Source organism: Loxodonta africana, chromosome 6 (assembly GCF_030014295.1).
Source record: "Loxodonta africana isolate mLoxAfr1 chromosome 6, mLoxAfr1.hap2, whole genome shotgun sequence".
In the NCBI taxonomy this organism is placed as follows: domain Eukaryota; kingdom Metazoa; phylum Chordata; class Mammalia; order Proboscidea; family Elephantidae; genus Loxodonta; species Loxodonta africana.
In genome coordinates this window covers 80,859,945-81,004,123 of record NC_087347.1, presented here as the reverse complement: position 1 = coordinate 81,004,123, position 144,179 = coordinate 80,859,945, and the positions used below count along the sequence as shown (strand labels likewise).

At 38.2% G+C, this 144,179-nt stretch overlaps 1 protein-coding gene and 1 pseudogene across 5 annotated transcripts; both read right to left on the bottom strand.

Moving 5' to 3' along the window:
- Positions 1–66,423: 66,423 nt before the first annotated feature.
- TTC21B (tetratricopeptide repeat domain 21B) lies at positions 66,424–143,898 on the bottom strand. 5 transcript variants are annotated; one of them, XM_010602858.3, is made up of 29 exons: positions 143,775–143,898; positions 142,569–142,698; positions 142,365–142,475; positions 139,214–139,380; positions 137,924–138,046; positions 135,033–135,190; positions 130,985–131,069; positions 126,091–126,189; positions 123,875–124,067; positions 123,209–123,306; positions 122,704–122,904; positions 119,466–119,595; positions 115,405–115,562; positions 113,396–113,620; positions 108,620–108,858; positions 107,161–107,233; positions 106,457–106,567; positions 105,619–105,757; positions 102,385–102,491; positions 100,604–100,792; positions 99,344–99,454; positions 98,285–98,366; positions 89,340–89,490; positions 88,990–89,151; positions 87,507–87,702; positions 82,664–82,888; positions 76,978–77,098; positions 68,534–68,601; positions 66,424–66,970 (listed from the first exon to the last, which is right to left on the bottom strand). In XM_010602858.3, the coding sequence occupies exons 1-29, from the start codon at positions 143,793–143,795 to the stop codon at positions 66,893–66,895; spliced, it is 3,951 nt and encodes a 1,316-aa protein (XP_010601160.2). In that variant the 5' UTR covers positions 143,796–143,898; the 3' UTR covers positions 66,424–66,892. The 5 variants fall into 5 exon arrangements, with proteins under 5 accessions (XP_010601160.2, XP_023398640.2, XP_064143114.1 ...); XM_023542872.2 differs by having other exon boundaries at positions 87,507–87,699; XM_064287044.1 differs by lacking the exon at positions 143,775–143,898 and adding an exon at positions 143,027–143,689.
- On the bottom strand, positions 124,074–126,084 carry LOC135231545 (ragulator complex protein LAMTOR5-like; annotated as a pseudogene).
- Positions 143,899–144,179: the final 281 nt, after the last annotated feature.

Below are 144,179 nucleotides of genomic sequence, written 5' to 3'. Positions count from 1 at the left end.
AAACTCTATGGGGCAGTTCTGCTCTGACCTATAGGGTCGCTATGAGTCGGAACCGATTCGATGGCAATGGGTTTATGTAATATTATTGACCTTTTACCTATGTATTAGCAATATAACCTATTTTATTTTATTCAATCTTCACACAACCCTGCTAGGATTAGGAAACTGAGAACACTGAGAAGTTAAAGGACCTCATTCAAGTCAACCAGGTCATAATCAGTGGAGCTGAGATTTGAATTAGATCTTTTTCCCCAAAGCCATGCTCACACATAGTACACACAGCACTATACACTGATTACCTCAGCTAGTGAATGAAAGCCTCCCTCATTTTATAGTTTTGCTTTATTTTTACTCTTTTCCTTTCCTAGCTTTCTCACTTATAAAACCTTAGGTAAATGGGAAGATGGGAACAAGATCAGATTACTGAGGAAGAAAAATAAAGCTAATGAGGTGAGGGAAAGGGGAGAGCAGAAGGAGAGAAGACAGAAAAACTAGGATTATGAAGGAAGCAAACAGGAAAGGGGAGAGAGAGGAAGGGAGGGAATACTGGCCGGGCATTTCTCTGGGCACGATGGATCCAGTGGAATGGCAGTATCCCACTCCGTGTCCCTGCCTTCTCTGATGTCTGGCCAAGCATGTGGCTTGGCACTGCACATCTAACAGTTAGGAAGGCTCTGGGGAGAGGCTCATGGTAGTGACTGAATTACACTTTCCCTGGCTATGCTTGTGTTCTAATCCTCCCCCGAAGTTCTTTTATGGTTAATCTCAAACCATATAAATATTTAACTCTCCTTTTAGTTACATTCCAGAAGCCTGTTCCCAAACAAGCGTAAGTTAATATTCTAAATTTCAGTAACCACAGACGGATTTTAATCTACCCTGATGTCACTGTGTTCCTCCTCTTCAAGCGAGTTTAAATATGGATGCATGAAATTGGCCTAGCTCATTTTGCACCAACTTTTAACTCACTATTAATATAGCGTAAACTCTCAGATATGGAAAGACACTTAAGGTCACTCAGCCAATATTTGAACTCCCTCTCCTTTGTTTGTTTTTTTTTTTTAACATCCTCCAAAGTGATCTTTCAGTTATGTTTGAATACTTCCAGTCCAGTGAACTCACTCACCACTGCTGGAGACAGTCCATTCCATCTTTGGACAACTGACTTTTAAAAATTGTTTTCTTATTTTATCAGTCAGGATAGCTAAGGCATTCCACGGTAACAAATGACCCCAACATGTCAGTTGCTTATAACAACAGAGGCTTCTTTCTTGCTCACATTATGTGCCTATCACAGGTCAGCTTGCCTCTGCCCTCATTGATTTAGCTCTGGACTCTAGTAGAGGGAGCGGCCTTTCTCTGGGACATTGCAGTTCTCCGGCAGAGGAAAAGATGTGGCTTACCATAGGCTGGGTCTTCAAATTTCCACATTTTTTGGCTAACACAATTCACATGGACCTGTTTCACAGCGAGGCCAAGACAGAGAGAGGGACCATCCAGAGAAAGGCAGTGGATATTTTGAACAACCCTAACTTCCACTTATTCATTGGGTCAAAATCTTTTCCCAACTAACTTCTAACTGCGGCCCTTGCTCATTGCCTTTTCTTTCAACCAGCTCTAAAAATGTTAAGAAACTGCTGCCGTGTATTCTCTAAACTGTCACCTTTCTGATCTTCTCAGCTCCAATTCCTCCACTGACCAGTTCCCTATATTTAATAGTCTCACCTAACATTCTCTTCAAAGAGCCCTAGTGGGCAAAGGTTAAGCATCCAATTGCTAACCAAAAGACGGGAAGGTTAAACCCACCGAGCCACTAAACCAGAGAAAGACCTGGCAATATGCTCCTGAAAAGATTGTTGTTGTTGTTGGGTGCTGTTGAGTCGGTTTCAACTCATAGCAACCCTATGTACAACAGAACTAAACTCTGCCCAGTCCTGCACCGTTCTCCTAATCGTTGTTATGCTCAGTCCATTGTTGCAGTCACTGTGTTAATCCACCTTGTCGAGGCTCTTCCTCTTTTTCACTGACCCTCTACTTTACCAAGCATGATGTCCTTCACCGGAGAATGATCCCTCCTGATAACATGTCCATGCTTCCTTCTAAGGAACATTCTGGCTGTACTTCTTCCAAGACAGACTTGTTTGTTCTTTTGGCAGTCCATGGTATATTCCATATTCTTTGCCAACATCACAATTCAAGGGTGTCAATTCTCCTTCAGTCTTCCTTATTCATCATTTAGCTTTTGCATACATATGAGGAAATTGAAAACACCATGTCCTGGGTCAGGCACACGTTAGCTGTCAAGGTGATGCCTTAGCTTTTCAACACTTTAAAGAGGCCCTTTGCAGCAGATTTGCCCAATGCAATGTGTCTTTTTATTTCTTGACTGCTGCTTCGATGGCTGTTGATTGTGGATCCAAGTAAAATGAAATCCTTGACAACTCCAATCTTTTCTCCGTTTATCATGATGTTGCTCATTGGTCCAGTTGTGAGGATTTTTGTTTTCTTTATGTTGAGATGTAATCCATACTGAAGGCTGTGGTCTTTGATCTTCATCAGTAAGTGCTTCAAGTCCTCTTCACTTTCAGCAAGCAAGGTTGTGTCATCTGCACATTGCAGGCTGTTAATGAGTCTTCCTCCAATCCTGATGCTGCATTCTTCTTCATATAGTCCAGTTTTTCAGATTATTTGCTCAGCATACAGAGTGAATAAGTATGGTGAAAGGATACAACCCTGACACACACCTTTCCTGACTTTAAATCATGCAGTATCCCCTTGTTCTGTTCAAATGACTACCTCTCGATCTATGTACAAGTTCCTCATGAGCATAGTTAAGTGTTCTGGAATTCCCACTCTTCAAGATGTTATCCATAATTTATTATGATCCACACAGTTGAATGCCTTTGCATAGTCAGTAAAGCACAGGTAAACATCCTTCTGTTTTTCTCTACTTTCAGCCAGAACCCATCTGACATCAGCAATGTTATCTCTGGTTCCACGTCCTCTTCTGAATCTGGCTTGAATTTCTGGCTTTTGAATGATCGTCAACAAAATTTTGCTTGTGGGTGATATTAATGATATTGCTCTATAACCTCCACATTTGGTTGAATCATCTTTCTAGGGAATAGGCTTAACTATGAATCTCTTCCAGTCGGTTGATCAGGTAGCTGTCTTCCAAATTTCTTAGCACAGACAATCAGGCTGTTTGCTGAAACATCTCAATTAGTATTCTGTCAATTCCTGGAGACTTGTTTTTCACCAATGCCTTCAGTGCAGTTTAGACTTCTTCCTTCAGTACCATTGGTTCCTGATCATATGCTACATCCTGAAACTGTTGAATGTTGACCAATTCTTTTTGGCATAGTGACTCTGTGTATTCCTTCCATCTTCTTTTGATGTTTCCTTTGTCATTTAATATTTTCCCCATAGAATCCTTCAATATTGCAACTCAAGGCTTGAATTTTTTTCTTCAGTTCTTTCAGCTCGAGAAATACTGAGCATGTTCTTCTCTTTTGGTTTTCTAACTCCAGGTCTTTGCACATGTCGTTATAATACCTTGTCTTCTCAAGCTGCCATTGAAATCTTCTACTCAACTCTTACTTCATCATTTCTTCCATTTGCTTTAGCTACTCGACATTCAAAAGCAAGTTTCAGAGTGAAGATTACAGCCTAGGAAACCCTCTGGGGCAGTTCTACTCTGTCATATGGGGTCACTATCAGTCAGAATTGACTCAATAGCACATAACATCAACATCTTCTTCAGAGCCTATTCACCTGGTAAGGGAATTGTTAATGTATTCTCAAAAAAAGGATATCCTTGACACACTCCCTTTGAGGATAAGGGGTTTTGGGTGAGGATTACCCTTCTTAGCTTTTAAAATAAAACCCTATCTAACAGTTCTCCGAGCTTTTCATCAGCTCAAATCCCTAGACTTGTTGCCAAACTCCCAGTCCCTTTGGCTATTATACATCAGACTGTAGAGATCTTTGAGCATTTCCAGAAAGCAAATGTTACATCTCTGACTATAATTTTACCAAAACAACCCCTTTTCTGTTCACAGCTCATTTAAGAAGGCTGTGAACTGAAAAAGGAATTGTTTCAGCAAAATTGCTCAAACCTATTGTTACACAGGAATGGTTTAGACTTTGGAAAAAATTGGTCTTAAATCAAATCCTCATTTCCCTAATTACTGCCTTTGTGACCTTGAGCAAGTTGCTTAACCCTGCGCTTTCATTTCCTCACCTAATGAAATGGAGATAATAATATTTCTCTTCCTCAGATGGTTGTTAAAACCCCAACTCATAGCAACCCCATGTGTTTCAGAGTAGAACTGTGTGCCATAGAGTTTTCAATGGCTGATTTTTTCAGCAGTAGACTGCCAGGCCTTTCTTCCAAGGTAACTCTGGTTGAACTCAAATCGCCAACCTCTTGGTTAACAGCTGAGCGTGTCTGCAGCACCAGAGCCCCATGGTTGTTGAGAGGACTAAATGACGCAACAGTGGGATTCAGTGAATGTTTTCTCTTGTTACCACACTGGGGTAGTGCTCAGAGCTTCCTCTGCTGTCACTCAAGGAACAGATCCTGTAGCATCCTCTAGTGCTGGACAATGAGCCCACAAGATTGCAATGGACTACACATAGCCACAACAATGGACTCAAACATAACCAGTCATCGTGAAGATGGCGCAGGACGAGGCAATGTTTCATTCTGTTACACATAAGGTCACCATGAGTTGGAGTCAACTTGCTGGCAAGTAACAACAATAGAGTAATACATTATGTTTGTATGCATTTACAAAGTGCTTTCCAATAAACATTAGAAAAAAAAACATTACCTCAGATGTATTTCACCCTAGCTCCATCATATAGACAGATGAAGAACTGAGTCTCAAAAAGTTAAAGAGGAGCTAGGACTTCATTGCAGGGCTTTTTATTTCTATGCCAAGACCCTGTTCACTCCGCTGTTGCCTCATATTACTCTTATCATTTTAGGATAGAGTTTAGAGCAGAGCTGTGTGACCTTGGGTAAGTTTTTTTAAACTTTCTAAGCCTCCATTTTCTTATTTGTCAGCTTAACAACAATACCTAGATTGTGAGGCTCTGGTGTAGACTTAATGAGATAATTGTCTTAGCACAGTGACTGTATGTTGTTAAAAAAAACCCAGCAGTCAGGAAAAATTAGCCATTACCAAAATTATCCTTTGGGCTAGTTCCTCTCCAGGCCCTGTTCTTCTTAGGATTGTCTTTCAGTAAATAGAGCAGACAGTGGGAAATACAGGCAAAAACCAGCAAAAGGAGAAGTACTATGGCTGCACAAGGAGGTAAAGGAGATCTATGCCAAATTTTCTTTGGGCAAATGCTTCCTCCTTCTTACCACCTCCGTCCCTGAACTCTTCAACCCTCTCCCACAATTTTATGTCCATGTAAAGTGAAAAATAAAGCTATCCCAAACTGGACTCAGCTGTTTACAGAGTGACTGATTGAAATATTAGGGTATTTAGCCAAAAGCAGGATCCAGTACCAAGAAGAATGGCTTTCATCTCGTCTCACTTCTCATTTATACTAGTCTCCTTTATTCTTCCTTTGTTCCACACTAATTATGGTATCTAAATACCAGTAGTGTGAGACCATAATATTATCACTATGTTCATCTTCTCTTCTCATTAGGGCCCACATATGCTAATAGGTAGAGTGATATCCCTAAGGGTTGAGATAGAATATGCAGTGGTTAAGAGCTACAGCTGCTAATCAAAAGGTAGGCATTTTGAATCCACCAGCCAGTCCTTGGAAACCTTATGGGACAGTTCCACTCTGTCCTATAGGGTCACCATGAGTTGGAATCAACTCAACATCAATAGTTTTTTTGTTTGTTTGTTTGTTTCTATATGTGGGGCATTTCAAAGCAACTTTCTTGTATTGCAAATATTAGGACTAGTTTCTTCAGAAAATACTCAGGAAAATGCTGTTATTGGCAATGGGAAATAAATGGTGGTTTTCTCACAAGGGAAATGCACATTAAACTGTTGAAGAAGAAAAAGGGAAGTGACCTAGACGGTGAGTCTGAAATTAGGGTCACTGTGCAGTACCAGAGGAGTTATAAGCAGAGAACTTCCCTTCATGGCTGTGTCAGCACTTGCATCACTGTTTGCCTTTCTTCTTGGGGACAGCACAAGACTCTTCAAAGGAAAACCAAGGATTTGCTCAGGGCACACCTGGGCAGACTTCTGGAGAATTTTTTTTTTTTTTTTTTTTAGGGTCAAACCATTTTATTGAGGAGTTTCTGGGGAGTGGAAAAAGTGGGGACGATGAGGCCCAATGACCATGGTCGGGCCAACACCTTCTGGACCTCGCAGTAGCCAAAAGCCAGGAATTTTTTAAGAAATTTGATGCTTTTTAAAAAGTCATCATCAGAGGAAACAAATAGAATTTCTCTGGGATTCATTACATTTATTTTTGGTTTAGAGTATTGTTTGTTTTTAATCACACCTTTGGATGGGTGGAGGATGGGTGGACATTGTAATCTTTTTACTGTGTAAACCCATAGCTAACTCATGGTGACCCTACTGTTTAGAAACTCTAAACGTCTTAATCCAATTTAGTCCAATATTACATAGGGATTTACTTGTCTTTGCCATTGAGATAGGTATCATGATACCTTTACATCCCTATCTGGAGAATGCTGACTTTTTTCCCCCTCTAAAATGTGGAATTTGTCAGCATCATCACTCCTTTACGACTAACAGGTTGGATTATACGTAAGTATTCTATATGGGCCCTAGTGTGAAAAATGGCTCAGCGACTTAAAATGCTCTCTGTTTGAATGGGATAAGTATGTCAACTATACCTTCAGTTTATACTTGGCCTATCTCTGCCTACTGACATTCTAACATTTTAGTACCAAAAAACCAAACCGAATTCATTGCTGTCACGTTGATTCTGACTCATGGCAACCCCATGTGTTACACAGTAGAACTGCTCCATAGGGTTTTCTTGGATCTGATCTTTATGGAAGCAGTTTGCCAGGCTTTTCTTCCATGGTGCTGCTGGGTAGGCTCGAATTGCCAGCCTTTAGGTTGGTGTTGTACTGGATGCCATCAAGTCAATTCCAATTCATGGTGACCCCATATGTGCAGAGTAGAACTGTTCCATAGAGTTTTCAAGGCTGTGACCTTTGGGAAGCAGATTGCCAGACCTGTCTTCCAAGACATCTTTGGGCGGGATCAAACCAACAACTTTTCAGCTAGCAGGGGAGCATTTAACTACTTGTGCCACCAAGGGGACATACAATACCTTGGTAAGACTCATTGTATTTGCCATATAATTCAACAAACAGTTAAATCCTTCAAATATTGAGTGAGCAAGTGCAGTGTGCAAGGCATTCATTCTACAAACATTTTCAATCTCTACTATGTATCGTGCATGAGGGAGTCACATAAAAGATGAAAAGAAAGGAGAAGAGAAAGGGAGGGGAGGGGAGGAGAGGGGAGGGGAGGAGAGGGGAGGGGAGGAGAGGGGAGGGGAGGAGAAGGGAGGGGAGAGGAGAAAAGAGAGAGAAGGAAGAAGGTCCTGTTCTCAAGGAGCTTAAAGTCTTACTGAGGAGAAGATATGTAAACATAACAGCAATATAATTCGTGTGTTACCTATGTGAACTGAGAGGGGTGATAGATTCTTGATGAAATATCAGGGTGCTCCCAGAAAAAGGAGAAAAGGGTGCTGGGTAGCTAAAAACAACTGCTGAAAAGTATAAACTGAGACATGAGTTATGCCCTAAAGGAGAGGTAGGACTTTTATTTGCCTTAAAGCATAAACCAGTTGCCGTCAGATCAATTCTGACTCATGGCAACTTTATGTGTTTCAGAGTAGAACTGCCCTCCGTAGGATTTTCAAGGCTGTGACCTTTCGGAGGTAGATTGCCAGGCCTGTCATCAAAGGTGCCTCTGGGTGGGTTCTATCTGCCAACCTTTTGGTTAGTAGTCGAGCACTTAACCATTTGCACCACCAGGGACTAGCTGAAACGTCAAACTCATTGTCATTGAGTTAATTCCAACTCATAGCGACCCTGTAAGACACAGTAGAACTGCCCCACAGGGTTTCCAAGGCCATAATCTTTATAGGAGCAGACTGCCATGTCTTTCTCTCATAGAGCAGCTGGTAGATTTGAACTGCCGACCTTTTGGTTAGCAGCCAAGCTCTTAACCACTGAGCCACCAAGGCACAAGTGTATGTTAGGTGCCCTTGAGTTGGCATATAGGTCGACCCATAGCAAACCTATGTACAACAGAAATGCATGGGCTTTGGAACACATAAACATAATCTTGAAACTGTCTTTGCCAATGAGCTGTGTGACCTTGAACATGTTATAAACAGGAATTGTGATGTTGTTAGGTGCCGTTGAGTCTTTTCTGACTCAGCAACTCTATGTACAACAGAACGAAAACACTGCCCGGTCCTGCACCATCCTCGCAATCGTTGCTATGTTTGAGCCCATTGTTGCAGCTACTGTATCAGTCCTTCTCACTGAGAATCTTCCTCTTTTTCACTGACCCTCTACTTTACCAAGCATGGTGTCCTTCTCCAGGGCCTGGTCCTCCTGACACGTAGTACAAAGTGTTAATGTAAATGTGTTCTCCATTCCTGAGACAGTCCCACATAAAGGTCTCACATGGACGTTGAGTCTGAAGTCTAGTGCCAATGCATACATAGCTATTAACTTTGGGCAAGTTACTGAATCATTCAGTGCCTCAGTTTCCTTATCTGAACATAGAAATGATAATAATCATAAACCTACTTCCAGTGGTTGTTGTGAGAATTAAATGAGTTAATTACGTAAAGTGCAAGCATGTGGTTAGCACCATAAGCATTTGCTAGTCTTACCAAGTATTCACTGATGCAATGTAAGTGATTAACTTAATACACTGCTCGGATAGCAGATGCCCAGTTAGTAGTAAATTTTTTAAATTAAAAATGGAGCAATGTGCTAAACACTGCAAGAAATACAAACCTGAGTAAACCTGCATTTTCAGGGAAGATAATAAAAAACTATACCCTAGTCAATAGATAAATAATGTTCACAAGTGAACACAATAAAGAAAATGTGATAAATTTAAAAAAAAAAAAAAAAGAACAACTACCTATTGATAGTATGGATGGACAAGAGTTCAGGAAGAAAAGCTGTAATAGAGACATGCTCCAGGACTATAGGAGCCTAGGGGAAGGGGCAGTTTTATCTTCTTTGGTGGCAGCAATGTAAGGATGCGCGGGCCCTTGCTTGGTGGACTAATATAAGGGAGACATTCCTGGCAAGAGTAACAGCGTGTTCACAAGCATAGATGGATGAGAGGGCTGTGTTTGTTGCAGGGAAAAGCAAATCATTCAAGGTAGCTCGTTAATAAGGTGTGAACTTGGGGCTGTCACATGACTGATGGGGATACAAGGATGAATGAGGAAGCTCAGAACGTGACGCATGCTGGAGGCTGTTTCTGATTTTCAGGTTCATTCCTCCTTCCCTCCCTCCTACCTTTCCCTGTCCTTTCTTCCTTCAAAAAATGTTTATTGGTTCCTACAATGTGCTGGGGGCCCTGGGTGGTACACATCCTCAGCGGCTAATCCACCCACCCACAGGTGCCTCAGAAGAAAGGCCTGCTGATCTGCTTTCAAAAAAATCAGTCTTTGAAAACCCTGTGGAGCACAGTTGTACTCTGACACATGTGGAATTGCCATGAGTCAGGGTCGGCTCTATGGCGACTAGTTACTGGTTATAATGTACAAGAGAAGTAAGACACAGGCCCTTCTCTTATATCATTTCTCACATGACATAAGTTTGTCCTGTGAAAAGTGGTAGATTAAAAGTCTTTTTGTGTGTGTGTGAAACTTTAAATAGGGCTCTTTCATTAATTAGCTTCTTTGTGCTGTTGTCCTCTCTCACCCCCGTGACCCTGGAGGGCATGGGTAGTATGGAATCCTTTTTGCAGTCCTCAGGAGTTTGGTAAAGAGTAGGCCCACATTAAATACTTGTAAAATTGAACTGAATTGCTTCAAGACCTTAAATGCTCTACAAAGTATCCTCTTCACAATTTGGTGACAGATTCTTTCAGGAACTGAAAGCTGAGTGTTTTTAAAGGGAGCATATGCAACTCAAAGGCACGCAACAACAACATGCTTGTAGAAATCCGTTCTCTCTGGTTTAACAACATCTACGTGCTGATCTTTTAGGCACTGAACACTCAAAAATGAGCGTTTTGTTGATCTTAAATAATGCCCATTGCTGTTTCATTTTATACAGTCAACTCTTTGGTTTTTCATATTTTCACTTGAAACTATTCAAATGAAAAGACACAATTTTGTCAAATCTACTAACCAAGGAGCTTTTAATACAGGGGAAACACCTTGACCTAGTAATTCCACGTCTAGAACTTTATACTACCATTATGTTTACGCATACATGCAAAGACATAGATATCTGAAAGCTTATTGTTTATTCAAATATTGTTTGTAGGGGAAAAGAAAGGTGACAACTTGCTATGGCATGAACTGACCCCTTCAAAATATGTGTTGGAACCCTAATCTCTATACCTGTGAAAGTAATCCTGTTTAAAAATAAGGTTTTCTTAGTTATGTTAATGCAGCTGTATCAGAGTAGGGTGTGTCATAAACCTAATCACTTCTGAATGATGAGAAGCAGCAAAGACACAGAGAGAAGGGAGCACAAAGGAGGAAGGGCGGGATAGATGCCATGTGAAGAACACCAAAGAACACTGGAGCTACGGAAGTTGAAAAAGACAAGAATCTTCCCCCAGACCTGACAGAGGAAGAAACTCCCTCTAGAGCTGGTGCCCTGAATTCATACTTCTGGCCTCATGAGCTGTGAGAAAATAAATTTCAGTTCTTTAAAGCCACCTACTGTAGTATTTCTGTTATAGCAACATTTCTGTTATAGCAACACTAGCAAACTAAGATATAACCCAACTGTCATGGATTGAATTATGTCCCCCCAAAAATATATGTCAACTTGGTTAGGCCCTGTTTCCCAGTATTGTGTGGTTGTCATCCATTTTGTGATTGTAATTTTATGTTGAGAGGATTATCAAGAGATAAAAGGAAATGGAAACAAGCAGAGAGTTGGGGACCTCATACCACCAAGAAAGCAGCACCAGGAACAGAGCACGTCCTTTGGACATGGGGTCCCTGTGGCTGAAGAGCTCCTCGACCAGGGCAAAATTGAGGACAAGGACCTTCCTCCAGAGCCAACAGAGAAAGAAAGTCTTCCCTTGGAGCCGATGCCCTGAATTTGGACTTGTAACCTACTAGACTGTGAGAAAATAAATTTCTGTTTGTTAAAGCCACCCATTTGTGGTATTTCTGTTATGGCAGCACTAGATGACCAAGACATCAACTATCCTTCAATAGAGAACTGATTAAATAAATTATGACACATCCATATAATTAAATATTATGTAATCATTGGAAAGAATGATGTAGATCTATATTGGAATCATCTCCAGGACAAAGTTTTTAAATTGAAAAAAAAGAAAATTACAGAACACGGTATAAAGAAGAAGATTCCCATTTGTGAGGTACATGAATATTTATCTGTGTGTTTTATATACTCATTTATTACATATAAATGCTGTGTATGCATAAGAAATTTCTGAGAAGATAAGCAAAAAAGTGATTAGCGATTACTTCTGGAGTCTGGGAATTTGTATTAGGCAGCAGATACACTTTTCGCTGTATGTCTTTTGCACTCTGCATTTTTTTGGAAACCCTGGTGGCATAGTGGTTAAGTGCTATGGCTGCTAACCAAAAGGTCAGCTGTTCGAGTCCACCAGGTGCTCCTTGGAAACTCTATGGTGCAGTTCTATGCTGTCCTATAGGGTCACTATGAGTCAGAACCGACTCGACGGCAATGGGTTTGGTTTTTTAGGGCTTTAATGCATTTTTTATTAAAAATTATCTAATTAAAAGAAAGAATATAACTAATCAAGAGAAGCTGCTTTGAGTCAATTCCATAGTGGATAGTTGGAGACTAAGTAATATGCAGTTCTGACATTAATGTCCATATTAATAAAACAATATTTCCTAGCCCTGGTTTTATACAAGGGTATTTCTGAATAGTTTAAGAATGTGTGGAATTCCTTTAAAGATTTTTAAAACAGACTGTAATTTAGTTTTCAAAGGAGACATGTTTCATACGCTGTGGGAAAGACAGGTGCTGGTATCAAAAAAAGTTATGCCCTAATAAACAATTCATTTGTATTTCTGTGTATCTTTAAGCTGAGTAAAAACTAAGAAAAATTGTTCTTGTGGAGTACACTGCCAAATTGCTTTAATTTCCTTATAATCAAAGGTCAAAAACACCAGAGAGCCTATTGCTCTTAACTTCAGTTCATTTAAGCAATATTTCTCTTTGCTCTGGGACAGTTAGCTCTTGGGGAAAGAGGCCAACTTTTCCATTTCTGCTTTTCATAGTTTCTATCTTCCCTCTGCTTCAGTGCAGGTCAGTCACACAGATAAGCATTATGCCCAGAATAAAACTGGCTCTGTTTATCTGGACTAATAAATGAATGGAACCAGTTATTTTCATTGGCTGGGTCTGGAAGAAAACCAAACTAATTTCCACAGACCTTAAATTGGACCTAAACCAAGCTTCTTGTCCTCTTTAGCAATAATATGAGCAATAACGATAGACCCTAACATAGAAGTGGACATTCTAACACATGTTTACTTCCAGCAAAGGACATTTGGGTAAATTAGGAATTGACCTAGGGAACTCTGAGAGCTCTGAGAAGATCAGCTTCATTTCCATTTCAGTGGATTTGAGGCTGGCAGGTTAATGGAATCTTTCTTTATGTTCTAGATGTTCCAGTTTCTGTGTGGTCAATTATCCTAATCAAGTTATGCTGCCTTATGTTGACGGGCTGCGAATGTTTGTATGGTACAGTCAAAGCTTTTGCACAGACCTCTATTTTGCTTTGGAAACCCTTGAAATTCACATTTGTGTTTCCAGCTTTCCTGACAAGTTGGTATACTTCACCATTCCTTAACGGAGCAGGGAGATTTTGACTTGCCTTATGTTCTCATTAGTGATTTTTCTTCATTTTTTTTGGAGCAAAGGTACTGCCTCTACCCAAAGGGCACTGCTGTCCCGTTTAATATCCATGGTTGGCCCTTTAATTATGCTCTCGATATTGCCCCTAAGTGTATTCCCATGGAAAGTTTCTACAAGTATTTAACTTAATTATTATCTTGCTCAAAGATAGGGGCTATTTCTTAGAGTTGCCTCTAGGACTGTTGCTTTATGATTTGGAAGTTGTTTAGCTATTTTTTTCCCTAGTAATTAATTTAGATATATTGAATCTTTATGGGAAGGATTTGTTTATTTCTTTCTGATTAAAAAAAATATACCTACTTGTGGTAAAACAAAACCAGACAATTCATTAAAAGGTAAAAAAGAATGAAAACCACCTATATTCCTAGCACCTCCCCCCCAAAAAAACACTATGAACATTTTCATGCATATCCTTTCCAAAATTTATATGAGTAGACATTAAGTACATGCACATATTTTTTAAAGACAAAACTTGGATCACATCATACTTTTTTTTCAGTTAACAGTATATCCTTGACCTCTTAAAAATAATAACTAATTATATGTATAATATAACTAGATAGACTGATCAATCTCCACCTCACCACTTATAATGCTACATACTACGAAATTCTATTGTATGTATTTAACCAAACCACTATTGATAAGCATTTAAGTAGTTCAATTCAATTTTAAATAACACTATGACAAATAGCCATGATTATTTCCATAGGTCATATCCCTAAAAGTGATTGACTATGAGCAGTTAAAATGTTTGAAATGTATTCTCAACTTGCTCTCCAACAATACTGAAACCTATAGCGTGGTTTCAATATCCTTCAAAGGTAGTTTCTACTTCAGAGAAAAGTTCTTTGGGTGGAAGTATTAAGGATGGATGGGGGACTAAGAGATGAAGATGCTAATAGACATGCTTCTTCAGGGAAAAAAATAATTTGTGAGGAAGTAGGAAAATGAGTTCAACTTGAAGATATTTTTTAAAAAAAATAACAAAAGAGATGTTTGTTAGAAGAAATCAGGCACCAATTCCAAACAGTTGCAAAGAGAATTGTGAGCAAAAGAATTACCTAAAGGAGAGAAACTGGACTGTTTAGCATGAATGAATTGATATTCTCTCAGGAGATTGGACAAGATAGAGTTCTAGCCTAAATCTGTTTTCAAATATAATATTCCTAATTTATCAATGAGCTGTAAAAACCAGCCATCATTTTTTTAATACACTTTTAAAATGCGTTATATACTTTTCCCCTCACACACTTTCGGTTTGGACTAGAACCTCCTGGGTTAACAAGCTTTCTCCAGGAGGAAATATACTTAGAAACATCCATCACTATTTTGAAAATTTTTCCAAAGTGAGTTAAGATAATTCTCATACTTCAAGAAATATTTAAATTCAGGTGTTTGTCAAATGGCTAAAATCACAGAGGTTATTAATTTTGCAAATCAAATCCTCTACAAGCTTGTGAAATAGAAAAAAATGTATCCTTTCTACACCTCTTGGATATTATTGTTCAACTTTTCCCGCCATTTCTCAGGTACCCCAGTTCTCCAAACGACTTTGCTTCTAACCACAGGTCTCTCTTCCTCCAGGCCAACTCTGCATCTTCAAGAGAACTTTCAGGTGGCATCTCAATGACCAGATTTTCCTCACTGTGTACACCTGGATGAACTCTCCAGTCTTTGACTTCACTTCCTCAAAACCAAACCCATTGCCATTGAGTCAATTCCAATTCATTTCTTCAGGGCACTCCTAAATGACGCTTACTTATCTGATGAACTATTTTGAAAACTAGTGACCAGTGATAGTTCTGTGTTACTACTCCTGATAACAAGAACAATTTAAAGATGGCCTTTAATGTCTCAATAAAAAGAAAAAGCAAATGTGTCACTTGGAGGACCAAGGTGAGACTGACCCAACTCACAGTATTTTCAATTGCTTCAGTGGTATAGTGGTTAAATGCTATGGCTGCTAACCAAAAGGTGGGCAGTTCAAATCCACCAGGCACTCTGTGGGGCAGTTCTACTCTGTCCTGTAGGGTCATTATGAGTCAGAATCAACTGGATGGCAACTGGTTTTTGTTTTTTTTTTTCATATGTATGCAAAAGCTGAACAATGAATAAAGAAGACCAAAGAAGAATTGATGATTTTGAATTGTGTTGTCAGTGAACCTTACTAAATATACCATGGACTGCCAGAAGAACAAACGAATCTGTTTTGGAAGTAGCACAGCCAGAATTCTCCTTAGAAGTGAAGATGGCAAGACTTCATCTCACATACTTTGGACATATTATCAGTAGGAACCAATCCCTGGAAAAGGACAGTAGAGGGTCAGTGAAAGAGAAGAAGACCCTAAACGAGATGGACTAGCACAGTGACTGCAACAATGGGCTTGAACATACCAACAATTGTGTTGATGGCGCAGAACAGGGCGGTGTTTCATTCAGTTATACATAGGATTCTCATGAGTTGGAACCAACTCAACAGCACCTAATAAGAGTAACAACAACAAAGAGAATTCAGGCTTCTCTGTATGGGATGTTTGCAGATAAACCCACAATCAGGCTAAGTGGGGCAACAGCTTTTAGTTTCTTTTCACAATCATGGATGCAGGTATAGAGATACTGATAAATATTATTCAGCAGAGCTTTAATTTGGTTTAATTTTACCACAGTAATATATATGCACACTTGAATTTGTTTATAATATAGATCCCATATTTCTAAATAATCTGCTCACCCTATATATTGACTTTTCAATCTTAGACACATCATAATTGATTGGATTCCCAGTATGAAAAATGAAGATTAAGCTGTCTGATGCACAACTCCTACCACACACAAATACATGCCCCTCTACCTATATTTATAGCATACTTTGAGGTTAAGTGAATATTTAATATTTACATTATTATAGCTGTGTGCATAGTACTCATACTGACCATACATATCATGTTTTGTAATTTATGTTTCTTATCTCGTGTTAATTTTTGTTACTTCTGAACTTTAAAATAGCCCTGCATGATTTTACCACCTTAGTTTCCTATGTACCTACTACTCATGCATCCTCAAATTTTCTGACATTGCCGTTAAACTCTCAGTAAAATCAGATGTGTTAGGTGAACTATCAGTACTGTTTTTTTCACAGAGATGATCCTCCTGGAGCCCTGTCTTTTGCTCTCTTGGCCTGCTACCCAGCAGTGGTCTTGGATATTTCCTCCTCTGTTATCCTGAGCATTCGCATTTTTTCTCTTTTGTGATTGACCCCTTATAGTTTGGATTTCATGATTTTCTCTTTTTAATTTACGCCCTCATCTTGAAGAAGCAGATGGTTCAATAACCTCATGAGAATGGGGACTTCAGAGATACATGTGCTGAGGTATTGCATGTCAGAAAATTTCTTTATTCTGTCCTCAGACTTGATTGTGGTTTGGCAAGGTACAGAATTCAAGGTTGGAAATTATTTTCCCTCAGGATATTGAAGGCAGTGCTCCAACTGGAATGTGGCCAATGCTGCTATTGAGAAGTTCAATAAGAATCTGATCCTGGTTCTGAATCCTTGCAATGAGACCTGATTTTTCTGTGGGAACTTTCATAGTCTTTTCTTTATTTCTAACTTTCTGATGATGAGCCTCAATGTGAGTATTTTTTTATTCATTGTGGTAGACTGGAATGATTTCTTCAACCTGAAAATGCATCCTTCAGTTCTGAAAATATTTATTGTGTTATATCTTCCCTGTTTTTTGGAACTCTTATTAATAGAATATGAGGTCTCTGGTTTCTATCCTATTTTTATCTCTTTGTTTTTTTGTCTGGTTCCTGAAAGATTTCCTCAAAATTTGTGTTTCATCCCTTTTCTGTTTTTATTTGTACTCCTGCATTTTAAATGTTCTTTTTAAATAGCATTCTGTTCTTATTTCATGGATATAGTATCTACTTTGTTGCTGAAAGAGCCCCGGTAGGACAGTGGTTAAGCACTCGGCTGCTAACCAAAAGGTCAGCAGTTTGAACCCCCCAGCCGCTCTGTGGAAGAAAGATGTGGCAGTCAACTTCCAAAAAGATTTACAACCTTGAAAACCTTATGGAGCAGTTCTACTCTGTCCTATAGGTCGCTCTGAGTTGAAGTTGACTCAGCAGCAGCAGATTTGCTTTTGGTTTTATTGCTGAGGATCTTATTTATGAGAATTTTTTTCCTGATGCTGTGTGAATTGTTTCTAATATATTGTAAAAGGGTTGGTAGCCTAGACTCTACAGCTAGTTCAGATGCCAATACTGCCATTGACTGAGCCCTATGACTTTAGGCGAGTGCCCTGACTTCTGTCATGAAGTTTCTAAGTAAAATAGCAATAATCAGAATGTTTATCAAATAGTATTGAAAAAAAAAATAGTATTGTAGGGAGGTACAAATGAGATTGGTATGTATAAAGCACTTAGAACAATACCTGGCTCCCCCACTCCCCCCCCCCCAAAAAAAACTGTTGCCATCAAGTGGATTCTGAGGCATAGTAATCCTACAGGACAGAGTAGAACTGCCTCATAAGGTGTCTGTCCAAGGCTGTAATCTTTATGGCAGCTGACTGCCACATCTTTCCCTCCTGGAGAAAGTGTCTGGTGGGTTCCAACAGCCAACCTTTAGGTTATCAGCTGAGCGCTTAACTGCTGCACCACCAGAGCTCCTTTCCTGGCCAATAGTAAACCTATATAATATGTTTTTGTATCCATTTCCTCTGTATTCCTTTTTATTTTTTCTGTGTGTGTGTGTGTTTTTCTGTTTGTTTTAGTCTTTATCTTTTGTGTTAGACATTTTCCCCAGATACCTGGTGATCCTTGGCTGTATCTTCATATTTAATAGTGAGGCACTAAGATGCTGATTGGAAGCTCTGTTTGTACCTTTGGACCCTTGAGCTGCCATTTCAGAAATCACGTTACCCTGAAGCCACTGTACGGGAAAGAAGACATAATGATAGAGAGAGATGCTTAAGGAGTGTCAGCTGGTTCAGCTACTGCTGCAACCACGTGAGAGACCCCATATGAGGACCACTTTGCTGAGACCAGTCAACCCATAATACCATGAGACATAATATTAATAAATGATTGCTGTTGATTTATGCCACTAAGTTATGCAACAGCAAATACGTAGAAGGAGAATAGGCCATAGGACAAGGGCCTTTTAGGCAGCAACAGCATGAGCAAGGCCTCTACCCAGTGTCAGATCCTGTGACTTAGGAGTTTCAATTAATTGTTCAGAAACAGCCTCCCAGTCGCTATTCCTTTAAAGCTTATTAGACAACATCCTTGTGTGATTCTCCACAGGCATAAAATTACTTCTCTGCTCAAATAAGTCATAGAATCACAGCTGTGGGAGAGGGTATCAGAAGATTCTCGCCTAAGAGTTAAGATAACGCCTAGTGATAAACTACAACAAACGCAGTGAAATTGGTACCTCAGTTAATGATGCCCTTTTTCTCTTTGCTTCTCATTAGTTCTCTCATTCATCTAAATTTGTCTAAGCTCATTCCTGCTCCTGAGACAGGATTTCAGGAAAGAAGATTGCTTGGCAAACTCAAAGGAGTGCTTTGCACTGAGGGAAAAGAAAGTGAGATGAGGATGCCAGAGACGCTTCCTCAGAAGACAAAACAATTCTTTGAAGAGAGACGCCCACAAACATTAAGCTCTGACTTTTAGAAGCAGGTAACTCAGCATTAAACCATGTGTAAAATAGTAGCTAAGAGTATATTTGTTTGAAGGACAGTACAGCTGTCACACTGTGAAGGGGGGATTTTGGACTTTGAATATCTGGACAGAGATCTTGTGTCTAAAACATATTTATTTCAAGTCAATACACATCGTTTACATTTCACTGCTTATTTTATTTCCACCACTGAAAATGAAATTAGACTTCTCTTAAAGAAGTCATTGCTACAAGGAAGGACAAAAGCAGAGTCTCATCAAGATCTCACAGGGGAGAAAGGTAACTAAGCATCCAAATTGAAATGATTAAATTTAAACAGCTATCAACCATGAAACCAGCCATTCAAAATATAACTGTCAAATTGAGCTGCAGTTATTGAAAAATGTTTCAATAACATTTGTGTAAAATGTTTCAAAACTCTAAGTTTAAGATGAATATCATATTAGGTGGTTGTTGTGTGCCGTCAAGCCAATTCCGACTCATAGCGACCCTGTGGGACAGAGTAGAACTTCCCCATAGGGTTTTCTAGGCTGTAATTTTTTTTTAATCTTTACTGGCTGGAGCAGATCACCAGGTCTTTTCTCTTGCAGACCTGCTGATGGCTTCCAACAGCTGACCTTACAGGTTAGCAGCCTGAGTGCTTAACCACTGCACAACCAGGGCTCCTTCATATTAGGTTAACAGGGAACGATTTTTCCTATTCTAATCTTTTTCAATTACAGTGAACTATGGGGAAGCTATGTAAGATGTCCAGAAGATGTGTACTGAAACTATTGTCAGAGCCTTTCAAAGGTGAATCCTAAGCCTCCACAGTCAAGTTCTGTGTCTAAGAACATACACAGGATGAAAATCTACCCTTTAAGTGATTTCTATTCAAAGAAGAAAAGATTCGTACCTTTCAAAATCTTACTTTATCTCAAAATGAATCCAGTCACTGTTTTAATAGATTCCTTCCTCTCTAGGGGGCCCCAGCCACGGACTGTGGTCCAAAAAAAAAAAACAAACTCATTGCCGTCGAGTTGATTCCAACTCATAGCGGCCCTATAGAACAGAGTAGAACTGCCCCATAGAGTTTGCAAGGAGCGCCTGATGGAGTCCAACTGCCTACCTTTTGGTTAGCAGCTGTAGCTCTTAACTACTACACCTCCAGGGTTTCTGATTGTGGTCCAGGCAGCTGTAAACTATAGAACAGAGCAGTGGTTTTCAATCTTGAGCATACATCAGAATCGCCTGGAGGGCTCAATGAGACACAAATTTGTGGATTCAGTAAGTCTGGGGTCGAGCCCCAAAACCGACATTTCCAACAAGTTTCCGGGTCACATTGATATTGCTGATCTGGGGACTACACTTTGAGAACCACTACAATAGAGCAATCAAAATGATCATTATAAGAGCTCATGAATGCTGTATGTTTGTGTGTTATCAAATATACACACAAACAGCAAAATCAGCAGTTTTAGGAGGAACCACTTATATTCTGTGATAGTTTACATGTGTTTCCATGAAAAATAAGAATGAATACAAGCTCACCAGAGACAAAACCAACCATAATGGTGGTCTAGAAACACGGTAATAATTGTCTTCATAGTGATGGCACTGTTACGCATTCTACCTACATTACCTCCTTTAGTTCTGATAACAGTACTATATTGAATGTGCCTATGTTCCCTCTACAATTGAGGAAACTGATGTATAAAGAGACTACCAAATAGCGTGACCAACTAACTTGGAGGTTTCCCAGGCTGTGAGGCTTTCAAAGCTAAAACCAGGAGACTTCCAGACAAACCAGGATGGCTAACTGCCCTAAGAAACTTGCAGTAGGTCAAAAAGTCAGCAACTGGTTATGTAAGGTCATGGCTATGCTCACTGCACTACAAGCTTGAGATCATTCTAACAAGTGAATTTCCTTCCGAATGATAAGGTGGGTTTTGAGTGCTGACTTAGACATCCACAGTCCAACCCCATCCGTAGACTTGGGAGATTGCTCACTCATTATGAGCTGCCAAACCATCAAAATTTGAACATTCCCCTAGTTCCCCATGAAGGTTAAAGTGTAGCATTCACATATATCCTTATATATCCTTGGTCTTACATACTTTGCTCTGCTTGTTTGCTGATTTTATAATAAATCCAAGTGGCAGTTACCTAACTGCATTTAAGTATTCATTCTGGCCAGTCTTTGATCCTAGACCAAATACTGTGGTATGTCCAAGGCCCATACTAGCCTGTATGGTGCCCGTAGCAGTCAAGATTCAATCAGAGAAATAGAACCCCATAAGTGATATAGAATAATGGATTTATCATAGGGATTAGATTTTATGCAATTGTGGGAGCGGTTGAACAGTCAATGAAGGTTCGTATTTTTGCAACTAGTGTTGAACTCAAAGACACTATCAGTCAACCAGACCGATAATTGTGAAGGAAAACTGGATTAGTAGAGAGCAAGATAAACTAGAATCAAATCCACAAGGACTAATTAGGATCCACAAGGAAACTGGAACATGTGAAGACAAACTAGAACTCAAATGTCTTAGGCTGGATTCTCTAAAGAAGCAAAACCAATAAGTGTATAAATACATATATAGAGAGAGATTTATATCAAGGAAATGGCTCACACGGTTGTAGAGACTGGAACGTGCCAAGTCCATGGGTCAGGATAGAGGCTTCTCCTGATTCATACAGCTGCAAGGGCTGGCAAACCCAAGATCACCCAGTCAGAGAGCAGGGGTCTTGATCACAAGCTGCAAAGACTTATGAATCCCAAGATCAGCAGGTAAGAACTCTGGTAAGCTGCTAGCTCAAGTCCCAAGAACCGGGAGTTCAGATGAACAGGAGCCAGCTGGAGTATCTAGCATGAGCAAAAAGCCCCCAAGCCCTGCCAGAATGTCTGCTTATATTTCATGCAGACCATATGCTCCAAAAAACTCTCTTTCAACTGATTGGTTAGTCACTGCAGATCCTATCATGGTGGTGGTCATGTATCAATTCTTAGCAGAGAATTGATCACATCATTATATGACTGCCAAAGCACTGAGAATCACGGCCCAGCCAAGCTGACACCCAGTCTTAACCATCACATCACACATGTCTTTTCACCAACTTTGGTTTCCTGGGTGATCTGCAGGAGAGCCTGGCACCCTTCACCACGGAGCTGCACGTGCACTTGGCCTAGGATCCTGAGAAGCTGAAGAGAGATCTGGTGGAAGCTGGAGGATCTATGAGTATGGGTGCTGCCCCACAACAATGAGGAGGGTCAGCCAGTCAGTGGCAACATGCACAACCTGATACATTGCCTGTGCCTTGCACCAACCTTCATAAAAATACAGCTGCTCCTTTAATTCTGTCTTCCAAAACCTGTGCACAATGTCTCTTGAAGCCTACTAACCCAGAACCACATTAGGGAAGGGAACTCTGAGAAACATAGTTCCGGTTCAGCTATACTAACACAAAACAATACCACCAGAGAACCTTTGGGGGATATTAAAAAGACCCCATCCCCCAGACAAATCCAGCCTGAAGTTAAGGCTCATGGGCTGCCAAGCAGAGGACAGGCTAGATTTTCACCTGCATTCGCCTCCATAACCTTTGTCTAGTGGCCTAGCTCATTCATAAAGCCTTATCTGACACTCAGGTGTATGTACTTCACAGTCCGTATTCTTTACCACTGCTCCCCTCCGTGGAATAAAAGAACAGGAATTCTGAACTAATGGAAATGATGTAACACTAATTGACAAAAAAAAAAAAAATACATGAGAAGCCCTGGGGAGAACACCACACAAAACAGAACAGTTGTGTGTATACCTTGGTTTTGACCTTCATTGCCTCATTTATGGGATTTTGTCACATATGCATGAATATAGGCAATGTATGGCCACTATGGGTATTCTGCATGAATATGTATAGTGAATCAGAATCAGTATATGTTTAAATAACCATAGGTATCAACTGTAATCAGCAACTATGTCAAAGGGTATGTGTGTGTGTGTGTATGTGTGCGTGGATGCTTTTCTTCCAGAATTTTCATCAGTCTCCTTAACACTGCTCTGCCCCCCACACCAATAGCCAAAGGAAAAACAATGTGCTTGCCTTGCTGCTTAGACAAATCTCCTTGCTCTGGCTTTCCAACCAGATGGCCACCACTAGACTGTCCGACGTGGAATTTCAGAAGTAGTCTCTTTCATTTGTATTAATTTTTTCTTCTTCTAGCTCTGAATTACTCACTGCATGGTAAAGACATTAGTGTTCCAATGAAAACACCAAAGCCTGGAGAGAAAGATGTAAAAATATTTAATAAGATCATAGAAATCCATACTCAAAGGGCCCATAAGCTCTCTGTGATGGTTAATGTTATGTGTCAACTTGGCTAGGCTATGCTCCTCGGTGGTTTGGCAGACATTGGACTGATCGCTCTTCCATATTGTAATATAATATAATATAATCACCTCTATGATGTGATCTGATGTAATCAGCAATCAGTTGAAGAGGAGTTTCCTGGAGGTATGGCCTATCCCTAGTATATATATAAGTGGATGTTCCAGCAAGACTCACTCTCTCTCTTGACCTTGCACTCTTCCCATCACCTGATCTCTGGTTCGTGGGACACTAGCCTGCAGAAGCCTTCAGCCTGCTACCTGACCCATGGATTTGGAACTTGCCAGCCCCCATAATTGCATAAGCCATTTCCTTGAAGTACATCTCTCTATATATCTATATATATACTTCACTGGTTTTGCTCCTCTAGAGAACAGACTGAGACACTCCCTGATATAATATCCTAATTTTATAATAGAGGAAATTGAAACCCAGCGAGACTAAATTACTTGACCAAGGTGCCATTTAACTTGACGTCTATAAATCATCTTGAGAGCGAAAGTGACAGATAATTTATCCTCTAAATTATAAATCATAAATATCTGGACTAGGTTAAAAGGATAAATTGTCAAGAATGTAAGATCTTAGGTCTCTTGAGAAAAAAGAGATACTGTTTCAAATTGGTGGTATTGAATGATAAGAATACATACTACATAATGTTTATTTGCTGTATTGTTTAAGAATAGTTAATTCTGCTATGTTTTTAGTTGCTCTGGCTCATGGAGACCTTAGGTATCACAGAATGAAACATTGTCCAGTCCTGTGCCATCTTCATGATTGTTGGTATGTTTGAGTCTGTTGTTCTAGCTATTTTGTCAAAATTCTGATATAGAAGACAAGAAAACAAATGGGATGGATGAAACTTAGAAGTTGTATTAAGCTTAACCCATTTAAAACAAAAAAACGTTGCCATCTAGTTGATTCCAACTCACAGAAACCCCATAGAGTTTCCAAGGAGTGCCTGGTAGAGTCAAACTGCCAACCTTTTGGTTAGCACCTGTAGTACTTAATCACTACGCCACCAGGGTTTCCGTATTAAGCATAGATAAATAAATTAGTAACCTGTGAGGTATGTTCAATCTAGATAAGGTAAGTAGAGCATGTATGTGTGAATATAGGTAGAAAAGGATGGAAGGACTGACATTAAATATTCATGATATACTACATGTATATGAAGCACGTACACACACAGACACACTACACAAATATGCAATATAATGTGATGTGTGTTCCCAGGGTGCCTGGGAGCACAAAGGAGGAGTTCTTAAACCATAAATGAAAGGGAGGATTCCTAGAAGAGGTGATACCTGAACTGAATTCTAAAAGCTCAGAAGGAGGTCAGTGTGGGTTGGGGAGGGGCATTCAGATGGAGACAACCAGTGGGTGTTTCGATATACAGACCCAGGGAAAGGAATCACCATTGATTAATTGATTTCTTGGAAATGGCTGAGGTAAAAGGGAAGTACCGACTAGAAAAATGCCCAGGGTGGAACTAAAGTGCTCGACTGCTAACTGAAAGGTTGGCAGTTTGAATCTACCCAGTGGCTCTGCGGGAGAAAGTCTGGGAGATCTGCTTCCGTAAGGATTACAGACAAGAAAACTCTACGGAGCAGTTCAGGTGCTATAGGAGATACACAGACTGCTGAGGAAACAGATAAAACAATGTGTAACCTTTGACTTGCTCATATTGAAAAGAACTGAAAGCATGTATGAATGCCATAGGTAACACTAGATTCAGATTAGGTTTTGGGAATACGTTAGATTTGAATTTATCACTTCAAGCCAAACAAATAAAAAGTAATATTCAAAATTTGTTTACCATGTCATCATAGGTGTGTTTACTGAAGGATCTAAGTGGTTTTTTTTTTTAATACCAACAGAGGAACTGAAAAGGGTAAAATCTTAAGTACTTTTTCAAGTAGAACATACAACCACTGTCATATCTTTATTCATTAAATGAATCTGCATTTTCCTAAATAACATACATTAGCCTATTTAATAAGCAATACTGTGAGATAGGTACACTTAAATCCATTTAACAAAAAATGAGACTCGGAGAATTGAAGTTTATATAACTAGCAAGTAGAAAACTTGGTATAAGAACCCTGGTGTGCCTGAATCCAAAACCTTATCATGAATTACATTCTGATAATGAATAAAGTTTTGACAATTAGATTTTAGTTCGTGCAATTCGAATCAATAAAAGTTCAACAAAGAGTGACAGTGGTAGGTGTTTGTCTAAGTGGTTGGTGTGATTATGACATGTTTATATTCCTCACTAACCACAGGTAAGAGGCAAAAAGTAGTCTTACTACCAACCCTGCCCAAGTTTTGACCTTGTCATGTTCGTCTATTTTCAGGAAAGACAAACATGACAAGGTCAAACCTGCCATGGCTCATCAAGGTAATCTATATATCATTAATAGAGAGCACATTATGTTAAAGGAATGTATGTTTCCAGTGGTAGAAATGTAATTGTCTTAGTCGTCTAGTGCTGCCATAACAGAGATACCACAAGTGGGTGGCTTTAACAAAGAGAAATTTATTTTCTCACAGTCTAGTAGGTTACAAGTCCAAATTCAGGGCATCTGCTCCAGGAGAAGGCTTTCTTTCTCTGTCAGCTCTGGAGGAAGGTCCTTGTTCTCAGTCTTCCCCTGGTCGAGAGCTTCTCAGGTGCAGGGACCCCATGTGCAAAGGACATGTTCTGCTCCTGTTGCTGCTTTCTTGGTGGTATGAGGTCCCCAACTCTCTGCCTCCTTCCCTTTCCTTTTATCTCCTGAGAGATAAAAGGTGGTGCAGGTCACACCCCAGGGAAACTCCCTTTACACTGGGTCAGGGAGGTGACCTGAGTAAAGGTGGTATTACAATCCCACCCTAATGCTCTTTAACATAAAATTACAATCACAAAACGGAGGACAACCATACAATACTGGGAATCATGGCCTAACCAAGTTGACAAATATTTTTGGGGGGACACAATTCAACCCATGACAGTAATCATTGATAGCTATCCTTAGGAGAGCTCTTGTGTTTTTCTCTTTTTGAGAATGATGAAAGGAGATAGGGATAGGATGGCAGAATGTGAAGTAGAGAATAGTTTGGGGAAAAGGAAATCCTCACTAGTCATAGGCCCCTCACTTTATTTGCAATGACTTCCTTTGGGTCAAGAACACTGTGGGGTGTGTGCATGTGCGTGTGTGTGTGCGTGCGCACAAGCACACGTGCATGCACATATATACGTGCACATGATCAAGTTGAATCTGACTCATGGTAACCCCATCTGACAGAGTAGAACTGCTCCACAGGGTTTTCTTGGCTGTAATCTTTACAAAAGCAGATCTCCGGGTCTTTCTCCACAGAGCTATTGGGTGGGTTCGAACTGCCAACCTTTCAGTTAGCAGTGGAGCACTTACTGCAGCACCACCAGGCCTCCTTAAGTCTATCACGAAAAATTTGTTAATGAGTGTGGCTTGTTGTAACTGATAAAATAGAAAGTTATTAATATTAATCTCTATTTATATATATATCTGTGTTACATTCACCACTGTAAACCAAAAATAATAGTAAGGAAGGAGGAGCTAAAAACATTAAGCATAGATGGGGACAATTACCTGTATTACTAGTGAGAGCAATCTGTCAAGGCAAGGGGCCTAGCAGGAAGGGATGGAGTGAAGTGGTCTCACTGGCATATCAGAAAACCAGACATCTTTGATTTATAGATGGTTCACAGTTGAGTCACTTCTTGTAACGAAACAACATTCAATTGAAGGGCTAAAGGCTTTGAGCAAGCCAGCCAAAATTTAAGGGCACTTCAACTTAGATTACCAGAAAAATGCCTCTATTCTTCACTCACCTACAAGGAGCTGTTCCAACTCTTAGGCAATCCCTTCCTTGCCAACATGAAGAGAGCCAGCTAAGAGCGGCCCAGTCTTCCTCATTACTTTTTCCTTTCTTGTTTCCTGTCAAAAGTAGGGGTAAAAATCAAGGAGGACTAAAGACATTTTGTTCTCTTATAATCTTGCCAAGAAATTTGGAGGACAGCTGCCTGGCCTACCAACTGGAAGAGATCCATATTTGTGCCCATTCCAAAGAAAGATGATCCAACAGAATGTGGAAATTATCAAATAATATCATTAATATCACACACAAGTAAAATTATGCTGAAAATCATTCAAAAGCAGTTGTAGCAGCACATCAACAGGGAACTGCAAGAAATTCAAGTCGGATTCAGAAGAGGCTGTCGAATGAGCGATACCATGGTTGATGTCAGATGGATCATGGCTGAAAGCAGAGAATACCAGAAAGATGTTTACCTGTGTTTTATTGACTATGCAAAGGTATTCAGTTGTGTGGATCATAACAAATTGTGGATAACATTGTGAAGAATGGGTATGCCAGAACACTTAATTGTGCTCATGAGGAACCTATACATAGACCAAGAAGCAGTCATTCAAAAAGAACAAGGGGACACTGTGTGGTTTAAAGTCAGGAAAGGCATGTGTCAGTGTTGTATTGTTTCACCACACTTATTCAATCTGTATGGTGAGCAAATAATCCAAGAAGCTGGACTATATGAAGAAGGATGAGGCATCAGGATTGGAGGATGTCTCATTAACAACCTGCAATATGCAGATAACACAACTTTGCTTGCTGAAAGCAAAGAGGACTTGAAGCACTTACTGATGAAGATCAAAGACCACAGTTTTCAATATGGATTATACCTCAACATAAAATAAAAATCCTCGCAACTGGACCAATAAGCCATAATGATATAACATAATGATGAATGGAGAAAAAATTGAAGTTGTCAAGGATTTCGTTTTACTTGGATCCACAATCAACATCCACGGAAGCGGTAGTCAGAAAATCAAATGACATATTGAATTGGGCAAGTCTACTGCAAAAGAACCCTTTAAAGTGTTAAAAAGCAAAGATGTCACTTTGAGGACTAGGTGTACCTGCCTCCTATGCATGAGAAAGCTGGACAATGAATAAGGAAGACCAAAGAATAATTGATGCTTTTGAATTATGGTGTTGGTGAAGAATATTGAATAAACCGTGGACTGCCAGAAGAAAGAACAGATCTGTCTTAGAAGAAGTACAGCCAGGATGCTTCTTGGAAGCGAAGATGGTGAGGCTTTGTCTCACATACTTTGAGCACGTTATCAGGAGGAACCAGTCCCTGGACATGATGCTTGGTAAAGTAGAGGGTCAGCAAAAAAGAGGAAGACCCTCGATGAGATGGACTGACACAGTAGCTGCAACAATGGGCTCAAGCATAGCAAGAACTGGGACAATGGCACAGGACCAAGCAGTGCTTTGTTCTGTTGTACATAATGTCACTATGAGTTGTAACCAACTCGAGGGCACCTTAACAACAACAACAATCTTCTATAGAGTTGCTGTGAGTTGAAATCAACTCAACGGCAATGGGTTTGGTTTTTTTTCTTTAATCTTGCTGTGGAAGAATGGTAAGGAAGCTTAATAAAAGCTTTAGGATGAAATTCAGTACATTAAACATATTTAGCACCCTTATATCACATGAGAAGTCCCTGGGTTGTATAAATGGTTAACCACTTGGCTACTAAGGAAAAGGTTGGAAGTTTGAATCCACCCAGAGGCACCTTGGAAAAAGCCTTAGAGATCTACTTCAGCCATTGAAAACCCTATGAAACAGTTCTATGCTGACACACACGGGGTCGCCATGAGTCAGAGTCGACTCAGTAATAACTTTTTTTATAACACATGATCTGGTTATTCTTTCTGACATTGGCCTGAAATTAAACCAATCTTTGAAGTCAGAACTTTATAGAAAACTCCAGGCCAGAAAGAAGAACAATTTCACCGAGAGACTTGAAGCCTTACTCTCCTCCTTTGATAAAGACATTTGGCATGTATCCTAACATAATTCAGAAGCATTAATCATTGAGGGATCCAAATCACTGAAGACAGAAAAACCTGTCAATACAAGTTTCTGGTCAGAAATGACTTGAACTGACCAGGCTGGCTTTCCCACCCAATCTGGCCAATCTGTCTCTAAGACCTAAGCTTTTAGAAGTGTGTTTAAATCACGAGTAGCTTTTAAATCTACTGTACAGCCCTAACATTTTCATACCATTGGGAGTATAATTTGTATGCATTTGTATATTTTATCTAGTAAGAGTGATACAGCAAGCCCCAAAGAACAAGAACTGGGTTTTGCCTGGCACATGGTAGGTGCTTAATAAATGTTTATGGAATAAATGAATGAATAAGTGCTACCAAAATCCTATGAAATGATAACAGGATGATGAGATTATATTTTGAAAAGTTTTAATGATGAATGATGTGGCAAGAATTAAATAGAATAATAAGAACTGAAACTATTGATTATATAATTTAATATAATTTGGTAGTTGGCCTTTTGGTTAAAAAGTGTTTTTGATCTGAATAGTTGAATTCTAACTATCTTGAGAAATAGGTTAGCTGAGAGTACAAAACAGAGTGTACCGTGGTGGAAAGAGTGTGCATTTCAGAGTCAAATAAGCTTGACTTTACTATTTACTACTTATGAAACAATGGGCGTATTTATCACCTTCACTGTACTTCAGTTTCCTCATTTATAGGATGAGAATGATACCATACTATGACTTAGAATGCTAATTTTGCACCAACATCAGTAAGTTAGCTAAACACATCAATACCTAGAATAAAGTCCATATTTCCAGGCTTTCTTTCAGCTAGATGTTATTACTTTCTGGCCAAAAGGGTAAAAATAGAGGAAGTGTCTGCAACTTCTAGGAAGTGTCCATAAAGGAGAAGTGAAGGTGCCTTCTGTGCTTCCACTTCCTCCTTCCTGCTAGCTGAGATGCAGACACGGTGGGTGAAACTGGAGCAGTCATCTTGAACCATGAGAACATAAACTGTGTGCTGAGGACAGCAGAACAACATGACAGCAGGAGTGCAGATCCCTTATAATCATGGAATCATCATAAAAGCCATAGATCATCTACCTGAGCTTTTAAGGAAGCAAGAAAAGCATTTCTATTTTGTTTGAGCCATTATTTTGTTAATTTTCTATAGCTTGTTGCTGAAGCTAATCCATAGCCAATACATCGGGCTAATTGGAGGATTAAATAGAGCAGCTTATGTACAGTACTAGGCATAGTACTAGACACGAGTGAATGTAAGTGCTCAATTTATCACTATTATTATTAGCATAAAATAGCTCCTTAAAATGGTCACTGTAAGGGTTAAATGGAAATATAAGTGAACACACTTTTTTAATCTGTAAATTCCTATATAAAGGTTGGCTGTAAGTATCAACATCATCATTAAATTATTACAAGGAATTAGCTCTCAGCATACTGTACTTAACTCTATTTATATCAATTAAAACATAGATACAGATTTTTACTTTTCTTAGGTTTACTTAGCTTTAGTCAATTAAATGTTTATAGGCTGCTTGTCATTGTATTGATGCTTTAAAGCTTAGCTGAAATACTCATTTGGGTAGTATAAAGAAACTTCTTAGAACCTGATAAGGCTAGGACATCTTTTATTCATTTACTTTTACAATTCTCTTTTGTGATTCTCTATTACAAACATCAATATAGTGTTTGTAGTTAAACTAAATTACAATTATAAAGACACGAGTAAAGTAAAAGAAGAGAGTTCACCACCCTCCCCCACACCCATTCTTTAGAATTAACTATATGACTATATAAGCAGCCCTGGTGGCAAAATGGTTAAGTGCTTGGCTGCTAACTGAAAGGTTGGCAGTTCGAACCCACCCAGCAACTCCAAGGGAGAAAGACCTAGCAATTTGCTTCTGTAAAGGTTTACAGCCAAGAAAAACCAATGGAGCAGTTGTACTCTGTCACATGGTATTGCTATGAGTTGGAATTAACTCAAGAGCACACAACAACATATTACAGGTGTACCTCATTTTATTGCACTTCACAAATATTGTGTTTTTTACAAATTCAAGGTTTTTGGCAAGCCTGCATCAAGCAAGTCTATCAGCGTCATTTTTCCAACAGCATGTGCTCACTTAATGTCTCTGTGACACATTTTGTTAATTCTTGCAATATTTCAAACTTTTTCATTATTATTATATCTGTTATGGTGATCTGTGATGAGTGATCTTTGACATTATTATTGTAATTGTTTCATGGCGCCACAAACCGCACCCACATAAGACAGCAAGCCTGATCAATAAATGTGTGTGTTCTGACTGCTCCACCAATCAGCCATTCCTGCATCTCTCTCCCTCTCCTCAGTCCTCTCTATTCCCTGAAAAAAAAAAAAAAAATTCCCTGAGACATGATAATATTGAAATTAGGCCAATTAATAACCCTATAATAGCCTCTAAGTGTTGAAGTGAAAGGAAGAGTCTCACGTCTCTCACTTTAAGAGCTAGAAATGTTTAAGCTTAGTATCGAAAGTGGAGATAGGCTGAAAGCTAGACCTCTTGTACCAAACAATTAGCCAAGTTGTGAATGCAAAGGGAAAGTTCTTGAAGGAAATTCAAAGTGCTACTCCAGTGAACACACAAATGATAAGAAAATGAAACAGCCTTATAGTTGATATGCAGAAAGTTTCCGTGGTCTGGATAGAAGATCAAATCAGTCACAACATTCTCTTAGGCCAAAGCCTAATCCAGAGCAAGACCGTAACTCTCTTCAACTCTAGGAAGGCTGAGAGAGGTGAGGAAGCTATAGAAGGAAAGTTTGAAGCTGGCAGAGGTTGGTTCAGGAGGTTTCAGGAAAGAAGCCATCTCCATAACATAAAAGTGCGAGGTGAAGCAACAAGTGCAGATGTAGACGCTACGGCAAATCATCCAGGAGATCTGGCTAAGGTAACTGATGAAGGTGGTGACACTGAACAGCAGATTTTTAGTGTAAACAAGACACCCTTCTATTGGAAGAAGATGCCACCTAGGACTTTCAGAGCTAGAAAAGAGAAGTCAATTCTGACTTCAAAGCTTCAAACGACAAGCTGACTCTCTTGGTAGGGGTTAATGCAGCTGATGACTTTAAGTTGAAGCTAATGCTCATTTACCACCTTGACAATCAAAATATTGCTGCTCATTGTCAGGGCACCTGGTACCCAAGAGCTCTGATGGAGATGTACAAAGAGATTAATGTTGTTTTCATGCCTGCAAATACAACATCCATTCTGAAGCCCATGGATCAAGGAGTAATTTTGACTTTCAAGTCTTATTATTTAAGAAATAATTTTCTAAGAGCATGGCCGCCATAGTTAGTGATTCCTCTGATGGATCTGGTCAAAGTAAATTGAAAGCCTTCAGGAAAGGATTCATCATTCTAGGTGCCATTAAGAACATTCGTGATTCATGGGAGGAGGTCAAAATATCAATATTAACAAGAGTTTGGAAGAAGTTGATTCCAATGCTCATAGATGACTTGAGGGGTTCAAGACTTCAGTGGAGGAAGTAAATGCAGATGTGGTAGAAACCGTGAGGGAACTAGAATTAGAAGTGGAGGCTGAAGATGTGGCTGAATTGCTGCAATCTTATGATAAATCATTAACAGATGAGGAGTTGCTTCTTACGGATGAGCAAAGAAAGTGGTTTCTTGAGATGGCATCTACTCCTGGTGAAGATGCTGTGAACACTGTTGAAATGATATCAAAGGATTTAGAATATTATGTAAACTTAGTTGACAAAGCAGCAGCATGCTTTGAGAGGACTGACTCCAATTTTGAAAGACATTCTCCTGTGGGTAAAATGCTATCAAATAGCATCGCATGCTACAGAGAAATCTTTCATGAAAGGAAGAGTCAATCGATTTGGCAAACTTCATTGTTGCCTTATTTTAAGAAATTACCACAGCCACCCCAGTGCTCAGCAACCAACACCCTGATCAGTCAGCAGCCATCAACATTGAGGCAAGGCCCTCCACCAGCAAAAAGATTACAACTCGCTGAAGGCACAGATGATGGTTAGCATTTTTTGGTAATAAACTATTTTTAATTAAGGTATGTACATTTTTTTTAGACATAATGCTGTTGCACACTAGACTACCAAACCCATTGCTGTCGAGTCAATTCTGACTCATAGTGACCTTATAGGACAGAGTAGAACTGCCCCGTAGAGTTTCCAAGGAGCACCTGGTGGATTCGAACTGCCGTCCTTTTTTGGTTAGCAGCCATAGCGCTTAACCAGTACGCCACCAGGGTTTCCTAATAGACTACAGTATAATGTAAATATAACTTTTATATGCAGAGAAACCAAAAAATTCATGTGACCTGCATTATTGTGCTATTCGCTTCTTTGAGGTGGCCTGGAACTGAACCTACAATATCTCCTAAGTATGACGGTACTATAGAACTATATTACCAATTTAATGTCTCCTTCCTTATAAGTATTCTTTTTTTTCAAGCCATTGTATAGACATATTTTTTCTCTTTATCAAAAAAATGGCATCATTTTTGCAGGAAGTTGAAAATTACAGGAAAGAAACTCTCTTGCAACAGCTTTTTTGTCTTATTTTGTTTTGTTTTCCAACTTAAAATATCTCTGAACATCTTTCCAGGTTGATCCATCTATCTCACTTTTTAACCCCTTCTCGGAAGTCTTTAAATATTTTTTACTAATTAAGTATTGTGAGACTGTTAAAGTAAAACAAAAGAAACTGCCCTCAAAATAAAATAATAGTAGGCACTGACTTCTCAGCATTCGGAGGATTTCATTAGATAACGTAGAAAAGTGTTTAGGAAAAAAGTCTGGCACGTGGTGAATCATCAATAACTGAATATGATCCACTATGATATAGAAGTCTTGGGTGGGTCAAACAGTTATATGCTTAGCTACTAACCAAAACGTTGGCAGTTTGAATCCACCCAGGGGTATCTTGGAGGAGAGGCCTGGCAATCTACTTCTGGAAGCTCATAGCCATTGAAAACCCTATGGAGCACAGTTCTACTCTGCAACACATGGGGTTGCCATGAGTCCGAGTCAGCTCTACAGCAAATGGTTTATTTTACTATAATATTGATGAAAATGATGATTAAGTAGACCATCTCTCTGAGCTCAATTTCAATAAACTGCTATTGTAAGAGAAGTGATTTCTTATTCCCAATATATGTAATATTACCCATTTTATACTTTCATTTTAAAGATCCCACTTGGACTATGTTGTATGGTGGATGTGGGTGCTATACTCTGGGAGGACTGTTGGATTCAAGTTGGTTCCTTCCAGGATTTGACCAGCTCTTGACTATTCAGTTCAGGGCCAAAAAAAAAAAAAAAAAAAAAAACAAGAAGCACAGTCCATCACCAGTCAACTGGTGAGGCAGCGAAGAAGACATTTGTTTATTTCTGGGGCACTTGGGAACCTAAATGAACTTTGTTGGAAGGAGAAATGCTTGTTGGGTGGGACCTGCCTCCTCTGAGCCTTTGAGACCAGTGGGGATTTAAACGGGCATAATGATTCCTGATCAGCCACCAGGCAACCAGTGACACAGCCACTCTGGGGAGATGAATCACAGGGTGCGGCAGGGGAGCGAGTCCCAGGGAGGAGCCGCAGGCAGTGTCTGGGGTCCCAGAGGAAATGCTGATGGTTCTGGGGCAGATGAGGGATTGCCACAGGAGCCCTCTCCCAGAAGGCACAAACGGTAAATCTACCTTGATAGTGGCCTTCACCTCTTAATTCTGGTAATTTTGCCATTCCTCACACACTTTAAGGGTAATTACACCAGAGCAAAAGACTGGGTAAGGGAAAGAATTAGATGGATTTGTTTTTGTGTAAATACACAATTCTGCCTTGAAAAATGTTAGGGGCCCAGGTAAATACCATTCTTATAAAAGATCCAAGATCTCCTCATTTCCTGGAGTGTTTATCAGAAATATTCATATATGTGAGGTGGGTAGTAACAGTGGACAAACCGCCTACTCCTCTTCCAGGACATTTCCGGTTTCTTGTGAAGCTGGAGCCTTGAATGGTCAAAACTGGATCAGAAATAACTTTGGGCTCAGGGCCATTACCTACTTTTTCGCTCTGTACCAGAGCATCTAGGAGCTTGAAATCCATTCCCACTGTTTTTGAAAAGCTCTAGTGCCTTGAAGAAAGGACACCTTTCTATAATGTGTCCGCCAGGAGGGGGCGCCTTTTGATAATTCGCACAAAGGTCTTTCCTGGACTGACTGAGAGACCCGAGTTTGGATCTTAACAGAAGGCTCTTCCTGTCGTGTTAACATAATACGAGAATTGAGGAATAGAAAAGTAAAGAGTTTTGCCCAAGTTCAAACAGCTAATAGTAACATTATAACATTAAAAAAAAAAAACCTTTTTTTTTTAATGTTATAATATAAATTCATACTTTGTGAGTTTGTTCGTAAACCCGTTGCCATCGAGTAGATTCCTACTCATAGCGACCCTATAGGACAGAGTCTCCTTAGGGTTTCTAAGGAGCAGCTGATGGATTTGAACTGCTGACCTTTTGGTAGCAGCTGAGCTCTTAACCGCTGCACCACCAGGCCTCCAAGTTTGTTCATAGAATCCATTTTTTACTAACATCCCACTAATACTTTCTCTGTTATGTACTTACTTATTGAGGTGTAACTACTGTTCTAGGCTTTTAAATATAATGCTGTGGTCACTTCCTCTGGGAAGCATTCCATTTTCCCTCCAGAATGGTTTACATGCCCCTCCTATGTGCTTGCCCTTCACCTTGGCCTTTCTCTCAGGATAATGTTTGTGAGGTTATATTGCAATTATCTATAGAATTTTCTGTTCCTTTTAGTAACCTGCAAGTTCTATGAAGATGAAGACGGCATTTCTTTTCACCATTGTATTCCCAGTGCTTAAAAAAGTGTTTGGAACTACAACAAAAAACCCAAACCAGCTGCCTTTGAGTTGATTCCGACTCCTGGACACCCCAGGTGTGTCAAAGTAGAATTGTGCTCCACAGGGTTTTCAATGGCTGAATAGGTCCCTGGGTGGCACAAATGGTTTGCTCTCAGCTACTAACCTAAAGGTAGTTGGTAGTTCAAACCCACCCAGCAGAGCAGCAGAAGAAAGGCCTGGTGACAGCCAAGAAAGCCCTATGGAGAAGTTTTACTCTGTAACAAATGGGGTCTCCATGAGTCAGAAGCAACTCAACAGCAACACGTTTCGTTTTCTTTGACCTTTTGGAAGTAGATCTCTAGGCCTTTCTTTTGAGGCACCTCTGGGTGGACTCAAACCCCCAACCTTTTGGTTAGTAGTTGAATGCTTAATTGTTTGTGCAGAAGGAAGGAAGCAGAAAGGGAGGAAGAAACTCACATAGAAATGAGGATGAAAAATGGGATGGGAAATGTGTGTTGAGGAACAAGAGTTAGAAGTGGAAATAAATGTAAAGAAAACTAATTTGCCAAGTTTTAAGTTTCCTTAATATGACAGAGCATAACATGAGTCAGAAGAGTTCCCTGTCTTTGCTTTTACATGTGTATTTACTAGTATGTTCCTATATGTATTGACTAGCATTTGAAGCATGTGGCAGACACACTGTAAGGTACCCACCATGATTTCTTCCTCCTGCTGTTCTTGCCTTTGTGTAATTACCTCCCCTTGAATGTGAGCAAGCCTATGGCTTGCTTCTAATGAGACGTCACCCTTGTGACTACCTTTTGTTATATAAGGCTTTGTCTTGCTAGCAGGCTCTTTAGAGATTCTCCTTGCTGACTTCTTGAAGTCAGTAGCTCTATTGGGAAAGCTCATGTGAAAAGAACAGCATGTGGCCCCTAGGAGCTGTGGGCAGCCTCCAGCTTTCAGCCAGCAAGAGGCCAAAGTTCTGAGTCTTACAACTACTAGGGAATGAATTCTGCCAACAACTTGAGTAAGCCTGGAAGCAGACTCTTTCCAAATGAGTACACGGCCCGGTCAACAGCCTGCGTGCCACCTTGTGAGAACCTGAGCAGAAGACCCAGCTAAACTGAGCCCAAACTCCTGATCCACAGAAATCATGAGATAATAAATTTATGTTGTTTTAAGCTGCTAAGTTGATGGGGGTTGGTTACACAGCAAGATATAACTAATATAAGGTGTTAGATTATAAAGAAGCTATCAAAATAGCTAGCACCCACACCCTCAAATGAAAGAAAGGAAAAAGAAAAAAAAAAAAAAGAAAGGTATAAATATAGCTTCAGTTAAAGTTTCAGGATATTTTTCTTTTAGGATTAATTTGGTGATTTTGAAATCAATATAGCAACCCAAAGAAAGTATAAGATTTTAAGAAAACGAGAAATATTAGGTATTTATCGGGACTACGAGAGAACACAAGAAATATGACAACACATCACCATTAAGGTGTAGGCAATTTTGCACAGGTGAGTTCTATAAACATATAGGACTGGAACAGGTCTTACGAAGACAGGGAGTCTATATTTGCCTTTAGGTAAGGCTTTTCCTAATCTCTTTGAAACATATGACAATGAGGATGATGACGTGGATATTATGAGCTTCTATTTATTGAGTTCCTTATATATGTTGGAGCCCTGGTGATACGGTGGTTAAGCATTCAGCTGCTAGCCAAAAGTTTGGCAGTTCAAATCCACCAGCCGCTCCTTGAAAACATATGGAGCAGTTCTACTCTGTAGTGTAAGGTCACTATGAGTCAGAATTGACTCGACACACAACGGATTTGGTTTTTGGTCATATATGTCAGAGTAGGAAGAAACTGATATTTATGAGAAAAAAAAATGAAGCATGTACTATATTGCATAGTTAACATAAGCCATCTTATTTAATTCTCACAATAAACCCCAAGTATTATTCTCTCCCATTGTACATGCACACACATACACACACACATACGTAGAGACACAGAGAGAAAAAGTACTTTGCTCCATCCAAGTCACTCAGTAATGAAGTTGTGGCACTGTGAGTCACACTTGTATTTAACAACCCTCACTATCTTGCAATTGCCCCAAACAACCTAATTTCTAAATTTAGTGCCATATTTTAAAGCCCAGGGACACTAGATAGACAACAGTTAGTTTCCATCCTGATTTACTCCAACCATTTTCTATTCAAAACACAGTAAATATGCTATGGAGTGAAACAAACTTTTTAAAACTGGGAAAATATGTGAAAAGGCAATTCACAGGAGGGAACAACTCCAATAGCTAACAAGTATTTGACAGAATGGTCATCCTCACAGTAATTAGACAAATGCAGATTAAAACTAGATAGTACTTTATACCTACTGAATTGATATAATTGGAAATTTCAATAATACCAACTGCTGGTGAGACTGTGAGACCTGGGGACTTTCTCACAAGGTGAGTGAGTGTCTACAACTGGTGAGAGTAGTTTGAAAATTTGGGGAAATTTAGTATGTATATACTCTAGACTCGGAGCCCTGGTGGCCCAGTGATGAAAGAACTTGGCTGCTATCAGAAGGTCGGCAGTTCAAATCCACCAGTCGTTCCTTGGAAACCCTGTGGGGCAGTTCTGCTCTGTCTTATAGGGTTGCTATGAGTCAGAATTCACTCCATCGCAATGGGTTTAATTTTTCTTTTTTTTTTTTTTAAATACCCTAGACTTAGCACTAGGGTCTACTCCCCAGTTTGTAGGAGCTCGGAGCTGGTGGCAGCCTAGATCTATTATTAGGCGAATGGCTAAGTAAAATATGCTGGATGCTGGATGCACACTACGAAACAACATGAAGCAGCGAGAAGCAGTGAATTAGAAGTACAAACCCAGGTGGCGCAGTGGTTAAGAGGTCAGCGGCTAACCAAAAGATTGGTAATTTGAATCCACCAGCCGCTCCTTGGAAACCCTATGGGACAGTTCTACTCTGTCCTGTAGGGTCTCTAGGAGTTGGAATTGACTTGACAGCAATGGATTTTTTGTATAGCAACATCTTAAATATACAGTATTGAGTGAATGAGAAGTATGACAAAGAACAAGATCTATTGCACAATAGCACATGTGTAAATTAAAATATGCATGCACATACAAGTTACATATTTTTCAAAGATAACTACATATTCTAAGCCATATATCAAATCCATTAGAATGGCTGCCCATGGGAGAGGGGAAAGTGGAAATGTAGGGTCAGGAATGAATTGAAAGAAAAGGCATACGAAGGAAAACAAGAGGGGCCTTGCCTAAGCTGGTAATGATTATGCATTTTGAACTAAAGAGTGTGATTAGCTCATTTCTCACCACTTGAGTTCCCCTAAAAAACAATTTGAAATATTGTGAAGTTCTATTGCTATTCGCCAAAGAGCTCATGCTGACCTCTTTGGGTATCTAATCTTTATTGGAAAGATGAGCCAGGTGAGGAAAATGCACTCTCAAATCCTGAGGGGAATGGAGGAAATTTTTTTCTAAAAATAAATCAGTTAATTTCTCAGATTTGTGCTTGGAGAAAACTCGATGACGAATGTTTTGGCAAGGTGTTAGGACGTGTGCATTAGCCTTGTCCTAATGGAAGAGAATCCGTTGGGCTAAATCATTCCATTTGAGCAGAGCAATCTTGGGGTAGATTGCTTCTCTAGGTACAAACAACGCAAAGAGTCTTTCAGTCTCAGCTCCACTGTACATCCCTCTCATAAACTGCCCAACCAAAGGCTGTGGGACCACGTGGACACCTTGCCCGACAAGGCAGAACATACCAATGCAATTGTTCTATAGGATGATCGATCTGATTTCACAAGGAAGAAATTACTTGGAACAGCTGATACATTTCTTCTCCAAAAATCACACGCATTTGACATTGTTTAGAAATGGATCCAGAACATACATACCGTCCAGTTTTTTCGAGCTCGCTTGCACCAGTTGCCTTCAAGTGAATTCTGGCTCATAGCGACTCTGTATGTGTCAGAGTAGAACTGTGCTCCACAGGGTTATCAATGACTGATTTTTCAGAAGTAGATTGCCAGGTCTTTCTTTTAAGAAGCCTCTGAGTGGACTTGAACCTCCAACCTTTTGATTATCAGCGGAGTATGTTATCATTTTGCACCACCAAGGGACTTCAGAATTCACTTAGGAAGTTAGAAAATTATAAAGGAATGAATGAATGAACAAATAAAGCCTAACTAATGAAGCAAAAACCCTGATGGTGTAGTGGTTAAGTGCTACGGCTGCTAACCAAAGGGTCAGCAGTTGGAATCCGCCGGGCACTCCTTGGAAACTCTAGGGGGCAGTTCTACTCTGTCCTATAGGGTCACTATGAGTCAAAATCGACTCAGTGGCACTGGGTTTTTGGTTTTAATGAAGCAAAACAGAAAATACAGGATACATGTCCTTCTCTTGGCTGTGAATTTGAGGACGTATGTCCCACATTAAGCGTTACAGTTTGGCTGAAAATGTTTACTTATTTTGATAAGTACCAGATAGATGAAAGAAAGAAAAAAAAAATAAGATGAATTAAAAATTATTTCATTGTTTTGGTAAAGTCTTTTGAGGAATTAAGGTTTTTAATTTTTATGAGGTCCCAGTTATTTATTGTGTCTTTTGCTGTTTGTGCTTTGGTTATTATGTTAGCTAATCCATTGTGAAAAGCTAGGCCTGACAGCCTTGCTCCTACATTTTCTTCTAAGAACTTTATGGTTTTAGTTTTCAAATTTAGGTCCTTAATTCATTTTGAATTTCTTTTTGTGTATGGTGTTTAAGCATAGATCCCGCATTTGGAAGTCCAGTTTTCCCAACGCCATTTATTAAAGAGTCTTCTTTCCCCCACTGAATGGACTTATCACCCTTACCAAAAATCAGCTGATTTTTGTGTGCGTTTATTTCTGGACTCTCAATTCCATTCCACTGGTCTATGGGTCTATTATTATACCAGTGTCAGGCTGTTTTGATTGTTGTAGCTGTATAATATGTTTTAAGATCAGGAAGATTTTACCAAAAAAACTGAAACCTTAAACCAAAAATATCTCCTGAAGTCTTCTTTAAGCCAAAGAATAGTTTAGCTTAATTAGCAAAGAAAGTCTGCCTTGAGCATTGTGCTCTTTTAAGAACTACACATATGTGATAAAATTGAGAACAGCAACTCTAAAGATTAGATAGGAACCTTAAGGGGAACAGTGAGCTTATGTTAGTAGGGGAGGAAAAACTTGGAAAAGGAAGCTGAGAATGGCACACAACTTGAAGAATGTAATCAATGTCACTGAATTCTACATGTAGAAATTGTTGAAGTTGGTATACGTTCTGCTGTGCACACTCTCAACAACAAAAAAAAATAAATTTAAAAAATTATATTATTTACCTACACTTCAGGGGGGATAAATGAGGTGTTTTATATAAGTAATTCATCACTTAACCTGATGACTACCATTTTTTAGTTACCAATTTTTTTTGAGAGAGTGGGGGCCTTTCAACAAGGTGGTTTAATGGAGGGCACAGTATAAGTAAAGGCAACAAGGTTCTTTTAAGAGACAACACTCAGCTGTGACAGTACTTTTTGGTGTCCAGATTCTTGTGCTTCTGGTTGTATGGGGCCTTTGAAAAGCACATGGCACCATTGCAGTCACAGTTGCAGATAAAGGCCTGGCACTCTTTGTTGCTGTCTGGAGAGGGGTTAGAGGAGACGACTGAGCTAAGGTGGACCCTGGTTTGCACAGCCCAGGAGCAGGAAGGGAAAAATTTAGAGCCAAATGAGATATCTGATAACTCACTGTATTATGACAATCACGTAGTGCTCACCATGCACTCTATATAACTTAGTGGTTAATACCAGAGCCTTTGAAGTCAGACACAACTGAGTTCAGATGCCACTTATAAGCTATGTAGTTTTGGGCAAGGGACTGTCTTTGAGCCTCAGCTTACTCATCTGTAAAATGGGCATAATAAACCTATCTTGTATACACGCTTAGCTCAGTACCTGGTGCGTGATAAGGGTCTAATAAACGCTAACTCTCAGTTCTTTTTATTAAATAAGGAAGGAGTACGGCATGGCAGCGAAGAGCACAGATTTGGAGTCATATAGGCCTACGTTCAAAAACCAAACATCAACATTGGAATGATTTGGACAAGGATAGTGAGATGGTTGTCCAACTCAAAGAATGCAATAAATGTCACCGAACTGTACATACAGAAAATTTTGAGATGGTGTACCAATTTTTTTTTAATCTAACCACTTACAGTAGAATTTTCTCATTGTGCAGTAAATAGAAGTTAACTATACACGGAACCTCCATATAGCCATCAACTATTCTACTGTGCTTGCTGCAACACAATAATATCTGCAAAGGCCATGGGAGGGTGAGGGCTTGACATTATACAGATCGGCCTGACCTTCCACACGCTTATAAACCCATTCTGTTTCTTATTGTATCTTCCTCTCTGTCCTCTGTCACTTCATTCTGCCTTAATTCAACTGCTGTTCCACTTACCTTTAGCTGTCCTCATGCCTATACAAATCACATCTTTTCCTATGAAGAAAAAAGTACACTGGCTTTGTGACAACCTTGTAAAGAAGTTATTTTCTTCTTACTTCAGGGTTTGCGTATCCAACCCAAATAAATATCCAAGGGAAATTCTAAAAGCTTAGTGGTAACCAGAGTAGGAAATCTTGTCTGTTCAAAATTATCTTAAATCAAACTGGCAAGGATTTTCCTGTCTGCTCATAGATATATCAGAGTTCATAGATCATTTCACTCTACAAAGTGGTTAACCAAGAGCACCAGACAGAATTTAAATAATACCTATTTTATTTTGCAGCTCCTGAATTTTACTAGGGAGTTCAAAATCTTTTTTTTTGTTTTTTCTTTCCTTTGCTAACTTCAAAACTTTCAAAGGCTAACAAAATCTGGATCTTATTTGGTTCTAGTTATAGCAATAGTAAAATTTAGCATCGGAAGGAACAAACATTACTTCATCTGAAGAGTTACTAATAAAATCTCCCAGGCTTTATTCTCATTAGAATACAACTCTCCAGATACATAAAGTAAGCCTCATGAATGAGGCTATGTCAACACATTTAACAGCAGGATTGTAATAAAACTGCGATGACCAGCTTTTCATCGAAAGTCCTCTACCTTTGGGCTATTAGCGTGACCAACTGTACCTGAACTGCAACCTGCAAGCATAAGCTCTTCAAACACCAAAAACAGGGCCCTATTCATAGTAAAAAGGAAAAAAAAAAAATTTTTCTTTCTTTTTTTTTTTTTTTTCTTTTTATAGTAGGTACTCTATAAATAGTAGAACACTATTTCCTTTCCCTTGATCCTAAAAATAGTCTTGACTGGTAAATATTTTTATCTCATTTTTAAGAATAAAAGAAAAAATAATAACCACTTGGCTCCACTTGGTCACTATGAAATCAGATATACATGACTACTATGGCTGGTCACACAAGCTTTACGGCAAAAGTATTTCTAAATTGATCTGAATTCTCCCAACTTAGTCTCCCTTCAGCGTCAACTGCCATTCCTCTTTGCAGAAGTACAATAGTTAGAGTTCTTTTAAGTTTGGGTGGTCTGGGCTCTGTACCATGTGATTACCGTCAATTCAAACACATGGCCATCAGAGCAGGGTGAGGATAACTGAATGTCTATGTGAATTACTCTCAATAGGTAAGCACAGTCAGAGGGTACACATGGATAGAAACATTTAAAAGGTCTAAAAAGCATGAACTGCAGTATGCTGGGCCCCTAGGATCACACTACAATCCAACAATGTCTTAAACCAGTACTAACCAAATACTTTTTCAAGGTCTCACGGGTTATTTTCTTGAAAGGAATGAACGTAGAAAATTATCCTCTAATGCCTACTTTCATGTCTTTAACATTAGTAAATAGGGTTGTGCAGTCAACCCTGATGTCATTCTGAAGCAATAGTTCTCTGTAAATCTAGCCTCTTCATTGCATCTTCATTGGCAATTCTCAAGCCACAAATACAGTTATATCACAATTTTCCACAGAGTGGATATTCCCCAAAGAAAGAACGCCGCCCTTTAAAAGTGACAAAGCAGTTAGGCATACTCCTGAGCAGTAACATTCAGACCGAGATCACCAAGAACTGACAGATGACAGTTTTCAACGAGGAAAATAATTACATCCATTTGCCATACTGATGCGTTTTGTGACGCTATAAAAACTTTTCCATAAAACCAAAAACCCGCTGCTGTCAAGTCGATTCTGACTCCTAGCGACCCTAGAGGACGGTAGAACTGTCCCATAGGGTTTCCAAGGAGTGGCGGGTGGATTTGAATTGCTGACTTTTTGGTTAGCAGCTGAGCTCTTACCCACTGCGCCACCAGTGCTGCTGTCAATAGAGGCTAATATAAAAATGAATGTATGTATAAGTAGACCATTTTTCGTCTCATAACCAAAAAAAAAAAAAAACCCAGTGCCGTGGAGTCAATTCTGACTCATAGCGACCCTCTGATTATACACATATAAATTAAAAGGAAAATAATGGTAATTAACAAGTTAATGTAATTTTTACTTTAAAAGTGGAAAGGCACTTTTAAAGCATAACACAGCAACAATAAAACATACACAACTCATAAAATTCAAGAAGAACATCAATACACTCTAAAGATCAGCAAGAATTGACGTAATAATAATTTATTTTATAATTTATCTCAGAATTTATAGTATACTTACAAGATAAACTTACGCACCTTCCATTTCTAGGATCTTTCAGGACTAAAAGGCGGATTCTTCCCAGGTTTCTGAAAATATGAATATTTTTTCCTCAACGTATAGGAAGAGTTGCTTTTAAAAGAAAATGCACATGAAAGGCGAGCAGGCATTCAGTATACTCTGTCTTGGATTAAATCCGGGAGGCAATGGGAGAAAACACAAAAAGATAATTGTCAGTCAGACTCTTCAACCAGTTCATTTGATACTTTCTTTCCTCCTTAATGAAAGAGGAAAAGAAATCTTTGGCACTCTGAGTGACTGTGAAGTGCAGCCTCCCTTAGATCATCTAGATGCACAGCTGTCCACCAGCATTATTATTTAGGCAGTCAATAAGGTGGTTCAAGGGACTGGCTGAAAGTCCCAGGTTCCTTCGGTGGCCACGACTCAAGCGCATCATGATTTGTACTCTGCAGCTGAAACCTTGAAAACTTAGCACTGAGCAACAATGAAGATACTGTATGATTAACTAGAATTACAGAGGAAAAAAACGCAAAGTGCTTTCAGATGGTAAAAAAAAAAAAAAAATGATTATCACGAGGAAGGCAAAGTGACTGCTGAATTTAAAAGGCAATAAGTGTAAAATTTTCCTTTTTCCTTGTTCTTTGACTGAAGAAGAATTGATGCCTTTGAATTGTGGTATTGGAGAAGAATATTGAATATACCATGGACTGCCAAAAGAATGAACAAATCTGTTTTGGAAGAAGTACAACCAGAATGCTCCTTAGAAGCAAGGATGGTGAGACTGCGTCTCACATACTTTGGACATGTTATCAGGAGGGAAGAGTCCCTGGAGAAGGACATCATGCTTGACAGAGTACAGGGTCAGCGGAAAAGCGGAAGACCCTCAGTGAGATGGATTAACACAGTGGCTGCAACAATGGGCTCAAGTATAACGACAATTGTGAAGATGGCACAGGGCAATGTTTCATTCTGTTGTACACAAGGTCGCTATGAGTAGAAACCGGCTCGATGGCACCTAACAACAACAACAACAAGAGTAAAATAAATAAATAAACATTAAATGCCACCACTACACTCCAAAAGATGTTAAAACCACAGAGAAAATTTCCAAAGCATGTGTAATGAGCTAACACATGAAAAAATATTTACACAAATAATTTTAGGATGAACACTTTGCTCAATAATCTGCTAAATTAGAAAGAGAAACTGATTCATGGTTGAGGTGCATTATCTGAAGAATACACAGTGTCCAGAAATTCAGTTGCTTCTTTCATCAAGATCCATGTCAGATTTGCATTAGTAAAGCTCATGCAGTTATTTAAAAAAAAAAAAAAAAAGAAGAAGCAGAAGTACAAGGAAAAAAAACAAGCTGGAGAACTGGTAGCAAGCCAAGAAGCAAAATGGAGCGTCAGCAACGTTCATTTCCCAATGAAGAGGGGGTTTATTGAAATACAAAAAGGCCATGTCTTTCCTTTCAGTCAGAATATGAAAGTTAAGCTACCCAATGTTCCTGAAAAAAAGGATTGTTTCTACTGTCTAAATACCATTCAATACCTGTTATTTGTATTGGACTCATGAAAAAGCTGGAGTTATATTTTTCATGTGGCAAAATGTCACTCTGCATGTCAGTTAATTGTAAAGATGCCTGGCCACTGTGTGCATCTGAGTCAACGATTTTATCTTATAACAATGGTTCTCTTCCTTTTATGCCTCAATATACTTGACGTAAATTTTATTCTCCCATCAGTAACAGTGACTCCCTACTGTAATCATAAAACCTTTTGTAGGTGACGATGTTAAAGTGTCAGAATCTCTCTCCAGCAGGAAGTTGAAGGAGGCCTACATAGTTAAGCATCTTCTTCCAGTCATTCTGATATGGCTCCCAGGGGTTGTAAGCCCCTCCCCTTTTGAGAATCACCAATCTTTCAGTGAAGACAAGGAATTTACATTGTTTAATGCCAGATTTGCAAGCTTCTAGAACATGAAGTGTATATGCTAGGTACAGCAAGGGCATCCACTAACTCATATTTGGTAGGGCTTGTGCTTAGATTTTTTTTTTTTTTTTCCTGTAGCACTGAAAGATTTGTGCCAATCCACTAGCTTACTTGTGATCATTGGCATAAGAAGGTTGTCTGAGGTTAAGGGTCTAGACAGTCTGTGGAGCAGAATGAAGTTCCACTTTGGCTTATTTGTTTAGCTCTCTAACCAAAGTTAATAAACCACAGATCAAAGCAATTTATTGACAGTAATATTAATGACAGCCTCAGGTCTAAGTGAATTGTCTCAGCCTTTTGGTCAGATGTTCTAGCTGTCAGAAAGATGGAAGAAAAAGGCCATTCCTAGCCTTGGCTGTCACTATATTCACCTGAAACAATTAGCTTTAGCAGCCACATGCATCTTTAAGTGCTTCATGACTATCTTTTCATCCTAATGGGTGAATACCTACATATAATAAAACAATCTTATTTTAAGTAGGCATTGTAATCCAGTGGATGCTGCGGTGGGCCCTCCACACCCACCACCCCCATTCAGAATTAAGACAATCATTCCTCCAGATGCCCGGAGTGTTGGCTGCTGATGACTCACACCTGAGCCCAGTTCCACAAATTGTTCTCCCACTATGGGGCTGGAGGATCTATATACAAATCAGGGCAGGCACCAGGGTAAGGCAAGTGAGGAACCGGCCTTAGAAGCAAAATTCATGGGAGTACCAAAAAATGCAGTAATATTTGTGATAGCCAATTTTATGTGTAAGGGGTCCTGGTGGCGCAATGGTTAAGCTCTGGGCTACTAACTGAAATGTCGGTGGTTCAAACCCACCAGCGGCTCCATGAGAAAAAAGACCTGGTGACTAGTGGTTTGCTCCAGTAAAAACTACTGCCTAGGAAACCATCTGGGGCAGTTCTACTCTGACCTATATGGTCACTATGAGTTAGAATCGACTGGACAACACACAACAACTATTTTATGCTGTTACGAAGTAGTTACATGTCATTAAGTCAGAGGGTCTTAAGTAAAGCTGATTACCTGTCATAAGATGAAATTGGGCCTCAACAAATCAGCCAAAGACCTTAAGAACAAAAAGGGGGTTTCCCATTGCAGCCCCTGGAGCATCTGGAAACCACATCTTGGGGATGGCAGAGTGGCTCCACCAACCTCAGAGCACTCACCTGGGACTGCCGTGTGAAAGAGAAACGATCTACCTTTGTGAAGCTAACAACAACAACAAAAAAAAGGCGGGGGGGGGGGTTCTGCCTCTAGACTATAAACAGACATTTTGCCAGAACTCCCTTACTCTGCATTCTTCCTATCACCTGACCTGCAGATTCTGGGACACAAGCCTGCAGGAATCTCCAGCCTGTTGTCCGCTCCCCACAATCACCTGAGTCTCTCTCTCCCTCTGTATATCTTACTGGTTCTTTGGTTCTGATTCTCTAGAGAACCCCAAGCAAAATTTTAATGGAATATTTTTAAAACTAAAAAATTTTAAAAAATCCAGGATGATAAAAATACCAAAATTTTAAATAAAAACAGGATCAGTATGATTGGTTTTTCCTTTCTTCTGAGGATGGGAGATGTCTCTGCACAGCACTCTTAATGATCCCCATCTTTACTTAAATTTTTTAATTTTTTGTTCATCATGGATTTTTTGCATTAATTTTGAGATTTTAAAATGTTGCATTAAAATATTATTTATCTTGATTACTGAGTTAGGGGCCCTTAATACATGCCCCCGGAAACCCTGGTGGCATAGTGGTTAAGTGCTATGACTGCTAACCAAAAGGTCAGCAGTTCGAACCCACCAGGTGCTCCTTGGAAACCCGATGGGGCAGTTCTACTCCGCCCTACAGGGTCACCATGAGTCAGAATTGACTTGACAGCAATGGATTGTTGTTGTTGTAGAATATAGGCCCGTGAGGTGACTGCCCTACTCAATTTACCCTAATTCCAGCCCTGGCAGGTGGACTCAGGGAGTACAAATGCCTGGCCTTGCCTTAAAGGGGAATAATGCTGAAGGGCCATCCCAACTCCAGACTTCCTGGTAGGATCATCTGAGGCCTTTCTTGTGACTTCATCACAGTCCAGTCCTGCTTCCTTTGTTGCCTTATTGATGTTTTTCCTTAGAACACTCCTCTATGCAAGTCTCTGTCTTAGGTCTCTTCCCTCTAAGACATACTCGTACTCCAGAAAAACAAACCAGTTACTGTGAAGTCAATTCTGACTCACAGTGACCCCATAGGACAGAGTAGAACTGCCCCATAAGGTTTCCAAAGTTGTAACCTTGAGGGAAAGGCATGTGTCAGAGTTGTATCCTCTCAACATGCTTATTCAATTTGTATTCTGAGCAAATAATCTGAGAACCTGGACTATGTGAAGAAGAACACAGCATCAGGATTGGAAGAAGACTCATTAACGACCTGCGTTATGCAGATGACACAACCTTGCTTGCTGAAAGTGAAGAGGACTTGAAGATCAAAGACTATAGCTTTCAGTACAGATTGTACCTCAACATAAAGAAAGCAAAAATCCTCACAACTGGACCAATAAACAACATCATGATCAAGAGAAAAGATGGAAGTTGTCAAGGATTTCATTTGACTTGGATCCACAATCAACACCCATGGAAGCAGTAGTCAAATCTGCTGCAAAAGATCTCCTTAAAGTGTTAAAAAGCAAAAAATGTCACTTTAAGGACTAAGGTGCGCTTGAACCAAGCCATGGTATTTTCAATCTCCTCATATGCATGAGAAAGCTGGACAATGAATAAGGAAAACTGAAGAAGAATTGAAGCCTTTGAATTATGGTGTTGGTAAAAAAGAATGAACAAATCTGTCTTGGAAGAAATATAGCCAGAATGGTCCTTAGAAGCAAGGATATCAAGACTTTGTCTCACATACTTTGGACATGTTATCAGGAGAGAGGTCCCTGGAGAAGGACATCATGCTTAGTGTCTTAATCATCTAGCGCTGCTATACCACAAATACTACAAGCAGATGACCTTAAAAGAGAAATTTATTCTCTCACAGTCTAGTCAGCTGCAAGTCCAAATTCAGGGCATTAGCTCCAGGGGGAGGCTTTGTCTCTCTGTTGGCTCTGGAGGAAGGTCCTTGTCATCAATCTTTCCTTGGTCTGGGAGTATTTCAGTGCAGGAACCTCAGGTCCAAAGGACACAACTCTGCTTCTGGTGCTGCTTTCTTGGTGGTATGAGGTCCCCATGTCTCTCTGCTCCCTTCTCTCTTTTATATCTCAAAAGAGATTGGCTTAAGACACTATCTAATCTTGTAGATCTCATCAATATAACTGCCATTAATCCATCTTCTTACATCATAGTGGTAGGATTTACAACACATAGGGAAATCACATCAGATGACAAAATGGTAGATAATCATACAACACTGGGAATCATGACCTAGGCAAATTGACAGATATTTTGGGTGGACACAATTCAATCCATGGCACTTAGTAAGGAAGACAGCAAAAAAGAGGAAGACCCTCAAGGAGATGGATTGACACAGTGGCTGCAACAATGGGCTCAAACATAACAACAATTGTAAGGATGGCACAGGACTAGGCAGTGTTTTGTTTGTTGTACACAGAGTCACTATGAGTTGGAACCAACTTGACAGCACCTAACAGCAAATACAATCTCTAGGGAAGCAGATTGTCACATCCTTCTTCCATGAAGTGGTGGGTTAAAACTGCTGACCTTCTGTTTAGCAGCTGAGCGCTTAACCACTGTGCTAGCAGGGTTCCTTATCCTCATACTAGAGGTGAAAATTGAGGGTCAGAGAGGCTGAGAAACTTGCCCAAGGTCTCAGAGTTCCTAAGAGGCAGAGATGAGAACACAGGTTAGAATGACTTAAAGCCAGTGCTCCTCATCATAGCATCCTTTTTTTTTTTTTTTATAGGCTAGGGCCTGAACTTGGGGCTACGGTCAATAAACCAAAGGTAAAACCCAGATGCCAATAATCCTCATGTAGTCTTTTGGTTGAAATTCCTAATCATTGACTGGGTTCTATGTTCTCTTATTTCAAGGAAGTAGGATTTTGACTATATCAGACCCTGTGATAGGCAGAATAATGCCCTCTGAAAGATGTTCACATACTAATCCCCAGGACCTGTGAATATGGCAAAAAGGTATTTGCAGATATGACTAAGAGTCTTCCCATGGGAAGACTAGACTGGATTATCCAGGTGGGCCCAATGTAATCACAAGGGTCCAAATAAGACAGAGGGAAGTGGGAGAGTAAGAAAAGGTGATGTGAAGACAGAAGCAGAAGTCAGAGTGATGCACCCATGAGCCAAGGAATAGAGGCAACCTCTAGATCTGGAAAAGGCAAGAAATGAATTCTCCCCTAGAGCCTCCAGAAGGAATACAGCTCTGCTGACATCTTAATTTTAGTCCCTTAAGACCCATTTTAGCTTCTGACTTCTAGAACTTTAAGATAATAAATTTGCATTGTTTTATGCCACTAAGTTTAGGGTAAGGGAACCTAGATGGTACAAGCAGTTAGCGATAGGCTGCTAACCTAAAGGTTGGCTGTTCACACCCACCGAGCAGCCTCACAGAATGAAAGACCTAGAAATCTTCTTCCTTAAAGACTATAGCCAAGAAAACCTTATGGAGCAGTTCTACTCTGTAACACATGGGATTGCAATGAGTTGGGGGCCAACTTGATGGCAGCTAACAACAAGAAGTTCAGGGTGATTTGTTATAGCAGCAAGAGGAAACTAGTACAGACCCCTAAGGTGTCATGGCGTCACTCACATAACCCTGAATTGCCATGGATCCCTAATGGAAATCAGGCAGAATCGCCAGAGGAAGTTAATGAAGATTTCTTCATTGTATGATGTTTTTAAAAAAAATTTCAAAAGAACTTGTGTGTATGTTGACGGACTGAAGATCTGTACTGACTCCAGATGGTCATGTTCTCGTGATGACGGATGTGCAGGACAGACTGAGCCCATCTACATGAAAGGAGAGAAATCATTAATGAAGTAAGGCTAGTACAATTCAGGCAGTCTTTATACAAGCACAATTTTTTGCTTTTCGGATTCCTTCAGTCATAGTTTTTGAATTGTGGCAGGAGATGAACATTCCTATTATTTTAATAGGGAACCCACTGTTCTGTTTTTCTTCTCTTTCCTTGCTGCGCTGGAATGGTTTGGAGTTCAAGCTCCCCCTGCCTTTAAGCAAAAATAGACATTTTTGTTCTTGTGGATTACATATTTGTGTCTGATGGGCCATCAAGGTTTTTTATTTTAAAAAGCTGAATGCAGATTTTTTTTTTTCTTTTTTAGATTAGGTATAAGAAAGAGGACAAAATGCCTTGACTAGAAGCCAGTGTAAGAGAATTTGTATGTTCAACAAAGTATCTTACACAGAAACAAGGGGAGCCAAACTTCGGGCTAGAAAGGGGTTCTCCCATGGGCATGGGCAAGAGAAGAGAGAAGAAATGACCACGTGTATATGAGTAGGGGAGTGAGGGGAGATAGTTACATCTAAGCAGATGGCAACATGAGCAACCTTACGATGATATTCTTGCCCTACGTGTGTGCCAGCAAGATCTGGTTCTGCTGCCAGTGGCCTCTTAGAAGCAGAGTTTTCACTAGGGAAGTCCTAACTTTTATCCAAGTGAGCATCTCCTGCCCCTGGGGGCTGAGTTTGCTCTACTTGTCCTCTGCTTCTCCTGAGGATTTCACTCCACGTTGGGGATTCGTACACTTATCGTGTTGTTTCCTTGCTGACAACGGCTCAGCAGCTCCTTTGGGAATTTTATTCAGAGGTGGTTGCACATTATTTTGACTCCCTCCATGGAAGTAGAACTCCAGTCTGATGGACGTGGTGACAGGGTGCTGGTGACACTAGATTGGGTAAAAAAGCAAGGCATAGCTGTAAGTAATGGTGAGACTTTTCCCTGTGAAGTGCCAGGGGGCAGACTCACAGGGAATGCCACGTCAGTGGGGACAGAACATTGGCAAGGATGACATACCAAATTTAAGTGTCAGAAAGGTAGAAAACCTGCAGCAGTAGTACCCAAACTTGGTTGCCCTCTTTTTTAATGGAACCCATGTCTTATACCTCTATATTCCTCCCTACATCAAGCACAATGCTGGGTGTGTACCAGGGATTCAATAAGCACTGGGTGATTGATTATGCAAAATTCACAGTAGCAGCTATCAAAGTTTGAACCTTACTATTGCCAGGTTCTTTGCATATGTTTTCTTATTTCAAACTGTCAGCAACCCTCATTTTAACCCTATCTTAAAATGTTAGTAAGCTGAGACTCTGAGAGGTTAAGAAACTTGCCCCAAATCACAATGCTAGTAAGTGGCAGAGAATGCACAAGCAGGTTGTCTGACTCCAAGCCCACTATGCTATACTGCCTCTTCTCTTCTCAGGCATAATTGGAGGCAAGTGAGAATGGCACAGAGCATTTTGCCTTATACCTGTTTTAACTAGTAATTATAAAGACCCTCCATAAAACTGTGTTAAGCCAAACAGTAATGTTCTCTTGAATAGCATCATCTGCTAGAAAACAATGTTAGATAGGTAACTGCCACTGAGTCAACTCCAACTCATAACGACCTTATGTACAACAGAACAAAACATTGCCCGGTCCTGCATCATCCTCACTATCACTGGCATGTTCGAATTCATCATTGTGGCTATTGTGCCAAAACATGTCATCAAAGGTCTTCCTCACCCTCCCTGGGCCTCTATTTCATCACCCATGGTGTCTTTTTCCAACGATTGATCTATCATGATGACATGTCAAAGCATGCAAGTCAGACAATGTTCTGTTGCGATCCATAAGATTTTCAATGGAGGCTGCACAAACGGCTTGAGCTTGACTACTAACCTAAAGGTTGGTGGTTTGAGCCCACTCAGCAGCACCGAGGAAGAAATGGCCTAGAGTTCTGCTTCCATTAATATTACAGCCAAGAAAACCATATAGAGAAATTCTACTCAGCAACACATTGGGTCACCATGAGTCAGAATCGACTTGACAGCAACTAACAACAACCATATTCGAAGTAGATCGCTAGGCCTTTATTCCTAGCTGTCTTAGTGTGGAAGCTCTGCTGAAACCTGTCCACCACGCGTAGCCCTGTTGGCACAGCTTCTAGCATTACAGCAATATGCAAACCACCGCAGTACAACAAACTGACAGATGGGTGGTGGAAATACTAATGTTAGGGGGGAAATGAATGTTTGGGGATTATAAATGGTTTAAAAACTATACATCGGTATTTTTACAATATGGAAATACATGAATTTCTAGCTGTTATTTTTACTTTAGAGATGTTTGAAAGGCAGCATATCCTCCATAGCACTTTTCTCTGCCCCTCTCAGCTGTTCATGTGGGTTTTACTGGCAGGTTTATCATTGCACCCCCTTTCTTCTATGTGTCTAAAGTGGGGCATTTCTGCCACCCACTGAAGTTCAGTTCTAAAAAGGTAATAGCTTTGGGGGAATAACAGAGGCTTAGTTATTTTTTCAAGTTAGTGTGAAGTAAAAGGAATAGAGCAAGCTCTTCCCAGATGTCTGATTTTTAGTCAGCATGCTGCTTGAGGCCCCTGGTTGAACACATTTCAGCCATCCTGTGCCTGAGGAGAAAAACACCACTCCTGGCTCACGTCGCTATGGTAACTGATGCTCAGCAGGCAGTTGCAGTTTCATTTAACATAACTGGCTTTTAGAACTTGAGGGGAAAGTATGCTTTCATGTAAAAGAAAGGAAAAGAGGAACAGTTTAATTAATGTGTCTCAATTTAACACAGGCATACAGGTCATTTTCACTGTTGGACCATATCTTGTTTAGCTCCGTTTTATACCTGTCTCAGATCTAAGGCATCAAAGGGTGAAATATTTCTCTCATCATGTGTGAAGTGCACAAAGTGGGCAGAAAAAGAGAAACAGGAGTTGTGTGGGGTCCTCTACGAAAGGGTTTTCATATTATAAAGCCATCTCTGCTTCAGAGTGTGTAGAAGAATCGCTTCCTCTTCTCTCTCCTACAAAGGAGGCCAGAGAGATGGGTTGCTAGGCAACCTCACACTGAAGACTGGGGTGCTTTGAAATTAACATAGCTGACCTCCCCATCATCTCTGCAGCTCTCCTATTCAAAACCATTTTTATGAGGCAGCAGGACTCAAGAAAATAGACATAAAATGTAAATATAATAATAAAGAATAGAGGAAATAAATCTTTTTCAAGCAAAGGCCAGGATTTACTCAATAAAAAAAGCAGCAGTTTGAGAGAGCAAGGTTGAGGGGAAAAATGGTGCTAGCCTCTATGAACCAGAACCTTGTATTTAAAATACTGTTGGAAGAGAATTTTCCTCACTATGCTTTTAAATTTAGTTTATAACTGCCATGTAAACTACCACAGGAAGGGTCTGAAAATACTTAAGGGCAAACAAAAAATGTATCTGCTTAAAATAGATATAGACATATAACAAAACGCTGAACCCTCAGTTCTCAGTACCCAGTGTTTTGCTTTAGCTCCTGACCCTCCTATTTTTCTTCTTGCCCCTGCATCATTAATACGACAATGGTTGGTGCAGGAAAGGGTGGTGTTTATTTTGTGAGTGGTTGAATATTTGGAAGGAAACAGCAAAGCTGGCCTATGGAGGAGAGCAAGGACTCTTGTCAGCAATAAATTAGTTTGATTTTTAAAATATCTCTTATCATTTGGACATAGTTATGGTAACAATTTTAAGATAGGCTGTTAAGTATATCAACATTCATTCAAGATTGGTGGTGACAAGAGGAGAGCTGCAAACAAATCCTGACCTCTTTTTAGGTTTGTTTTTTATAGTATCTCAGGTGAAGCAATTCTGAAACTATTTTAGATGGATTATTGAATTGGAGAAATGAGCAAATATGTTAAAATTGTTGGGTTCTAGAGTTCTCACTGTTGGAGAAGAAACATACAAATAAAAACTGGAGGAAGGTAAGAAAGGACCCTGTAAGGATATACTGGAATTGGAGGAATTGGTGTGATTTCTAAAACGCACCAGTGTGTGTAAGTGTGCACAAGTGTGTGTGCCCATGTGTGTACACATATATGTACGCATGTGTATATACACATACATATATTTCCTATCCGCTAAGCCTAGAGCCAGTGATACCTTAATAGCAATGAGCACACTTCGCACTCAGATCTTAATTTGTAACACTATTCCTCCACTGAATGGAACCAGGGCTCCTCAGAGAAGTGGCTGATTCCAGGGCTGGGGCACCATGCTCACAAGTTGAGCCTGGAACATCGTATTATGCCAGAAAGTAGGAAATACTCAAAAAATGAATGATGGGGCCATGTCACAAGGTCACAGGAGCCAGTTGAAGGGACTACTGCTGGTCAAATCTGAGACAATTTGAACTTCGAAATGATTGGAACATTAATGATTATGAACTCCTGAAAAATAGGAATTAATATATGATATTAAATAGATAGATAAATTTAAAAATCAAAAAGTAAAAACAAATTCAATAATTAGAGAGAAGACTTCTGTTCACCGTAAAATGCCGAGGGCCCTCTGGTATGTGTGGAGGAAGTGCCAGCGTTAGAATGTTGTTGTTGAGTGCCGTCGAGTTATTCTGACTCACGACCCGTGTGACAGGGCAGAAATGTCCCATAAGCCTTCTTGGCTGTAGTCTTTACAGAAGCAAGTCACCAGGTCTTTTTCCTGTGGAATCCTAGGTGAGTTCAAACTGCCAACCTTTTGGTTAGCAACGAAGCGCTTAATCATGATGCTACCAAGGCTCTTTTTGCGGGAGTTAGAATCCCGTCCTCAGAACTGTCATGATAAAGATTGGAACAGGCAAAAACCTTCAACAGATGATACATCTAGAAGAATTTTTAAACAGGAGCAGGATATTTGCATGATTTTGAAGTGTCTCCTCACTGTTGCAAGGAGAAAACAACTCAAACAACATCTTGACTGAGTAATCAGAATTAATTTCACCCATGAGGGGCAGACAGACATCTTGTACTTCCAGATGTGATACCCTGAGAAGGACACAGTATCATTTATGTAGTATTAAGGCCAGGAATGTATAACTTAAATTATGAGGAAGAATCAGACAAACCCAAAATGAGGAGCATTCTACTAAAAAATGGTATAAATGATGAAGAAAGACTGTGGAAAAATAGATTAAACAAGACTAAAAAAACATACCAACTAAATGTAATACCTGAGCCCAGAGCAGGTCCTGACTGGAAGAAAAAAGTGATACAAAGGACATTAACAGATCAATTGATAAATTCAAAAAGGATGGTAAAGTATTGCATCCATGTTAAATTCACTGAAGTTGATAACTGTGCTGTGATTATGCAGGAAACTATCCTATTCTTAGGAAATAATCACTGAAGTATGTAGGAATAAAGGGCCATCCATGTATGATGTATACAATTTACTCTCAAATTATTTAGGAAAAAAACACACACACACATATGTAGGTTATCAGAAGGGACCAGTCCCTGGAGAACATCATGCCAGTTAAAGTAGAGGGTCAATGAAAAAGAAGAAGACCCTCAACAAGACAGATAGACACTGTGACTTCAACGATGGACTCAAACACAGCAACAATCGTGAGGATGTTTTGTTCTGTTACACTTGGGTTCGCTATGAGTCGCAATTGACTTGACAGTACCTAACAACACGTATGTAAGAATATATAAAATGTGCGTATATGTGGTATATGAACACACAGAAAGACAGCACAGAAAGCAAAATGGGGTAAAATATTAACAATAATATCTATCTAGGCAAAAAGGTTTATGTGTGTTCTTTGTATTCTTATCCTTGCAACTTTTCTTTAAGTGTAAAATTATTTCCAAATGAAAAGTTAAAAAATTCAACCCAAAATGGAATTTTTTTTTTTTTGGTAGAAACAAAACAATTTTCACTGGAACTAAAGTTTGACATTTTAAGTAATCTATGAAAAACAATAACTGCAGAAACCCAACACACACAAAGTGACACTACCCTTTATAAGAGATAGGAGCCTTGGTGGTACAGTGGTTAAGTGCTGGGCTGCTAACCCTCGAAAGGTCAGAGGTTCAAACCCACAGGTAGCTCTGCGGGAGAAAGATGTGGCAGTCTGCTTCTGTAAAAATTGCAGCCTTGGAAACCCTATGGGGCAATTCTCCCCTGTCCTAAAGGGTGACTGTGAGTCGGCATTGACTCAACGGCCACATGTTGTAAGAGGCAATAGGTTTCTGTGTTTGACACGGAGAAGTAACATCAGAATCCAGACACATCTGATTTTTCCGATTTCTTCCCTTGCCTCTTTGTGTGGGGTATGCACAATCATTTTAACTTTGGTTTTGGGTTTTCTCAATATCCTGAATTTGCTCCTCCCCCTATAATCCCCCCTCCCGCCCAAAAAACAAATCATTCCTCTGCAGGTAGTGACTTAAGGCAACATAAAAATTTGGCCGGGAATTTTTCAAGGAATTATATGTCAGGGAGAAGTTGTCTGTCATTCATTGACTAGAGCAATTTCAAGTATTATTTTAACTCTATGAAGAGTATTTATGTAACAGCATTTTTTTCCTTCAAATTTCTTAACCTTAGTGTGTTTTTCAAAGAAATTTTAAATTCCAACTATGAAATAGAACCTGTTACTCTGACCCATTATAACTGGGGATACTACAGAATATTTCACAGCTCTGTTCTTCATGTTTCAAGTGTTTTTTAAGGTTCTTACATCATTTATCCATTAAAAATAAAACTAGGTTTCCTTTGGAGGAAACTGAAATAGTAATTACCTTCTTAAAATGAATTGATGTTTCTTTGTTTTTCAAAAAGCCTCTTTTAGTTTGCCAAAAGAATTTGAAGGAAAATAAAAATAACATATATCCTATTTGAAAACAGTCTGGTTTAAGGATTGCCACAGATTCTGAGGTTATGCCCCTCAGAAGGAAGACATTTGGAACCTGCTCATTACTTAGCTTTCCTCGCTTACGGGATCAAATTGCTTTCATAGGCATTGTGCCAGATTCATTGATGTGCACTGTATGGCAGATTGTAGAGTGAAGCACTTTTCTAAAAAACATCTGGTTCTTAAGAAGAGTATTAGAATGTGGGTAGCACTTTTTTGCTCATAATTATTATTTATTATGTTACAGTAACCCCCCTCTAATCTGGCAGGCCGACTTCCAGCAACCACAACCAGGAACCCGGAAAAAAATGAAAACTAGTTCGGAGTCCAAGGAAAACAGAGGACGAAGATTCCAAGAATAGGAAGGAGTGGTACTGCCCTTTGGGTCAAAGCCTATTTATTTATTATAAAACGGTTAAAGCCATTTAGCATAAGGACTCTCGATGCCACCTTTATATGCAGTACCTATTTCTACAGTTACTGTTTTTTCCTTCACCCCCTTAACAAATATCACACATCCCTCCTGCTAACTCCAATCCTTCTAAAAGTCCCCTGGACTCCACCCTTTTCCTATACAGGTTTCCCTTTTTGCCTACCTCATCTCTCTCATACCTTCAGTATCTACTGGCTTTATCCCATTAAAGATTTTAAGATACTCAAGTAGCTCCTACATTAAAAAAGCAAAGGCACATACAAACAAAAACCAACCAAAACCCCACCTTCCAATATCCCTCTGTAGTCATCACTCTATGGCTGTCTTACCCTCAGCTCTCCTTGTAAAAATTTTTCTGTATTTCTCCAGTTCCTCAACTCTCATTCACAGGCTACCGCTAGCCTACAAAAAAGCTTTGCTCAAATTAGGAAAGAGGCCCTCTTCCTCCAAGGGGATGTAGCTCCAGCTAGCAACACTTGGAGTATTGTATTTCAGCACCCTCTGTTCCCTGTCAACTCCACAACTGCATACCTGGGCCCTTCGCAATTTGTTATTTCCACTGGGCTCTTATTTATTTAAATTTGGTAGGTTCATCATTAAAACTCTGTCACTAGACAGTGGACTCATTTTCAGTCGACCCCAACTCATAGCGATGCTATGTGTCTCAGAGTAGAACAGTGCTCCTTAGGGTCTTCTTTTATCTTTTGTTGTTGATGTTAAGACTATACACAGCAAAACACAACAATTCAACCATTTCTACACGCACAATTCAGTGACATTGATTATAAGGCATAACCATTCTCATCGTCTTTTTTGGAGTTGTTCCTCCCTGGTTAATATAAACTGATTGTCCCCTAAGGTTTCTACCTAATCTTTCAAGTTGTTGTTGTCACTTTGATCCCATATAGACGGCTTTTAAAAGAGCGTACTTCTCAAGGCAAATGTTTTTTTACCAGTTAAGCTAGACTATTGTTTGGTTTTAGGAATACTTCAGGGGATATTTTTGGTTTAAGGCTTAAAGATTACCTCAGGGCAATAACAGTTTCAGGAGTTCATCCAGCGTCCATGGTTCCACAAAGTCTGGAGTCCATGAGAATTTAAAATTCTGTTCATTTTTTCTCTTTTGACCAGGACTCTTCTATAGAATCTGATCAAAATATTCCGTAACTGTAGCCAACTATCATTCAGTTCTTCGGGTCTTGTGGCAAAGGAGGCAGTTGTTCACGCAGGCAATTAGCCACACATTCTATATCCTCCTCCTGTTCCTTACTCTCCTTCTTCCTCTGTTGTTCCAGGCAAATACAGACTAATTGTTGTACCTTGGACAGCCACTTGCAAGCTTTTAAGACCCAAAATGCTACACAAGGACCTACAAACTAGGAGGTAAAACACATACACTAAACACGGTATTAGGACAATTAACTGGCATGTCCCATGAAACCAATGAAACCATGACCCCAAACCACCAAACCATGGATCCACATCTCATGAGGTTTTTCAGTGTACATAAGCAACCTCAGCAGCTACACTTTTATTTTTGTCCTTGTTGTAAATATATTGTCTTAAGCTGAGTTCTCCAGAGAGAAGCAAAACTTATGAAGCTTAAACATATATACATATGTATACATATACGCTCTCTCTCTCTCTATGTATATATATACATACACTTCAGTGGCTATTGTGAATGGTGCTGCAATGAACAGGCTGTTCTGATTATTGTAGCTGTATAATATGTTTCAAAATCAGGAAGTGGGAGTCCTCCTACTTTGTTCTTCTCTTTCAACATTGCTTTAACTATTTGGGGGCCTCTTGCCATTCCACATAAACCTGAGGACTGGTTTTTTGATTTCTGTAAAGAAGGCTGTTGGAATTTTGATTGGAATTGTGTTGAATCTACAGATCGCTTTGGGTAGTATTGACGTCTTAATAATATTGTATTTTTTTTTTTTAATTTTTATTGTGCTTTAAGTGAAAGTTTACAAATCAAGTCAGTCTCTCATACAAAAATTTATATACACCATGCTACATACTCCTAATTGCTCTCCCTCTAATTAAACAGCACACTCCTTCCCTCCACTCTTTTTTGTGTCCATTCTGCCAGCTTCTGACCCTCTCTGCCCTCTTATCTCCCCTCCAGATAGGAGATGCCAACATAGTCTCAAGTGTCTACTTGATCCAAGAAGCTCAATATTAAGTCTTTGAACATCTTTCCATTTATTTAAGTCTTCATTAATCTCTTTCAGCAGCGTTTTTATAATTTTCATTGAATAAATTCTTCACATCCCTGGTTAAATTTATTCTTATTCTCCTAGATGCTTTGTATACAGAACTGTTTCCCTAATTTCACTTTCAGGTTTCTCACTGCTGGTATATAGAAACCCCACTGATTTTTTTTTTTTTTTTTTTTCTCTTACCTTGTACCTTGCAACTTTACTAAATTCTTCTATTAGCTCTGGAAGTTTTCTTGCAGACTCTTTGGGATTTTCTACAGACAGCATCATAAAAAAAAAAAAATCATATCAGCCGCAAATTGAGATAATTTAATTTATTTTCCAATGTGGGTACTCTTTGTCTTATTGCTCTGGCTAAGACTTTTCAATATGATATCGAAAAGAACAAGCAGGCACTGTCGTCTTATTCCCGATTTTAAGGGGAAATCTCTGAGTCTTTCTCCATTAAGTATAACGTTGGCTGTTGGCTTTTCATATATGTCCTGAATCATATTGAGGAATTTGCCTTCTATTCCAATCTCTTTAGAGTTTTCATCAAGGAAGGATGTTGGATTTTATTAAATGCTTTTTGTGCATCCATAATCATGTGGTTCTTTTTCTTTGTTCTATTTATGTGATATGTTACATTGATTTTCTGATGTTGAACCATCCCTGCATTGCTGGAATAAATCCCACTTAGTCATGGTGTATGACTTTTAATATGCCATTAGATTTTCTTCGCTAGTATTTTGTTGAAGATCTTTTTCATCTATAGTTATAAGAGATACTGGCCTGTACTTCTCTTGTGTTTTCTTTGCCTGGTTTTGGTATCAGGGTTATGTTTGCTTCATAGAATGAAGTAGGGAGCGTTCACTCCCTAGAGTTTCCACTTGCTGATTTTTCGGAAGTAGATCACCAGGCCTTTCTCCCGAGGTGCATCTGGGTGAACTTGAACCTCTAACCTTTTGGTTCGCATCCAAGTGCATTAACTATTATTTACACTACCCAGGGGCTTCCCTAGGGTTTCAAGGAGCAGCCGGTGAATTCGAATTGCCGACCTCTTGGTTAGCAGACAAGCTCTTAACCACTATGGTACCAGGGCTCCAAATTTGATTATAGCAACCCTGTATGACACAGTGAGTCCTGCTGACACAGTGGTTAAGAGCTCCGCTGCTAACCAAAACGTCGGCAGTTCGAACCTACCAGCACTCCTTGGAAATCTTGGGGGGCAGTTCTACTCTGTCCTATAGGGTTGCTATGAGTTGGAATCGACAGCAACGCATTTTTTTTCTTTTTTTGGTTTGTATGACAGATTAGAACTGCCCCATAGGATTTCCTGGACTGTAATCTTTGCAGGAGCAGATCACCAGGTCTTTTCCAGAGGGGCAAGTGAGTTTGAATCGCTGACCTTTGGGTTAGCAACTGAGCGCTTAACCATTGCGCCATCAGGGCTCCCTCTCCTTAGGAGCTCCTATAGTCTGTTACCACTGCTGCCATTTTCTAGTCTTTGACTCTTTCACTTCCTGAGCCTTTCCCCCAGAAATTGAAGTAAACCAGATTACATTGTGTAAACAATTAGCAGTAAAATGTGGATATGGAGTTGAAAACATGGCAACTTTTGTGTTTTTACTCATTTTTGCTCTGCAAAACAGCTTTGAACAGTTGGCGAAAAGCAACTTTGAAAAGGTTTTCTCTAAAAAGTATATATTTTCTCTAATGTGGAATATATGTTCATTACAGTTAGATTGAAAAATGGGAAATAAAAATTTTCTGATATTTCACCAAATATAATTATTGTTGTCAATTTGGTTTATTTGCCTCTAGTCATATATATATGCATATTTTTTTGAAAATTTTAAGATATTACATGTCTAGCTGTTTCCTTCTTTTTTACTTACTCTGCGAGAATTTTAACAATTAAAAATCAGTGAAAAAAGTTTTTTAAAGTCTTTGAAAATAGAGTATTTGGTAACTACACAGAACTCCATTATTAAACTTTAATACATTTGACCACTCCCCTTATGCTGAATACTCAAGTTATTCCAGTTTTTTGGTATTACAATTTTTTTTTTTTAACTGCAGAGTGTTGAGAACATTTCTGAGTATTTCCTACGATAAATTTCTCTAAGTCAGAGGCTACCCACAATCGTAAGGCTCTCGATGTACACTCCCGAACTGCCCTTCAGAAAGGCTTCTCTGCACCTCTGCAAGCAGTGGATGAATGTGGTTTCCTTATCCCTTGCCAACTCTTTAAAAAAAAAAAGTTAACTTACTGGCACTAGCACTGTCAGACCATCATCCTGTTTTAAAGTTATTCAATTGTCCTCTCTAACCCTACAACACGATGGCTCCTGTCGATTCCCAGTTAGTCTTTTGGTTTCCATAACGAGTTCAGTATCTACTTGCACCCTGAAGTTCAACCAAACTCGCTCAGCTGCATGTGCATAAAACCCTTCCAGAATTGTTCCAGGTTCCTGAACCCTGGGAAAGAAGACAATTTCCTCTTGAGACCCAGTTCACCGTACTAGCTAGCTTCAGGTCAGAAGTACATTAAATTTGCAATTGCCTCCTGTAGTTGTTAAGAGGGAGTTATCCAGGTCCCAGGTCTACAGAAAATTTTCATTCCTGTTGTGTCTCTCCCTCTTCATCCCGAGTGTCGACCCCAAACTCTCAGTTAACATGTTCTGGGCACTGATTCCTTCAAGCAGCGGTTCAGAATGGTCTAGAATTAGACTGTCTAATTTGAGTTCCAGCCTTCCCAGATGTGTGACCTAGGACAGACATCACTTCAACCAAGCCTTAGTTTCTACATCTGTAAGGTGGGAATTCTAGTAGCAAATATATCAGAAGGTTATTATGAGGATTCATTAATTCAATAAATATTGAGCATCTATTTTCTATACCAGGCACTTTGCTAGGTATAGAGAGTACAGTAATTCCTGCCTTCAGAGAGTTTATATTCTAGTGTGATAGAAATATACAAGTGAACAGGAAAAACATCAAGAAGTAATAAGTGCTACCTAGAAACCTTAAAAAGGATATGGAAAAAAAAAAGATGATAGAGTGACAATATGGCTACTTCAGGTTGTAGACCTGGCACACTTAGGTGACGATAAACTGATACCTGAACGAAAAGGAAGAGCAAGTCTAGGAAAAGCAGCTTAGAGACAGGGAAGCAGGTGAGATGGGAGAGGAGAGGAGAGGAGGGAGAGAAATGGAGAATTCCAGGCAGAGGAGGGTAGGGCAACAGTGTGTTGTTCAAGATGAACTAAATGAGGTAAGGCCTGTCAGGAATCTAGCTTAATGCTTGGGGGGCAGGTGGAGAGTGGGTGGAGAATGAACGAGAATGACAAGTTTCTAGGGCAACTTACTTAAACTTTTCATCTCTCTTTGGACCGCCTTTTCTCTTTTCCTCTGTGAAAGTTCTTTTCCTCAGTTGCAATTACTACTTGGCGCTGCTCCATTTATAATAAATTCATAGAGCTACAATTTTTTAAGGGCCTGAGTCAGATTCATTATCGTATTACAATCTCTCGTTTAAGGCCCACGATAACCTGTGGCAGGTATTATCCTTATATGCTTACGAATGAGAAAACTGAAACTCAGAGAGCCTACGTAACTTCACAAAGATGAAACATTTAGTAATTTAAATCCAGCCAGTCTGAGTTCAAATCGATGTTCTTAACTGCTGCACTGCACTGCTCCTCACGTAGACCTCTCTTTAGTAGTTTCCACACTGCTAAGAACTGTCCAGTCCACTTAGTTCATCTTGTTCAGGTCTTGTTCAATTACTTAGCTCTGCTATAGAATTTCAGGCAAGAGCACTTACTAGTTCCATATGCTAGCCAGATGCAGACAAGACAATTTTTGTCTAGAGACATGACCTCTAGAAGGCATCTTAATATAGCAAATAGTGCATATAGGCTTTGGAGTCAGCTGGACCAGTATGGAATCCAGGTTCTGACACTTAGTATGTGACCTTTCATTAAGCCTGAGTCTCATTTGCTTCATCTGAAACTAGTATTTTCTGGTGAGTTGGGTGAGAATTAAGACATAATATAAGGGAAGTCCCTAGGAATTGCATCTAATAAACAGCAAGTGCAAAGTAAATGGTTGCTTAAGAAAAAACAGAATCCTCATTATACAGATAGGAAAGCTGATTTGGAAAAGTCTTACTGGCAGAACAGATGCTCTCCTTTCTCTATCCAATTTCCATGATTCTAGCACCTCGTGATGCAAGTTAACTAGAACTACTAAAGACATTCTGTTATAGGAGTCCTGAACAATGTCCATTCGGGCTGATTTTTTTTTTTTTTCTTTTGAATTAAAGACAAAGAGAGAATTTGTCACAGCTTCAATCTGTAAAACAGGGATAATAACACTATAATGTAAGTTTGTGAGGATCAAATGCAATGAGTCCTAGAAAAGTGTTTTAGCAGGTATGAAATGCTCCAAATTGCTATTAGTAAACATTTTTTGTGACATGCCGTAGACAAAAGGTACGTGAAAAAGAAAAATGATTAAAATTTTATAACATATAATTGGCATTAAAAGGACTTTGGAAAATTGGAGAACTGATTAGAAATAAGAGAATGTTGTTTAGGAGAAAGAAACAGAATAATTTTAAAAAGCAGCAAATGACTTTTAAAGATACCTTTTGTTTATTGCAAATGCAAATAAAATTGAAGACTGTTTTTGGATTTTTTGTAGACAAAATGAAAAAATGCAGACCATAAATTAAAAATTAAAAATAATGTTACTGATTATAAGATTAGGTTAAATTCAGTATGAAGGGGTGCTGCGAGGCATAGTAGGGTAAGCAGTCGCTTCTTCACATGGTGTGCTCTGTGACTCCCTGATTACCAAAAACATTTCGTCACCCTGTCCCCTTCTAGCAGATACTACAGTGTCTCAAATTACACCAAAAGGCCCAGTCTTCTGGGATAAGGATAAATATTGCTATAAGGGTTTACCTATTTAAACTGATTACAGACACTGATTATTTCTTAAGACCACATTGTCACTGAGAGCAAGAAGAGCGAGATCAACAAAAGGGAAATGCACACTCTCTATAATTTTCTTAAAAAAAAAAAAAAAAAAAATTTTTTTTTTTAAGAAAGTCACATTTTCTGCAATTACACGGGTAGCTTATGCAGATGTTGCAAAACTATACAAGCCATGAATTCATAAAATCTTTATTAAAATATATATTTCCTTTTCATAATTTACAATAAAATTTGCTCAAATCTTTGAAACAAGATAAAACATTACGAAAATTTTAACAGAGAACAATAAAGTTTTAAATATATTTCCTGAAATAACTAATACTCCATAAAAGAAAGATATAGGGTTATATTTAATTAATTAGATTTTAACAAAATACTCTATTGAATGGGTTATAACCTCTACCTTGGAGAGCCAAGTCTGTACCTAACCACAAGAGAGTCAATCAAATAGACCTGCCCTCATTCAACTTCTTCATGATAAAACATCAATTTGGCACAGCTCTTCATGTACAACAGCAACCTCTGCTGGAGAAAGGAAAGTATGCTTTTATTACAACACACTAAAAAAACTTATTTTGAACTGGAAGAGCTAAAAACCAGATTCCCTTCATTTCCTGTTTAATCAATAAATTAAGATAGTATTCAAGGTCTCAAAGACGCACGGGCCTTATCAAGTATATCCTTTCTGATTTTTGGATAAGTTGGATGTGCTTCAAGAACCTGCAAGATTTAAAAAAAATAAAACAAACAAGAACTTGTAATTAATTATCAAGTCCTAGGGAGCTACAAAACTTACTAGAAATGAGCATCACAGCAGAGACTTCATTGTACTAATACTATGACGATTACAATAACACTTTTTAAAAGTGATATAAGCTATGAAATAACTCATTCATATTAATAGTAATTAGGCAATAACAGTAAAATAAGAATATCATGTGGAAAATACAACAAATACATTATTTCTTTAATATGTCAATTGCAGAAAATAATTATGTATCAATAATTTAAAACATTTTTATAATTTAGTTATTTATGAATTATATTTAATAAACCCTTAGAGAATGATTTTTAACCAGCAGCACACATCAGATTTACCTATGACAATTTTGAAACATACAAATTTCCAGGCCTACTGAAATCAGGGAGTCCTGGTGGTATAATGGTTAAGAGCTTGGCTGCTAACCAAAACGTTGGCAGTTCAAATCCACCAGCTGCTCCTTGGAAACCCTATGGGGCAGTTCTACTCTATCTTACAGGGTCGCTATGAGTTGGAACCAACTCAGTGGCACCTAACAACAATAACAACAACTGAAATCAGGGGTGGGAAGAAGCACATTTAAAAAATAAAAAAAAACTCCGTAAATGATTCTATTATATAACCTTACATTAACGTATAACCTTAACCTTAATGAGAAATATTGACTTACAAAAAGCCTCAATAATCAATAGCTATCACTAAGGACAAGCATTTACTATAATGATGCTTATAATGATCCCACAGCTATCTGGGACAAGGGCCATTACATAATTCTTTTATACATGCTTGGAGTTCCTCTCAACATTTAGTATAATGCCTTGTATCAGTGATACGATGTACATATAAAGAAATTCTGTCATTGCTAACACTGCAACTTAAATATTTGCCATTTTAGGAAGCGATCAAGAAATGTAATTGACTGACTTCTGAATTACAGAAATACCTTTTATCTCTAATTTATAAATCGGAATTCTCCAATTATCAGACTCACACATATTCACAAGAACAATGACATAGAGAATATATGTAATCTTCAAATACTTTCTGACTCGAAGATTAAGTTTTATTTTTCTTTAAATACACATAAAAATATTGTTATTTTAGCTCAAATTAAAAACACGTTTGATTTACGTAAATGTTATTATTTTCTAAATTTTTAAAATAGCTAATCTCTCCAGGATGTATCTGATCAGTCATTTAGCTGAAATACTACATCCTCTACCTATGGAGAAGCCCTGGTGGTGCAGTGGTTAAGTGTCTGGCTGCTAAGCAAAAGGTCGGCAGTTCAAATCCACCAGCCGATCCTTGGAAACCCTATGGGGCAGTTAGTTCTTCTCTGTCCTATAGTGTCACTATGGGTTGGAATTGACTTGACAGCAACGGATTTGGTTTCGGTTTTCCACCTATGGATAAACGATATACTTATGATATGTTTACCATAGGCTAAGTTCATCTTAAGATTAACTAAAAGTAGAAAATTGTGCATCTGAAAATTCTGAAGAAATCTAAATTTAAGTATTTACCTGGTGACATACATCAATTGCATCCACATATTTTTTCCCTTTTAAATAATTAAATGCCAGTTTGTACCCTGTTAAGACAAAAAAAAAAAAATCATAATAAAATTTTACAGAGCACATTCCCAGTATACCTTTTTATGCCCTCTTCCTTAGTTTGCTTACTCATTAGAGGACTCTTAAGAGAGGTTGGTGACTGAACTGTGGTAGAGAGAAGCGATGTGACAGTATAAGGTGGACTGGCATAAAAGTAGAACAAATAGAAAAGTAAATGGAGTTGGAACAAAGGATGGCCATGGACACATTGTAGGGTTAGAAGACTGCCATAACTGTCTATGACCTACTAGAAGTCTCATTTATTTTAGATTATAGTAAAAACTCATCATAGGGCAGTAAATGACAACACAGCTATTCAATTACACAGTGAAGATTTCAATACCTAACATGTCAGGCAAACTGGTTCCTCCAGTCATGAGGTTTACAATTTATTAGTAGACAAAAACATTGTTTATTTTGTATTTTTTTATTATTACTATTGTACTGTAGATGAAAGGTTTACAGAACAAACTAGTTTCTCATTAAACAATTAGTATGCATATTGTTTTTGTAACATTCTTGAACCAATCCCACGACATGCCAACAACACTCTCCCGTTCTTGAACCTTGGCTTCCCTATTACCAGCTTTCCTGTCCTCTCCTGCCTTCTAGTTCTTGCCCCTGGGCTGTTGTGCCCCTCTAGGAGAAAGACAATATTTAAACAATTACGTAAGTAAACATTTCATTTCAAAACTGAGATAAATGCTATGAATGAAAGATACAACCCAAGAGAGCTGTACTAAGGAACCTGGTTGGGGAGGAAGTGGGTGTCAGGGGATGTTTGAGATCTGAAGGATGAGGCATAAACCAGGCCAAAGGGATGGGAAGCAAGGACATGTTCAGGAACAGGGAACTGCCCATGTAAAGGCCAGTGCCAGTGGGAGAAGGATATATAATGAACCAAAAGAACCTAAAATATATGGTGAGAGGGTGGAGCAGGTGGAGGGGTGGCACAGAGCAGTGGGTCAGTCTTCAGAAATTCTGTATCAGAGGCGGGGCCGAGATAGCAGAAGAGTCAGACAATTCCTGCAGTTCCTTTTAAAACAATGACCAGAAAAAACAAGTGAATCGATTATATATGAGACCTAGGAGCCCTGAACATCAAAGACAAAGTTGAGGATTCGGACTGAGCAGCAATGGCAGGGAGATTCAGTTCAGAAGCAGTGAAGAAGTACCAGACTTGAGCTAGCTGGCACCCGGCGGGCTAGATGGGCTGGCACAGGAGGGCTGAGGCAAGCAGGGGCACTCAGGGTGTGTTTCACCGCATCGGGAGGGACTGGGCAGTGGAGAGTCTGCAAGAGCCTCCAGAGCGGGGAGTTGGGGGTGGGGGTGGGATTCATGACATTTGACACTGCCTTGCTCATTAAGTAGGGTCCTCACCCACTCATATCAGGGGCCTGAGGCCTGGCGGCTTCACCCATTTCACCTAGCGACCAAGGACAGGGGTCCAAGGATAAGTGGTGCCTCCCAGTCCTTACAGCCAACAGCACTGGATGCCCAGTGTCCTGCTGCAAAACTCACCCACCTATGCACTCCAGGTGACTGGGACAGGCCTTTCACCTAGCACTCAGGGGCGGCCATCAGCCCCCTACCTTGCTCAGCACATAGTCCGCTACTGCAGCCAGATACCTGTGCCTACTCCAATCACCCCTACATAGCCCTGTCCCTCTAGGACTGTAGGCAAAAACCTGCACCACACAGTCAGTGGCTGAAGACCCAGATACCTGAACTGAATCCACACAAGAAAAGGAAATGGACTCCTGGGCTCACACACCTGGTAGCAGCTCTAACCACCTGGTGACAGGACATGAAAGCTTCAAAGACATCAATAACCAAAGTAGTTCATACGCCCAGCCTATCTGGGCATATCAAAACAAAACAAAAAGATAGGACACGGTAAGCAAACATCCAATAAATATAATAACTTCTGGAAGGCTCGGAAACATTCCGATCAATTACTAGTAAGAATTATCACAATTACTGATACAGAGATGTCATATTTCAAATATTGACAATTTAGAAGTTTTAAGATTTTCTTAAATGATCGTTGTTTAGTAAAAGAGTAAGCAAACTAAGGAAGAGATAAGTAACAGTGTCAGTGTGCTCCATCAATACGCTGTAACACAATACAAAGTAATAGGTAACTAATAAATAGTTCACCTTATCTCTTATGAAGTAAAGAACTTTGAAAGCTATTCTTTGTACCAAAACAAGTTATTAAAATTTCAATCAAATGCTTGAAAATAACTACTAGATAATATAATCAGATGGTAAGAGTCACCACAAAATGTAAGAAATAAGAATTATCTAAAATTTACAATATTTGCTTTTATACACATATGCATGCATGTAGAACTACCCAAGATGAAGAGAGTAAGTTTCGGAGAAGGAAATTCAATGTCATCACCATGGAATTCTAAAATAAATTAATAGAGTTGTGACATTTAAAAAAAGGAAAACAACTGAAGTGTCATTTAAATATTGCTGACATGGGAACTAGAACAAAAAACCTGGACTTAGTTTTAGTTTCTAGCTTCCCATTTAGTATTGGGACCTTAGGCAAGTCACTTCGCCTGTCAATTTGTTTCCTCATTTATAAAATGGAAATACTCCTCCTTTTTTTAGTATAATTTTAAAAATCAAATGACATATACCTCTTGTGAAATGATTTTAACAACTTCAGAGCACCACACAAATATCAGCAATGACTTTTTTTTTTTCCCTGTTTAACACTGAATTAGAATTACAGAATTTTAATAGTGGAAGAATTTTGATAGATCATCTAGCTCAAAATATTTGAGAGAGAACAAAAGGGCTAGAAAAGGCAAGAAATTTACGTTACAGCTGCAGTGTACCTGTCAAACTTTTAAGAATTCAATTATGTGGGATGAGGGGGAGAAGAGAGAAACAGAAAGAGAGAAAGAAAACAAATAAGGTAGTCTACCACTTGTCCTCTACCCGAGAACAAGCATGAAGGGAGAAGCAGGGACCTCATTTCCTGGTGCCTTTCACAGTGGAAACAGTTAAGCCTGAAACCACCAAGTCTGAATTCTATAGAACACGACCATGATTTTAAGAGTTTTCTGTCAAATGAAAAAGTGAAAAATGCATTGTTAATTTGGCCAGGCATTGGCTACCTTAAGGAAGAAACAAAATAATTCACTAAGGGTCTCAAAGAAATGCTTACTAACAAAAAGCTGGAGGAACTGATAAAACCATCTATAAAAACCAAAGACGACGCAATGAAACCATTTGTGAGTTGGATCTGTAAATTTGCTGAAGTCTTCCAAGAAACACAGCATTTACATTTTTTAACTTCTAAATGCAATCCTTCTGTGCAATAGTGTCAAAACTACATATATTTTAATGGTATTTAAGCTATTTTTATTTTAACAAGTTGATTTTAGGCCCCATTTTCTATGTAACCTGAATTCCTGGGAATGAAGAACACCATCAGCACATGTGAACTCCTTTGCTCTGTACCTGCCCAGTAAAATAACGGGTCCTGGAACAACATTAGATGCGGGGAAGAACTGAACTGATTGCAATTAAAGTGAAGGTGACCCAGCTGACTGCAAATTAGATCTGAGCCCAAACTGTGACATGGCTGCTAAAAGCCATCTCAGGCTGAATTAACAACTAGAAACTACTTAATCAAAAATAAAGATTGATTACACCTACAATTAGCCAAATCGTATGTAAGAACTTGTTTATTTCTGGTTACAACAGGTCAGGGGGTACATGGACAAATAGAACAGCATTTTCAAAACTTCTTTGGCTGTAAAATTCAACACCCTACACCCAGATTGTTTCTTTTTCTTAACAATAACTATTAATACCTCTTTAAGTATTCCAAAACACGGTTTGCGAAACACTACTTTAGAGATTCCAGGAGACAACAATGACGAAGGTGAAAGACTTGGAACCATGTCTTATGGAGGCTGCACAAGCAATTAAGGCTGATCTTGAAGAAGAGAGGCTTTAGGAGACACATGAGACACATCTGCGATAAACAGACCATTATCTGTAAGAAAGGAGGTCTGGTGGAGCGGTGGCTAATTGCTCGGTTGCTAACTGAAAGGTCAGTGGGTTGAACCTACCAGCCATTCTGCAGGAGAAAGATGTGGCAGTCTGTTTCCTTGGAAACCCTATGGGGCAGTTCTGCTCTGTCCTATAGAGTCACTATGAGTTGGAACTGACTCGGTGGTAATGGGTTTGGTTTTTTTTTGGTTTCCATCTGTAAGAAGGAAAGGGTAGTGTGGGTTGCTCCAAAAACAGACCTAGGTGGTTTCCATGAAGCCTATTTCAGCTCAATATGAAGAAACACAAGAAGAGCATGACATGAGCACTCTCACAATTCCAGATGTCCATTTGTTAGGGACTTTGTAGACTGTTGCTGTTGTTAAGTGCCATCGAGTTGATTCCTACTCATAGCGATCCTATGTACAACAGAACAAAACACTGCCCGGTCCTGGGACATCCTCACAATCCTTATTAGGCTTGAGCTCATTATTTTAGCCACTATGTCAATCCATCTCTTTGAAGGTCGTCGTCTTCTTTTTCACTGACCCTCTACTTTACCAAGCATGATGTCCTTCTCCAGGTACTGATCTCTCCTGATAAAGTCCAAAGTATGTGAGACATAGTCTCGCCATTCTTGCTTCTAAGGAGCATTCTGGTTATACATCTTCCAAGACAGATTTGCTCATCCTTTTGGCAATCCATGGTATACTCAATATTCTTCATCAACACCACCATTCAATGGTGTCAATTCTTCCTCTTCTTTATCGTTGTCCAGCTTTCACATGCATATGAAGTGACTGAAAACACCAGGGCTTAGGTCAGGTGTGCCTTAGTCTTCAAGCTGACATCCTGGCTTTTTAACACTTTAAAGAGGTCTTTTGCAGCAGATTTGCCCAGGGCAACATGTCATTTGATTTCTTGACTGCTGCTTCCATGGGTGTTGATTTTGGATCCCAGTAAAATGAAACCCCTGACAACTTCAATCTTTTCTCCATTGATCATGATGTTGCTCATTGGTCCAGTTGTGAGGATTTTTGTTTTAAGTTGAGGTATAATCTATACTGAAGGCTGTGGGGTCTTTGATCTTTAACAGTACGCGTCTCAAGGCCTCTTCACTTTCAGCAAGCAAGGCTGTGTCATCTGCATAGCCTAGGTTCGTAATGAGTTTTCCTCCAATCCTGATGTCACATTCTTCTTCGTACGGTCCAGCTCCTCAGATTATCGGCTCAGAGTACAGACTGAATGGGTATGGTGAAAGGATACAACCTTGACACACACCTTTCCTGACTTTAAACCACACAGTATTTCTTTGTTCTGTTCAAATGACTACCTCCTGACCTATGGACAGGTTCCTCATGTGCACAATTAGGTGTTCTGTAATTTCCATTCTTTGCAATGTTATCCATAATTTGTGATGATCCATACAGTAAAATGCCTTTGCATAGTCAATAAAACATACCTTTCTGTATTCTCTGCTTTCAGCCAGGATTCATCTGACATCCGCAATGATATCCCTGGTTCCACGTCCTCTTCTAAATCTGGCTTGAATTTCTGGCAGTTCCATGTCAATGTCCTGCTGCAGCCACTTTTGAATATCTTCAGCAAAATTTTACTTGCATTTGATATTTTTCGATAATTTCCACATTCAGTTGGGTCACTTTTCTTTGGAATAAGCATAAATATGGATCTCTTCCAGTTGGTTGGCCAGGTAGCTGTCTTCCAAACTTCTTGACGTAGATGAGTGAGGTCTTCCAGTGCTGCACCTGTTTGTTGAAACATCTCAACTGGTATTTCATCCATTCCTGGAGCCTTGTTTTTCACCAATGCCTTCAGTGCAGCTTGGACCTCTTCCTTCAGTACCATCAGTTCCTGATCATATGCTACCTCTTGAAATGGTTGAACATTGACCAATTCTTTTTGGTATAGTGACTCTGTGTATTCCTTCCATCTTTTGATACTTCCTGGATGGTTTAGTATTTTCCCCATAGAAGTATTCAACACTGCAACTCAAGGCTTGTTTTTTCTTCAGTTCTTTCAGCTTGAGAAATGCAGAGCATGTTCTTCCCTTTTAGTTTTCTATCTCCAGGTCTTTGTATATGTCATTATAATACTTTACTTTGTCTTCCTCGAGCCACCCTCTGAAATCATCTGTTCAGCTCTTTTACTTCATCATTTCTTCCATTTGCTTTAGCAACCTGACATTCAAGAGCACGTTTCAGGGTCTCTTCTGATATCCATTTTGGTCTTTTCTTTCTTTCCTGTCTTTCTAATGACTTCTTGTTTTCTTCATTTATGATGTCCTTGATGTCATTCCACAACTCCTTTGGTCTTCTATCATTAATGTTGAACATATCAAATCTATTTTTGAGATGGTCTCTAAATTCAGGTAGGATACACTCAAGGTCCTATTTTAGCTCTCTGGAATTTGTTCTAATTTTCTTCAGTTTCAACTTGAACTTGCATATCAGCCCCTAGCCTTGTTCTGACTGATGATATCGAGTTTTTCCATAATCTCTTTCCATAGATGTACTCGATGTGATTCCTGCGTATTCCATCTGGTGAAGTCCACAGTACAGACATCGTTTATGTGGTTGAAAAAAGGTATTTGCAATGACTAAGTGGTTGGTTTAGCAAAGTTCCACCATGAGCTCTCTGGCATCGTTTCTATCACCAAGGCCATATTTTCCAACTACTGAGCCTTCTTTGTTTCCAACTTCTGCGTTCCAAACACCAGTAATTATCAATGCATCTTAACTGCATGTTCAATCAACCTCAGACTGCATAAGTTGGTAAAAATCTTCAATTTCCTCATCTTTGGCCTTAGTGGTTGGTGCATAACTTTGAATAATAGTTGTATTAACTGGTCTCCCTTGTAGGTGTATAAATATTATCCTATCACCGACAGTGTTGTACTTCAGGACAGATTTTGAAATGTTCTTTATGACGATGAACACAATGCCATCCCTCTTCAAGTTGTCATTCCTGGTGTAGTAGACCACATGACTATCTAATTCAAAATGGCCAATACTAGTCCATTTCAGCTCACTAATGCCTAGGATATGAATGTTTGTGTGTTCCATTTCATTTCTGACAACTTCCAATTTTCCTAGATTCATACTTTATACATTCCACGTTTCGATTATTAACAGATGTTTGCAGCTGTTCTCATTTTGAGTCATGCCACATCAGCAAATGAAGGTCTCGAAAGCTTGACTACATCCACGTCATTAAGGTCGACTCTACTTTGAGGAAGAGGCTCTTCCCCAGACGTCTTTTGAGTGCCTTCCAACCTGAGGGGTTCATCTTCTGGCACTATATCAGACAATGTTCCATAGTAATTCATTAGGTTTTCACTGACTAATTCTTTTCGGAAGTAGACTGCTAGGTCTTTCTTCCTAGTCTGTCTTAGTCTTCCAGACTAAGCTCACCTGAAACCTGTCCGCCATGAGCGATACTGTTATTTGAATACCTGTGACAATAGCTTTCAGCATCACAGCAAGATGCAACCTCCCACAGTACGACAAATTGACAGACTAGCATTTCTCAAACTAATGTTCCACAAACACTCAAACTAGAAGATGCTTCTAGACTTACAGGAGGAAAAATGTTCCATGGTCACAATATACATTAGTGTTTAAAGGGTCTGAGAAGTCCTGCAGTACAGACACTTGTATAACTTGATTTAACACAATCTTTTCCTGCATGACTGACAATGGAACACTTTTTTCCATACTACCATTTTGGAAACAGCATAGAGGAAAGGGAAAGAGAGGGGTAGAATTAGTCTAGACATACTCTAAGGTGACTGAGCACATGGTTGAACTTCAGGAAGTTATACTTAATAACTACCAGCAGCTAAGAATCTGTTACAGAAAGTCCCCAGGTCACGAAGGAGATCCATTTCTAAATCTGTCTTTAAGTTAAATGTATACGTAAGTCGGAGTATGTACATATGGTTCTTATTTTGCATCAGTTAGTCAAATGTTTGTCTTTGTATACAGTATATATTTTACCTTTTTATGCATGTGAAACACTTAAGAAATACTTTCAATCCGCTCGATGTTTTCAGGAACGTCACAAAGTAGTACACGCAACCATTATTATGAACCATTGTATTTAGTTCAAATTTTTAATATAATAGACTTTATGGCAGTCTGTTCTCAAGCATGAGTTGTCCGTAAGTCAGATGTTTCTAAGTCAGATGTTTCTTTCCAGAAAGGTTCACAAAAGTTACTTTTACTGTATATTTAGTTTTGAAATCAATTAAATACAGTTAAAGATTTATAAATAAAATGCAAGTTTGTTGTGAAAGTGTCTAATCTGTTACTCACCTACTGCTGGATTTGTCTGATTGCCATGTTTCCAAGCCATCTCATAGTTTAAGGCAGCATCTGAATATGCTTGTTCTTTCTCCATAATGTATCCCATATATTCATAAGCTTTGCAGCAAGACTGAAAAATGGAAAATATATGAATAGATTAAACTCAATACCACTAAGATTTTATGGGATATTTATGACTATAGAGATCAACCATATCAACCTATTTAAATGGCACATAAAACAATGGTTTTCTACCTTGACCAAGCAATCAAATCATCTATGCAACATCGTAAAATTAATAAAAGATTCCGATGCTAAGCTACATCGCAAGCCTAAAGAATCAGGATTTACCAGGGAAAGAGGCGAGGACATGTGTATTTTACACCCACAGTGTGTACGTGTGTGTCTGTGTTGTCTCAGTCCAAGTGGATCCAAGTAATACTTGGATCTATAAACAACAGCCATGGAAGCAGCAGTCAGGAAATCAAACGACACATTGCATTGGGTAAATCTGCTGCAAAGCACCTCTTTAAAGTGTTGAAAAGCAAAGATATCACCTTGAAGACTAAGGGGTGCCTGACCCAAGCCATGGTATTTCTGATGCATCATATGCACGTGAAAGCTGGACAATGAATAAGGAAGACCGAAGAAGAATTGACGCCTTTGAATTGTGTGTTGGCAAAGAATACTGACTATACCATGGACTGCCAAAAGAATGAACAAATCTGTCTTGGAAGAAGTACAACCAGAATGCTCCTTAGAAGCAAGGATAGTGAGACTGCGTCTTACATACTTTGGACGTGTTGTCAGGAGGGATCAGTGGAGGACATCATGCTTGGCAAAGTACAGCATCAGTGGAAAAGAGGAAGACCCTCAATAAGATGGACTGACACAGTGGCTCCAACAATGAGCTCAGGCTATATAACAATTGCTTAAGGATGGCACAGAACCAGGCAGTGTTTCCTTCTGTTGTGCACGGGTTCCCTATGAGTTGGAACCAACTCGACGGCACCTAACACCACCACCACTGTCTCAGTCATCTAGTGCTGCTGTAACAGGAATACCACAAGTGGTTGGCTTTAACAAACAGAAGTTTACTCTCTCTGTCTTCCCCTAGACTAGAAGCTTCTGTGTCTGGGAATCCTGGGTCCAAAGGATGAGCTCTGTTCCCGGCACTGCTTTTTTGGTGGCATGAGTTCCCTGTCTCTCTGCTCACTTCTTTCTTTTATATCTCAGAAGAGATTGCCTCAAGACACAATCCAATCTTACAGTTGAGTTCTCCCTCACTAACACAACTGCCACTTATATGACGGCACTGGGCTTTTGGGTAACATCATAGAGGTAGGATTTACAACACAGGAAAATCACATCAGATGCCAAAATGGTAGACAATCACACAATACTGGGAATCATGGCCTAGACAAACTGATATACATATTTTGGGGGGACACAACACAACCCATGACACACATATTTTTTATTATGAATAATTTCAAATACATACAACTATAGGGGTAACAGTATAAATGAAATCCATGAACCCATAACTTAGCATCAACAATTCACTCATGACTAATCCTGTTACATTGGTTTCCCTTCCACTTCTGCCTTTATGTATTATCAGAAAATAATCTTCATTTTTGTATCAACTCATCCAAAAATATTTTCGTGTGCATTTCCAAAAAATAAGGACTCTTTCTTTAAACATAATCACAATTTATCCTTAGTATCACCAAATATCCAGCCAGTATTCAACTTCTGAATTTTCTCAATAGCATATTTTTTTTTACAGTTTGTTAGAATAATGATCCGTATAGGTCCACACTTTGTGGTTGGCTGGAATGCTTCTCAAGTCTCTCTTTCCATTGTATGTATATACAACATTTTGTTTATCCATTCCTCTGCTGATAGGCACTTGAGTTGCTTCCACCTTTTGGCTATTGTGAATAATACTGCAATGAACATTGGGGTACAAATATCTCTGAGTCCCTGCTTTCAATTATTTTGGGTATATACCTAGGAGTGGGGAATTGCTGGGTCACATGGTAATTCTATGTTCAACTTTTTAAGGAACCACCAAACTGTTTTTCACAGAGGTTCAACATTTTACATACCCGCCAGCAATGGACAAGGACTTGAATTTCTCCAAATCCTCCTCAGTACTTATTTTCCCATTTTTTGGTAGCAGCAATCCTAGTAGGTATGAAGTGGTACCTCATTGTGGTTTTGATTTGCATTTCCCTCATGACTAGTGGTGTTCAGAATCTTTTCATGTGCTTATCGGCCATTTGTATATCTTCTTTGAAGAAATTCTTTTTCAAGTCCTTTACCCATTTTAAAATTCCAGTCTCTTTTAGTCTAAAGGTTTCCTCGCCATCTTTTTTTTTTTTTTTACAAATTATTTGTTAACAGAAATCAGAATGCTTGCCTAGATCTAGTTGACTGCATCCCAGTGGTGTTACATAGTATGTTCCTATTTCGTTGATATTTCCTAGAAATTGTAATTAGGTGATTTTGATTTGGGAGAAGAAGGGAGGAACTATAGATCAGTGCATGCAGAGCCACACTGGAGTCTGGGGTAAAAGGAAAATGTTTACCTCTCTATACACATTTATGTATTTTCTTAATTGCTCACTTTTTCTAGAACAATTAAGAATATCAAAAAAATGAAAAGTAGGTATATTAAAACTTATGAAATGTTTTAAAATTTAAATATTTTATTTACACCCCAAATTAAATTTATTGTAATTTTTCTTTCCCGTCCCATTAAGAAATGGATATTGGTTCTTTTGCAGTTATGAGATGCGAGATGCGGTTACGAGATGGGGGAGGGAGGGAGGGTGGAAGAGGGTTATTTACTGATTAGATAGTAGGTAAGAACTACTTTAGGTGAAGGGAAGGACAACACTCCATACAGGGAGGTCAGCACAACTGGACTAAACCAAAAGCAAAGAAGTTTCCTGAATAAACTGAATGCTTTGAAGGTCAGCAAAGCAGGGGCAGGGGTTTAGGGACTATGGCTTCAGGGAACATCTAAGTCAATTGGCAAAATAAAATCTATTAAGAAAACATTCTGCATCCCACTTTGAAGTGTGGCGTCTGGGGTCTTAAACACTAGCAAGCGGCCATCTAAGGTGCATCAATGAGTCTCAACCCACCTGGATCAAAGGAGAATGAAGGACACCAAGCTCACAAGGTAATTATGAGACAGAAAGGGCCATGTGAACTAGAGATTACATCATCTTGAAACCAGAAGAACTAGATGGTGCCCGGCCGCAACCAATGACTGCCCTGGCAGGGAACACAACAGAGAACCCCTGAGGGAGCAGGAGAGCAGTGGGATGCAGACCCCAAATTCTCATAAAAAGACCAGACTTAATGGTCTAAGACTAGAAGGACCCTGGCGGTCATGGTCCCCAAACCTTCTGTTGACCCAAGACAGGAAACATTCCTGAAGCCAACTCATCAGACATGGATTGGACTGGACAATGGGCTGGAGAGAGATGCTGATGAGGAGTGAGCTACTTGCATCAGGTGGACACTTGAGACTATGTTGGCATCTCCTGTCTGGAGGGGAAATGGGAGGGTAGAGAGGGTTAGAAACTGGCCAAATGGTCACGAAAAGGAGAGACTGGAAGGAGGAAGTGGGCTGACTCATTAGGGGGAGAGTAAATGGGAGCATATAGTAAGGTGTATATAAGTTTAGATGTGAGAGACTGACTTGATTTGTAAACTTAAAGCACAATAAAAATTATTATAAAAAAAGAAATGGATATTGGGGCACACATTCTGCCTTTTGCTTCAGGCTCCAATATGGTTCGGCACAGCACTGTCAAATCCTCTTTATTTATTGAACATTTTAATACTTGGTTCATCATGAATTTCTTTTTAATTTTTTAAAAAACTGCATTAAAACATTATCTTTTTTTTTTTTTTTTGATCACTGAGTTTTTTGGTGAGCCCTTAAATTTTGAAACTAAAGCAAGTACTTTCCTCACCTCACTGCAGTCCAGGACCCTTGTAAGTATCAGGAGGTACATAATGTCTGATTCTTTCTCTATGAAGCTATCACAAAGTCATTAATTCATCAGGGTAGAAAAATGGTGATACTCTTATCATTCATTGTTTATTATCTAGAAAGCACTTATAATGAGAAACTTCTTCTCTATTTGGTTATGCAGTAGTACAGTTCAAGCAGGAAAGGCAAGACAAATGCTTAATTTTACCCTTTATTTGCCAGAGTTAGAAATAACAGTAAATCCATAAGCATAATTGTGGTGATGAAACAGAATTCTTTTTTCTATTTTGGATCTTTGTGAACTAACAGATTTAAATGTATTTGATGTATTTTAGTCCACTGTAGTTATTATTCTTATTTAAACTGTTCCAACTCTGGCTAGTGGAAGTGTCTTCAGATTGGTTCCTGAGTCCTTCACGGGACTGTAATCATAGTTCCTTACCATCTGGTATGACAAGACAGTCTAGTGTCATCTATCTTTCCTGCTCCAGGTCCGGTTCGGTCACTTCTTTATTTTTTAACTCCATACTTCAAGGTTTCTAAGCTCTAGTTTCTGGATCTTGTGCTTCCAGTATCTACATGTCTTATCAGCAGGACTGAAATCTCTGAAGTAGCCATCATATTCAACCATGTAATGTCAGCATTCCAGCAAACTGAAATTCTTAATTTAATTTCCACAACCTTAATTTCATTTGCAATCTTGCTTAAGCTTAGACCAAGCATGTATGGGTCAGCTATTCTTTGGCAGTTTAGATTTTTCAAAGTCTATTAATGAGCCTCCTCTGTTTCTTAAGGCCAATTTAACTTAAAATTGCATGTAATTGATCATTTAGAATATAAATTCACAAATGGTTTGATGTTTTAGGTTTTTAAGGTTCCTAAGAAAGTAGCTTAATAGTATCGGATGATCATAACTCATCTTTTAGAAAAACAAATGATCCATTTGTAATCTAATTTACTCCAAGATAATAATATACAGGTATAATATGATTAAGATTTTGAAGTAACTGATATTAATCTGTAAAGATAAATATCCTCAAGTTTTCAAGTAAATTATTTCTCCGTAAATGACAACATAAATTCTTAACTTAAAAAATTATTATTGTAAGAAGCCATACTTTTTTTTGTAATTGAAACACCAAAATGCAGTGTTCAGTAAAAAACCCTTTATTTCTCAGGGCTTTCTTTTATACCTAAAGAAAAGGACTTTTTATTAAATCAATCAAATTGAAAGCTAAAAATATTTTTTCCTCCACAAAATATTATGCACAGTGTATTCTACAATGTGGAAGTGACATGCAGCTGCAGTAAAGTCATCAAGAGTATTTTCTAAAAAGAGGGACAGACGTCTGCAATTAATGTTCTTCTGCAATTTTCATTAGTTCTGGAATGAGATGGATAATCACAGGCAAACGCTTAACATTCCAAAAACACTTCCGGTAAGTAGGGCATCACCACAGCTGAAACTTGAAACCTGCATAAATCATTTTTCCTTTGCTGTCATGGGCAAATGGCTTCTTTCTCATTATTAATGTTTATCTCCTGATTGTGTAACAGAAATCATTTAATTTCAAAAACAAACAGGAATCCTTGGAAATGAATCAATGCTCTACAATAATTATAAAAAGCCTATACAACAAAAGCTAAAAATTATCTTTCACCCTTCAATCAACCTACCCTATTATGACGCAGGCACCGTTTTAATAGCTCCTCAGCCATGTCGTATTTTGCTGATTGAATATAAATATCAGCAAGTAGCAGCCAGCTCTTCTCAAACTCCTCAGCATCAATAGGATTCCAACTCATTTTTGCAATCCGCTTTAGCTGGTTTCTGGCTCTTGGAGTCTGTTTCAAGATCATATAAGCTGTTGCCATTCCCAGAAGTGCTGGAATATGATCTTTCTGTAAGAAAACAAAACTTCATACTCCCAGATACACAAACATTTAACTGTTCTGTTTGAAAGGAAAAACGTGTGGACAGTAGCAGGCACTACATGATGTAAGCGCTGACTGAGGAATGCGATTTCTGGTTCCATCACAGATGACTGTGACTCTCATCCTGTGAAACTATGGTCCAGAGTACTGTGACTACGGTATGGTAGAGATAATCCAATAACTACACAGATATCATAACCATACAATTTCAGACAATTAGTCTGAACCAGTTATTAATGAGATTGAGTGGCTAATATGATTTTGTGCAAAAACAGACAAAAACAAACAAAATTTTATTTCAAAATAATTCTTATTGACTAGTTTAAGAGTCATTCCGGTTCCTTAGTTCTTCCACCTGCAATCAGGAATAATAACAAAAAGAATTATTCACCCCCAAATGATGATGATATTCCTTATCCACATTGATTTCTATCACTTTCTTTTCTTTTTATTCAAAAGGCCTCTCCTCCCAATGAAGTTTGACTAATGAAACGTTATAAGGCATGTAATTAATTTAACCACTTGGAAATCATATGAAATAAGCTCGTGCCTTAAAATATGCCTTTAGATTTGGAGTCTGCAACTTCCTGATAGTGTCTGTAAAACATGATATTCTTTTAGAACAGAGTTTAAGGTCAGAAAATGTCACAACAAGCTAACAAGAGCTGGTATAAAATAGGGGCTCTTGCTACCTATCAAGAAAACTAACTTAACTAGGCAATAACGTGTATAGACCTGATAAAGCTGGGGTACTTCTTAAAGTTTAGCAGAGGGTTTGGAATGTTTTTATAAAGAGGAAGCATTGTTTAAAATACAAAAAAAAAAAAAAAAAACAACTCTAGAATAAAGAGGGACAATTTATTAGTACTTGATGAAAACAGCTTTTAGGAATATAAAATTTCCTTGGCTCCAACTATATGCTCATCAGTAATCTTCTAATGTACAATTTGTTTTCCTAAGTAAGGTATGGTAAAAAGGTTCCATTTGAGTTTCAAATCCAATCAACTGGTAGCAGCTATCAGGAGCACTGTGTTGAGAATTTTAAAAACATGCCCACCATAGTGCTAGAAGGGGAAAGAAAATAGAGGCTTCTTAAGTAATTGTCAGCCAAGTCCCAGGATGGCCTAACAAGAGTTCTTTGAAAATGTCTCACATTTATTCACATAGTAAAAACACCTAACACTATACATTAAAAAAAACAAGCTCTCTAAATTTAAAATCACATACCTTGAGTTTGATTAGAATAAATCAATTCCTCATAGCTTGATGACTCCTGAGTGAACTAAAAGAACAGTTTCTAAAATTTGCAACCCTGAGTTCTAACCTCTGCACATTAGACCCATGATGTCTTTTCTAGCGTAGGCATCCTAAAACATTCAGCCAGCTATTCTCTGTCTTTCATTCTCCGTTACTCTAAACTGCAATCATTTTAGACCACAAAAGACAAGATTTAGATGTGGACAATATACGTGCACCATAAACAATATACTTTCATGGTTCAAGGTGATGTGATGAAACGAGTAGAAACACTTTAGTTTAGGCTTTGTGTATCTTTCACGATTTCCTCCCAAGACCTCCTGCCATATGCCTCTTTTTCAATCAATCTGAATCTCTCATAGCACTATGAATATACCCTCTGCTTTCCTGCCTCCCTGCCTGCCTTTCACATTTCCCCCTTTACCTAGAGTGAGCTTCCTCCATCTTTCCCTGTGAAAACTGTTTACCCTGGTTCTTCTTAAATGATACTTTCTCTACAAAAGGGTCTATCTACTCTCCTTATATTGTCTCCTACAGCACTTCTATTTGCAACTTTAGGATAGAATGCAATGTATTTTGCTTTGTATTACAGCAGCATGCTTGTCTCATCTTCCTGAGGCTATGAAAAATTTGAAGAAAGGGACTATACATTGTCTATCTTTGTGATTCCCACTGTGCTCCGTACACACTGCTCAATAAATATTCATTATACTGAATATATGCAACCTAAAAAGGCATTCGACTGTGTGGATCATAACATATTATGGATAACATTACAAAGGATGGGGGTTCCAGACACTTAACTGTGTTCATGTGGAACCTATATATAGACCAAGAGGCAATCATTCAGACAGGACAAGGGGACACTGCATGATGTAAAACGAGGAAGGGTGTGCATCCAGGTTTTATCTTTCCACCATACTTATTAAGTCTGTATGCTGAGCAAATAATCCAAGAAGCAGGACTGTATGAAGAAGCATGTGGCATCAGGATTGGAGAAAGACTCATTAACAACCTGCAATATGCAGATGACACAACCTTGCTTGTTGAAAGTGAAGAGGACTTGAAGTACTTACTGATGAAAATCAAAGTCTACAGCATTCAGTATCGATTACACCTCAACAGAAAGATAACAATAAATTCTCACAACTGGAACAATAGGTAACACTATGATAATCAGAAAATATTGACGTTGTCAAGGATTTCACTTTACTTGAATCCACGATCAACACCCACGGAAGCACCAGTCAAGAAACCAAACAACGTGTTGCACTGAGCAAATCTGGTGCAAGAGACCTCTTTAAAGTATTAAAAAGCAAAGATGTCACTTTGACAACTACAGTGCACCTGATCCAAACCATGATATTTTCAATTGCTTCATAAGCATGTGAAAGCTGGACAGTGAATAAGACCAAAGAAGAACTGACACCTTTGAATTACAGTGCTGGCGAAGAATACCGAATATACCACTGATTGCTAGAAAAATGAAAAAAATGTGGATTAGAAGAAGTACACCCAGAATGCTTCTTAGAAATGAGGATGACGAGACTTTGTCTCACATATTATGGACATGTTATCAGGAGGGACCGGTCCCTAGAGAAGGAGATCATGCTTGGTAGAGGGTCATGAAAGAGAGGAAGACCCTCAATGAGATGAACTGACATAGTGGCTGCAACAACAGACTCAAGCATAATGATCATGATGCTGGCCCAGGAGCGGGCAGTGCCTCGTTCAGTTGTTGCTATGAGTCACGATCGACTCAATGGCACCTAACAACAACAAACATAAGTTAAAAGAAAAAAAAACACACACAAGATAAAATTCAGTTTTTATAAAATTTCAGCTCATGCATCAGTTTTTGGATAACAAATAAGCTGGTTAGTAGAACGGATTTCAGGATAGTATTATTACCAGTCACAAATGTAAGAATGGAAAAAAAAAATGCAGTCCCATCAACATAGAAAACCGGTGTAGTTTTTCTAGGCAACAGTTGTAATGTAACTCACTGCTTCTGGCTTTCTCTCTCAAATTTCACAGTTGAAACAACAGGTTTGCTCAAAATAACCTTGCTCATTGTTATATGACAGAATGCCACTTCACAACATTCAGCAGCTGTGACACTTGACTTGAAATTGTGCTTTATGTTCTTACATTTTCTTAGACATATATGCTTGTCCTACTGCTGCTCTCTGCTCATTCAGCAGCTGTCATCCATCTTCTACACAACCAGTTCAGCAGAGCACACCCCTGAGAACACTGCTCCAGTGTCTGTAGAAGGACTGTGCTCTGACGTTACTGCTGATGATGTTACTTTGCTGTTTATTACTAGGGGAGGCTCAGTGATAATAAAGCTGCCACCTATATACTCGCACCCAAATGGCAATAGGAGTTGTAGTCTCCCAACTTCTTCAGCATCTGAATCTCCTCCAGGGTCTGGGCCTCCCTTTCAGGGAAAGAGAGGGTTACTGTAGGAGGGCTGTCGTAGTTTGCTATAACTGTGACCTTAGAACCACAAGAAAACACAGCAAAATTCTGTGTATTCTCTGAGAAACATAAAATGATTTGCGTTTTCAGTGGCCTAAGACATTGTAGAGTGGAAGAACAAATACAAAACCCAATGAGCATACTCAGAACAAGCTACTGCCAACCGCTGATGGAGTAGCTACCTGGAAGTTCTTTCTTAATATCATGTAATTAAGGAAATACTACACTGTGTGGGGATGGAAAAACCTAACACCCAGAGAACAAAAAGGGAGGTGGATGTGAGTGGGGTGAAGAGAGGAGTAAGATTCTCATAAGAATAATGATAAAAAAGGATAATAAGTTTTCATTTTAGATTCAAGGGGTTATTTTAGTGTTGTTAAATAACAATATCATTATTAGTATGCCTGAATTGTAAGTTTGTCAGCACTGATCTCATTTAGCCTAGAGTTGGAAAAATTCCAAGTTGACATAAGTGAAAAGGTGAGATAGTAAGAGAGCCAGGTTTCTGACTTAGTAAGTTAACCCAGGCTATATCTACAACACAGAAATTCTCCAGAGGATCAAGTAGTTCCCTTGAGAGTTAACTTTACACCTTTCTGAAGAATTCCCTTTCTCAAGAATCCAACATTCCAACAGAGATAAATGTATCAAAAATGCATCAAAAGAATAACACTGTCTTCTGGAAACAAAAGTACATTGTGTAAAACTATGCCAAACCATGTATATAATTTTTAATAATAATATGTAATTAACACAATTTTTAGAAAATACACAGCTAATCAAAATACATATTTCTATACTACCAAGGAAAGACAATACTAAGTTGAAAAGAAAATCTACTAACCTCAGATGTTGCTATTTCAGTGAAGGTATTTAATGCTTGCTCAACATTAGACTTCTGTTTGGTAGCCACCAGGCAATAGTTCTCCAGTATGCGAAGTTGGACATGACCTTGAACGGTCTGAGGTTTTAGTTCTTTCAGGAGCTTTTCTGCTGTTCTCACTGCTAATTGCACAGACTCTTGCTTCTCAGTTGAGCTGCTGTAAACAATTAAAAATAAATCTCTTACGTCTATTACTCAGAAGTAAAATCCATTGATATTAGAATTAGAGCTTTAACAGACATGGCTTTCTCACTTCCATCGCTAACTTAAAAGTAATCCTTTTTGAAAAGTGTCATTTATTCTCTCCTAATTTTTTTTAATATAAAGTGAAGTGCCGTTACAATGCATTTTTCAAACAAAATGCAGTCTTGATAAAACACAATTCAGCATGAAGACAAAAATCAGACAAGATCTACATATGGTAATGTGTTAATTTCATTAATATAAAATTAGAATGCGCTGTATGATTTGTTAAGTTAAATCACAGACATTATCAAACAATGTCAGAAGAGAAAGGACACTAACCCTGCTGTAGCACCTACTATGTGCCAAACGCTCTATCATTTCATTTAATCCATGTCAAACCCATTCTACATGAGGAAACTGAGGCTTAAACAGGTTAAATAATTTGCCAAAGCTCACACAGCTCCTAAGTGAAAAACCTGGATTTTAAACCTAGGTTTGTCAGACATACAAAGTCTATTCCCATTATGCTGCCTCTCTGCAAAGAAACCACGTATCTGTCGAAAAGTTATAAATTTCAAATACAGTAACAATTTGAGTATTCAGTATCAATTTTCTTATTTTTACAAATGGATGGGGATAATAGGAATGTTTATTTCACAATACTGTTGTAGGGAATAACTGAGATACTGCATACAATACATGCCACAGGCATTGGTATATAACTACCACTTGTTAAGCAGTTACTATTCTTGTACGGACAATATTTGTCAAAGTAATCAAATTCTACGACTTATCCTATTTTTTATACAGTACTTAAGGGACTGTCTTTAAAAAATAAGAAAACCTAGTGGCAAGGTGGTTAAGTGCTCAGCTGCTCACCAGAAGTCTGGCTGTTTGAACCCACTAGCCACTCTGCAGGAAAAAGGAGTAGCAGTCTGCTTCCATAAAGATATACAGCCTTGGAAACCCTGTGGGGCAGTTCTACTCAATCCTGTACGGCAGCTTTGAGTTAGAACTGACTCGACTTCAGTGGGTTTTTGAGTCTTCATAAAATGTCTATTGTGATTTAGGAAATCTTCTAAAAGCATTTCGTATCAGTTTCAGAGAACTGTTATGCTGGCTATGATTAATTCATCTGACCTTCCATTAATGTTATCCTAGAATTCAGTTCTTTTGTAAAGTATTCCTGCTTATTATCCCAAACAAGTTTTTGAAACAAACACAGAAAACAAGGCTAATTGCATTTAGCACTACTCACCCCAGGTCTCCATCCAGATTTTCAAATACTTCACCTCCAACAGTTTCATTATCTGGATTCAAACAGATTTCTATCATGTTATAAAGGGCATTTTGGCCCCAGTCACTATCTTTCCGAGCTTTATTAAAATGCCGAAGGGCGTCGTTTGGTTCTCCAGTATACCTAATTAGATGTCAAAAAATAAAAGTACAAAAATCACTTATTTCAATCACTGACTATAAACTTGGAGTAGTTCATAATCTATATGTTAACTAAAACTATTAACGTATTTAAAAGGTAGATTTTTTGAATACAAAAAATGTTTATTCTACTTTATTCATTATGCAGGATTTATTTGCCAATACATTTACCAAAGATACAGTCCTTTACAGTAGTGAAATCCTGGCTCAAATTTTGCTCTAGAGTTACGCTTCTCAGCCATTAAGAAAAATCTTGGAACATCTTCAAGTTTTCCACATCTTCTTAGGAGATCAATTAAACGAGATAATGTCATGTAATTATCTAGAAAAAGAATATGTCAGATACGGACATTTTATAACTTTTATTTTGATGGCCATCATCCTACTTCATTAAAGTATAATTTACTTCAAATGAAATTAAAATATAAGCAAAAGAATGACTCACGGGGCTATAAATCCCCAAGAGTCTGTATCCTAACTGGATGATCTGTCTAATGATATAGGTCGGGCTGGGCTGGTCACAGTGAAGAAGGTCTAAACGGACAAATCTATAAAAATATATCTTTGTTATGACTTATTTTTTCAACTATTCCTGGGATCAAAACCTAGAAACAGTCTCTGCTTACGTAATCTAGGTTCTAACTGTAAAATCCAGGACTGGATTGCGTAAGGCAAGTCACTATCTACTTCTGGGACTCCCTTTTCCATTTACTGCAGCTAGGAAGAGGGTGGGAACAGAGCATTTCGACAATAATTTTTAGGGTAGGCAATCAGAAATTTTACTCCAGGCTTTCTTTAATATGCATATGTAGCTAACACAATGATACCAGCTTATCAAACTATATCCCTGATATATTAGTCCCAGTATTTCAAACCTATTTTACTTTCTTAAAAGGAGAAATAAGTTTTTTGGTCTCAGGTATAATTTCATGTCATGTTCCTAGAAAGTCTTTTCTCCCAACACTACTGAGTTTTCTCTTATCACTTATAACGGACCAAGTTTTTAGAATAATTCAGTAAATCTTTTTTTAAGATTGTTAAAAATAATGCATGTACAATGTAGAAAATTTTGAAAAATATAGAAAAGTACATAGAAGATAACAAAAAGATCACTCATATTCCTATCAGCTAGGGATAACCATATTTTGGTGTACTTCCTTTTACATAATTAGAAATGAAAATCAATGTAGAAATATATAAATGTAAGCAAATGTATTTATATACAAAGTCAATGTCACACTGGGGCTGCTACCTTTGATCCAACATTACACAGTAAACATTTTCCAAACGTCATAAAATGGTCTTCAAAAACATGATTTTAGTTGCTGCACAATGATCTATTACGTTGATGATTCACATTTTATTTCTCTGTAATTGCACACTTCGGTTATTATTATTTATTCTTATAGTGTTGTTAGGCGTTTGAGCTCTCAACTTTCAGTTAGCACAGAACTAAGAAAGCTTATTAAAGATTCTTAAATCTTTAATAAGCTTTCTTAGGGTCAATTTTTATAAACAACATACACACACACACACACTTTTTAAAGCTATTTATTCTCTATTCTATTTTCCAAGAGGAGATACATATTGAACGTAAAATATCTTGAAGTTAGGATGAAAGGTGACAGCAGTAACTTAGCAGCCTTCTCAACCATTTTTGTGTACTAGGACTTCTCTAGGAGTCTGGTGAAGCCCATGGATCTCTTCTCAGCAGAATGTTTTTAAATCCAGACAGTAACACACATAGCATTACCGAGGAAACAAAATATACTGAAGTAGATTTAAGAGTCTTTGGAGGCTTTGTGCTGACTCTATCACACGATGCCAAAATAATCCAGGCAGATAGTATCATTATTTGCTTTCCCTGCCAAACAATCTCGGGTCTCTACATTTTGTTCTATTTGCCTTTCGGCAACATTAAAAAAGCAGAGCATGATAAAAACACGGTTTCGGAAAAGAGGGCTCAATACTGGTCTCATCCTTTAGCTATGCGAATTCAAACAAACTATCCAAATTCTGAGTCTAGGATTACTTATTTTCTTAAATTAAGATTATAATACTGACCCGCAGAGTGCTATGGAAAATCGAATCACGGAAGAGCTTAAGAAACTATAAATGCCACTGGTAATACTTACAACTCCAAAACTTTCTATAAGAAACAGGACGACTACCCTCTAATAAAGTCGCAGAACCTGAAAGCTGTATTGATTAGGCACGAACTAAAGACTAAAATTTCCGACCCCAAATTTTCCCTATGATGTATAATATTGCTATTATCACCTACAACCAACTTTGGGAGGTCAACCTCTTAAATAATTATTATCTTACAAAAATACTAAAATGTATTCATTAGTCCAAGTTGTAATTACCACTGGTAGATTAAATTGTATTTCCTTTTTTTTAGGTTAACTATGAAATTTGACAGAATGAGAATTTCTACACTTAAGGAATCTGATTAAACCAAAATGTTTGATCCACATTTATTGATGGATAGTGAGAAGATAAACAAACACAATTATTGTGTGGTGTGACAGGACATGAATGAAGTGGTCCTAAGTTTGCCTGGTGAAGTCGGAGAGGTTTCACAGAGGAGCTGACCTCGTAGCAGTCTGAGGAGAGGAGGAAGACCTTACTAGACACACAAAGGTATTCCAAGTACCAGATGGCACGTGGAAACACAGAGGTAGGGAAGAGCACCAGTGGGGTGTTGATGAGTTTGATATGACTGGAAATTACAGTGGGGAAAGAAGGATAAGAAACACTAATGAAAGGATAATTTGGGGACATATTATTATTAAAATAATGCTACGATTTTAGGCTTTATCTTAAGGAGCCATCCTAAATTTTTAAGCAAAGGAATACTTGTTGATTTTTAGAATCAATATGACAGTCTCATGATGGCCTGGAGCAGCAAGAGCCCAGAAGCCAGATGACTGGTCAGGAAACTAGAGGAGAGATGATAAGGGCCTAAATGAAAGCTGTGGGCTAAGGGAAGACGGAGTGAATGTGAGTCAGCTGTTCAGCAGACAGAGCTGATGGGATGTACTAACCAATTAGCATGGCAGAAGGGAAACACTGAAGATGATTTGTAAATTTTGAGGGTGAAGGGGCTTAATTTGTCAAGAGCAGTAATTAAATTTATAAGGAGGATCTTTCAACTAGCTAGGCTAAATTAAATTGGATAGCCCATCTTTGAAGTAAGCTAAAACAGAGGCTTAATCTGAAGTGTAAGATGTGCTACTGAGGACAACCGGTAACACACATAAAATAAGTGCAGAGGCATATGTTTTGGAATAACTCCAATAAAATAGATCTATGGATAAGTGTGAAAGTCCTACTAGGAATGAAGCATAAAGCAAGATTAAAGACATAAAATATCACATAGTATCATGGATTGAATTGTGTCCACCAAAAATACGTGTCAATTTGGTTAGGCCATGACTGCCAGTATTGTGTGGTCGTCCTCCACTTTGTGATTGTAATTTTTTGTTACAGAGGATTAGGGTGGGATTGTAACACCCTTACTAAGGTCACATCCCTGATCCATGTAAAAGAAGTTTCCCTGGGATGTGGCCTGCACCACCTTTTACCTCTCAAGAGATAAAAAGGAAAGGGAAAGGGGAGAAAGGGGGTACCTCATACCACCAAGAAAGCTGTGCCAGGAGCAAAGTGAGTCCCTTGGACCCAGGGTCCCTGCACAGAGAAGCTCTTAGTCCAGGGGAAGATTGATGAGAAGGCCAAAAGAAAGAAAAAGCCTTCCCCTGGAGCTGATGCCCTGAATTTGGACTTTTAGCCTACTTTACTGTGAGGAAATAAGTTTCTGATTGTTAAAGCCATCCACTTGTGGTATGTCTGTTATAGCAGCACTAGGTAACTAAGACACATAGATAATAAAAATTTACTTGAAATCTTGTATTTTTTAAAGAATTTGGTATTTCACAATCATTCACTGATCCATCCAACCAAACATTTACTTTGTACCAGCTACATGCTGATGTCTGATGCTGAGGACATAAGATGAATATGATATGATCCTTGTGTCTGATGTTGAGGACATAAGATGAATACGATATGATCCTTGAATGTGAGAAGTCTGCAGTTTAATGGAGTGTTATGGATTAAATGGTGTCACCCAGAAATGCCTGTCAACTTGGGTAGGCAATGATTCCCAGTATTGTGTGACTGTCCACAATTTTGTCATCTGATGTGATTTTCCCATGTGTTATAAGTCCTACCTCCATGATGTCAGTAAGGCAGGATTAGAGGCAGTTATGTAAATGATGCAGGACTCAATCTACAAGATCAGGTTCTATCTTAAAGTCAACCTTTTTTGAGATATAAAAAAGTGAAGCAAGCAGAAGAGACAGGGGGACCTCATACCGCCAAGAAAGTAGCACCGGGAAAGGAGCACGTCCTTTGGACCTGGGGTTCCTGACGAGAGAAGCTCCTAGAGCACGCGAAGACTGATGACAAGGACCTTCCCCAAGAATCAACAGAGAGAGAAAGCCTTCCTCTGGAACTGGTACCCTGAATATGGACTTCTAGCCTCCTAATCTGTGAGAAAATAAATTTCTCTTTGTTAAAGCCATCCACTTGTGATATTGCTGTTATGGCAGCACTAGATAACTAAGACATGGAGAAGAAAAATACATACACAAGATATTATAAATGGTAAAGGGGTATCCATGAAATGACCCAGGATCAGTGTGACCAACTCATCCCAGTTTCCCTGAGACTTACTTTTAGTACTGAAGGTCCCACATCCTAGACAACCCTTTAGTTCCAGACAAACCAGAATGGTTAGTCACTGTACTGGAATCGCATTAAAAAAAAACCAAACCCACTGCTGCCCAGTCAATTCCAACTCATAGCAACCCTAAAGGACCGACCAGAACTGTCCTATAGGGTTCCTAAGGAGTGCCTGGTGAATTCAAACTGCCGACCTTTTGGTTAGCGGCCGTAGCTCTTAACCACTATACCATCAGGGCTTATACAGTAGGTGGCAGCAGTGGGGTTAAAGTTTTTTATTATTTTGTTCATTTTAAGGGGGTGGATATTTTGGACTTTGTGTTGGGAAAGGCATAGAGGAAGGATGAGGAAGGGAAAGTGTATTACAGGCCAAAAAGCACAAAGACTTGGAGGTGGTGTAGGTAATTTGGTTTTACTGGAGTAGAAGGTCATCATACTGAATTTACAAATAATTTATATTTTGTTGACAGGCAGTCCAAAGTAGCCAGTCTACTAAGAAAACTTTACTAATGCCTATTTGAAAAAAAATGTATATACCAAGTAACAGAAACATGGGAGAAACAAAATTCGCGTGAGATACCAGGGTTTCTTCAAATCTTATGAACTATAATGTGTGAGGGCAATATTGGCATCGGTTTAAAAATATATATAAGAAAAAATGTCTTTTTTAAGAAACCAGTCTCAATCGTTCACTCAGAGGGAAAAGCCATGAAACGAGAGCATGAGATAGAATGAAAATATTATATCACCTTTAAATGGCAGTTCAGAGAAGAAAAAGGATAGTCTGGAACTAAAGGTAGAAATGGCACAGAAAAATGACTTAGGCCTGAGCAAAGTTAAGAGCAGGTTTGGAGCTCACAGAAGAAACAAGTCTACACAAGCCACAACTTCATCTACCCTGAGACAAGAAGAATTAGATGGTACCCGGCTACCACCACTGGCTGTTTTGACTGGGGTCACAATAGATGGTCCCAGATAGAATGGGAGAAAAATGTGAAGCAGAATTTAAATTGTTATTTTTAAAAAAAAGGTCACACAAACTGGGAGAGAATAGAGGACTCCTTGAGACTAACACCCTGAGACACTCCATAAATCTAGAACCAAGCCTATCCCCTGAGATCACCTTTTGGTGAAATAGCAGAGTGGCAAACAAAATACAGTAACTGTAAGATTGCTGCCCAACTTAAAAGCCATCAGTATGAGACCAAAAAGTGAGCAATTATTCAAAAGGAAAGATGAGACGACAAGGGGGCAGGAAACCTAGAGTACTGCAAAGGAAACAAATAGAACACGATTAAAGAGAATGTTGACACACTGTGATAAATGTAACTAATGTCACTGAACAACCTGTGTGGAAATTGTCAAACGAGAATCTAAATTTACACGAAAAACTCAATATTATTTAAAAAAAGAAGAGTAAGTTTGGGCAAGGTGGGGTGGGGAAATAGGCCCTCATTTTGGACTCTGAGTAGAAGAAGTAAGATGGCAATTAATGGCACTCATTTAAATAACATCTTTGTATGTATAAGCTGGAACTGAATGGGCAGGCAACAATGAAATGGCCTCAGGCAATCTTAAGTTGGGAGAAAATTAAAAAATGTAATAAAAAAAATTTAAATGTTGATGTTACTATAAAAACAGGATTTTTTTCTTTTCATTGTCCTAACTAGGGGTATTTTATATCTGAGTAGAAAGTGCTAGTCTCTATATTCAAACGTATTTTTTATTAAAAACATCGGTAAATACAGTACACAGAGGACATCTGGTTCTCTGAGTTGTACTGCTTGAAGTAAAGCCACCTGTGTCCACAGTGCCCTAAAGCAGGCAGCTGTGATGCCTGTGGTATCATCCTGAGATGAAGGCATTAGGATTGAGAAGAATAGGAACATAGCTCTAGTACTTCCCCAGCAATTTCAAACCCTTTTTAGGGATACATATAAGTGACATATATTCATCAGTAATTTGAAAAGCTCCCTCCTTCCCTTCCCTTCTCCTCTTTTCTCCTTCCCTGTTCTCCCTCCCTCCTTCCTTTTCTCCTCCTACATTTCTTTCTATCCAACTTGATCAGAGAGTGTTCCAAGTCCAGGAAACAGCAGTGAAGACAAAGTTTCTGGTCACTTGATGCTTATGTTCTACTATTTACAGTCTTGGGTTTTTTTTCTACAAGGGTTTTATAAGTGTGTGTGTGTGTGTGTGTGTGTGTATGATACTGTTTTTATAGATATAAACAACAAATAACAGGGGGAGTACTATGAGGTGTTACTTTATATAGAAAGGTCAGGGACTAAGGAAGGGACAACGGAGCAGAGAACTAAATGAAATGAAGTAGCAACCATATGAATGTGGGAGGAACATATGCCAGGAAGAGAGAAGAGTAAATTAAAGTCTCATGGCAGTATTACCTCCTTGGGCTGTTGCCTACTTAACGTGTGCTTTCCCTTTCTTCTTTATAATCAGAACTGTCTTTTTATTCTACACTTTCAACTAGAAAATGACATTTGCCACCCTCTTTTGCATGCACATAGGTGCTTCTAAAAATTTTCTTTTTTTTTTTTTTTCTTTAAAGAAAAAGAGATGATTCACCTGGGAGGTATGCCCTTTTGCCCACCTCTACCCCCATCTTCCCCACCTAGGCCCTGGCATATGGTCACGGTGGCTAAAGCAACAGCAGTCTTCTTCGACCGTGAGGTGATATCCAGAATGCAAGTTAGGCTAATGATAGTAAAGCAGAAAGACAGAAGTGCTCAAGTTTTCTGATGATACCGTGGAATCTCCACACCATCCCTGTGGTCTACCTTTAGATTTATTTTACATAAGACAAAATTAAAAGCCCTAACTTTTTAAGCCACTGGGACTTTGGGGGTCTCTGTTACTTTCAGGTGAAAGCATTTCCAAATGATCTACAGGCAAGGAATAGAAGCAGAGATGAATTATGGGAAATGTTACAATAATCTAGGAGAAAGATGACGATGGCTTAGACCAGGTGCTCACAGTGCAAGGGAAAAAAAGTGATGGGATTCTAGATAATATCTGTAGGCAGAGTGAACAAAGATTTGTCGACAGTAGGATGTGGTGTATGAGGGAAAGATGAAGCAAAGGTACACTAAGGTTTGGGGTTTGAGTAAACGAGTGAATGACGGTGCCGTTTACCGAGATGACACATAAAGGCAAGAGGGAATAAAAAGATCAAGCATTCTATTATGGATACGGTAAGTTTGAGATCCTGGACTTCTGAGTGGAAATGCAAGTAGGTAGTGTTGTGTATGAATCAGGACTGGAGGTCTAAGCTTCGCTGACAACAGCATATTCATGGGACACAAAGCCTGGATAAAGTCACTTAGGGGTGAATGTATAAAAAGAGGAGGAACTGAGGCCTACAGCATTCCAGTTTTTAGAGGTCATAAAAGATAAATCTAGCAAAGGAGTCTGAAACAAAGTGGGCAGCTGGGGAGAAGAAAAATCAGGTGAGTCTAGCATCCCAGAAGACAAGTGAAGAAAGTCTTCCGTGATGGAAGGGGAAAATAAACTGTGTCAAATAAAGTTGACAGGCCAAGTAAGCAGAGCTAGAAACCAAAAATCTGGCAACATGGAGGTCACTGGCCACACTGCAGAAGCAACTTCCCTGGAGCACAGGGTAGAGCCTGCCTGGAGTGGAAGAGGCAAAGTGAAGGCAGTACTCGTTGGAATTCTACAGAGGACGTTTGCTGTAAGGAGAACAGAGGAACAGAACAGTAACTGGAAGGGGATGGAGAGTTAAGAGCCAGTTTTTAATGACTGATTTACTTAAAGTGAGGAGCTATCACAGCATCTGCATGATGATTAAGGAAAAAACGAAGCAGGAATGAGAGAATAACTGTAGTAGCAAAGCCCCTCACCAGGTAAGCGAGTCGTATACAGCGCGCACGGGGAGACGCTGGTTGCAAATGGGATTGCAGACTTTCAGGGTGCAAAGGCTGGGGACCAGGTAGATTTTGTGACAGGAGGATGGAGAAGTTCTCTTCCAGTTGCTCCTATTTTCTCAGTGAAGTAAATGGCCAGGTTTTTAGCTGAGAAGGAAAGGGTATTGGAAGTTGAGGAGAGAGGAGAAAGAAAGTGTGAAAAGCGGTTGGAGTGTGTGAATTCATTAGAGAAATCAGGATTGCCAGGCTACTCCTGAGGGCCCACTGGAGGTTTACGGTCATAATTTATAGTAAGATCGGTCAAGAGTGTCATTTTCCTTACAGCCATTTCAGCTGCTCAAGTGCAGGTGTCCAGTAAACGGACAGTTGGCCCCAACTAAGATTAGGTTTTTTCCAAGGAGTGTAACAGCCAAACAAAGAAGAAAGGGGGTTGAGTACATTAGAAAAATATAAACAGTGAATATTTACCTGGTTTGCGTTCTAAAAGCTGCTGTAAGTGAAACACTGCTTGTTCATAGTCCTGTTTTCTGAACATGAGATCAGCCATCATCTATAAAGGCAAAGTGGGTTTTAAAAATATCGCCATACATTTTTAAAGGCGTATCTTCCTATGAGGACTTAGCACTATGAAAATATATATGAAAAACATGAAGTGGGGCAAGGTTTTGTAAACGTTGAAGTTCACGCACACCGTGAGGTGATTCGATCTGAGATCGGTGTAACGAAGATAATCAAAGATGTGATACATATCACACTGCTTGCAAACTGTATTTTTAGCAAAACATATGACTGAAACGGTCGTTTTACAAAGAGGAATTTGAGTGAACTGCACACTCTTACATGGTATCATAAAAAACATGCCTTGCTGGACTTAGCTAAGACTGACACTGAGATTAAAAACACAAACTCTTGAATGCTAAACACTGCAAATGAATTTAAAATGAGCAAGATTTACTGAGATTTTCTTATTTTGTATTTTTTAAAAAAGACTTATTTCTCTTTTCAGTTGTAATACTAACTTCGAATGAACCTCACAAAATGTTATTCGTACCCATCTGAAAAGGTAACAAATGCCTCTCCACCTAAGTAAAAATAAGAAAGAAATGCTAGAACTCAATTTTATTTAAAACACACTTTCTAGAATGACAAGTGAAATTTTTTTTCTGTATCCAAAAGCCCCACTGAAACTCTTAAATAGGTCTAACATGTCTGAGTAAGTACTTAAAAGCTGATCTTTAGAAAATTATAGCTCTACCACATGAACTCAACCTGACCAGCTATCCCGTCAGGCATAAAGAAAATTTAACGAGGCCCCAAAAGGCAAACAAAGGCCTGTGCTGAGTTTGTTTCATCCTTATAATGCTAATAATTCCTGGTTCTTATTGGTAAAATATACGAATGTTAAAAATGTGATAATATTCTAAAAGCCAACCATTAGCCATGCCTCTCCATCACGTAAAGTTTTAAACTTCTATATGGAACAGAGAGCACAACTGCCTTTATAGCACTGACATCTCTTGGACTAACCATGGTAGCAGCTTCATTGTCCTGGTCACTCTGGATAAGCAGTGCACAGTGTCGCAGGCAGGCATCAGGGTCATCTTGTGCCAGGTATAATCGGGCCAATTCCAACATTATCTAGAGAGAAAAAGGCAAGGTTAATGCAGAAACCATTTGGAATAACAAGTGAACAGGGAAAATGTCTGGACACAGACGAAACATTAGTTAACTAAAGGTTATTAAGCTAAAATTATCAAGTATTATAGGTGGGAAAAGTAAAGGCATGCCCATCTCTATTTTCTCTCATACTGTGAAAAAATAACAACAACAAAAATAGTAAGTAAAAGGAAAACCAGGTGGTTAACTAGCTTGAAATGCAGACATGAGACATTGTTAAAAGAATACTGGTTGTAAAATCAGAAGATTGGATTCTAGTCCCAGCTTCTTCTTGATGAGGCTGGGTCATTTTTATCTTTCTGAACCTGTTTTCTCATTTCTAAAATAAAAAGCATGAAGCAGGTAATATCTAAGGTATGCTTCAGATTTAAAACTGGGATTCTAACTCTTTTTGTCATCATTGAAAAAGGTACCTGCTTGGTTATGTTCTACCAAAGATTATTTATATCTTATATCTGAAAGAGATGTATTGACTAAAAACTGGTCAATCTTAAGCTTTAAATTCTAGACTATGGTCATCTTTAGTTCTTCTCCTTCTGTATCACTTATCTAAGTATTTATCCATTTATTAGAATACTTTACAAACATAACCATCTATCAAGATATGCGAAAGAATAATATTTTAGTGTATATAATCAGCCAATATATAAATAACTTTTTTACATCAATATGGTCTGTAATCTATTCCCATACTGTGCCACCTAGGATCAGAGATTCCAGCTAGTCACTTTTGAATCCTCAGCACCTAACAGTAATTGAAATACAGAGGTGTACAATAGTTGTTTAATAAACTAATTTGAATCATCTAGATCCATATATTTATGTGGGATTAATAAAAATTGTTTAAAAATGACTATTAAAACACAAGATAAATATTAAAAAACAAAGAGATTGCAGATTTAATTTAAAATTTTCACACCCTAGCATTTTCAATTCAGGCCATAAAGTATTTTAAAGGTTTTCTGAAAACAATATTAATTTTTTAAACTGCATTTCTGTTACATTTCTTTTCAAATATTCCTTAAAAATAAACTGGTGAGAATCTTACATTCGGGGAATTGAGCTGACATCTGGAATAAAAGGTATTTAAAATTTTATAAAGGTACTGACCTTATTATCTGTTTCACAATGAACAAGAGCCTCTTTATAAAACTTAATTGCTTTTTCATAGTCTCTCTGAGCAACAGAATGTTTTGCAATCTCTGCACAAATTTCAGCTGCTAAATGTTTTTGTGCAGGGACGGCATCTGGCTGCTCCATCTGAACACGTTTCAGTACTCGAGCCTGTAATTCTCGAGCCTAGGAAAAAAATAAAGATCAAAAAGGAAGAGAAAGGAAAAAAAGAAAAATTAAACAAGTCTCAATAGCTCACACATGGCATGATTTTACTTAAGATTTATTTAAGTATTATTGAACCTGTATCTAACAAAGCCTAATCGAAAGAAAGTGGCTTTTTGAGCTCTCAAACATGCACTTGTTTCCATCAAGCCAGCACGCACACATCTTTCCAACTGGAAAAAAAAAAACAAAAAAAAAACACTGCCATCGAGTCAATTCTGATTCATAGCGAACCTACAGGACAGAGTACAACTGGTAGAGCTGCCCCACAGGGTTTTCAAGGCTATAATCTTTAGGGAAGCAGGCTGCTACATCTTTCTCCCACAGAGGAGCTGGTGGATTTGAACTGCCAACCTTTCAGTTAGAAGCTAAGCACTTAACCACTGCACCATCAGGACTGAGGTGCTGTAAAATTAGACTTTTTCCACTGTTACAAGAAAATACAGAGGAAGTTCACTAAAAGGGAACTGCAACCATGAAAAAAAAATTTGGAAAAGATATTCAGATGTTGTAATTAAATAAATAAAAAATTTAATATTTATCACACTAATTAAGAAATACCATGTATTTAACAATTATTAAATCTAATACTGGCAAGTTTCAGGTAATACGTCCATGCATGTATTGTTGATGGCATACGAATTAGCCCACTCTTTCTGGGAGAAGCCCTGGTGGCACAAAAGTTAAGCACTCTATTGCTAACTGAAAGGCTGGCAGTTTTAACCTACCCAGTGGTTCCACGGGAAAAAGACCTGGTGATCTGCTCTCGTAAAGATTACAGGCTAGGAAACCCTATGAGGCAGTTTTTTTCTATCACGTGTGGTCACCGTGAGTCGGAATTGACTCAACAGCACCTAACAGCAACAACAACAATCTTTCTGGGGAGCACCCTAAGAAAACATACCAACTCAATAAAACTAACCAGGCTGTTTAACTTAGTTGTTACACTCTTGGGAAGATACTAATAAAATAACTTAGAAGAATAGGAAATTTGAATACAAATTGTAAAATGGCAGATAAAAACCCAAATATAATCTATAATTATATTAAATATAAACATATTATAATAAAAAGATTAAAATTGTTAGAACAGATAAATTTTTTAAAAATTATGTAGTGCTTACATAAGAAAGATCTTCAATGAAAGGACACAGAAAGGTTGAAAGTAAAAGGATAAAAATACATATATCATGAAAACACTAACCAAAAGAAGGCAGGAGTAGCTATATTAATATCAGACAAAGAAAAATTTAAAGCAAGAAGTATTACTAGAAATAAAGACCATTTTATAATTATAAAGATTTTAATTAATCAGTAAGATATCAAAATTCTAAATGTGAATGCAGCTCATAATATAGCTTCTAAATAAATGAAGCAAAAATTATATAAGACTAAAAGGAGAAAGAAATCTACAATCACATCAAAACACTTTACCAGGCCTCTCAGAATGGCATATTATCTCAGTAAGACAGTAACAAGGAGACCTTTCACGTGGCACAGTCCCCCGCCACGTCTCCCGCCTCACAGCCACGCTCACACACAGAAGCGTCTACCTGCTGTAGGGAAGCGACTGCATCGCCAGGTCTTTCCATTTTACTGTACACTTTTGCTAAAAGAACCTGAGAACGTCCATCCTCCATGAGAGCTGACAGTTCACTTACTGTGAAAGAATGGGACACATTTTAAAGAAATGTTTACATTTTTTCTATAATTTTGAAAACCGTTCTTTCGAGAAAACTATGTTGAAAAATAGTAAATAAAATTTAAAATTTTAAGTTAAATGAAGACTGGCCAAATTAAAAATAAGATTTAGAATAAAAATTGGCTGGGAGAAAATTTAAAGGGTAGAATAACAACGGGCAGTTGTTGCTAGATGCAATCAAAAAGACACTGCTTTTTTTAAAAAATAGACGCTGATAAGCGGTATAGCATAGTGGGAAAGAACACTGATGTGGATGCCACTCAGGCTGGTTTCAAACCTAGGTTTCACCACACACGAGCCATTTAACTTTAAGGAAGGTACTTAAGCTTTCTGTGTCTGCCTTTTGCCTTTAAAATAGGGAAAACGATAATACCTACCTCAAAGAGTTGTGTAGGTTATTAAAAAAGTTAACATATGCAAACCATTTAAAATAAAGTCTGATAGACAGGGCTATTTAAATATCTGATATTATTATTTTGTGATCTAAGAGCAGTAAAAGAACCCTAAATAATTAACAAAAATAAATTTCTTCTATTTATTGAGTGCCAAGTCCATGCCAAATTATGTTAAAAGTGGTTTATATACATTATTCCTTTAAAATCTCAACCTGAGAATTTGTTATACTTATTTTAACAACAGAGAGGCCGTAACAGAGTGGGTGAGCTGGTAGCGGAAGAAGTGGTCAGAGAAGCAACAGAACACAGATGTGAAGGGCCACCGAAGCCACTGCAAAGACTCTGGCTTAACTGAGGGAAACGGGAGACAAGGAAGAGCTTCAGCAGAGTAGTGACAGGATATCACTCACATTGTTTAAAAGGCTCAACACTCAACACTCAACACTGCTGCTGTATTGAGAAAGGTTATGGCAGGGACATGGGAGCGGAAGATGAAAGCAGGGAGACCAATGAGGAGACTACTACAGCAATTCAGCTGAGACGATGGCAGCTTGGACAAAGGCAACAGTAGTGGAAATAGTGAACCCTAGTAGGATTCTGAATATGTAACTTCTCAATTCTGGCGATGAACAAGTACTAAGTTTATTTTAAAATAAAGATCTTAAAATACATAAATGTGTACAAACTTGTAAGAAGGCAATGTGATAGTATCCAATTAAATTTTAAACACACATACCCTTGGATTCAAGACCTTGCTTTCAAAAAATACCAAGTTTATATCAAGCACTGAGTTACAAGGATATTCACTTAAGCATGGTTTATAATACCAAAGCAATGAAAAACAAACTAAATGTCCAATAATGGGAGAAGAGTTAAACAACTTATAGAATATTAGCATGACATTATATCGAATGATAATGAAGATAATGATATCAAACTCTATCTGGGACATGGTATATGTAGAAAAAATTTCAGAAGAGGAAGAACGATTAAATTTTGAAAAGGAAAATCATGCATATTGGCAACACTGGTGGTGTAGTGGTTAAGTGCTACAGCTGCTAACCAAAGGGTCAGCAGTTCAAATCCGCCAGGTGCTCCTTGGAAACTCTATGGGGCAGTTCTACCCTGTCGTATAGGGTCGCTATGAGTTGGAATCGTCTCGACAGCACTTGTTTTTTTTTTTTTAATGTTTACACACAGACACACACCAGATACACCAAAACACAAAAAGAGTTACCTCTGCGGAACCAGCTTGAGAACAGGGCAAGTGGAATTCATGGCAGGAACAACAGACATACATTTATTCTTTTATAGTGTTTTTTTTTTTTTTTTTTAAATAATCATGTCTTACTTTAAAAAAAAAAGGAAAGACTAAAAATGTTTATTTGTGTAAATACCAGAGGTAGTAGTAATTTAAAGGAAGTTTGTTCTACATCATTTTGCAAAGTATCTTTCTGTAACAGATTTTCAAATATTTATTTTACATCCTCATAAATGAAATATATGTATTATATAAAACTAACCACACATCCATGCATATAAAATACTGAGAATACAAATACATACACCTAATTCCTCACTTACTGACATGAGTAGGTTCCAAAGAACCAGGTCACTATTAGAAAATCTACTTTTTGTGAATGGAAGACCTTTTTTGCTTGTTTTCAGACTATTCATTTAACTGATTTTATTTGAAAATATGATCATAGAAACAGTAACAGCCAAGATTTACTGATGCGTTCATTATTGTGATAAGTCCAGTTACGGATTATTCGTCTTTGGAGAAGGAAGCTTGGAGGAGACAAAGCTGGATAAAGCCAGACTGTGTGACTGGAGAGCTCGCGGCTTAACAACTTCACCCCCCTTTGCTGGGTCAGAGCTTCCCTCCCTCGCGGAGCCGCCTCTGGGACTCCACTCCCACCCTGTTGAGCCCTGCATTGACAATTCTAGAACCTGCTCTGCCCTCCAGGCCTGGTGATTCACCAACTTTCAGGGCTTCCTACGAGGGTGCTAAGAGTCTGGCTGTGCACCAAGGCAGAGGCTTCAGGTCCAGTTCAGCTCGTTTTAGGATGTCATTAAACTCACACTCATTTCTTCCAAACATCCTCTCCGATGCCTTTCTTTCCTCTCTTCCCACCCCACAGAAATTTTAACCAGCAGAGTCTCAGGCTGCATAGGACCTGGGAACCCAGAACAGGTACCGGCTGGCTAGGTGCTGCCTGCGTGTCTGCCCAGGGGCTGTGGCCACGGAAGCTGCAGCTGGTCGTGGTACCCACCCCCGCCAGGAGGAGGAAGCAGACGGTGTCGGGCATCACAGCCCAGCTTCCCAGATGCCACCTGGAGACCCTCCATGAGGAAGGGGACATTCCACGGCTATTGCCACTGTGTCCGCTGTCTCGCTAATGTGCAAAATAGATTACGAGAGTTGACTGAGGAGGAGTAGTTGTTACGCATCATCGAGTGGGCTTAGACTCATAGCGACCCTACAGGACAGGGTAGAGCTGTCCCATAGGGTTTCCAAGGAGTGGCTGGTGGATCTGAACTGCCAACCTTTCGCTTAGCAGCTGAGCTCTCAACCACTATGCCACCAGGGCTTCTCAGTGAGGAGTAGGTGTATTTATATACTATAAAAAAGAAATAAGTCACTTTTATCAGGTATGCTTTTTTGCAAATCAGAAAGACTTTCATACCCGGTTCATGAGCCAAAGCGTGTTGAAGAACTTTTTCTGCTTTGTCATACCATTTCAATTTTAATAAAAGTTCAGCCAGGTCATAGCAAAGATAATTCTGTTGTCCACTCTTCAGGGCAGCTTCATAGTAAGTGATGGCCTAAACAAAACCCATTTCAATTAGGAAAAAAAGGCAATGATAATGGCATTCAGGAATAGATATTTTATACATTAGACTTAAAGCATATACACAGTTAGAAATAAACTAAGAAAATTTTAGGTATGTACCTGCACTATCAGTGAAGTATCTCATTTTTCTTAGAGAATCAGTTATCATACAAGGTAACTAACATTTCTTACAATAACTGGCTGAAGAACAATGCTTGGAAAGTCAAGTTTACAGGTTTTGTTACAGAGGCCAGTGAGCCTCACTGAATGTAAAAGTCACCAGAAACAGGGCAAAAACATAATGCTGAAGGAAAATCCACTATTCCTACTAGGAAAAATTACTTCCAAAGCACATGGCTTACTAAAATTGTTTCATCAGAAAGGACATCTATTAAGCTTCCTCATATAAGGAAACAAATGTAAGAAAAGCAACATTATTGTAACTGGTTTGGTGCCAAGAATTTAGGTGCAATATAAAGCCTAAAGTAAACTGCAGGGTCCAAACGGTCTTCACAAAAAGCAGCAATGAAGAATTAGACACTGAGAAAGACTTTAACACAAACTCAAGTCTGTGTGTACAAATTTGGAGTTTACAAAGATCAAGGATGCAAACACTTGCTGAAGACTTCTCACAGAGAAAAGTCTGACAAATTTGATCCAGTACATACACTTCAAACTATAAATTTCTTACCTTTGAATAGTTGTGAGTTTTGACTAGGGCTTTCCCAATTTTGCTTGCCAAAGTTCCATCTTTTGGGTTCTGATTTAGTGCTTGCTCATACGCTACTATGGCTTCTTCAGGCTAATATTGGCAGGCACATGAATAAGCAATAATTAAACAGCTTAACTGGATCTCATTAAGTGGCAACATTTCCACAATTAAGCTCTACATTTGGCATACCTAATAAGACTAATTAGGTACATATTTAAGTCCAGGAACCTCAACAATTTCAGAGAGCTCACAGTGACTAAGGTGGGTGGTGTAACTCAACAGCATAATCCCCAACCATGTTAACCATGCCCTAGTCTTCACAGACAACTTGATTCTAAATTTCTAGCAGCTATTATAAAAGCCAGATATAGTCAGAGGACTGCTTCCAGTAAAAAAAAAAATCTTAGCCAGTAGCTCTAACGTCTGTTTAAAAGAGACTCCCAGTATGCTTTTGGTATCATCTCTATCTCATATAATCATATGGCTGAATTACTGGATCTCAACTTGAGAAAAAAAATGAAATTTTTTTATTGAAAGCTGCCTCTCTTTTACTGTGATGACTGAATCTTCAAATACTAAATAAACATAAAAAAATAAACTCCTTTTAACAGAATGTTATACGAATCACACTAATCATGGAGTTTTCAAAAATATTCTAAGTTCAGTAGCATCAGAAACTTTACCTCCTGGATATTCATGTACGCATCACCAAGGAGAAGAAAGGAACGAGGGCAGGGCATTCTCTCAGCAACCTCTCTGGAAATCAGATCGACTCTACTTAGTACATTAAATACAAGTATTTTCTTCTAAACCAATAAAGGTAAACTCACTTATTTCAATCAACCAATAGCCTTTTCAGAGCATCTTCTGCGTATCTAACAGTATAACATTATAAAAAAAATCTCACTCATACCCATACCCACAGGTTGTTTATGCAAGATTAATATTTTTTTCATGCTATAGTTCCATTTTCTGAAATGAAGGTAACAGAGTACAGGTTGTAAAAATACAAATTCTGATTATCCAGAAATATGTTTCGCTAGTTTTGACACTGAAATGAAACGGTAGTGAAGGTTCTAAAAAATAGGGGAGGGAAGATAGAGAGAGAGGGAAGAAGGTAAAATTGGCACGAAACGAGAGACTGTAAGGGCTGACTCAATAGGGGGAGAGCAAGTGGGAGAAGGGAGTAAGATGTATGTAAACCTACATGTGACAGACTGATTGGAATGGTAAATGTTCACTTGAAGCTTAATAAAAATTTAAAAAAAAAAACAAAACAGGGGAAATAAAAATGTATTGTCCCTCCATTTTGAGCTTCATTATTCATGTAATAGATCATATTCCAAAATGAGTTACCATAAAAAACAGAAAGCCTTTTACTTAGTATTTGCTGTTTGTTTTTTACCTGCAAATTTTAGACTTCTAAAGCTCTTCCTCAGGTCAAGATACTAAAGCTACTCAAATAATAATGTAGTACTAAGTCTTTCACATGCAGTATCTCATTTAATTGGTCCAAAAACTCTTACGACAATCATATTCCAATTTTAAAGATGAGGCTGAGTTTAAGTCTCAGCTCTAAGTTTTCAGACCTGCCTGAAACAAAAACATATGTTTTTAACGATTACATGGTAGTGTGTCAAAAACCAACCAACCCTGTCTTAAAATAGTTTCATATCATTAGAGAGATGTCAGTTAGTGTTGATCTTGTGGAAACATCACAGAAAATGTCATCCGGGAACTCCAGTCATTCATCTACACGTGGGCTGGGGTGCTGCTCAGCTGCGCTGAATCACTCAGCATCTACAAAGAACCTGAGCAGCTTTCTGAACCTTGGTATTCACATAATATAGTCAAGCCCAAGAAGGAAGATGAAGCAAAGATACTTGGGGTTTAGAAATAACATTTGATGAGGAGAACTAAGAATAAACCACAGGTTGAAATAATTATAATTATGTTTTACAAAGAGTGAATAACTTGGCTGGAGTGATTTGGTTGGTGGTAGGAGAAAGAAGCAAGAACACAGAAGCCGAAGACTTGTAAAGTATCTGTAAAGCAGTTAACAGAAAGACAAAAAATAAATTCAGGAATTAACGTAAGGAGGTAAAATATGTCAGAATATAACGAGCTAAAATAACCATTTACCTATAACAAGTGATATATAACATTTTCTCTTTTCTGTACTTGAGATAAATATCTGCCATTTTTTCTTTGGCTTCTATAAAATAAGGCTGTTCAGATGTCACATTTCGAAGCATGCTTAAGGCCCTCTCAACATCTCCTTGGGCCAGAGCTAGGTCTGCGTTAGCAATAGTAACACGCAATTCTTCCGAGGTTCCAGAAAATTCATGGATGGCATCTTGTAAAACTTTTGCTGCTTCATGCTGTAAAGATGAAATTAAAATATCGTTTTTTCAAAACATTCAACAAATTACCCTAGGAAATGGGATTTTCTAGTAACACAGAATTAACAATAAAAACTAGAATAGTTATAAATAAAACAAATGGACAGAATTTTGAAAAGTACAAATATTAAAAATCAAAACCAGAGGCTGACTTCAGGTGAGGCTATAAATATTTGTTAGCCAAAAAACAGTTGTTACATAGGAGTCATTGCTACTATAATTTGCAAAGTATTTCCTTTATACCTGGAATTGTACTAGCCCACTTAATTCTCACAACCCTAATGTAGTTAACATTACCCCCATCTTGTGGTAAAGAAATTGAGATTTTGAGAGTTAAAAAGTTAACAAATGATAGAACTAGTGGTCTAACTCAGGCAGCCGGACTCCAAAGCCCACATTCTTAGGCATGTTCATCACTGCTCCCCTTGATGGGATCTAGTACTTTTAGTACATATTAGCTCGCTAGACCCACTGGTTCTTCATCAAATAAATTATTCCTGCCACCAGAAAATCGTTTGGTTATTATTGTTAGATGCAATCAAGTCTGTTCTGACTCAGAGCAACAGAATGAAACACTGCCCGGACCTGTGCCATCTTCACAATCGCTGCTATGTTTGAGCCCATTGTTGCAGGCACTGATTCATTCCATCCAGTTGAAGGTCTTCCTCTTTCTCCCCGACCATCTACTTTACTAAGCATGATGTCCTTCTCCAAGGACAGGTCCCTCTTGATAACATGTCCCTCTTGATAACATGTCCAAATTACACGAGATGAAGTCTCGCCACCTTCACTTCAAAGGAGCATTCTGTCCATACTTCTTCTAAGACAGATTTGTTCGTTCTTCTGGCAGTCCATGGTATATTAAACATTTGCAAACACCATTATTCAAAGACATGGATTCTTCTTCAGTCTTTCTTATAGTCCAGCTTTCACATGCATATGAAAAATGAGGCAACTAAAAATACCATGGCTTGGCTCAGGTACACTTTAGTCCTCAAAGTGACATCTTGGCTTTTAAACACTTAGGTCTTTTGCAGCAAATTTGCCCAATGTAGTATGTTGTTTGATTTCTTGACTGTTGCTTCCATGGGCATTGATTGTGGATCCAAGTAAAATGAAACCCTTGACAACTTTAATATTTTCTCCATTTACCATGATGTTGCTTATTGGTCCAGCTGAGGATTTTTGTTTTATGTTGAGGGGTAATCCCACATTGAAGGCTGTAGTCTTGGATCATCAGTAAGTGCTTCACGTCCGTCTTTGCTTTCAGCAAGCAAGGCTGTGTCATCTGCATATGGCAGGTTGTTAATGACTCTTCCTCCCATCCTGATGCTGTGTTCTTCATATAGTCCATCTTCTCGGATTACTTGCTCAGCATACAGATAGAATAAGTACAGTGAAGGATAAGACCCTGACACACACCTTTCCTCATTTTAAACCACACAGTATCCCGTTTTTCTGTTCAAATAACTGCCTCTTGGTCTATGTACAGCTTTCGCATGAGCACAATTAAGTGCTCTGGAATTCCCACACTTTGCAATGTTATCCATAATTTGTTATGACCCACACAGTTGAATGCCTTGGCATGGCATACTCAACAAAACACAGGTAAATGTCTTTCTGGTATTCTCTGCTTTCAGAGAAGATTCCTCTGACATCAGCAATGACATCCCTTGTTCCATGTCCTCTTCTGAATCCATCTTGAATTTCTGGCAGTTCTCTGTCAAGGTATTGCTGCAAATGTTTTTGAATGATCTTCTGCAAAATTTTACTTGCATGAGATATTAATGGTATGCTTGATAATTTCCACATTCTGTTGTATCATTTTTCTTTGGAATGGGCACAAATATGGATCTCTTCCAGTTGGTTGGCCAGGTAGCTGTCTTCCAAATTTGTTGACACAGACGAGTGAACACTTCCAGCATTGCAACCCTAGGGTGAAACATCTAAACTGGTATTCCATCAATTCCTGGAGCCTTGTTTTTTGCCAACGTCCTCAGTGCAGCTTGGACTTCTTTCTTCATTAGCATTGGTTCTATGCTGCCTCTTGAAATGGCTGAACACTGACCAATTCTTTTTGGTACAATGACTCTGTGTACTCCTTCCATCTTTTAATACCTCCTGCATCGTTCAACATTTTGTTTATAGAACCCTTCAATATTAAACTTGAGGCTTATATTTTTTCTTTAGTACTCACAGCTTGAGGAATCCAAAGTGTGTTCTTCCCTTTTGGTTTTCTAACTCCAGGCCTTTACACATTTCAGCATAATACTTTGTCTTTTCAAGTCACCCTTTGAAGTGTTCTGTTCAGCTTTGTACTTCATCATCTCTTCCGTTCGCTTTAGCTACTCTACGGTCAAAAGCAAGTTTCAGAGTCAATTCTGCCATCCATTTTGGTCTATTGTCTCTTTCCTGTCTTTTTAATGACCTTTTCCTTTCTTCAGGTATGATATCCTTGATATCATCCCACAAGTCATTTGGTCTTTGGTCACTGGAGTTCAATGCATCAATTCTAGTCTTAAGATGGTCCCTGTATTCAGGCAGGATACACTCACAGTCATGCTTTAGCTCTCACGGACTTGTTTTTTCTTCAGCTTCAACTTGAACTTGCATATGAACTGATGATCTGTTCCAAAGTCAGCCCCTGGCCCTGTTCTGGCTGATGATACTGAGCTTCTCCAACATCTTTTTCCACAGATGTAGTTGATTTGATTCCTATATATTCTGGTGAGGTCCACATGTACAGCTGCCATTTATGTTGCTGGAAAAAGGTATCTGCAATGACTAAGTCATCGGTCTTGCAAAATTCTATCATGCTACCTCCAGCACCATTTCTATCATCAAGGCCATATTTTTCAACTACCAATCCTTGTTTCCAACTTGCACATTCCAATCACCAGTAATTATCAATGCATCTTGATTGCATCTTTGATCAATTTCAGACTGCAGAAGTTGGTAAAAATCTTCAATTTCTTCATCTTTGGCCTCAGTGGTTGTTTCGTAAATTTGAATAACAGATTAACTGGTCTTCCTTATAGCCACAGGGATATATCCTATCAGTGGCAGTGCCGCACTTCAGAACAGACCCTGAAATGTTCTTTTTGACAGTGAATGCGATGTCATTCTTCAATCTGTCATTCCCGGTATAGCAGACCATAGGATTGTCCAATTCAAAATGGCCAATACCAGTTCATTTCAGCTCATTAATGCCTAAGATATTGATCTTTATTGCCATCCATTTCATTTTTGATGACTTCCAATTTTCCTAGATTCATACTTCGTACATTCCATGTTCTGATTATTAATGAATGTATGCAGTTGTTTCTTCTCATTTTGAGTCATGCCACATCAGAAAATGAAGGTCCCAAAAGTTTTACTCCATCCATACCATTAAGGTCGACTCTATTTTGAGAAGGTAACTCTTCCCCAGTCATATTTTGAGTGCCTTACAACCTGAGGGGCTCATCTTCTGGTACTATATTAGACGATATTACACTGCTATTTGTAAGGTTTTCATTGGCCAATTTTTTTAGAAGTAGATCGCCAGGACCTTCTTCCTAGTCTGCCTTAGTCTGGAGGCTCCACTGAAACGTGTCCACCACGAGCGATCCTGCTGGTATTTGAAATATAGGTGACATAGTTTCCAGCATTAGCAACATACAAGCCACTACAGTATGACAAACAGAGAGACAAGTGATGGCATTTTTGTTATACATCATTTCCAAATCTAAAATGCCATTTATCTTAAGATTTATTTCAACTTTAGATATTATTAAGACATTCTGACTCCAGATATGTTAAAATGTGGGGAAAAAAAGTGCACCTTGGAATCAATTATATATGGTACTCTGAGCCTACTTATTAAATGTATTTTGTATTAATTTATTAATGAAATTGAAATTCTGCTGGATTTGACAACTATACAGAAAGATGGCCTTCTCAATTTCCGTTAAAATATGAAAATAACTGATTAACAAATGCTATAAACTAAAAATCTGACATAAATGTGTTTAGGTTCCTTGTTTTCCACAAGGTTTTAACTCTTCTCTCACAATTACATTCTCTATCTGTATATACACATGTATACACAACTTAATCTGGGTTTGTTATGTTCCTATGAATTTACCATAGCTGTATTCATCAAGTATTTCTTTTGTTTTCCTAACTCTTAAGAGTTTCAGGTTAGAGCTTTCATTTTATTCCAATAATACATGTGTGTGCTTAAGTGTGTGTCTGTGCGTATGTGTGGTATTCCTTTTAAGAATTCACAGAATTATACAATATTGTATTGTTCATAGTAGCCAAGGCAGTCACACTGATATTTAAAGTCATCCAGGGCACAATTTAACTTTCAGGAGTTTGCAGAAAGCACATGTTTTAGCTTAAAGTAATGAGAAATAAATTTTCTAAACTTTATCACTTAGTCAAGGGAATAATTTTAGCTTTTTCATCTTCTACTACTATATATACTTTAGCAAAGTTCAAATATAAGCCATTGAATTAAAATTTGACCTACCTGTTCTCCATTTAAGCGGTGAACCTCTACCAACTCAAGGAAGATGGATAAACGATGGCTTGCATCAATTTCAGTTTTTCGGGATTTAGATTTTGAGGAAGCTCCAATTCTCCTCATTCCTGGTAAACTCATTGCCATATGGAGAGTTTTAACTGCTTCTGCTATTTCTCCCATTTTCTTTTGTGACTGAGCTTTTACCAAATGATATAAAGGATATTCTCTCACCTGAAAAAAGAGTATTTAGTATTTAGTATTTAGAACATCAACATATACTGTACAATCCAAGCAAACATTAAGATGAATAGGATCTTTGGGGACAGTCTATGATTTTACACATTGGTGTATCTGTCTTCTTATTAAATTTGGAATTATCTGTCATATTAAGTAAGATTCAGGGAAACTGCCACTAACTAGGATATTCCTAGATGACAGAAGAGGTTGATTAGCTAGGGTCACTATGAGTCAGAATCAACTTGATGGGTTTGCTTTGTCTGGTTTACAATGACATATGAGAAAATGAAAACAAAGTTTTGAAGGTTACCAAATACATTCACAAGAGTTATTTGAATTTCCAGGAAAGGAATTTCTTGAACTTCTAATACCGATATAAAGTTATTAGATTTCTAAAAACAATTTTGTTTTTTCGCTTTCCTTTATTTTTTTCACTTTTAGGTTTAAAAATTTCAGGACACTTTAATCAAACACTGGCTTTACCTTTTTATACTATTCCTAAACATGTAGAAATCATGTTTTTGTGTTTATATTGGCTATCAACAGAGTATATTGAAGACACACAGACATTTTCTAAGAGAATGACACAAAATAAGCAAGGGTAAAGAAGTCAAAGGAAAGGAGACTATTTGACATGAGGTGAGGTGGAGCCATCTATAGTTTAAGAAGTCTGCAGTCCTCCTAAAGCTGCTTTTCTCAACCTTAGCTAAGCATCACATTTATTTATGGAGCTGTGTGTCAATACTAATGCGCATACCATTCCCTCAAATATTCGGATTCATTCGGGTGAGGTACCGACACTGGAGTTAGGATACACCACCAGTCTTGAGAACTACCATCCTAAGAAGCAGGCAATACCTTCTGCAAATCTTGCCTAAGCTTCAATTCCCCAGTTCATTCAAGGGTTCTCCTGTAACAGGGCTCAAGACTCTGTCAACCAAAGCAAATGTCTGGAGAGCCTCTCCATGACTCTAGGTAGTTAATTCAGGAAGCACCTGGATCTAGGATTTTCCCTAATGGTGAGCAGATACTAGATGTATCACATAAAATATCACGAATAAAAATCTAGTGTGCCCTTGAAACACATGATTTTCAAAATGACTGGACATTCTTTGATGATAAATGAAAAACCAAAGTCCAAGAAAGAAAAAGTCAGTAAAATATATTTTCCTTATATTTTTAAATATTTATATATTTTTAAAAATATATATTTATACTTTGCAATTATTTTTACACACATTCATTGTTCCATTTAATTCTCACTATAACTGTAGGACACTATCACGTGAATTTTAGAGAAAAGAAAACTGAGGCTCAGAGAAAAATAACAAGAAAGGCCAGGTGTTGAAACCACGTCTTTTATCCCCAACTCCAAGCAGTTTTTTAACTGCACCACTGTTGCCTCCATTTTTTCTCCTACTGCTTATGAGTTCAAAACTTTTTTCCATTAAAAAATACATTTATTAGCAAAATATCATAACCTAAAATCCAAATGATTGAATATGTAAACATCTGATATTGGTTTAAGAAGAGCGGTATGTCTTACCACTTCAGTCTAGAGTACCTGTTGCTGTCCAATCAATTCCGGCTCACACTGACCCTACAGGACAGAGCAGAACTGCCCCATAGTGCTTCTAAGGCTGTCATCTTTACAGAAGCAGACCGCCACATCTTTCTCCCATGGAGGGGCTGGTGGGTTCTAATCACCATCCTTTTGTTTAGCAGCTGAGAGCTTAACCACTGCGCCACAAGGGCTCCTTTCAGTCTGGAGTACTCACCTTAAAATTATGGCTCAGACAAAGTTCAAGAGACTGAGAACACAATCTGAATTTTTCTTGAGACAAATAAACTTGAGCCATCAGGAGATGAGCATCCGCATAAGAGGAATTGTGTTCCAGGCAATGCTGCAGGTTATTATAAGCTGCTTCAATATCACCTAATATGGGAAACGAACACTATTACAATTCAAAATGTAAAGAGTTGGAACCTACTACACAGCTACAGTAGTCAAAACAGCCTGGTACTGGTACAACAACAGATACATTGACCAATGGAACAGAATTGAGAACCCAAATGTAAATCCATCCACCTATGGTCACCTATCTTCGATGTGGGCCCAAAGTCCATCAAATGGGGAAAAGACAGTCTTTTTAACAAATGGTGCTGGCAAAACTGGATGTCCATCTGCAAAAAAATGAAATAGGATCCATACCTCACACCATATACAAAAAGTAACTCAGAATGGATCAAAGACCTAAATATAAAGGCAAAAACTATGAAGTTCATAGAAGAAAAACAGGATCAATGCTACAGGCCGTAATACACAGCATGTTACAAGATACAAACCACAACCAGCAACACACAAACTCCAGAAGATAAGCTAGATAACTGGGATCTTCTAAAAACTAAACACTTATGCTCATCAAAACACTTCACCAAAACAGTAAAAAGAGAACCTACAGACTGGGAAAAAATTTTTGTCTATTACAAATCAGACAATGGTCTAATCTCTAAAATCTACAAGAAAATCCAACACCTCCACAACAAAAAGACAAATAATCCAAGTAAAAAATGGGCAAACAAAAGGAACAGACGCTTCACCAAAGAAGACATTCAAGCAGCCAACAGACACATGAGGAAATGCTCATGATCTCCAGCCATCAGAGAAATGCAAATTAAAACCACAATGAGATACCATCTCACCCCAGCATTATTGGCACAAATCAATAAAACAGAAAATAACAAATGTTGGAGAGGCTGAGGGGAAATCGGAACTCTTATGTACCACTGATGGGAATGCAATATGATACAACCATTTTGGAAAACAATATGGTGCTTCCTTAGAAAGCTAGAAATAGAAATACCACATGATCCAGCAATCCCACTCCTAGGAATATATCGTAAAGAAATGAGTCGTCACATGAATAGATATATGTACGCTCATGTTCACTTGCAGCCTTGTTCACAATAGCAAAAGATGGAGACAGCTTAGATGCCCATCAACAGATGAATGGATAAACAAACTGTGGAGTAACATGCAACGCTAAAGAACAATGATGATTCTGTGAAGCATCTCATAACATGGATGCATCTGGAGGACATTATGCTGAGTGAAATAAGTCAATCATAAAAGGACAAATATTGTATAAGACCACTACTGTAAAAACTCATGAAAAGGTTTCCATACAAAAAGAAACAATATTTGATTGTTATGAGAGAGAAGAGGGATAGGGATGGAAAAACACTTAATAGACAAGTGGTAACTTTGGTGAAGGGTAAGACAGAACACGATACTGGGGAAGTCAGCACAACCTGTACAAGGTAAGGCTATGGTAGCTCCATAGACACATCCAAACTCCCTAAAGGACTAAGCTGCTGGGCTGAGGGCTGTGGGGACCATGGTCTCAGGGAATATCTAGCTCAATTGGCATAACACAGTTTATAAAGAAATTGTTCTACATTCCACTTTGGTGAGTAGCATCTGGGGTCTTAAAAGCCCGTGAGCGCCATCTAGGATACTCCACTGGTATCACCCCTTCGGGAGCAAGGAAGAATGAAGAAAACTAAAGACAAAAGGGAAAGATTAGTCCAAAGGACTAATGGACCAATCTACCATGGGCTCCACCAGACTGAGTCCAGTACAGCTAGATGGTGCCCAGCTACCACCACTGACTGCTCTGACAGGGATCACAATAGAGGGTCCCAGACAGAGCTAGAGAAAAATGTAGAACAAAATTCTAACTCAAAAAGAAAGACCAGACTTGCTGGCCTGACAGAGACTGGGAAACCCTGAGAGTATGGACCCCGGACACACTTTCAGCTCAGTAATGAGGCCAGTCCTGAGGTTTACCCTTCAGCCAAAGACTGAACGGTCCCAAGGAACAAAACAAGACTAACGGGGCTCACCAGCCCTGGGGCAGGGACTGGAAGGTAGGAGGGAACAGGAAAGTTGGTAATAGGGAACCCAGGGTTGAGAAGGAAGAGTATTGACATGTCATGGGGTTGTTAACCAATGTCACACAAAAATGTGTGTACTGTTTGATGAGAAGCTGGTTTGTTTTGTAAACTTTCATCTAAAGTTCAATTAAAAAGAAATGTTAAGAGTTAGAGATCTGAAAGAGGTCAGAGATGATTCACCTCCTATTTTATGAATATTTTTGGTGTTTAAACTTAAAGTCCAGGGCTTCCTAGTTTCCAAAAGGCTCAACTTTCCAGTCTTCTGAAAACAGAAATCCATTTAAACAGAAAGCGTTTTTCTTAGAGGTGGAGGTCTTAACGGAAAATAATTGGCTACGGTACCATAGGAACTTATTAAGTACAGTATCAAAGTTTTTCAAGTGCCCATCAAGTATAATAATTAATACTAGATTCTTCGTTATTGCGATGCAATCTAACACTAAGAACCCGGCAGGCAAAAAAGGGAAAGATATGGAAGGTTAGGCATAATAAATTTTAGAGTGCAAATTTCCACCACAAGTTCTTTTAAGAAGGAGGAAGATGAAGGAGCTAACTCTAAAAGGGTATTACTAGGAGGGAGAAGTACACAGAAAGTGAATCAGGGTTTGAAAATAGGGCACTAGAGAAAATAAAGACTGCTGAATAACACATCAGAATCTTTTTTGTTTCTTTTATGGGTGAAGGGGAAGAGATGTAGTACTGCCATTTAGAAGATCATTAAGTATTTATAAAGGAGAAAGGGGTCACCACTGTTGGGGAAAATAGACCACATAAAGACCAACATCACATTCTTAAGTAGGAACAGCCCAAATTTCCCTTGAGAGAAAAATGGAAGACATGTCTGTCCCACATATCTGTCCTTGTGGGCAATTTAGCAGGAATACTGCTATTTGGACACATGCTAGCACAATTTTAAATAATTTATAAAAATGGCGTCAATACTCATGACTTCAGTTTCTAGATACTTTGATAATCACTACTACACTGTGATTGATTGATATCAATTCTCATAATAATATCTAATAAGTTAACCACAGAAATCAAAGCCCCAGTTTTATCAACTAATAGGTGACACCCACTCCAATTAGGAGGAAAGTAGAAACGTAATGTGGCTCAAGACCAGGACTCAATTAGAAGAAGGTATTACAGAGTTACTTCTTACAGCTAGAGTATCTTAGAGATGAAACAAGCTCCTCAGATCATCTAGTTCTCTCTCTCTCTTTAAAAACAGTTAAAACCGAGACCCAAAAAAGCAGTAAATTCAGTAAATAAAACCCAGATCAACAAACTCTCAGCCCAGTCTCTTTCCATTAAATGTATCAAGTAACTGTTTATAAGAACGCCTTTATGTTTGTCTCCGCCCTCAGCCTTTGCAAATTTACTTGGCACAGCATTCAACAGATAAAAATATACATAAGCATGATAACGATGGCCTATTTTTATGTTTAAAGTCAAACATTTGTCCGTGTCCTAAAAAGTTAACACTGGGGTTATTTCATTTTTAGCTGTAAGTAGCCAATCAGAGAAACTAAATAGGAATTAATCAATGCATTTCATGTTTGCCTGAAATCTGGCAAATACTACATTTGGTGATGCCAACAAATTTACTACTATGGATTAAAGATTACAAATTCTTAATGCCAGTCTCAGTACCATCTGAAGGACTTAGCTTCATTCATTCGAACCACAATTGTCTATAGTAATTAAAAAAAAAATTAAACTATATAGTAAGTTATAGAGTTTTATTTTGAATTAAAATTAAATATTTATGGACACATAAAATATACATTTTATATGACTATTCTCCATAAATATGAAGCACTTAGTTTATTTATACATGTTTTATTTAAAAGTTATTTAAAAACTTAAAGGTATACTCTACCTGATAAATATTTCACTTTTGCTATTAGAAAGACGGCTTGCAGAAGACCTGGTACACTTCTTACAATAGTCTCAAGGACTGAGGCACAACGTCTAAGAAATGGTGAAAGAGGCTGCCCAGGACTTAAAGGCTGAACAAAACAAATTAGCAAATCATTATATGATAAATTTGTAACAGTATTCATATCAAGAAGTGCATGTTCATTTTAGTTCATTTTCTAAAATTTCTTTTATTCCATTTATTGCTTAATATTTTTACTATGATTGGACTAATGTTAATTTATTTTTGAGTTTTATGAAAAAACTATATTATAAACAGTGGTGTTTGTTTAGCAAAATTATTATAAAATTATTGTACAATTACTGGTATCCCCTGCTTTTCAAAGTTTGCTTTACGCCACTTCACCTCTACAAAAGACCTACATTAGTACCTGCTTTTACTAACCCAAAAGAAGTCCATAGGGTTTTCGCTTTTACAAAAAAAAAAGGCAAAAAGTGAAAAGAGCCTTCAGCGTTTGTTTTGTAGCAAGCTGTCGAAGAGGCAGTGCGCAGCCCTAGCAGCAAGAATATCGTCACCAAGCTCCTTCAACAACACTCAGTATTTCAGCTTCTACTATATGCTAGGGTTATTTTAGGATTTATGTGTTATTTCATATGACTTGGTAGGTTAATTGTTGAGTCTGGGAACGCTCAAAATTTTTCCCCCTACAAATTAACGGTAATTGCTTCTTTGTTTTAACACCATTTGGTTTCATAGGAACACTCTACTTTCAGATAGCTGGGGAAACTTGTACTAATCTGGTAACATAAGGAAGGAACTCATCTGTTTAAAAACTTATCAAGGAAACATCTGTTCAAAGGAAAGATAATTGAGAGGTAGAGTTTCTTGCTAAAATTGATAGAGTCAAGACAATCTGAGTTCTAATTCTAGATCTGCCTTGTGATTTACTCAATTCAGTAACTCACTATTCCTGCAGAACTGTAAGGTCAGTTTTAAAGAATTCAGATTTTTTTATCTCGTAGAGATCAGAAGGTACAATACATGAATGTATATTATACCTAATGTCATGTAACTTCACATTCTACACTTTTCAGTCTGATATGTAAACCCCGGTTTTTTGTTTTTTTCTTTTCATTAATAATGAACATGACCAGTAAAGCAGTACTAGGGCATTTCCTTGCTCTTTTGGATTTTTATTATTTTTACAATGGCTGTCCAGCCAACCAACCTTTATCTGACTGTCATCTAATCGTAACTAAGAAACATGGTATTAGAATTTAAATATCAGATGTTCATTCCCACTGCACTGTCTTACTAAGGCTGTTTCCTTTATGTGAAGGAAACCCCTCTCCTCCCTGCTACATACACAGATTCTCAACTGGATTGTGGCCTTCTGACAATCAATCCTATAACAATCCATTATTACTGACAAGAAAGTGTCAGTTCTCCTCAACTATGCTGAGACAGAAAAAAATCTGTCCTCAAAAAAACATCTGGACTATGACCACTGTTGCCTAGAATACTTTAACTTCTCTAAATTTCTTCAGCACTTATAATCTGTGTACTCAAATTTAGCATTACATGATATCGCATTCAGCTCTGTAACAGAACAGTTTCGCATTTAGTTTTGCTTCTTTTACAGGACTAAGGGTCTTTATATGTCCATACCGTGGTGGGTGGGTACTCTTCAAACATTTGTTAATTGAATACTGAGCATTAAATGAATACTGAAAAATTGCATTCCAATATCCAGGCAACTTCAGACAGATCATGACTAGGGAATCTAAGAGCAATCCTAGGTTGATTCTAGAAGGGGTGAGCTAAAAAAAAGGGTAATGAAGGCCTGTTAACAAAAGTGATGATCATTAAAAAGGCAGCCTTAGTTCCCTAAGGAGAGGTAATTTTCTCTATTCCCCTGTCGATACAATTATTAACTGTAGATCAGGGAGAATTCTAAAGTCTTGATTTTAGCAATGAAGTATTTGAGAGCATCCCTCATGATATCTCTATGTTGAAACGTGAGTTGAGTATACTGAAGTTAAAAAAATATATATATATATATATTTTTTTTTATACTGAAGTTAGGTGGTTTATATCTGTTTACTCTCGGTAATACAGGTATGCTGATTAACGGATCTGCATCATTTGGAAAGAGCTCTCTGGTAGTATACCACACAGGTCTGTCCTCAGTTCTAGTAAAAAAATCATAATGTTCAGATGAGGCCTTGCGACTGTCTCAGAGCTAGGTAAGGCAGATGACAAGATGACTATCAGGATCAAAATTAGATATATGACAAACAGGATTCAAAAGGAATATGATTGTTTGGAATTTATGGGATGGATTCTAGGAGATAAAATTTCATAGGGATGTACGCAGAATCCTACACTTAGAGTCTAAACATACAAGTAACAAATTTAAGGACTTCAGTTAACGGTTAATTGGATAGAGGTCAATAACAGGGTGTGATTCTTTAAAATAAAGCTGGATGGAAAACCAGAATAAGGGAGGAAAGGTTTTAGTCTATGTTTTGCAGGTCAAACCCGTATTAGGAGTAGTGGGCTTAATGAGAGACGTGTAGGAAATAAAGACTATCCTGAGGCTCACAATCAGGGTTCTCAAAGCCATGTCATTAAAAAAAAAAAAGTTGAAAGCCTGGAATTGTTCAGCCAGAAGAAAAACTTTAGGGGAACGTGAAAGTTAATATCCAAAATCTGCCGGTCTGTTTTATGAATAAGGAATGATCCTTGCTTTGACTAACTAACCGGACTCGCTCTGTTCTACCAGTGAGCAGAAGAAGGAACAGTAAATGGGTGATTTTTTTTTAAGCACAAAGCAGAGTTTGACTGAATATAGGAAATGCAGTTTAATAACCTTACAGTAAGTTTATAACAAGAACTTCATACTCTGAGTGTGTCCACAGATTGGATGGGCACTTGGTGGGGATGTTATTCAGTAGATTCAAATACAAGGTGTGTGCAGGAATTAGATGACTTTTAACAGTTCCTCTAAACAGAAGATTTTAGGATTTTATGAATCACAAAGGTTTGTAACCCAATATATTTATTAGTTGAGAACAATCATCACCATAAATATTGATTCAAAACTATTTCAACTAAAATAGACACAACTACTGCCATTCTAAGATGCCTGTACAGGCTAAGAGGTGCAAGAAAATCCATTAGTATCACGTGTGAAGCATCAGGTAAATGCATTCCTGAAAATAAGGCCCAGAATTACCTGCACTGGACAGAAATTCAGATATTTTGTAATAATTTCTAGTAAGAAATCGGGATTTAATGTCTCGAAATACTGTATGCCAAGTGGTAAATCTTCCAAGTGTGAAAAATGAGTGTCCAGGGCATCATTTAACAAACCAATAACTTCTTCTTGTCGCTTATTTTTCTTCATTGCTAGAACTGCATGTAAATAGGTTAATTCCTGGAAAACAAGCAGCTTTCATAAATTAATCCGTTCAATTTTAAAGCTATTTGTTTTTCTATTCAGATAGCAAATTTATGAAGTGCAATTTATGTGCAATTGTTTTTTCAAACTTGGTATAAACTTAGAATCATTTAGCAGAATATTTAAAATCTAATTTTACATGAAGGGAAAGTAGCAAGTGTAACTTAACGTTAAAATTAGTGTGCGCTAGTCCTTTAAAGCCATTACTACATAGTAAGGCCGATTTAAATTCTTATATTTTATAAACAGTAGCTAGGAATATCCTCCTAAGATACTGTACCGCCGATTTTCCAATGGACTGCTGAATTTCACTAAGAAATTCTAGCTGCTGATCTGCCTCCTGTAACTGCCCTTCCATTAACTGACATCGAATAAATCCTAAAACCAAACAGGACAAAAACAGTCAAAGTTAACATTAATTCAGGAATGTACACTTTAAGCTAACACAAACAACATTTATAAAAACATCAAAACAAACCAAAATTTTAGATTTAAAGAAGAAAAATATGAAAGAAAGTAAAATGGGTAGCCTTGGACCCATATATATTAGACACTACTCATAATTTATAGACATTACCTCGTAAGAATATATTCCCTTAAGATAGTATTTAAGAAGTAAAAATTTTATTTTTAAAGATTATAACTTCCTCTACTGTGGACAGCAGAGAACAGTTTCCTTTATTTAAAGCATTTATTTATGACTAATGTAATATGTCCTTAGTGGCTGCAACAACAAGCTCAAGCATAACAATGATTGTAAGGATGGCACAGGACCGGGCAGTGTTTCGTTCTGTTGTGCACAGGGTCGCTTTGAGTCGGAACTGACTCGACGGCACCTAACGACATGTCCTTAGAGTTAAAAGCCTATTTTACTTCACTGACGTATACTGAAGGAAATTACTACTTGCATCTGTATGAGGACTGTGTACTGAAATATCTGCCGTACCAATTAGCGCAGAAACACTAGTCTCATCAAGCGTCATTGCAGTCTTATACCACGTTAACGCCTCTTTAACTTTTCCTTGTAAAATCATTTGGTATCCAAGTTCTGTAGCAAATTCTGAAAGATGAGGGGATAAGCTAAAAGCTTTTTCTAATAATGTTTGAATCTTTTGAAGAATGAGCTGATTACGTCCACACTGGGGAAAAAAAAAAAAAAATTAAGATTAATGTCAAACACTTCCACTCAGGCTGAAGGATTTTTTTTCCTAAGTATATATTTTATTAGTACTTCACAGAAGGACAACAAAGAAAAAGGAAATTACTACATCATGACAGTTTATATGCTATCTGAACTTAAACATTCTAAGTAGTACTGCTTTTACAAAATAGCTATCTTGAAAAGTACACTTCTAATAATACTAGAAGCCTAGTGGCACAGTGGTTAAGAGCTCAGCTGCTAACCCAGAGTTCAGCAGTTCGCATCTACCAGCCGTTCCTTGGACACTCTATGGGGCAGTTCTACTTTATCCTGTAGTCACCACTATGAGTTGAAATCAACTTGATGGCAACGGATTTGGTTTTTCTAATAATAATGCTATACAAACATTTTTTTAGAATTCCTTTTTCAAACTTCCTCATGAATGTTTTACAAATCATACAAGAAAATACATTTTATTGAATCAAAAACTAGGATGTTATTAGAATAAGTATATAATTTTTGAAGATGACAACTTTTAAAAGTAAAATATTTACATATTTGAATTTTTGTAAGCTTATTTTAAAAACTAATCAGAATTATGTGTGTGGCAATAAGATAAATAAAAAAGGTAAATACTCTCCTTATCTCAAAATATTTTTAATTGCAGGGACTTTTTTTTCTAAATATCACAAAATCTGACTATATTTCCAAATAAGAATTTTGAGTTTATTCATGTCATTTAACAATGTGTTTCTTTTTTTTCTTGCAACCATATATATTGAATACAACAAAATTTTATATACAAAGTAACCTGGACACGCTGCTTTAAAACATGATGCTTTCTTACCAATATTTTGAAAGTTAACCCATAGAGTGCCAAAAAGCAGCTTACTCTAAAATAAATAGAAAAATACCCAGTGCACATTAAATGAATGCCCTAACTACCGGAACTTTAATAGTTCTGTGAGATAATAAACATGACAGGCTCAAGTCCCTGTGGTAGGCTGGAGAACTGATATGGGATGTCAAGAGGCCATTTTATGCACTGCCACTTGACGCTGTTGTGTTTCTGGATCACAATGGTCTCGTTACCTGATTCCAGACACACCACTGGAATATCAGTGAGATCAGAGCTTAGCTTAGCTGACTGCTGGGCTAGAACAGGTATCACCCCAGGATGCTCATCTGACAGCGTGTCACGGTAGCCCAGGTTAAGTTCCTGTAAGTCTGTGCACAGAACAGACAGATTCTCCAAAGGCTGCTCCAAGGTCATCTCCATCCCACCCTGTCAGCCCTGGCCTAGGATCCCACAACATGTTGCTTCCTTCTCCCCTCTTAACAAGTAATATTCTTGATTTCTTTCTTACAATTTTGTTTGCTAGTTATTTTACTTTTTCCTTATTTTTTGCTGGTTTAAATAGCTTTTAATTAAAAGTTATGTATAATATTTCCTTAATTTTTGCTAGTTTAATTAAGGAATTTTCAATCCTTTTACTGCCTTTATTGATTTTGAGCTTCTACTCTTACTTTTTTGTTTCATTTCTGATAGCTTTTCTTGTATTAGGTTATAACACAACATAGACTTATAATAAAAACATTACTATCATATAAAAATAAAATCCCAATTACGTCTCCCACCAAAGCAGTCTATTACCCACTTTCAAATTATTTTTTTTTCAAACAGTTTAAAAGCAAAACAACAAAAAACAGAGACAACTCTAGTCATACACTCTACGTTCTGACTGAAGTAAACCACTTCCTATTCCCTTTGCCTGGAACGCACTTCCCTATCTTCTAAGGCTCAACAAGCGCCATTTCCTCCATGAAGCCTCCATATCAGCCTCTTACACTTGGAAACCATCTCTCCTCTGAGTTAACTTTCTTAAGAATATATCACTTATTTATGTACATGTTGTATTTTCACTCTAGGTCATACAGCCTTTGGTGCCTCGACCTTTCTGACTGATTTTATATCCCTTACTACAGGTCACACAGCTCTGGGACACAGTAGGCACTCTTACAGTTCTGCTGAAGGCTATTGTGATCTTATAAAAAAGGTGAGCATTCTGTGGTTCCACGGCTTCCAGTGCATTTCCTAAGTTTTCCAGCTTGGCCGTAGCCTAAAACATACATCATCAGTGTTAGTTTTTAAATGTACTAAGAAGAAAGGAACACATGTACATACACACTAATAAAACATACATGGCTACACATGACTTACTATTATTTCTATATAAAAAGATCTTTGCTTTTATAAATCTCCTTTCTTCCACAGAAATCTTATATGCTGCAAATGTATTAAAAATTCTTTTCTAAATACTTAGGAATAAATCTTACCAAGGATGTAAAAGACCTATACAAAGAAAACTACAAAGCTCTACTACAAGAAATTCAAAAGGACATACTTAAGTGGAAAAACATACCCTGCTCGTGGATAGGAAGACTTAACATAGTAAAAATGTCTATTCTACCAAAAGCCATCTATACATTTAACGCACTTCCGATCCAAATTCCAATGTCATATTTTAAGGGGATAGAGAAACAAATCACCAATTTCATATGGAAGGGAAAGAACCCCCGGATAAGCAAAGCATTACTGAAAAAGAAGAAGAAAGTGGGAGGCCTCACTCTACCTGATTTCAGAGCCTGGTACTGGTACAACAACAGGCACATAGACCAATGGAACAGAATTGAGAATCCAGATATAAATCCATCCATGTATGAGCAGCTGATATTTGACAAAGGACGAGTGTCAGTTAATTGGGGAAAAGATAGTCTTTTTAACAAATGGTGCTGGCATATCTGGATATCCATTTGCAAAAAAATGAAACAGGACCCATACCTCACACCATGCACAAAAACTAACTCCCAGTGGATCAAAGACCTAAACATAAAGACTAAAACGATAAAGATCATGGAAGAAAAAATAGGGACAATGTTAGAAGCCCTAATACAGGGCATAAACAGAATACAAAACATTACCAAAAATGATGAAGAGAAACCAGATAACTGGGAGCTCCTAAAAATCAAACACCTATGCTCATCTAAAGACTTCACCAAAAGAGTAAAAAGACCACCTACAGATTGGGAAAGAATTTTCAGCTATGACATCTCAGACCAGTGCCTGATCTCTAAAATCTACATGATTCTGTCAAAACTCAACCACAAAAAGACAAACAACCCAATCAAAAAGTGGGCAAAGGATATGAACACACATTTCACTAAAGAAGATATACAGGCAGCCAACAGATACATGAGAAAATGCTCATGATCATTAGCCATTAGAGAAATGCAAATTAAAACTACGATGAGATTCCATCTCACACCAACTAGGCTGGCATTAATCCAAAAAACACAAAATAATAAATGTTGGAGAGGCTGCGGAGAGATTGGAACTCTCATACACTGCTGGTGGGATTGTAAAATGGTACAACCACTTTGGAAATCCATCTGGCGTTATCTTAAACACTTAGAAATAGAACTACCATACAACCCAGAAATCCCACTCCTCGGAATATACCCTAGAGATACAAGAGCCTTCACACAAACAGATATATGCACACCCATGTTTATTGCAGCTCTGTTTACAATAGCAAAAAGCTGGAAGCAACCAAGGTGTCCGTCAACGGATGAATGGGTAAATAAATTGTGGTATCACAATGGAATACTATGCATTGATAAAGAACAGTGACGAATCTCTGAAACATTTCATAACATGGAGCAATCTGGAAGGCATTATGCTGAGCGAAATGAGTCCGAGGCAAAAGGACAAATATTGTATAAGACCACTATTATAAGATCTTGAGAAATAGTAAAAACTGAGAAGAACACATACTTTTGTGGTTATGAAGGGGGGAGGGAGGGAGGGAGGGAGAGGGTTTTTTATTGATCAATCAGTAGATAAGAACTGCTTTGGGTGAAGGGAAAGACAACACTCAATACATGGAAGGTCAGCCCAGTTGGACTGGACTAAAAGCAAAGAGGTTTCCGGGATAAAATGAATGCTTCAAAAGTCAGCGGAGCAGGGGCGGGGGTCTGGGGAACATGGTTTGAGGGGACTTCTAAGTCAATTGGCAAAATAATTCTATTATGAAAACATTCTGCATCCCACTTTGAAATGTGGCATCTGGGGTCTTAAATGCTAACAAGCGGCCATCTAAGATGCATCAAATGGTCTCAACCCACCTGGAGCAAAGGAAAATGAAGAACACCGAGGTCACATGACAACTAAGAACCCAAGAGACAGAAAGGGCCACATGAACCAGAGACCTACATCATCCTGAGACCAGAAGAACTAGTTGGTGCCCGGCCACAATCGATGACTGCCCTGTCAGGGAGCACAACAAAGAACTCCTGAGGGAGCAGGAGATCAGTGGGATGCAGACCCCAAATTCTCATAAAAAGACCATACTTAATGGTCTGACTGCGACTAGAGGAATCCCGGCGGCCATGCTCCCCAGACCTTCTGTTGGCATAGGACAGGAACCATCCCCGAAGACAACTCATCAGACATGAAAGAGACTGGTCAGCGGTGGGGAGAGAGATGCTGATGAAGAGCAAGCTAATTAAATCAGGTGGACACTTGAGAGTGTGTTGGCAACTCTTGACTGGAGGGGGGATGGGAAGATAGAGAGAGAGGGAAGCTGGCAAAATTGTCACGAAACGAGAGACTGAAAGGGCTGACTCCATAGGGGGAGAGCAAGTGGGAGAAGGGAGTAAGATGTATGTAAACTTACATGTGACAGACTGATTGGATTTGTAAATGTTCACTTGAAGCTTAATAAAAGTTAATTAAAAAAAAATTCTTTTCTAAAAAGCTCATTAAATATGTAAATAATTCTTGAGTTTTAGAATGTGTTTCTTTAACATCTGTTATTAAACGGAAAACTTTGAGTGGGTAAAGATAACTATAATATTAATTGTACATGTCAACCTTCTTCCCCAATAATTAATTCACAACACAAATGAGATATGAATGACAACGTATCTTTCAAACATTACCATTATATGAGATCAGCCTTTGTAAAGACTATATCGCCTAGTTTATAGTTAACAATACTTTCTAGAACAGAAAAATCATTAAGACTTAGCATTGACTGATGAATTACAGATTTAAAAATCAAGTGGGCTGGTTCCTTTCAAATATCTGCTATAATGTCTAGCATCCAACCTTTTGTACAAACTGTACAATTTAGAAACTAAAATATACATCATTGTGAGAAAACAAAACAAAAGCAGAAACCATCTTATTTGAGAGCTGAAATCTGTCTTTGCATCGTTATCTTTTTTCTGATCTCTACCTTGTCAAAGTGAACCTTCTGGCACAGCACAAGAATAAATTATGTGCTGCCAAAGGCATGAAAAGCCTAAGGTGTCTCCTTGCTTTTCTTTTGGCAAAGCTCCTATGTAGAGTTTTGGAAATTACTTTCTATTGACCCTATCTCATATTTTAAAAGAGGATCTTAACGTATCTTCACGTTATAGGTGTGCCTTGCTGCTGCCCATACACAATACAGCTTCTGAAACAAATAAATTGGCAATTATTTTACAGGAGACATCATAAAAGAGAAGAGCTTCACTTCAGACTTCCTATAAAATAGAAAAAAAATAGTAAAGCATGCCTAAAATTTGCAGTTTGATTTGACTCCCCAAAACAGAATTCATTGTTTTAGGAAACATCTGTTTAAAACATGAGGCACATCTGTTTAGGTGTACTTGCTAGGGTAGGCACTATATATGCTTTTGTCTAGCGATCTTCAAAGAGGGCAGCAGGGGTAGAGCAGTGAAAAACGCTCTTGAAGTTTGAAGACGAAGACCTAGGCCTGAGTCAGCCACTAATTCTACACCCTAGGCCCAGACACTTAGCCTTTCCTGGGCTTCCGTTTCCATATTTATAAAAGGAAAAAGTAGGTCACCTCTACCTTCAAAATCTGTGATTCTAAGAGAACACTTACTTAATATCATAAAAGCTCGTTTTAATGAAAACTTCAAAAATTTAAAAGCATTCTTCTAAGCTTCATGGATTGACAAGTAAATGTACTGTTTAGAGAAATTTATAAACTCAGATAATTATAAAGGCCTGTAATGCTTTAAAAAAAAAAACATTTAAAGTTCTATAGGGTTGTTTATCAACAGTTAATCAAAATATCAGTAATTGGACAATGGCTCTTCAAAAATGGATTTCTTTTTCTTATATACTTTTAAATTATGCATATTATTAAAATGCTGAAATCTGCAAAAACATTCAAATAAATCATTTTCTCCAGTGGAAACAAAAAGATACTTAGCATTATTAATTTCAATGCCTGAAAATTTACTGAATATCTGTCCCTATTTAGATTCTTCTAATATTTACTGAAGTACTTATTAAAAGAGGCACTATCATATTAACCAATGTAACCACACTAAACACAATCCACTATTGCTATAAGACCATTTACTACAGATTGGGCTTTGGCACTCTATAACCCGGTATACAGTCAATACGTTTCACTACCAGAGAAACAAATATACCTTATTATATGAGGAAAAATGGATTTCATCCTAAGCTTATTTAACATACGCAAATTCACCAGGAATGTAAAAATATAACAAATTATATTTTACATATGTACTCTTTCATACCCGATGTCACGGCTTACATTAATTACATATATCACAGCATAGGAGTTTTATACAGAGAACCATGTATAAAGTAATTGATGACTTAAGTGATGTTCAGTGGTAATTTTAAAAGTATATTTTCCCTTTACTACTTGATTTAAGAAGCTATCCTCTTTGTTAAGGAACATTTCTACTAGTCAATTAAAAACAACCCATATATACATTCTAAAAGAGCATTTCGAGGCTCTAATATGCGTGTGCGACTAAGTATGTTTTTAATTAGGGAACTTAAATAGTAATAATACAACTTACCTTCTCTATATCCCCTTCCCTACACAAATAGTAAAGTGCCAGCATTCTTAATGCCTCTACATTTTTATTATCCTGTAGCATTAACCTGTAGGAAAACATCACAGTTAGTGTGGAAGTAAACGTATCTTTTTTTTTTTTTTAATGCTACTTTTTATGCCTCAGGACTCACAGGTAGTACACTATTCCAATTCTAATGCATTTAGCATCAAAATGGATCCCTTTTGAAATGCATGACACTAAGTGGACAGAAGTTGGAGCCTCATTGTTGTAGAGGTTGAGCATTCTATTTGGGGAAGACTCCTGGATGTGTTAGTTTTGTAAACTTTTATAAACTTCTGCTTTTCCTCCCTTTATTTTTATAGGATAAGGCTCCCAAGCATAATTATGGCTTTCCTATAGTGATAGGGAGCCCTGATGGGTTTGTTTCCGTTTTTCTGTGTTATATTTGGAAAACTAGAGGTTTCCCACGTAACCTAATGGAAAGGTGTCTCCAATAAATTCTCTATTTACTTCTTATTGGTATACTGTCACACAACAGATTAGTGCCACCAGAGTGCCACTTGTCTTATTGGTGACTTAGAGTACCAGATCATATTTCTCAAAATTCATATTACCAACAAAAATTTAAACACACTCGATTAGTACTGAAACACAGTACTGAAAACACACACCTTCAAAAAAAATTTTTTAAATAAAATAAAAATTTGGTAACAAAAGGGTAAAATTAGAGGCCTTGAAAAGTTGATTCATTGGTCTAACCATAATTCCATTGTTCAAATAAATGATTTTAAATTAATAAAATGACCTCTGCTTCATGAAAATGATCAACCTTACTATTTACACTGAAAAAGTCTCTATCTTAATTATTAATGTTTAAAAAGATATAAATAGATTAAACCAACAATCTCACTAAATCCTATGGCAATCCTCATAGCTAACCATTCACAATAGTATATTAAAAGAATAATTCACCTTGACAAGGCAGATTTAATACAGGAATTCCAGCAATGCAAGGATAGACTGAATAGATTTCTAAAAATCTATTAATCCAATTTACAATATTAAAATAGATTAAATTGGGATAACCACATAATCACACAAAAATGCCACATGGGGAAAAAATTCTATTGTGCTGAACCATTAAACACTTATACCTAATCTTCATAGCTGCCCAGTCTACCCTAACAAATATAATACCCTTTGACTCAATAATCCCTGTTTGGGGAACCACCCTACAAAAGCGTTTGTGTGTGCATGTGAACTCACTGCATTATACTCAACAGTGAAAAAACTGAGACAACCAAAATACCCACCAATAGGGAAAAATTAAATGAAGCATTTGCTCACTTTATAGCGTGCTATTTAAGTGTTAAAAATAATTAGGTATATCTGTGTGAATGGATATACAAGGATATTCATGAAATTTAACAAGTTAGAAGTAGGGCAAGTTTAAACTATACGAGTCCATTTTTTATTTTAAAAACACCCCCCCAAAATCTATATGTATTATTTATACATTATAAACATACGCCACACACAGTGCCATGAAAAATACCTGGAAAGATATAAACAACAAAAAGTTACTAGTGCCCAAATTGTGACATCCAAAAATCATTTCCCACCAAAAGGGATTGGACTGCCAGGGACAAATGGGAGTTGCTGGCACATAGATGAGTCTTTTACTCTTGTCATACCAAATAGCAAGGGAACTATCAAAAACTACAGGGATCATGTCAAAAGGACTTGGCACTAACTTGAAGAGGTTGCTAACAGCCAGGGATGAGACAATTTAAGCAATTAAAATAACTGAAATGACTTTAAACACCGAAGTTTAAATCCATGTCACGTAAACAAACAAATCAACCCAAACCACTCATCAGTCACCAAAGAAGGACGCTAGTAATTTTTTTTTTTAACATGGAAAATAAACAAAAAGACTTTATACTGCTTTTCTCATATGAATTATTCCATTAGGTAAGCAACCAGTAGATGAGAAGTTTTCTCTATACAAGTATTCCAGCTAAGAAATGAATAAAGAATGACAGAATTCAAATATAACCACACTGTACCCTCATCAACCAGGCATCCAGGAAATGAACATGAATAGCTGCTAACATTACACACAGGTAAAAGACAACTAGGCATTATGAGCCTCGTGACAAAGAACACACCACCACCTATGAAGTAAAGCTGGCTTTCTATGTAATTTATGCTTAGTCTGTATCTTGAAAAGACCCTGCCTGATTTTTGCGTTAAGTTCTATTGAGACATCCTGTTTTTAAAAAAGATTATTGTTATCACCTGTGAAATCTACTTTTTCTATAATTCAGTTATTAAGTGACTTGAATTCATTTGTTAAAGTATCAGTGTATGACTCTTAACAGATTTAGTCTCAGTCTCATGGCTTTACATGGCATCTCTGTGTCGGCAACTCCCAAATATTTATCGCCAGCCCAGACCTCTTTCCAGAATTCCAGATTCAAACATCCAACTGCTTACTCATAAATCCATCTCTACTTTGATTTCTAATAGGTATCTCAAACTTAGTGTGTTCAAAATAAATTCCCGACCTGCCCTCCAAAACCTTCCCCTTCCAGTCTCCCTCCCTATTCAAAGGCAACCCTATCCTTCTAGAATAGTGTAATGCTTATGGGCACAGATTTGGGGCCAAAGTACTTCGGATTTGAATCCTGACTCCACCATTAACTAGCTGTGTGACTTTTGGATAAACTTCTTGACCTCTCTGTGCCTTAGTCTATTCATCTATAAAATGGAGATACTAATAATACCTGCCTCTTAGGACTGTCATCAGGATAAATAGCACTTCCTATGTGCCAGGAAGAACCCTGGTGGCACAGTGGTTATGTGCTCAGCTGATAACTGAAAAGCCAGGGGCTTGAACCCAGAAAGGTAAGGCAGTCTGTTTCCGTAAAGATTTGCAGCCTTAGAAACCCTGTGAGGCAGTTCTCCTCTGTCCTATAGGTTGCTGTGAGTCAGAATTCACTTGACAGCAATAGGTATTGGGTATGTGCCAGGCACTGTTCTCAGAACTTCACCACAGTTCATCATTATTATTGTTTGAGCAGAATTGTTGGTATTTTAGTTGGTCCAGGCCAAAAACCTTGGAAGTACCCCCAACTCTTCTCTTCCTCTCACTCTCCTAATCAAAACATACCCAGATTTCAACTTCTCAAATCCTCACCACAACCATCCTGATCCCTGCCACTAACATTTCTCATTTAGAGTACTGCCACAGCTTCCAAAACTGTCTCCCTGCTTCTGCCACTGTCCCCTTCCACACAGCCTGTTCTCAACACGGCAGAGTGATTTTTTTTAAATATAAGTCATGCCACTCCTCTGCTGAGATTCCTCCAATGACCTCCCCTTTCAGAAGGAAAACCAAAATCCTTACAATGCCCAATAAGATACTTCACGACCTGGAACCTTCTCTCCCTCCCACCCTTTCTCTCTGATCTCACCGCCCGCTCATGTCTTACTCCCTTCCATTCCTTGCTTTGGCACATACTCCTGCCTCAAGGTCTTTATGCTTGCTTTTTCTTCTTTTTGCAAAGTCTTCTCCCAGATTTCTGCACGGCTTACCGCTTACCTTCTTCCGATCTTTGCTCAAATGTCATCTTCTCATTGTGGCCTTCCCTAACTATCAATAAAATTGAACCTCTGAACTCCCTATTTTACTCTCTGCTTTATCTTTTCTCCACAGCACTCATAACTTTCTAGCATACCACATAATTTACCTATTTGTGTTGCTTCCTGTATGGTTTCCTCTCACTTCAATATAAGCTTCATGAGGGCAAGGGTATTTGTCTCTTTGCCTAAAACAGTGTCTGCCTTATAATAGGTATTTGCATATTTATGTAAATCAATAAATTCAATTCTTAAATGTAATCCAGTGTTAAGAGTTAGTCCTCAGTTGTATACTGCTTTGAAAAATTAAATTTACAAACAAAAAAACACACATAGATATTCTTTTTTCTTGAAGTTGTAAGTAGATCCAACGATATTAATGTCATCTTTTTTTAAACTTAACCTTTGTGCTGTCTCAACTGTCTGGTCCCAATCCTGCAAGGCAAGTTGTAATTTCATTTTCTTTACAAAAGCAGGAAGGAAGCTTGGAAAGCTGACAATTATCTGGTTAACAGCCTCCAAAGCACCTGAATAATTCTGACGCATGTGAAGGCATTGTGCCTACAGAGGGAAAAAAAAGAAGTGACATCAAAATTGTGATCACATACACCAAGGTCTTAAGACAGTTATCCCTCACTAGGTAGAATGACTGGTGTCTAATACTGCCTATGTTTTTGTCTTCTGATTTTCTGTAAGGAACAGTTGCCACTTTTATATTAAGTAAGTTTTCACTAAAAAAAAATTTTAAACATTAAAGAGCCATAAAAATATTTTATATAAGCAATTGCATTTAAAAACCCACTTCTAAATAACTGAGAAATATGAATCCAGGGTAAAATGTAAGAAAATATTTTTAGAAATATGACAAAATTTTTTTCTACTCTGATCTTTTTAGAATAAAATATTTCTAGGGCATCTGTAAGAAGCACCTGAAACTAAAGGATTTTGCATCTTTTTTTAATTTTTTAATTATATCCCAGTTAAAGAAGATATGATTTTACAGAACATTCAAAATAAAGTTCAAACTTTCTCTACCTCAACAATTTCACTTCTAGCAATTTACCTTAAGGAAATAACTGGACAAGACCACAAAAAAGTATTCTGATGATATTTACGACAGGATTGTTCATTTATAATAGACAACAAAATAACCCTAATGAGCATAAAGGATTCATTCTATTACAGCTTATCTATTTAATTTTATGTAGCCGTTAAAAGTGATTATGTATATTTGTAGATCTATATTTACTGACATGAAGAGATGCTATATCTGGTTATCTCTGGGCAGTGGTATTTATTTTCTCATTCAGACGTTACCGTTATTTTCTGATATTTTTTTGTTTTACAATTTCTACGTTATTACTTTCACAATAAGAAAAAAATGAGCTATAAATTATCAGTAGTGCTTTCCAGACAAATAGTAAGGCACATTTATCACATATTGGATTTCTGAAAATTTGTTTCTGAATTTCTTTTAGGAATAAATTCGGTCCTGGTATATATATCTTGGTGAAAAACAAGCATCTGGTCTCAACAGATTTATGGTAAAACTACAATATATTCCTAAAATTGGTTTCAGATTATATTCTCATAGAATTAAAGTATGAGAATAATAATCCAAAGATGCCGAGTATGTGAAAGTAAATTATTACTATTTAAGTTTCTAAATAGTTGGCAATAATAGAAAAGAGATTAATGCAGCTAATTCTTTAAAATTACATTTGCCCTTGGAACATATGTAAATAGTTGGTACTGCAAAATAGGAAAGCCGTGTGGCAAAGACCTGAAGTGTGTCCACATCTAATACTCCTCCTCAGACTGTCATCTCCCATATGTATTCACAGAACCAGATCACACTGAACTAAATTTGTTAGGTTGGACTGAAGCTTACGCAGCCCTCCTCTTGAATTAACTGAAAAATAAATTAGAATACACATTTGGAATGGGTTCTATCAGAAAAACAATTTAAACCAATTCTTGGAGGAAAAAGGTCATTCCCTCCTAAGCTGCTTATATTAGCACCTGAAATAGCCCCACCCTAGACAATTATCAACTAGCTTTTCTCTAAGAAATAAAGAGAAGGACAAGTGATCAAGAAAAACTTCTTAAAAAATCAAAACTTGTCAAATGCCCAATTCCTACAGCAGTGCCATTAGGTAAAACTTGAGTTTTACCTGAATACCGGCCTGAATACCAGTCATACTTATGGCAAAACTAGGAATAACCTATCAACAGAAGGTGACAAGCAGAGTGATGTGGGGACATTAACAACAGCCAAGATACTAATACTCTCCTCTTTTTCTATTTCTCCCCTCCCAGATCAGTGCTTATCTAATAGGCTGTTCTTCTTAACATACAAATTTCATTTTTTCTTGGTGAGTCAAAATCAAAAATAAACATACTTAAGGCAATCAGAAGGCAAGTAGTAAGGACTCTAGAGTCTGAATTAAATATTTCCACCACCAATGATTTCTAATGACTTTGTCAACTGCTCATCTCTCACAACGTAAGTCAGATCATGCCATTTCTTTGCTTGAAACTTTTCAGTGACTCCCTATCCCATTCAAAATAAAATCCAAAGGCCTTACAGAATCAGCCCAGCTTTTCCTCACCTCCCCATACCCACTTGCCACCACACCTGCCTTCTCTCCCTATGCCTCCATTTCTGCTCTTGTCCTCACTCATTCCACTTCAGAGTCCTGGCTCCCTTGCTATCCCCTGAACATGCCTTACAGCGCTCATCCTTGTTATTTCTTCTACCTGCAATGGTTTCCTCAGATGTCTACATTGCCCGTAAATCTTTGTTCAAATGTCACTTTTTCTGACCACCTCATTAAAAATTGCAAGTTGACACTCAGCACTCATCCTTCTCCTTTCCCTGCTTCATTTTTCCGCTGCACTTATCAGCTTCTAACATAGTTAGCTTATTTTATTTATTGTCTGTCTCCACCACCAGAATTCTAGCTCTGTAAAGGCAAGAGGTTTGGTTTTTTTTTTCAGGGTATCCCTAGAGCCTAAGCACATAAGGCACATGATAAATATTTGTTGAGGAACGAATGAACGCACCAAAAAAAGAAAAAGACAAAACTGATCCAGGATTAGGAGCTATTCTGGCAGAGAATAAATTTCTCTAGTTTATTCTTGCCCTACACAAATCCAAGTTCCCTATTCAGTTGAGAGCTAACAACAGTAACATGAAAATTATCTTCTCTGAGCTACTTAGTTTTGATGAGTCTCAAATATACTATGAATAAATTTCAAAACATGATTTTTTTTACCCTAACTCCAACTTACCTTACCCAGAAGAGCAAAAATATCAATTCCATCTTGTAATCCCTCTTCGAAATACCTTAGTGCTTTTTTAGTATAAGGTTCTTTTCCTCTTGTAATATCAAGCCATGCTCTCAAAACCTGTCCCTGTAAAAATGAGTATTTCTATTCACAGTTCCATTTTTTTAATGAAAAAGTAGATGTTTACAAAAGAGATAAACCTAATGTCATTTTTTTATAATTAGTAACAAAAAGTACTCTATCAAATTTTGAATAACAAAATTCTATGCAGTGAAACACGTTTTGAACCCTTGCCAGCCTGAAGTCTTATGAATTTCAGCCTAAAGATGATTTCTTTGGTCAATATTCATTAAGATGCATGTCACATATTCCATTAGTGCCAAAACCGATACTAAGCCAGTAGATCAGTATTCATTGCCTATCAAATTAGATACATACAGTTGTACTTAGCAGTCAAGTTCCTTCCATTTTGCCCCGACCCATCTCTCCAAGCTTTTCTTCCACTCTCTTCATCTATATCCCCTGCGTTCTACTCAAATTTGAGGTTCTCACCTTAGAACCAACATATCTGTTTTTCTCATTTCCATCTATTATTTCCCACCTTAGGAGTATCTATTTCTCTTTTCCATAATCTCTGCCTATTGAAACTATATTCATCTTTCAGGTCTTAGCTCAAATGCTACTTCCTTCAAGAAACTCTTCATCATCTTCCTAACGCTTACAGATGTGATCTCTTCTTAAGTACTTAAAACAGAGCCAAGCAAGAGAGGAATAAACATTAGTTATTATTTTCTCAAACACTTTAATCACACCTCTCTCATACCATTTATAATTTTTTCATTACAATAGTAGCTAGATATGTGCTCTATGCCACTACTAGAGTATTCATTTGCAAAAGTAGAGTTTATGTATTCCCTATCTTTTTATTATTAACAGTACAAATAATAGTGCCTTGTACCGAGAGCTGGTCAATAAGGGGAAATGGAGGGAAAAAAAGCAAGGAAAGGAGGAATAGAATGAGGAAGGGATCTTTTCAAGAGTTAATAAATAGCATAAAAATAAACAACCTCCCAAAACCAAAAACCAAACCTGTTGCCATCAAGTCGATTTTAATAAATAAGCTTAGAGACCACAATTTTCAATATAAGGAAATATTAAAATAAAGCTGCTATTTATAAAATGACACTACAATGAGTAATAACAAAGAAATAGCAGATACTACTGAAGATATAAATAATATCAACTTTCTTTAGTGTTACTATGTTACTATTTCAGATTAAGAAAACCAGTTACCTCTTTACTACCATTCGACATTTTGATCATTCTGTCAATATATTCTCTGGCCTTATCATGACGACCAATGTGCCATAAAAATAAGCCTGCATGGTACAAAGCTTTCTGTCCGGCTCCTTTCCGTTGCTCCTTCACTCTGGCATCTGATTCCAAAATAGCTTCTCTATCTGGGAGGAGAAAATGGCATGAAATAAAAATTAAATCTAGACCAATGTTTATAACACCCGTTGCCATCGAGTTGATTCTGACTCAATAGCAACCATATAGTCACTACGTGTATAACAGGTTAGACGAATATCAGGGCAGAGAATTTAGTCCTTTTCTCTACAGCAGCACTAAGAGAAATAAAATACAACCTACGTAATTAAAAATTTTCTAATAGTCACATTTAAGAAAGTAAAAAGAAACAGGTGAAATTAATTTCAATATTTTATTTAACCCAAAATATCTAAGATACTATATCATTTCAACATATATTAAAATAAAAATTGAGGAAATGATTTGCTTTTTTTTCTTACTAAGTCTTTGAAATCTGGTTTGTATTTTACACTTACAGCCCATCTCATTCACATACTAAATTTTCATCAAAAATACTTGCTTTGTACTTAGATGGCATAATACTGACAGTTGAAAAAGGAGATTTGCATAGTCAAGCTGTTCCAAACAGACGTAAAAGTTTTTACATAAGTGAACATCAACTTTAAATTTAAATATGTGTGAATGAATAAAATTTAAAATTCAGTTAATCAGTCAAACTAGCCATGTCTCAAGTGTTCAAAAGCCACATGTGGCTAACGACCACAGTAACAACTACAGTTCAAGCCTCTCTCAGAACCTAAGGGCTATATATAAGCAAATGATTTTTAATAATTAAGACTTGAAAAATTCGTAATGATTCTAAAATGATGCAGCTACAACAAGTATGTCTAGAACCGGTACTCAAATGACATAACTTCCAAATTCAATTCTAAAATGTGTGAACATGCCAGGCTTCGCTCACGACCTGTCAAAGGTTAGTGTACTTACCATTTACTTAGATAGTTCAATACTGATTGTACTACTGCTCCCTAATCACTTCCATTAAATCTTTTATATACGCATACACACACACACACACACACACACACACACACATTTTACATGTATATACCTGATTAGGACACAAACTTCCAATGTCCATCATACCCAAATCCTGGATCTGATCAGAATCAGCTATGTAATTAAAAAAAAAAAAAAAAAGCAGGACAAAATACCAAAGTTTTGGGCTGTGACTCTAATGGCTCTATTTTTCTGCAAATGGCTATCAAGGAAAGTTACACGGCTCTTCCTTATTAACTCCAGTGGCATAAATTTAAATTTAAATTGTACAATTTCCAAGATACAACTCCAGGAGTTTAGAAAAACAAAATAGTTTTTGTAGGGCTATGGATTTCTTGATAGGAAGACACCTCTTCTTCACCTGTCCTCACACACCTCACAGTTTTTATAGTCAGGACACAGAAACACAAAGAACTCATCAGGGCAGGAACAGGTATTGTACTTCTCAGCCCAGATTTCCTCCAAGTCTCCAATTTTGTGCGGCACTCTCCACACAAAATTGGCTCTTGCCAGATCTTAGTTCAAGTTATTACTCTTCACAGTCCATTTATAACCAGGACTTACATCAGCATTCAGGAAGAACATATGCGACAACCTAGCCCTTAACTAAGCAGTATTTACAGACATGTGGGACCTTCCTGGAGCTCAAACCCATTCAGGATCATCTACAGTGGAAAGCAGAGTCAGTGCTCAGGTGTCTCTAGCCAATATTTCTGCCTCCGTCTTTTTAGGGGCTTAGAAACCACTTTACCCAACAGAACCAATACATAAGTCTTAATAATTAAATGAACATACCAAGAAGGAAATATTTTGTACTAATTTCTTTTTCTAGACTTACTATCGCTCTCAACTACAAATTCTCTGCTCCAGCTAAACACACGCTCCGGTAAAGCACAGGGAAAGGGGATCTAATCCTAAACAGCCTAATCCTGAACCACTTCCATGTGTCTACCCAGGTTATTTTCTCTTGTCTAGCAAATACTCTTCATATTCAAATCCTATCTGTCCTTCAAAGATCAGATTACGTCCCCATTTTTCACAAAGGCTTCCCAGCTTACTCCTATGGATTAATACTACATACCATTTCCAACTAATTATGGATTCATTTGTTTCACTTCTTATGATTTAATAGTAACACTGAAATTTAATCTTTTAGGTTTTTATATTTTGCTCAACTAGATTATAAGCCTGAGGTAATGGATTACTTCTTATAATTTTTTTGTATCTTTCAACTACACCTGCCACTGCACTAATTGTCATATTTGTTTACTTGCTAAACATACTGTCTTATATAATTTTTTATGGGTTTATACATATGTATGTGGGGTGAAGGAGATAGGTAATACTCTGCTTAGGAAAAAAATAGTTTCTAAATTTTCCTAAACCATTCTATAACAATTGGTTATAATCTTAGTCATTTGAAACAGGTTCTATATTTACAATCCTACTAGCTATTAATAAATATATATGGGAGAATATAACTCTACTCTTTTATCTATAATTTGGATATTCTGCCTCAGCCAATAAACTAAGACAGTCATGCAACCTTAATTAATTGCTTGCTTATGTATAACATTCCTTCCATAACCTGGTCATATTTCTCAGCTAATTACTGGACAAAAATCTGGAGAGTACCTTCCAAGAGCTAATTCACATGGGGGATGTAAAGACTTTCAAGAAGCTTAAAATATAGTAAAAGAGATAACCTGTACACAGAAATGTTTCCACATAGTAAGTGATAAAGTTGGCTCCTACAGAGTGATTTCTGTGTACATCTATTTTTCAGCTGGCCTTTTTTGCATAACAATTGCTAATACATATTCATCTTTAGGTTAACTCACATAATCCCTATGCACTAATAAAACCTGTGCCACAGGACATAAGGAATATGAAAGTAGTTTAAAGACAGGTATTCCCTGTGTTTGATGAACCTACCAAGTTCCTAGACAACATATAATACAGCACGATCAGACTGAATGTTAAAATAATTGAAAAAAAATCAAAATGAACTGAGTAGGGCAAGCTGCCTAAGTGTTGTACTTAAATACTATACCTGGATTAGGACTCATTTTATGGGCATATATCAGTGCAATTAGAGAGCAAAGTGATACATCTTGTTTATTTTTAATAGCCTCAAATTCTCGAAGAGCTTCTTGAATTTTACCTGAAAATCAAAAAGATTATGATGTGAAAAACAGTTCATAGTGCAAAGCCAGAAATTAAAATTTTTGGAGCATGCTTAATAATTACCACACACCTTCCATTAATGTACCATAGGCATGATAAAACCTGAAGACTGGGTCACTGCCGTATCTCTTAATTCCTTCACTGGCAACCATTAGCACATGATGGAAATATCTCTCTTGACAATAGTAATTAATCAAAGCCTAAAAGGAAATAAGGACTAAAAATTAAAAAAAAAAAAAAAGATTCTGGTGGCCTGATACACTTTTAGAAGCAGATTAATCTAAAATCCTGAATAAAGCTCATGTGATTCTTTTAAGTTTCCTTAAATCGAGCCACTTTTCACCTCTTTGCCCACCTTTTCTTAACAATTTCAGAAAACAGGAAAATAAACAAAAAAAAGGGTTTAAAAAAAAAAAAAGGACAAGAAGTTCCCGTTAGTAGACTCTAGGTTTCTTTAAAAAAAAAAATCTTTTTAATACTCACTCTGTAACAACAAACTTGTTAACATTACTGTCAAATATTATTTACCTGAGGCTTTTCACAGGCATGAGGCTACAAACTCTGTGAAGGCAGAAGCTGTGAGGTTCTGCTCATCACTGGATCTCCAGGTCGTAGTGGACAGAGTCCTCGGTAAATATTTGCTGAATGGGTGAAATCAGTGAACAAACGAGACCATCATCCTAAAGAAACCGCTTATGTTTTCCAGTCTCTTGTCTGTTTCCATATCCTCAGTTATTAAGTGGGCCCTTATTAAGAATTTGCTGAATGGATGTATCACTGATAATATGAATAAAAACTATCACACTAGAATAAAGACTCCTCCCTTTTCAAGCCTCATGTCTTTGTTTTCACATATGCTTTCCGTGTTCCTTTCCGTATGGAATGGGAAGAGAACATTAGTTTGCTTTAAGTCCTTAGAAATCGCAGCCCGAGGTGCAGTGAGTGGCATGTGGTAATCGGGCTTTCCTGCAAACACGACACAGAAGTCAAAGTAAACACAACCAACTGGAGGACCAGCTCACCAACGGCCTTTAAAAGGCAGCGCCCCGAGTGAGCTGCCGGGACCTCTAGTCCGCAGAAGGGCCCTGAAGAGCAGACAAGGTAACGTGGGCTGCAGGCCCACGCCAGCGGGTGGCACCCGGACTCAGGGCACCGAAATCCCGCCAGACTAACGACCGCCTCGCGGACCTCACCGCGCTCTCTCCACGCCCCCATCGCAGCGCCACTCCCCCAAACAGACCGCGTCCAGGCCGCCAGTGGCCGCCCGCCGCCTCACCTTCAGCCCCAGCGAGTCCATGGCTCCCCGACACTGGCGCGCAGGGCCCGTGGGCGTGGGTCCCCCGCTGCCCAGAGGAAGAGCCGGAGCCGCAGGACGCCGCACCGAGGCCCAAATCCGCCTCGCCCTCCCGGACGCGGCGCCAGGGGCGGGGAGGGACGCGCTGCCATTGGCCGCCAGCGGGAGGGGGCGGGCCCTTGCTGCAGGGATTGCGGGAGGCGCCGAGGAGGGGCGACCTGGGAAGGGGGATCCGGAGGGCGGGCTGCGGGGGTGACCTGGGGAGGGCAGGGGCTGAGGGAGGGGTGCTAAGGGATGGGGGGGTGGGAGAGGACATCCGACGAGGAATAGCCCTGGGGGAGAGTGGGTGGGCGGGCACGAGGCTAAGGAATAAAGGAAGTGAAGGAG

Coding starts and splice junctions, on each gene's coding strand:
- TTC21B (XM_010602858.3), bottom strand. CDS start 143,795: ATGGACTCGCTGGGGCTGAAG. Junction 68,602..76,977: donor TCAGACAAATCCAGCAGTAG/GTGAGTAACAGA, acceptor TTGTCTTAACAG/GGTACAAACTGGCATTTAAT. Junction 66,971..68,533: donor CAATTGATGTATGTCACCAG/GTAAATACTTAA, acceptor TAAATCTTGCAG/GTTCTTGAAGCACATCCAAC.